The sequence below is a fragment of the Trachypithecus francoisi genome, unplaced genomic scaffold (assembly GCF_009764315.1).
Source record: "Trachypithecus francoisi isolate TF-2019V2 unplaced genomic scaffold, Tfra_2.0 Contig01461, whole genome shotgun sequence".
Classification (NCBI taxonomy): Eukaryota; Metazoa; Chordata; class Mammalia; order Primates; family Cercopithecidae; genus Trachypithecus; species Trachypithecus francoisi.
Window position 1 is genome coordinate 13,462,247 of NW_022681433.1, and position 144,179 is coordinate 13,606,425.

At 39.2% G+C, this 144,179-nt stretch overlaps 1 protein-coding gene and 1 long non-coding RNA gene across 4 annotated transcripts; both read left to right on the forward strand.

Annotated features, from left to right (window-relative positions):
• The first annotated feature begins 43,591 nt into the window (after window positions 1-43,591).
• On the forward strand, window positions 43,592-121,407 carry UBL3 (ubiquitin like 3). Of its 3 annotated transcripts, none has more exons than XM_033236297.1 (5): window positions 43,592-44,720; window positions 108,541-108,649; window positions 113,610-113,696; window positions 118,128-118,205; window positions 118,516-121,407. In XM_033236297.1, the coding sequence occupies exons 1-5, from the start codon at window positions 44,694-44,696 to the stop codon at window positions 118,566-118,568; spliced, it is 354 nt and encodes a 117-aa protein (XP_033092188.1). In that variant the 5' UTR covers window positions 43,592-44,693; the 3' UTR covers window positions 118,569-121,407. The 3 variants fall into 3 exon arrangements, 1 of the variants encoding a protein (XP_033092188.1); XR_004443083.1 differs by lacking the exon at window positions 43,592-44,720 and adding an exon at window positions 44,889-45,093; XR_004443087.1 differs by lacking the exon at window positions 43,592-44,720 and adding an exon at window positions 45,100-45,199.
• LOC117097872 lies at window positions 63,481-67,128 on the forward strand. The gene is made up of 2 exons (XR_004443088.1): window positions 63,481-64,083; window positions 67,079-67,128. It is a non-coding gene; the product is annotated as an uncharacterized LOC117097872 (long non-coding RNA).
• Window positions 121,408-144,179: the final 22,772 nt, after the last annotated feature.

The following is a 144,179-nucleotide window of genomic DNA, read 5'->3' on the forward strand; positions in this document are numbered from 1 at the left end:
AATACATTATATCTGTTTTATATATAATATATAATGTGTATATTCTATATGGTTTTTATATATTATAGATATAATTTTTTATATTTATGTTTTTATATCTATGTTATATAATGTCACATACAATATATAGTGTCATATATAATATGTTTTACATAATATATAATGTCTTAGATATATAACATATATGTAATGTCTTTTATATATATATACACACACACACATGTTATATATGATATATATAAAATGCCAGCCCCTTAATGTGCACAGTGCGTTATCATGGGAATTTCCAATAAGTTTGTGAAGACAGAAACAGTGGTCTATATATGGTAATGACAGTTAATCTATGCAGAATAAAGAAAATATAAATTAACTTGAAATAAATTAAAAACAGCTTTGTCTTTTCTTTGTAGAATTCAATCAATAAAGACTTAACATAGAAAATATTGGCAGTAGATTCTGTGGCATTTGCCACCTGTATAACAATTCTGATATGGCTAAAATCTTTTTAAAAATGTAATCCAAAAAAGCCATCACCTGATAGGGTAAAAATTATTGGTGTTCATCATTGGCACACTTAGGTTTTCAATTGTGTTGTTGATGCTGCCAGTTCAGAGTGATATTTGTGGCAGACCTGGGGAGTGAGAATGGGTGAAGAAGACAGATAATGAGTTTAAATGAATTTGGCATTAATGATAAGTGCAGACCTTAGGAAAGTGTTTTCTTTGCCAAGAGAAAGGAAGCTTTTAAACTGTGAATAGAGCTCATATAGAGTGTTGAAAATCAACACGGAGTGGGGCAGTACTGCTACAATCACCTGGGAAACCATGGCAGTTGCTAGGGCCTCCCGTTGCTGCTAATGAGAACAGTGTGGTTCAGAGTCAGTGTGAGCAGCGTGCCATCAGCCAGACCGAGGCCACGATCACAGGCAGCGTTCGCCTCTTTAGGCAGACAATGCACAATTGTGCCTATCTAGGCCTTGCATAAGCCACATTCAACAGAGGGTCAGCATTGATTTTGAGCAATTACTTCCATACTCCTGGGGCTTAGTAAAACCAGGAGCATCCTGTTCTGATCTAAACTCCATTTTCTTCTTCTGAATGAAGGGAAATCTCTGCCTTATGATTTCCAATATTAATAAAGTGTTGCTGGGAAGGGGCAAGCTTTCAGTTAATATTGCATCCCTTTCCATTGGTGTTCTGAAAGGTTCCGTGAAGCCTTTGTCTTTCAAGGATGGAAAATGAGTTTCTCAAAAATTAAAGATTTTAAAAAATTCATATGAAGGGGAAGGATGAACTGATACAAGGAAGTTCTTATTATCTTGGCAAATGACACAGACTATGCCTATACTGGTCCAACCATATGAGAGAAAAGAAGAAACTGTTTTCCAGATGTTTTATCTGCATAACATGAAAAACTTCTTTGATTGAATTTTTCACTTTTCATTCAGATGTTTGATGTTATAGACAAAGTCACGGATATAAGAATATGAGAAGAAAATGAAAGGTGTGCAAAAATACATCATCAAAAATGCTTTTTGATGATAATAAAGTTCCCCTTTAATATTTTAGAGTTTTCTCCCAAGCAAGATTTGATGGGTTTCATATTTATATAGGACATATATTAGCATGTTTTTGACCTTTAGAAGCTGCTGATCTCAATGTTTAAAAATCAAAGAGGAAAGAGCTGCAGACTGGAGTTTGCAATGTCCTCATCATGAAAAGCTTGTTCCTGGTGGTTGTTTTAGAAAATACGTTGTTAAACAAAAGTAGAAGCTAATGCAAAAAAACTAAGATCAAGGGGGAAAAATCATGAAGTTGGAGGAAAGGCATATATGTAAGAGGGCGCCAGTGGGAAATAGATGAACAAATGTGATAGGCTTGAAAGGCCTGTGGGTTTGAGACCTTCTTAGGGAGAAATTTAGGTACCAGGCTGGGGAACATGTATTTATTTCACTAGGCACTGAGGAGCCATTCGGTGTTTCTTTTTTAATTTTCTGTTTATTAGCTGCCAACAACAGAATCTACTCTGCCTAGTCCACGCTGAAAGAGAAGTTATCAAACAATATTGGGTAGCTTATGGAATCTTCAGGTGAATAAACAGTCAGGCTCTGAAGCAAGGTAAAAAGAGCTGCTGCAGTGAAAACACATCTCATGAACACTCCTGAGGCTCCAGAAACCTCCCACGCTGCAGTTGACAGAAGAATGGATCCCTATAAACAGTACCTCCTCATAGTACTCACTGTTGGTTCTACCTCTCTTGCAGGAGCCCAAGGTAACTGTGATTCATAGAACTGAAATGATATACCTGAGCCTTAGCTGCAAGGGAGTCTGGGAATACGAGCCTTATACTTTAGGCAGGCATGACCCAGAATATTGGAGGATGTTCAAAGATCTTCTGCAGATCTGCACAAATGACAAGTTTCCACTACAAGAATGATGCCACTGTAGCTATGTTTTAGGAAAAGTAATTTGCCATGATTTGTGTAGAAAAGATTGGGGTAGGCCAGGTACTGTGGTTTACGCCTGTAATCCTAGCACTTTGGAAGGCCAAAGCAGGAGGATCACTTGAGCCCCAGCATTCAAGACTGGCTTGGGCAACATGGCAAAATTCTGTCTCTGCAAGAAACACAAAAATTAACCTGGTGTGGTGGTGTGTGCCTGTAGTGCCAGCTACTCTGGAGGCCTAGGTGGGAGGATCAATTGAGCCTGGGGAAGTCAAGTCTGCAGTGAGCTGTGATCACACCACTGCACTCCAACCTAAGTGACAAAGTGAGACTCTGTCTCAATAAATAAATAAATAAATAAATAAATAAATAAAATAAAGTACTATAGTAGAAAAAGGTTGGATGTGAAAAGACAAGTTACAAGCCTATAGAAACTGTCAAGGGAAACAGTAATAAGGTCTCACCTTGTGTAGTAGAAACACAGGGAAAGAGAAGATTCTGGAATTACTAAAGAGACAAAACTGGAAACATTTAGCAATGATGCCATTAGCAGGAATAGGGAAGTCAGGAGGGAGGTGCCATTCTGAAGTGGAGGACTGAGTCCAGCCTGGGACATGATCGATTTGGGAAGCCGGATGCACAGCTGGACAAACCCAGCACACATTGGGATGGTAGAGCTGGAGCTTGGAGAGAAGCATCCAGAGACATAGGCATTGGAGTTGCCCACAAAGAAATGGAAGTTGAAAGGACAGGACTGGGAGGGTGTAGTTCAAAGTTTGTGTTTTCATTTCCCTTGAAAATTGTTTTTTTTGCATGTTGTCTGCTATCATGATTTAAGAATAGTTTAACCCAGAGCCTTCTTTCCCTGTACCCACAGCAAAAATAAACCAATGGAAATTTCATTCTTATCCCAGTAACACATTATTTGCTGTCTTAAGGAACCTATCACCTGTCTTCAAATGATTCCCTTATTCTGTTTGTTGTTGTTGTTGTTGTTTTTCTTTTTCGTTTTGTTTTGTTTTGAGACAGGATCTTACTCTGTCACCCAGGCTGGAGTGCAATGGCATAATCATAGCTCACTCCAGTCTCCATCTCCTAAGTTCAAGCAATCCTCTTGCCTCAGCCTCCCAAGTAGCTGGGACTACAGACATGTGCCACCATGGCCAGCTGTTTTTTATTTTTTTGTAGAGACGGGATTTCACTATGTTGCCCAGGCTGGTCTCAAACCCCTGGGCTCAAGTGATCCTCCCACCTCAGCCTCCCAAAGTGCTGAGATTGTAGGCATGAGCTACTGCACCTGACTTGATTCCCTATTCTTTATGTAACTCTCTCTTAGGGTTTTGAAGACTTAATTGTTCGTGTCTGGGAGCAGGGGAATATCATAAACAAGGAAAGCCAAGCTTTGTTTTTATTGCAGCCATTTTTCACCTGGTCTGAGAAAACACTAATGACACAGTCTACAGTCAAGAGTCTACATCACAAAAGAAAAAAAAGCTTTGGAGTCTCAAACCTGAGCAAGTCTCTACTGGGGGAGAGGGAGGGGCTTGTTTCCAACTATTCAAGTGCCATAAGCGCTTGCAGCGCGGGGCCTCATTGTCCCACATTGCCATTTTCTAGTCTTCTAACAATGAGGCCTTCTCTGAGGCCCCAGAGAAAGAGACCCTCTGGACAGTGAATGGGAGGCTTATTACCCACAAAGAGTGAACTAAGGAGTTGGGACCAGCATTTTCTTTTAAATCAAGGGACACTTTTGTTTTGAGGGATAAAACTGTCTCAGAGCAAGCAGCCTGAGATGCTCCACGGGGATGGAACCTGAGCCTCCCCTCCCCGCTGATCAGGATGGCAGCGCTGCTCACCGGACTGACCAGGGCCAGGGTCACCAGCAGCATGGGAAGGATTGCAAAGCTAACCCCACCCTGGCAAATGGGGGCCAGTCAGCTGCTCCAGGTCATCAACTTGGGCACAAAGTCATGAGGGCCCTCCTTCCTTCGGATAACTCGCCTCCTGACATGGAATCCCCTTAGAAGATGCTAGAGAAACCAACCTACACACACAGATGGATGGCCTGCTACAGAACCAGTTCTCCCAACACGCTGTGCCGTCCTTGCTTTCTGAAAAGGAAGAGGATCTGCAGCTGCCCAGCAGGGAGGAAGCTACTGGCACCTGGCCGTTGAAACCAGAAGGGTGCTACTTCTATACACTGAGCAATCTAGTCCTCTCCACATGAAGTAGTAAATAGTTGAGTCAGTTTCAGAACTCTGTCTTCCCAGAGAGCATCAGGGCATTATTACGTAATATCTTGGAGCACCACAAATGTGCATTATCCTGAACAGTAACTAATATTGTTCCTGAGGCAGAAAGAGTCCTTCACCCAGCTCGAAAAATAATAAGACAGCTCAGGCAGGGCAGGGCAGGGCAAGGGTTTAGGGTCTCCATCAGGAGACAGATGACTCTGACCAGGGATCAGGGTCAGGGCTGGCATTTCTGCTCTGGCTAAAATTCAAATTTTACATAGATCTCTATGAGGTGGGCATTTTGCTGTCAAAGGTTTTATGGATGGTTCTAGATGCGGCAACAAATTATTAAAGGGAAATGCAAAGCCTTGCTTGGCAGAACTTACACTTCTCAAGCGTTGACCTGAGTCTTAAATTTTGCAACTGTAAGTTTAGAGGATGCGGGACACACATCCTGTTTTGGAGGCTGTTTTGGAGGAGCAGGAAGACAAAAAAAGAGATGCTGTGGACTCAGTTCTCAACGGCAAGTGGTGGCAGAGCACCAGGAAAAAAATCAGTGAGCGGGGTGAGGATCTGCATGGATCACTTTCCTTCCAAAAGGAGGCATATTCTTAGGCAGATTTTTGAGGAGCCTCTCGGGGCCTCCAGTAGTGGCTGCATTCACATGTTGGCCCTGACAGGGCGCTTAGGGTTGAGACTCACAGTGCTTCTGTCCAGCAGAGCTGTGGTAGACAAAGAAGGTGATGTTCGCTGCAGAAACCTTCAAAGTCTCCCCAGCAGCAGCAGCAAATCTAGGGTCACTTTTTCTGCCCCTCAGGTACTAAACAAGCCACAGGAAGTGAGTGTCTCATAGTCCCGCAAATAATGAAATGTATCCCATATACACTTGGCAGCACCCTCAGAGGAAAGTCAAGACGACAAGGGACTGGATATGTCAGAAGAAGAGAGGAGTGAGGCAAAAAAGCAAGAGAAGTCTTGGGGGACTCTGAGGCAAGCTGCGGGGTAGAAAACTCGTGCTGCTTCTTGTTTCACACGGGCCAGAATCCTGTAAAGTTGTTTACCCAGCAGCCACTAAGCAAATGTCCCTTCTTGGGCGGTCTAGTCCAGTGCCTAGGTGGAAGTGGAGAGAATAAGACAAAGGACAGGGTGACACGAGCCCACTGACCTTTCACCTTGTCACGTATTTGCGGGTGGTCTGATTTTCACTGAGCTGCAGAAAAACCTCAGTGGCCCAAGCACAGGTCAGGGCTTCCTCCCACAGTTGGAAGTTTTGCCTTCTTGCCAGGACTGGCTGCACGAGTCACCTTCACACCTATCCTTCTTCCTCTGACAGGCTGCTGATAACAGCATCATCATCTCTGTAGAGGTTTACAGACCACACAGCACACACCTGTTAACCCTCCCCACAGGCCAGGGACTAGTTATCATTGTTCTTATGTTCTCACTGCAGAACCTGAGGTCCAGAGAGGTTGACAGTCTTGTCCAACATCATACCATCTAAAGAAAAAATCACTAGCATCTAGCATTTATTGAGTGCTCGCCACTTTCCAGATAAGTGCTTTATTTGGATTTATTATTCTCATAACAACCCAGTGTTGTAGGCGTATTGTTGTCTGCAGGATACAGATGAGGAAGCTGAGAGCGTGCCCACATCTTGACCGTAGGCTTGCATGTGTGGGACACCAGTAGTGTGTGAAGTGGGGAGCCTGACCTCACAACCTTCCCTCTTCTGTGTCTCTGCCACAGCTGGAAATTGGCAAAGGCAGAATTTGAATGGAGATCCTAGACCACCTTTCCCACCAGGCTGGTACTTCTCAAACTTGAATGTGCACATTGCTGTGAATCACCTGGGGATGTTGTTGAAATGTGGATTCCGACCCCACAGGTCTGAGACATGGCCCAGGGTTCTGCATTTTTTAATGAGCTCCCAGGTGACACTGAAACCATGGGACCGCAGACCCCGCTGTGAGTAATGATGTTCTATACTATTGTCACAGGGCAAACCCCCAAATTGGGACTCAGCCCAGGAGGCCACGCGGGTGTTTGGTTTCACATAGGAAAGAATTCAAGAGTGAGCCAATGGAGTAAAGTGAAATTGAGTTTTACTTAAAAAGTAAAGGAATAAAAAGGGTGGCTATGCGTTCGGCAGAGTCACACTGGGGGCTGCTTGACTGACTATACTTATGGTTACTTCTTGATTAGATGCTAAACAGGGGGTGGATTATTCATGTTTTCTGGGAAAGAGGTGGGGAGGTCCTGGAACTGAGGGTCCTTCCCCCTTTTGGATCATGTAGGGTAACTTCAGGAAGTTGCCATGGCATTTGTAAACTGCCCTGGTGCTGGTGGGAGGTTCCTTTAGTATGCTGATGTATTATAATTAGTGTATAATGAGCAGTGAGGATGACTAGAGGTTGCTTTCCTTGCCCTCTTGGTTTTGGTGGGTTTTTGCTGGCTTCTCTACTGCGTCCTGTTTTATCAGTGGGATCTTGTCACCTGTGTCAGGGAAATTAGTCGTACTGAATTCCTATCTCACTATAGCTACCTTCTTTTTTTCCTTTTCCTTTTTTTTGGGGGGGGGACAGAGTTTTGCTCTGTTGCCCAGCCTGGAGTGCAGTGGCACGATCACCACTGGGCTTCCCTGGCTGAAATGATTCTCCCACTTCAGCCTCTCAAGTTGCTGGGACTATAGGTGCTCACCACAGTACCCAGCTAATTTTTTTGTTTGTTTTGTTTTGTTTGAGATGGGAGTTTCAAAACGTTGCCCAGGCGGATCTTGAAATTTTGGCTTCAAGTGTTCTTCCCTCCCGGGCTTCCCAAAGTGTTGGGATTACAGGCACGAGCCACTGCTCCTGCGGCTACTCTTTATGATCTCTGACTGCCAAATCCCTTGCGCCTGACCCCTATGCACGCTGTTGTCCTACCTTCTCTTACACATGCTTTTGAAGGCCTATTTGAATAAACCTTCAAATCTGGCTGAGTCCATGGTTGCACCCAGGAAGGCAATGGCCCTTAACTGGAAATTAATATAATAATAATTTGAGGGACTCTTCCAATGCAAAAACAGCATTGCCTCAATCGCAGAGATTCTGATTTAACGTACAGTGTTGGGAGCGGGCCTGGGGATTAGCATAGAGTGAGTCTCTGCCCTTTACAGTACAAATCAATCCATCCTTTCTCATGTGCTTCCAATTCATCCATTACCCAAGTGATCTACATAGTAAGACCCAGAAAATGGGCTAGTAAAATCAGAGTTCTCCTCAGTGGTGAATACTTACCCTGAATGGTTTTTCTCCACCACAGCCAGATAGGCCGACTTGTCTGCCAATCACACTCTGCATGTACAGGATTGGCTCTCTTGCCTCCACCCCACCTCCAATGACATAATCCCTTATAATCAATCACAGGCTTTCCTCTCTTGCCACGTGTAGACGTGGGCAATATGCGTAAATATGAGCCTTTTGGGGAAGGATAAAAACCACTTCTGATCTGACAAGTATAAGGCTGAAGTAGCATTGATGTTTTTTCTCTTCCCCAAAGTCCTGATCCCCAGTAACGCAGCCGCTCTGAGTCTTGGCTGAGAAAAAAGAATTCTCATAGAGGACTCCTTTCACTTTAAGGATTTTCAAAGACCAGCTCCCTGTATGGTTACGTTTTCCCCGATTTATTTTTTTCTTTCTACAATTCTAAAGAAAGCCTCACATTGAGAAAAACTAGAAAGGCGTGATTCAGTGATGTCAAGTGCTCTCAGGATTCCTCCTTCCAAAGTCTTTGTTAATTGTACTCAGTATCTATAGTGATAAATTTAAAGACACAGGAAACAGCGGGATCCCAAAGACACTAGACTATTGTATTGTCCCATTAAGTTGAAACAATGGAGCAGAGTCTTGAGCCTGTCTCCAGGGCAACAGAAAATGCCAGTCACAGTCAGGTGGACTTTCTGATGAATTTTTTTTAAATAGAGTTGCACATACTTTGTTATTTTAAAGAAGAGAAAGTTAACTCATAAATATTTAGGTGCAATTACAAAATACTTTGAACCGAAAATGTCTTTGATTTAATTGCAAGCTTTCTTTTTTGGTGTTTTTTTTTTTTTTTTATTTCCATAGCCAAATAAAATTCTCACACCAGGGGAAAAAAGACCCTATGGAAAGACCAAAAAATGACGTATTAGCAAAAAACTGAATTTTATTTAAATATGTGTGTTGGTGTTTAAATATCAACAGATGAATTAGCATTGGGCATTCTGAAATGTGGTCTTATCTTCTCCTTCTATCACCAATCTAATTCGCTTTGTTTTGGACTTAGGGCCGGACCTTCTAAAAAGCCCAAGGCAATCAAATGTAAGTCAGGAGCTATGAAAAATCTATAGTGGTCCTGTGTGTCCCACTAGGGACTCTGCTCTCAGCTTCTGGGTTTGGCCTTGTCTCTCTCTGGCCCTAGCCTGCCCTCTGTACTCAGCAAATTCCTTGCCATCACCTCTCGTGCGTGACCACTTATTTTGGCAGCATTTTTCCTGGCTGACCTCAGCATTCTCCTTTGGATATGATTTTAAGCACTCGCTCTCCAGAAGTATTTATGATAGCTAAGAATAAAAAAATATAGAGCTGTGCTATCCAATATGGTACTTACTAGTCATATGCAGCTGCTTATATTATTTAAAATGAAATAGCCTGGGCGTGGTGGCTCATTCCTGTAATCCCAGCACTTTGGGAGGCTGAGGTGGGCAGATCACCTGAGGTCAGGAGTTCAAGAACAGCCTGGACAACACGGTGAAACCCTGTCCCTACTAAAAATATGAAAATTAGTCGGGTGTGGTCGTGGGTGCCTGTGATCCCAGCTACTTGAGAGGCTGAGGCAGGAGAATTGCTTGAGCCTGGGAGGCGGAGGTTGCAGTGAGTGGAGATCACACCATTGCACTCCTGCCTGGGGGACATGAGTCTGAGACTCTGTCTCAAAACAAATACATAAATAAAAATTAAATTAAATTAAATTAAATTAAATTAAAAATTTCAGTTCCTCAGTTGCACTAGCCACATTTCAAGTACTCAATAGCTATATGCAATGGACAGCACAGATATAGAACATTCCTTTCATTGCAGAAAGTACTATTGAACAGTACTGACTTAGAGACACTCTTAGTCTCATCCCAACCCCAATGGGCTGACCAATTTGACGTTAGTATCTTTCCGCAGTTCCCTCAATCCAAGTCGTGTGAAATGGAAATCCCTAAAGTCTGAAACAATCTTGTTAGCATTCTCTTGAGATAGTTCCAGGAGTGGTTCAGAGTTCCTTCAGATGACTCCTGAATGCCTATTAGCCCCATTCTGGCTATCTAGAGCTCCAAAGACACCAGGTAGTTGGATCATCAGTGAAGAAGATTTAGGTTCACAGCAGTGTAGAAAAGACATTCAAGGAACAGCAGAGTACCACCTTTATTACTACCCATTTAGGCAGAGCCAGACTAGTTTGCTGCTTATGTGCACTTTATTAATCAACATGCCTAACATTCCACCATTGGAGATTTATTCCTTTGGGCCTTACAGATACCTTCTTTATTCTCCATACTGGGAGAGAGTATACGGACTAAACCGGTTAGGGCAGATTGAGAGAGAGAGATACATAAAGTATGGAGACACACATTGTTGACGTCGTTGCTTGGCTTACTCCTCACATACTCACAACACAGCCCCTTGGGTGTGAGAACAGAAGTAAGGCTCTGCAGTCCCTTGCCACATGTCAGATATCATAAAGGAGAAACTACTTTTAAACATTCCCCACTATGTACCCAATATGGTGCTGGGCCCATAAGTGCTCACTACCATGTCTGATGGGTTAAATTATAGATCATTTTAAGAATATTTTAATACATTAGAATTAGAATCTAACATATTTGAATCACCCTGAAGTATGTTCATCCATCATGAATTTAAAATTAATTTTTAAGTGCCCAAAGTGAGTTTTTTCGTGTATTTTTGGTTTAACGAGCAAAAATCATTTCATCCACATCTGCCACCTCAAACAAAACTTCTTCATTTTGTTTACTCCTTTGCTTATTTATTCATTCAACAGCAACTTTTGTGTACCTACTCAAGATTGTCCAGTCTCAACAAAGTTGAATAATACCCCTTGGTCTAGAAGCTTGGCAGATAACCATTGTTGAAGGAAAAACTTTAGACAAATTAAATTTAGCACAGTTTAATTGAGGAAGGGACAACTCAAGAATCAGGCAACTCTTACAACCAGGAGAGTTTAATGAGACTCTAGAACTGCCAAGTGGCTGGATAACATTTATAGACAGGAAAAAGGAAATGATGTACAGAAAATAGAAATGAGGTACAGAGAGAGCTGGACTGGTTTCAGCTTGGCATTTGCCTTATTGGAACCCAGTTTGAACATTTGACTACAAGGAATTGACTGAAGCTTGGCTTCTGTGATTGGCTGAGACTTTTAGCTCTTTGTTACCAGAATATACTCCTAAGTTAGGTTTTCAGTTTGTGTATGGACTAAGCTAGGTTGCAGTTCTTTACGTAGGACTCCCACAGAGGCCTCTAAAGCCCAAATTTAGTTTGATTTAACACTATGTAATTCCCACGTGAACCTGCACCTTCCAGAATAGAAGATGTCTGGCTCCTTGCTACCTCTGATGTGCATCCTCCATTCCAAGTTCCTGAATCCCAGTCTATCAGTTAGAATTCATCCTGGGTGCCTAACTGTGGGAAGCCTAAATAATAGTAGCCTACACAAGACAGACAATTTCTCTCTCAGCTGAAAAGCCAGAGTTAACCTTCAGGACTAATACAGACACCTCCCGGTCTTCTAGAATCCAAGCTGCTTCCACTTTGCTATTTCACCAAAACCTTAGTGCCTTACTTCCTGACCAAAAATCTGCCTTCCAAGTGACAGGAAGAAAGAAAAGGAAAGAAGAGCATTCCCTCACTCATTTCGGAGGCTTCCTCTTAATCTCACTGGGCAGGATTTAGTCCTTGGCTGCACCTGGCTACAACAGAGGCTGGGAAATGTCATCCTTTCCCCATCAGGCTTCTGATTCAAAAGTAAGAGTCTAGAATGGACAGTGGGGTGACCCCTAGCAATCTCTGTAGCCTACCACATGCTGTGCCCAAGGCACTGTCCTACTAGAAATATACTACCTACAGCTGCAAAAGTAATAATCCGTGTCCTCTGATAATGGAAACAAAAGCCATTAAGTGCAAATAATATTATTCACATCACTAACATTCTTTCAGTCATGTATATTGTAAAGTGCTAATCTCATCTTTTGAATGCTTGTTAGTGTAAAACACGAGTAAAATTGATGTTCGTAGACATGACTATTACAAACTCTCATATATATTAAGACAAAACCCTTGCAAAGGAAATAACAAAGCTATAAAGAACTAAAAGCTATAGAATTAGGACATCTACATTTTTACATATTAAAAAATCCATTAAATTGGTCCTATTGACCATGGTATTTTAAATTTCCAATTATCCTGCTAATTGCAAAATCTGAGAATAGGACATAGAAAATAGGGAAATAAATTATTGTTACCATGAGAACGCTAATTTTTCAGATCATAACTTTGAAATAACTTCGTCTTTAGTTTTTATGCATAAAAGGAAGAAAGACAGTGGGGTGGAAAAGCCAGCGTGTGGAACACAGTAACAAAGTCCAAGGAGGCTTTGATGTTAACACCTGGCAGAGTTAAAAGAGCAGCAGTTCAAACCTCACCTACTGCTAATATTCGATTGGGCATAATTAAACCACCATCAGGTTTCCCAAGCAGAGAACAGATACATTTTCTCATGAGATGGAAAGTTCTTCTCTACGTCCTGCCCAAGTAATACCCAAACACATGCAAAGAACTGCTCTTTAAATTGAGACTTGTTGAAGTTAACTGTTGGAGCCCGTGTTTCACTTGCTTTCTTCACCCTAATGTCTGAGGTAGATCCTGATCAGCGGCAAAGTCCCCTTCCCTGTCCCGAGTTTCTGGGTTCCCAGGGTATCCCCGCCTAGTTAAACTCCAGGAGGTTGCCGCAGTCTTGCTTGTTTCCTCAGTCTTCCAGGGATCCTGACCCTCTCTCCACTACTGACTGCCACCTCTCTGTGTGTCCTGGCTCCCCTTGGCAACCTGCCGCCTCTGCTAGTCACTCATAGGCTCCCTAGTCTTGCTCCTCAATGACACAAATCATAGACTTTTGGCCAGCACTGGCTAAAATCAGTAGAGATGATGAAGCACGGTGATCCCCAACCGTGGGACCAGCTTAGATGGGGGCTGTAATCCCACGGTAGAGACTCATGTCTCCCGGTAGCCTTTCTCCCCCTTTCCATAGTAATGGACTCATAATTTCAGCTTTGCACATGGCCACCCAAAATAAAGACTACATTTTCCAATTTCTCCTGCAGCTAAAAAAATTTTTTTTTGTGATGGAGTCTTGCTCTGTCACCCAGGCTGGAGTGCAGTGGCACGATTTCGGCTCACTGAAACCTCCATCCCGGGTTCAAGCGATTCTCCCGCCCCAGCCTCCTGAGTAGCTGGGACTATAGGCGTGTGCCACCATGCTCTGCTGCTAATTTTTGTATTTTTAGCAGAGACAGGGTTTCACCATGTTGGTCAGGCTGGTCTCGAACTCCTGGCCTTGTGATCCGCCCGCCTTGGCCTCCCAAAATGCTGGGATTACAGGTGTGAGCCACTGTGCTTGGCCTCCTGCGGCTAAATTTAAGAGTCCATGTCTAAGTTCTGGCCAGTAAGAACATAAGTGGAAATGAAAGAGATAAATTGTGTCCTTTGCTTCTGCTTCTTCTCTTCTGTTGGTGAGAATGTAAAGGCAGTGACCAGAGCTCCGGCAGCTATTCGGAGCCATGAAATGGCCTAGAGAGTGAAAATTATGCATGAGATGAAAAATAAAGTTGACAAAGTTTGGGTTCTCCAGACAGTCTGGAGTACCATCTAGCTCATAACCATACTAACTGCCTCTGAACTTCCAGAATATAAGAGAGAAATAACGTTCTTTCCTGCTTAAGCAAGGACTGTTACATGTTAGCTTAAGCTAAATTTAATCCTTACTATATACTAAAAACATACAACTGGCCATAGTCAAAATAGTGACTGTATAAATTGGGTTTTCATCTTCTGGGGCCTCTCTTTTGATCCTTCTCCCAAGCCCCCAGACCCTTGGATGCCCTCTGTCCCCTCTACACTGATACTCTCCCTTGCAGCTCACTGCTTTGCAATTTTCTAATCACTTGTCTTCTATCCAGACTTACACATCCTATATCTCATTCCTTCAGGATCTGGCAGTGACTGGCTAGGTAATGTGATAATAAAATGTATACTAATTTATTAACGGGAAATAATGGGTGTTCTTCTTCCAACATAGCATCCTAACAGGGTCTTGAGTGACTAGACCCAAGGAATGACTAACATGGACACTCTGGCAGGTAATTATGGAGAGATTTTTAAATAAGCAGTCTTATTGACATTTGATATAAGAAATACAGTTCTGCAGACTGTCAAGCAGCTCCAGGTTTACACACATAGCATGTCAGATTCAATTAGGATTTCCAGATACTTAGCTTTCCCCTTATATTGCTTGCTAGTGCAAAACCATACCAATGATGTTCAAAATAAGAGGAGGAAGTATGGAAATTGACAGTTTGAAAACTTTCCATTTTTTCAGAAATGATGTATTTTTTAATTTCGCTTTCTCTAGAAAGTATTACTTTTGCATCAACCTATAGAAATGGTGTTTTAAAAAGACCCCCATATCTAACATAACAATGTGTGTTAAAAATCTTAGGTTCCTCCTGTAATCTGTATCAGCTAGCCCTCAACAACTCCAAATAAGTATCCAATCTAAGTAAAAACAATGTGCTTCATATGAAAACACCACCTGTGGATATCCCCTGACTCCTGATCCTTCCAAGAAAACTGTGACCCTCCACCCCCCAATGCCCTTCTATATGGAAATTATGGGGCTCCCGTTGACTGACACGATATCATGTTTCTTACTTATTCATCATCGAATCTAAATCTACTAATAATTGGTGAAAAGGTAATGGTTTGTTGTTATTTCCATAGCATATTCTAGTGGACTTTTCTTTAACATCTTATAACTTATAGCCAGCTAACAGGCAGGGAAATATATAATAAAGAAGTTCAGGAGACTGCCTGGCTCATCGGAGACTGCCTAGCTCATCAAATACTGCCTGAATAAATGTGCACTTTTGCTTAGCTTCCATTGGTCTCACTTCCAGTAGAAATACAGTAATTTGAGCCTATGTCCTGGACCTCAAAGCAACAGTTTACAAAAGATGTGTAATTGTAAACCAACTTCCTTAAAGATAGCAATGCCTTGAAATGCAGGACTGGCCTTGGAAATTAGGGAAGCAAGTAACCTCATGGTAAACCCTTTATCTTTCCTTTCAGTGCCCCTTATCTTATCATCCTCTTCCTTCTCCCTCTCTCTTTTATGCCACTGCTATTTACAACACTAGACTCCTGGCAGGAAATGTGTTACAAAAATTAAAATAAGTTACCCACAATAAAAAACATATATATATTTCTTAAGCTACTTTCCTCTCTTCTTATTTTCACTTTATGAAGTGTCCCTTACTATGTAATTATGGTTGTTGTTCTAAGCCCTTACCTAGTAAGCTCACCAAATCAGAATGAACCTTGAGCTCAGAGTCCCTGGACACACACACAGTTGAGAACTGGAAGAACACTGGTTAGCTGTCAGCACCCTCCTAGGCGTTGTCGGGGAGGACAAGACGTCTCGTGCCGTGACTGCCGCAATTAACTGGTAGTCTTGTGGGAGGCAAGGCAGAATGGATGAAACAATCCAAGAACAATGCCAACGGAAGGTAATTAACCATGATGTCACGCTATAAATCAGTCCTTGAAATAATGACCTATATGTCTAAAAATAGAGCTCAGGTGAGTAAGAAATTAGGTGGGTAGAGAGGTATAAGAACAGAGCAGGTTCAGTGGGGGATGTGTGAGCCATGCCAACTTCAGAGAGAGTATGCAGAACTGCTAAAGGCAGTTATTTAGGTCAGAACTTAATCCTGTTGCAGGTCTTTTGTGAATTCTCAGTTTTGAGGCATTCAGCACTGGTTAAAAGGAAAAGGACTGATGTGTGCCCTTTATTACTTCCCTACAAGTGGGAAAGCCACTCAGGTGACAGCATAGGGGTAACCTGCAAATGTCTTCTTCTCCAACCAAATCCAGGATGCAAGGACGGGGAGGAAAGATAGCTACTTCCACTAAAAAGCTATTAGAGGGAAATAAGCGAACATGAAATGAGGTTTTAATCTTACTTTCAAGCCATATTATGCATATATAATGTCTAATTCTAATCTTTTTGTAAAATGAGCATTAATTTAGATGCACTAAAGTCAATATTTAATTACACATGAGTTCAAAACAATTTGTCCCTTTGCAAATGTATAATTTTTGCCAGTAGGAAGAAAAATCCGGTCCAAAAGAAGTATGATTTTACTTCTAATTCTATATTTAAATAAAATTTACCTTTAAAACTTGGTTTAAATTGTGCAGATCCATTAATTTATAACTTGCATTCAATAAAATAGGGAGGAAATCTCGGCTCAAGATTTTGGTATGATCTCAGCTCACCACAACCTCCACCTCCCAGATTCAAGAAATTTTCTTGCGTCAGTCTCCTGAGTAGCTGGGATTACAGGCATGGGCCACCACATCCGGCTAATTTTTTGTATTTTTAGTAGAGATGGGGTTTCTCCATGTTGGTCAGGCTGGTCTCAAACTCCCAATCTCAGGTGATCCACCCGCCTCAGCCTCCCGAAGTGCTGGAATTACAGGCGTGAGCCACCGTGCCTGGCTGATTTACTATTTTTAACAAAACTGTGTAATAAAGTTGTAATCTGCAGTGATACAGGTTTACTGAACATCCCCAGTTTTTCATTAACTCACTCATCCTGTTTTTTCCCATTTAAATGAGTTTAAATGCACATTGGGAACTATTTGAAAACATTCCATTTTTAAATTCTACTGGACCCTCCCTATAACTGTTACCTATCTCAAGATTCTGCATTAGAATAAATTCTCCTTTATGTACTTTAGTAACTATATTATTTCAGCCAAAATCTCGGGTTTGCAATTTATAATTACCTTTCCACATCAAACAGGTCTTCATTGACTGATAAACCATTCTGTCTCTCCAAAGTTGAGGTGTTTTAGTGCATATGTAGTGGACGTCTGCTTTTCAGTCATTCTTTTTTTTTTTTTTTTTTTTTTTTGAGACGGAGTCTCACTCTGTCACCCAGGCTGGAGTGCAGTGGCCGGATCTCAGCTCACTGCAAGCTCCGCCTCCCGGGTTCACGCCATTCTCCTGCCTCAGCCTCCCGAGTAGCTGGGACTACAGGCGCCGCCACCTCGCCCGGCTAGTTTTTTTGTATTTTTAGTAGAGACGGGGTTTCACCGTGTTAGCCAGGATGGTCTCGATCTCCTGACCTTGTGATCCGCCCGTCTCGGCCTCCCAAAGTGCTGGGATTACAGGCTTGAGCCACCGCGCCCGGCTCAGTCATTCTTAAAGAAGTTGCTGTGGAACCAGTTGATCTCTGTAAAAGTTCCAATAACTTGTATCTTTCAGACTTTCTTTAGTAAGTGGTTAGAATCTTTGGTCATTTGCATGGTATTGCCGGCTTTACCAGTAGAAGGGCTCTTGGTATAAATTAAATGTGGGTAAGCCAAATTATTTTAAATGCAATAGAGCTTTCAAATAAATCCTTTAGTTGCTCCTTTGCAAAGTGAAGGATTCTCTTACAAAGCCAATAATTACTTCCTAATGCATGGTTTTGCAGATCTGGAATTTAATCCATCAGGTTTGCTTAAAGCAGGTAGATCTTTATTTGCTCATCTGAGGGTTGGTCTTTTGGCTTAGTGTTAATTTAAAGAATAAAACAATCAAGAAAGAATGCTCTAATTGGACTCTTATTTTGGCAGCATTGCTGATTAATGTGTAAAGAGTAATTTGGTGTCAGTGGAAGGGAACGTAAGGTATGGAGGTGGGCTGAGCAGACTGTGCCTCAAAGCAACATGGCCAAGATTGGAGCACAGCCACAGTTTGCATACTTTGATTTTCTCTTTAAAGTTACCAGGATGTTTGGGAGATTACACCCTAAGAAAACAAACAAACAAAAATCCAACATTCCACATCGCTGAAACAAGAACAAACGTGCCACTGCTTCTGTTTATAGAGTGGTAACAACAAGGGTAGATGAATCTAGCACGAAGAGATACAGAGGCAGAGCAAGCAAGTATCCAAGTGGATGTTGTAAATCAAAACCACTTGGATGGAAAAGGACAAAATCAGCAGGAGAAGCATGTTTTGCTAACCTGGAGAATATAAAACTAAAAATAAGACCTCCTTCCTCTTGAGAAAGGCTAAACTGTGTCCTTTAAATTTATCCTTTGTGCCCCTCACTCACATGCTTCTATCTTGTATTGCTGCCATTTGATCCTCCAGGGAGGAAAAGAATCCTGCTTTCTCCCTGCCAGACCTTCAAAGCAAATGCAGCCCTTTGTTTGAGAGCTCTTTCTCCTTCACAAAATGCTGATACAGTTTCCACAAATCGAGGAAATCTGATGGTGGGAGTGGGGGCAGGTTTTGCAGAAAAAGAATTTTCCTTCCTGAAACCAAGACAGGATAAATTTAAAGTCAACTCCCCAGGGATAGAAACTGTGCTACTTTGGTGGCCTAGACCCTACGTGCTTTAAGAATTCCTTTCTGGGACTCTATGCCAAGCCGTGTAAAAATTAGGGGGGAAAATCTATCCCACCTAAATGCTCTGGCCCTCCGGCTATCTAAATTTTTTTCAAGATTTTTAGCTGAATGTTCTTCAAGGTGATGCATTTTCAAAAGGAAACCTCCAATTCTAACTGCTCAGCTCAGTCAACCTCTTTGAACTTTCCTTTGGGTTCTCTATATCCTCAGTGTGCTTTACTGCTTGAAATTGAGCGAGAGGGCATTTCGGGGGATCAATCAAAAATAATAGGAGGGTTCTGAGTTTTTATAGTTTAAAAGAATGCTGTTTTCAAAAATCATGAACAACAGCACTATTATGAACGTTTAATTATTTCTATGACTATATTACAAACTCCTCCATCACTAGAATGTAATAACTAAAAACTGCTTTATAATGACATTTAAATGGATTTCATTCCATGAAAATGAGATTTGCAAATCAGACAGGCAAACAATGACATTTTCCCCCTATTGGTTACTCAAAACTGTTGTTCCATCAAAACAGAAGAGGAATGTTGTCCCTGACATGTAAGACATAATATAAACATCACTTTCATGATAGTTTCAGGACCCTAGTTTGTAATATTCCAGGGTGCCTCCAGCTACTTCAAAAATATTGTGAAATTCCTTTAACAGACAACCCTAAATAAAGTTTAATACACTTCACTTGAAAAAATATGATACATGGCATGAAGGATTTTTAGAGGTAGAAGCATAAATCACCAATTATATAAATGTATTTGTACTATTGTATATATATTCAAAATACACATTTGTATCAATTACCAAGAGCCCAAAGTCCTGCCATCTAAATGATATTAGATTGAGCTGGAATTCTCAGAAAGTAAATGAACATTTAAAATACATTCAGCTGTATTTAAGAAATATTTATGCAAGTTATGGGCTTTTTCTTTATTTTATTTTATTTTATTTTTTTGGACACAGAGTCTTGCTCTGTTGCCCAGGCTGGAGTGCAGTGGCAAGATCTCGGCTAATTGCAACCTCTACCTCCCGGGTTCAAGCAATTCTCCTGCTTCAGCCTCCCAAGTAGCTGGGACTACAGGCACACGCCGCCACGCCCGGCTAATTTTTTTTTGTATTTTTAGTGGAGACGGTATTTCACCGTGTTGCCCAGGCTGGTTTTGAACTCCTGAACTCAGGCCAACCCACCCACCTTGGCCTCCCAAAGTGCTAGGATTACAGGCGTGAGCCACCGCACCCGGCTGATTTTCTCTTTTTCTTCCTGAATATACCTAGACTTTGGGCAATTGCTTTTTATGAGTTTCCCAAGAAGTTGAGTTTAGTAAGACAGGTGATTTGAAGGCCATATTCAAGTACCTATTCCAACTGGTATAAAATTGTTAAATGGGGAGAGTTTTTTTTTTTTTTTTTCAAAAAAACCTACGTGTTGTGACATAGCCTTATAATGGAAAAATGCAGCCATTCACTATGATATTTACAAAGAATTATGATGCTGGTAAAGTGTTTATGCTAGTGAAAAAAGGTCAAGATTTCAAATTTTATATATAGTGTGAGTTCTAACATCTAAAAGAAATGTAGAAAACAATACTAACGGGGTGGGGATTGGTGGTAAGGGTTAGGAAGGTTAGGGGTGGGATATGTTTTTCTGGCTTTATGTCTTTTCACATTTTTCTAATGAGGATGCATTATTTTTGTATTTGTGATTTTTCACCAAGTTTTTTTAAAAAATTCATTTCTATGCCTTCTCTAGCCCAGTAATTTTTAAACCTTTTGTTATTTTTGCAAAGGTTCGAGTTAAAGAAGCCTTCTAGGTGTTGTCATAATAAATAGAGATTCCCAAGAACTGCTGTGGTCACAACCCAGTTGCACAGAAAATGTGGATCAAATGGCTTACTTAGGCTGGTTTTCATCTAAACACAGCGCATGGTACATTGTGTATGTCTGTTAAATGACTGTCACTGATTATTAAACGTTACATTTTAATGAGTAAACAAAAGATACTCTTTGTATTCCTCCAGAAAAAACCAGATGGCTTAGAGTCTAGTGAAAGGGCAATGCAGGCAGAAAACAGAGGATAGTTCCAAAAGGGAGACTTAATTTTTATTTCCATGAAAGCTAAGCATCAGAAGAGACCTATTTTTTGGGTCAGAGACGTTTAACTGGGGGCTCTGCCAGACCTGGGACTAGGACCGAGAGCCCAGCAGAAACACTGCTCTGGTATTCAGGAAGAATAGCTTGGCTTTGAATGGGAAGAAGAGTGGGACTCAAGAACACAGACTTTGCAGGAGTCCAGTAGAAATCAGTCAGTAAAAACAGACCTGACTCGCGAGGCTGGACAGAGTCCTCCACGCCTTGGGATCTGAGTCACTGGAACCAAACTAGACTCTGTTTTACTTCCTATAACCACCTGCCTGGACAGATTGCACCCTTGTCAGTTACCATGGCGGGAGAGTTGTTTTCCTCACCATGGTCACAAAGACTGGCCTTCATGTGTGTGCCATCACGGTGATGACTTCCCAGGGAGGAAAGTAGAGGGAGTATGAGAGACTTTTTAGCCAACGGGAGCAGGAAGAACTTCAAGCTCTCCAGGAGATAAAAGCAAAGTCACAGGGCTCTGTGCTGCTGCAGCACACTTCTGGATACACCTGCCACAAGCAGCAACACTAATTAAATTGGCATGCCTTATCACCACTGCAGTAGCTTCTCAGGAACATTTATATTTTGACATATAACTCTGTCTCTATAATATCATTGCTGTGTTTTCTGTAATCCTTTCTCTTATGTGACCACCTGCAGTGGCTGCTGCAGTGGGGCAATTTGGCTGGTCCTGCCGACTCCATCTTACATGAACCCAGTATCCAACCTCTTGTCCTCCTCTGCTCCCTGCCACCCACATAGTCCAAGTCATCATCATTTCTTTTTATTAAAAAAAGTATTAAATTGGTGCAAAAGTAATTGTGGTTTCAGACTGTGAATTTAAAATCATTATAACTAGGGTCAAACATGTATTTATTAATCAAAATAGGAACCATTACAATCAACACATTTTTGCCAACGAGAAATAAGTTCGTTTATGCCTATAGCATAAAAATCTGTCCTTTGGGATTTGACAAACTCTTGGAAACATTTTTTACATCTTGCTGATTGTGGAAACGTTTTCCCTGCAAAAAGTTGTTGAGATGCTTGAAGAAGTGGTAGTCGGTTGGCGAGAGGTCAGGTGAATATGGCAGATGAGGCAAATCTTTGTAGGCCAATTTGTTCAACTTTTGAAGTGCTGGTTGTGCAACATATGGTCAGGTGTTGCCATGGAGAATAACTGGGCACTTTCTGTTGACCAATGCTGCTGCAGGTGTTGCAATTTTCAGAGCATCTCATCGATTTGCTGAGCATATTTCTCAGATGTAATAGTTCCACCAGGATTCAGAAAGCTGTAGTGGATCAGACCAGCAACAGACCATCAAACAGCAACCATGACCTTTTGTCGGTGCAAGTTTAGCTTGAAAAGCTTTAGGGCTCCTACTTGGTCCAGCCACCGAGCTGGTCACCACCAGTTGTCGTATAAAATCCACATTTCGCCGCATGTCACAATCCAATGAAGAAATTGTTTGTTGTTGTGTAGAATAAGAGAAGATGACATTTCAAAACGATGATTCTTTTTTATTTTCACTTAGCTCATGAGGCACCCTTGTTCGCCTTTCCAATTTGCTTCAAATGCTGACCCTAGCATGGTCGACGTTGAGTTCTTCGCAACTTCTCGTGTAGTTGTAAGAGAATCAGCTTCGATGATTGCTCTCAGTTGGTCATTGTCAACTTCCAATGGCTGGGCACTGCACTCCTGATCTTCAAGGCTCTCATCTCCTTTGCAAAACTTCTGCATGGTAAGTTCATGAGCAGTTCCTTGGCCAAATGTGTTGTCAATGTTGAGAGTTGTCTCTGCTGCTTTAAGACCCATTTTGAACTCAAATAAGAAAATCACTCGAATTTGCATTTTCTCTAACATCATTTTCATAGTCTAAAATAAACAGCAAGTAATAAGCCATTAGCAAAAAAAAGCAAGAAATGCACATTAAAATGATGTATAACATAACCACATTTATTTAAGAATGTATTTCAGTATCAAATGGCAAATTTCAACAATGCAAAAACTGCAATTATGTTTGCACCAACCTCATACAAATAAAGATCAAATATATTTAATGTATACAATATGATTTGATATGCATTTTCATTGTGTAATGATGACCATAATAGAATGAATAAACACATCCATGACTGCCCACGCTGTACCTTAAATCTTCAGAACTTGTTCATCTTATAACTGAAAGTTTGTACCCTTTAACCAACACCTCCAGCTCCCCCAGCCTTTGGCAAGCATTGTTCTGCTCTCTGCTTTTGTAAGCTCAAAAGTCATCACCATTTCTTACCTAAATGATTATAAAATTCTCCAGATGATCTCCCTGCCTCTCCTCACATCCTTCTATAATCCATTCTTCATATAGCAGCCAGAGTGATTGATATAAAATGTAAATCAGATGTTGATACTGCCCTGCTTCAACCCCGCACATTTTCCCCATGCATTGCAGCAACACAGACTCTTTGCCAGATCTCCAGGGACCTGCAAGAACTGCTTAACTTTGACCTCTCTAATGTCATACCATGCCATTTTCTCCCACACATAGCAAGCTCAAACTACACCAGACTTCTCCTGTTTCTTGAACTTACCTTGAGGGTCCCTTTGCTGGAGAAATTCTCTGTGGTTTTAGTTTGATTTTTGTCACAGTTTTTTTTTTTTTTTCTTTTTTTTAAACTCTAGGTTTTCAAATACAATTACCATATATCATTACTTTGGAAAATCATAACAGTTTGCTAAGCAGAGTGACCACGATGTTTTGCAGCCACATTGAGATCTAAAAACTTGCATAGAGAGGTGGGGGCAGGGGTCTTGCCTGGGGAGGAACACAGCTGACTGGCTCCCCAGCAGGCCTCTGGGGTGACATCTCCTAGGAAACCTTAGCAAAATCCAGTTTCTGGACCTCAGTTTTCCTCCTACTCCTATGTGACTTTTCTTCTTCCCTTAAGGACTCAGCACAAGTATTTTTCCTCAGAGAAACCTTTCTAATCACCCAATCTAAGTTAACCTGTCCCTTCACTCTGTCTTCCTGGGTCATTTTATTCATACCACTTAGCACAATCTCAGGTGGCCATATCAATTTCAGTTATTTATTTGCTTGTTTGCTTCCCTGTTTTTTTTTTTTTGTCTTTCCATATCAGAATGCCAGCTTCACAAGAGCAGGGGATTTGTGTCTTCTATTTCTTGCTGTGGCCCGGATGTCCAACACTGTGGCTTTCCAAAGACAGTGCTAAGGGTTTGTACTAAAGAAATTAACAGGAAATTTTTATTACCTTTCTGCAATGTACCCAATTTTCCAAAAGACTTCTATTTCCTGAACTGTATTTATTCAGTTTTTACTAACAGATTTTCCCATGAGATAATCAATGCCATCATATTCCAGCCCAGATCTAAAATATCTGATACTTGAGTCTCCTGGGCAGCCTTATCAGTCATAAATAAACAATTTCTTCTACCTTTTTAAAAGTGTTGGATTCCCCCTACTCCCTTTTCTTTCCTGTTTTGTTTTGTTTGTTTGTTCATTTGTTTGAGTCAGGGTTTTGCTCTGTTGCTCAAGCTGGAGTGGGGTGTCATGGTCACAGCTCACTACAGCCTTGACCTCCCAGGCTCAAGCAATCCTGCTGCCGCCTCAGCCTCCTGAGTAGCTGGGACTACAGGCATGCTCCACAACACCCAGCTAATTTTTAAATTTTTGGTGGAGCTGGGGTCTCACTATGTTGCCCAGACTGGCCTACTCTCTTTCCCATCACCATCTCTTCAGATCCCTGGCATCAAGAAACCCAAGCTGGAAACTGAGTGGGTTGACTTTCAAGTGCTTTGCCACTCTACGATCCAGTGATTCTATGGGCCACTAGAATATGTCAGCTAATCAAAAACTAAAAATGTCACCCTACATCCAGGAACATGCTTTCCCTCAGTTGTCTATGCTGGTAAAGCGAATTCAAGATCCACAGCTAGTCAGGTTAGCTGAGCTGAAAACAAAGGCTAAAACCAACCAATAAACAAATTTTTAAAAAACTAAAAAAAAAGAGCTAAAAACAAAGGAGTCCATCCGCTTTAACTAAAGAGTCCATGGTGAATCGTTCCATAGAAGACAATCTGTTCCAAAAATCACAGGTCTCTGTCCTTGATATGAAAGCTTTGTCATATCTTGCAGTCAGCAAAAAAAGTTTTTATAAGAATGAAAATAAACATGCCCATGGTGCTATAAATAAAAGGTGAATAGGGAACAAGCTCAAAGGCATGCCAACGCTACTGAAGCACAGAGGATCATTACACAGCTGTTCAGAGAATCCCAGAACGCCTCTGACGATGGAGGTGCCGATGATTTGTAATTAAGATTTTTAATTTCATCCTTGACCTCATAAGAATCATCACTAATATGATTTGTTTGTAAACTTGAACCTTCACACATTCTACTACCACAAGATCTGGAACAAACTAGCATGTGCCTATGTGAAGAGCGTCCACATACTCAAATATAATTGGAGTTTAAATTTGTGAAAAGATGACCACCACCAACAATAACAACAAAGCGCTCCCCAGAGTATCTTCATGACCATTATTTGGCATATTCCTAAGGAATAAACTGATTTAGAGTAAACTATGTTAATTTAATTACCATAAGTCCAGAAGAATCACCAGGTGGAGGGTGAAATCAACGCAGGCTTCCAACAAAATCAGCTCTCATTTTCCTCAGTAGGCAGCCTGAAAGAAAATTTGAATTTAAAATCTGATCAGCACATCTTTAATCTCTAGAATACTGTTTTCATCGTCGTTGTTTTTGAGACAGGGTCTTACTCTACCACTCAGGCTGGAATGCAGTGGTGCAATCTTGGCTAACTGCAACCTCTGCCCCCTGGGCTTAAGTGATCCTCTTGCCTCAGCCTCCCAAGTCGCTGGGCCTGCAGGTGCACGCCACCACGCCCGGCTAATGTTTGTGTTTTTTGTAGAGACAGGGTTTCGCCATGTATCCCAGGCTAGTCTTGGACTCTTGGACTCAAGCCATCTGTCTGCCTCAGCCTCCCAAAGTGCTGGAATTACAGACATGAGCCACTGTGCCTGGCCCTAAACACTTTTAAAAACAAAAAGAGCTTTGGGCCACTTGCTTGCATCCAAACAGGACAGAGCTGGCAAGAAAAAAAAGTCAGTAGATCTGTCTAGGCTTCCAAGCATTTTATGGTGTCGGGAGGTATGTTTAAGCTTGCCATTGTTATATACTAATAAATGTTAGTGGTGTGGTTAGTTTTTAAATAAATGGTAAAATTTGATTTCACATTTTTTTTGCTACTTTCCAATACAGAGTTGCCTATAATCACATTTGTGCAGAAGGTAGGAATGCCCTTCCAGGAATAAGACAAACCGAGAGTGGATTTGATGGACAAATTGTGTCTTTAAAAGAAAGTAAACCCAAAAGCCAGCATTTTATTAAACGAATAATTTACTTCTGGGTCCCTGGAGCTGATTACCTTTTTTTTTTCTTTTTCTGTTTGTGGAAGAAAAGTGAATATGCATGAGCTAAGGAGAGTGAAGCTACTGTTCTTCTAATGTCTTAACTCTGTATTAGTGAGTTAGTGCGAATTGCCACATGGTACCTTTTCTAGTCATCCCCTCCCCTTCTCTTTAATCCTGAAACAGGCATGAGTATGAAACCCAGTGACCACAAGAAAGTTATTTAGCTTCTGAGTCTCTTTTATTCACCTGTAAAAATGGGCATTTCAATGGGTTGTTGCAGTGATTAGGTGAACTGAAGTATTTATAGTTTATAAATACTTTATAAAGTATTTTTACTTTAATAAATAAATCTGGTGCTTCACAAGTTCATTTTACTTGTGCCTGACACATGGAGGTCACCTGGGGACCGTCAGTGCCATCCAATTTTCCTTCTGCTTCTGCTCCTTTTTCTTTCTGTTCTCCTCTTGAGTTTTTTTTTTTTTTTTTTTGACGGAGTCTCGCTCTGTCGCCCAGGCTGGAGTGCAGTGGCGCGATCTTGGCTCACTGCAAGCTCCGCCCCCTGGGTTCACGCCATTCTCCTGCCTCAGCCTCCCGAGTAGCTGGGACTACAGGCGCCTGCCACCACGCTGGGCTAATTTTTTGTATTTTTAGTAGAAACGGGGTTTCACTGTGTTAGCCAGGATGGTCTCAATCTCCTGACTTCGTGATCCGCCCGCCTCGGCCTCCCAAAGTGCTGGGATTACAGGCGTGAGCCACCGCGCCCGGCTCTCCTCTTGTTTTTGCTTTTATTCGTTTTTGGCTCGTCCTTACCTTCTACATCCTCCACACAGCAGATGTGTGGTAGAGCCCAGGAAGGTTTGTGGGGACTATTCCATGTTCTTTCCCCTTCTGCTGCCTGATGAAAACCCCATGCAGTATGAAAAATTGCAAGGAAAAGAGCTCCACCAATCCATTCATTTCCATGCCCTTATGACTGGTTCAGTTCCCCTTGGACAAGGCAACTCCCCAGCTCAGGCGTAATAAACAAATGCAAAAGTTGAGAGCTATGAGGGTGGGAAAGTTCAACAACACTTGCCCTGGGCTCGCCTGAAGAGAAGCAGAACAGGCAGAGCGTATGGACACCCTCTCCTGCCTCTTGCTCGGGCCATGACCTCTGTGCTTGTTGCTGCTGCTTTTCAGTTAGCTCACCCTTCTGCAAACTTCCTCTATGACTATACTGCTTCTCTCTCTCTCCCACTTCCCTTCTGTAAACGTTTGACTTGTATTCTACGTAGCACCCAGACATTTTTGGATTCAAGTGCCCTGAGCTCCCTAGGATTCAGGGAAACGACAACTTGGATTATCAATAATAGAGATTCCAATTGATCGTGGAAATTGCTGGAGTGAACAACTCAAATCTTCAGACTAGCATTGTGCAACACATGAGCAGCACCCACTACATCTTTGTTCAAATTGCCGCAATGTCTTGAAGTAGTTACAAAAGAAAGTATTTTAGGGAAATCTCTCGTATTGGATTTTCTATGAGTAGAAAATAACTTTTTTCTCAACTGAAGCTGGTTTAGGACCAACGCATGTTTTAATTTTCAGACTAAATCAGGGGGTTTATTATTTCAATCGTTTAAATATGTCAGGACACACATTCAATGAAATAAAATTGTGAAATGTGTTCCTGGGGCTTTAAGAAAAACGAGAGGTCCTGGGCCACACGTGGACAATGACAGAGCTGGGCGAGGTGGTTGAAGCAGGGTTGCAGCACCAGTGTGTTGCTTCCTGGAGCTATTCTGGGATGGATGTGTGGAGAAGCCAGGGAAATGCCTAGATCCTCACACTGAAAATTGCCTCTCTAGCTCTGCGGACCGCTTCATTGACACCACTCTTACCGTCCCAGTCGGCTTGCCCAGATTGTACAGAAAGGAGGGCAGTAGGCCATCCCCTGGGAGGATACAAAGCAGCAAAGGACTTGTGATTAAGCAGACTGAAGAGCCAGTGGGGGAAGGTTGTCAACCCATGGTCAGGTCAGCAGCTGGCTGCTATGAAGTTTGCTGGTGCTAAAAAGTAACAGAACAAATGTTTAAAAAGTGAAATGTATTTATTTGGAATTCAGAAATTCCATGTTGTAGCACATCAGTCATTCAATAAATGTGAATTCTCAAAAAAAAATTAACAGAACTGCTACATCACTGTCTTTTCCATGAAATCCTGGTCTCGCTGAAGTACTTCTAGTCCCGCTGTAAGGTCATGTAAGGTCAGTAGGGTATAAGATCGGGGATGGAATTGTAACAATAGAGAAAATAACAGCAGGAGATATACAGAGGAACATTTCATGAAAAACCTACCCGCAAAGACAAGATGAGCAGTTCCTCTCCAAATCTCCAGATAACTTTGAAAATGTCAGAACTGGGCATACCCAGGGCCCAGAGGCAGGCTGTGCTTGTAATTCAGAACATAGCAATTCCTGCCTGACTCTATATTCTTTGCTTACCGGAGACAATTCAACAAATCTTGTAAAGTAGTGATATCTCCCCAACAGGGGGATGTTAGGCGATTCCTAAGAGATAAAAAGCACAGCACCAGAGCCTTCCTAGTTTCTTCAGCTAAACAATCCAATTCATAGCATTAATTGAGCAACTACTCTGAGCTGAACCCTGATGATGTGCCACGTAAGGTTAGAATCTTACATGTTTATGCATGACACTTCCTTTAAGTGAAGAATACCTGGAAACTTCTGCCCCTAGCGCGTCACTTGGCTAGCTGCTTCTTTTCATTCGGGTCTCTGCTAAGTGCCATCTTTTCCAAGGCCTTCTCTGACCATCCGCCCTTGAGTTGACCACCCTCCTTGTCACTCTTCATTTTACTACCCAATTTTACTTTATTTGTAGATCTATGACTACCTAAAATTATCTTGCATATTCATGTGTTTAGTTGTTGGGTTTATCAGCTGTCTCCTTAACAAAAACAGAGGCTGCATGAGAGCGGGGCCTCACCTGTCCTGCTCCGTGCTCTCGCCTGGTGCCTGACACAGGTATGTGAATGGATGCCAAAGCAGGACACGCTTGCCAAAGGGCTGTCAGTCAAGGGCTGCCACAGGCCACACCGGACTCCAATGTCTTCCCCTTGGTCCTTCAGAGGCTGAAACTGAGATTGGTTGAGGGGTGGGGAGGGTTGTGGACTCCTTCCTGGAGGGCACTGAGTTTCAGAGAATGAGCAGGAGTTAGCCAGGTAATGGAGCAGGGGAAAGATATGCCAGGCAGAGGAAACAGCTCGTGCCCGGGGCGCAGTGGCGCGTGCCTGTAGTGCAGCTACTAGGGAGGCTGAGGCCAGAGGATCGCTTGTGCCCAGGAATTCTGGGCTGTAGTGGCTGTGCCAACTGGGTGTCCGCACTAAGTTTGGCATCAAGATGGTGACCTCAGCCAGGCGCGGTGGCTCACGCCTATAATCCCAGCACTTTGAGATGCCGAGGTGGGCGGATCACTTGAGGTCAGGAGCTCCAGACCAGCCTGGCCAACATGGTGAAAACCCATCTCTACTGAAAATAGAGAAGTTAACTGGGCATGGTGGCACATGCCTGTAGTCCCAACTAGAATCGCTTGAACCGGAGAGGTGGAGGTTGCAGTGAACCAAGATCGTGCCACTGCATTACAGCCTGGATGACAGAGCGAGACCCTGTCTCAAAAAAAAAAAAAAAAAAAAGAGAAAAAGAAAAGAAAAAAAAAAGATGGTGAGCTTCCGGGAGCAGGGAAACACCAGGTTGCCAAAGAAGGGGTGAAGGGGCCCAGGTAGGTAATGGAAACAGCTCATACAAAGGCATGGTTCCCTTGAAAGAAGGTATCACACTCTTAGATTTGTAAAAGGTTTAGTGTAACTGAAGCAGGCATTAAAGGGTGAAGAGAGGTAAAAAATTAAGTGGAGGGAAAGAAAAAGAGGGAGATAGGTTGAAAGAGAGAGAGAGACAGAGAAAGAGAGAGAGAGAGACAGAGCAAATACTGAGGGAGATAAACTAAGGTATTTGGAATGTGATTAAAAGATTTTTAAGTAAAGAGTCAAAAAAAACAGCGGTAAAGACCAATCAGGGCTTTTGAGTCACTCAAACCTGAATCCAAGTCCCAGTTCTACTAATTAGAAGGCATGTGCTCTACTGTCTAAACCTCAGTTTCTTCATCTGTAAAATGGGGATAATGATAAAACCCCACCTCACACATTTGTTGTGAAGAGTAATGTATATAAAGTTATTTGGCCCTGTGATAGGCACGTAAAAATGTGCAAGTACTTTTAGTTTGGAAGGTTATTATTGGGGATATCATGAAAAGTTTATATTTTAGAAAACACCTTCTGACATAGGTACACAGCAGGCATTGACAGGTGTACAGATTTCATGATGGGAAATCTTTTTTAAAACTTTATTGATTATAGTTGATGCATAATCAGTTTTCTTTTTTTTTTTTTTTTTTTTTTTTGAGACAGAGTCTTGCTCTGTCACCCAGGCTGGAGTGCAGTGGTGCAATCTCAGCTCACTACAGACTTGACCTCCTGGGCTCAAGCAATCCTCCTGCTTAAGCCTCCCCAGTGGCTAGAACTACAGGTGTGCACCACCATACCCAGATATTTTTTTTTTTTTTAAGATGAGATCTCCCTATGTTGCCCAGGCTGGTCTTGAATTCCTGGGTGCAAGTGGTCCTCCTGCCTTGGCCTCCCAAAGTGTTGGGATTACTGGTGTGAGCCGCTGTGCCCAGCCACACTGTACATTTTTAGTATACTATGTGTAAAACATTTATAAAAACATTAGTGACTAATACAGGAAAGCCAACTTAAAATAGATGTGTAATAAAAATGACCTGTTATCACCATTTCAGAATAAATGATTTTACCACCAGTAGGCAGGAAGAACATTCTCTCCAAACAAAGGGTGAATGTTTCTTTACATTGAAAAAAGGAAATTACTTTTTGAAAAACTCACTGCATTCTTCAACATTTTCCCCCAGAGTAACAAAAATTTGATCCTGGATTGGTGTTTGGGAGGCTCTGATATTCAGGCTTTATTAGAGGGAGTGACCCTGGATGTAGGGAGGCACCATGGGTGGCAATTGGTCCCAGAAAGAACTTGTGAACGAATGAACTAAGTAAGATTGTCCAAATGGGTATGGAAATGTGGGTGATCGACTCAAGAAATATTAAGAAGGTAGAATGAGTATGACTTGGATGTTGGGGATGTGTGATGGGAAAAACTCCAGGATGGACGACGGGAAGAAGCTTCCTACCACACAGGAAGGGAAGAAGCTTAGTAAGCAGCCATGTGGTGCTTTCTTTGTAATGTGCTGACTTGGGAGCTCCAGCAGGGCATCCTAGTGGAGTGGTCCCACGGGATGGTGGGATTTATGAGTCTGGAGCAGGTGATGCCTGAGATGCAAAATTGGATACCATTAGCTTCAGTGAGGCAGTGGAAGCCACTGCTGTGGAGGCTGCTCAGAGTGAGAAGAGGGAAGGGAAGGAGGGAGATAGAGGGAAGGGGAGGGAAGAGGGGAGGGGAAAGAGACCGAAACGAACACTCTAGGGAACATCAACATTTGAGGGTCTGATGTAGTACAGAAATTAGTGAAGGAGCTGGAAAGATAGCAAAGAGAGACTCACAAAGCCTGGAAAGGGTGTTATTGTGGAAAACTATGTGCCAGTTTTGAAAAGATATTGACAGTGAGCTTTTCCAGAATGCCTTCTATCTATCAGGGACTGTGCTAAGAGCTTTACAAACTATTTCCTCTGGCTCTCCTAACAACCCTATGAAGTAGCTACCATTCCTAACCATTTCTACAGCTGAGTTGCTCACATTTTACCTAAATGAAGGCAGCAATGCCCACAAGGCTAGTGAGTGGTAGAGCTGGAATCCTGTCCCATGTGGTTTGAGTCCAGAGCTCATCCAAGGACAAGGGAGTGGCCTCTCCTGTCAAGGAATCAGCGCGTTGGTCAACAATGACAAAGCCTGAAATGTATCTGTGGTATTTGGCTATTAGAAATCTTAGCTTAGCTTAAGGGTCTGAGTGAGGTGTGAGGGAAGGCGAGAAAGAGGAATGCCACATGTTAGTGGATAGAACCACCATATGTGGTCTTGATATATGTGCACTGTATAACTCCAGGTGGTGCCATTGACATTGATCACAGTATGAGCAACTCCTGGAGTTACGTTGTGCACAGTCTGCATAGCCCTTTGCAGCAGCCCTGCCTGAGCCTGAGGGTTACGTGGAGTACAGAGGAGGCACTCCCACATACTTTGAAGAAGTGTGGTGTTAAGGGAAATAACAAGAGAGGGTAGGAGTTAGAGCAAGATCACTGAGAAATGAGAAGTCCTTGTTTTTCAAGATGGGAGAGGCTTGAGCCTGTTTCCATTCTAAAAAGAAGAAGATTGGTTTGCGTGGGGTAGCCCCAACTTACCTGTTGCTGCTAGGAATGATTAATAGTGCCCTTTTCCCTGGAATATTTCCTGATTTGTACAATACATTATGTGGCCCCCATAGGTAGGAGAACCCTGGGAGCAGGAGACAGAAGATGTAAGAGATGGAAGGACTGTTTGTCAGAATAAGATTCTGGAGACAGAGGGAGTGGCTATGGGGCAGGTAGAGGGTTTTAGAAGAGAGGGAGATAGGGCTTCCCTGAAGCAGGAAGGTGATGAGGTCAGAGTAAGTGTGGACAGCAACGGGTAAGGGAATGGATACAAATGTGTGAATTTTTTTACTTGATCCACTTTCTTTGTGAAGTAAGTGGCCCTAAGGTTACAGTTTGGGTTTCAAATTCCCAGGCCCAATTTGCTTTACTCTGTTAGTCATGAGGCCAACCTTTTCATAAATATGGCTCCGTTGGTCTCTATATGAAAAGGTGGACAATGTAGATAGATCTGTGCTGAGCATCAACAAATAACTGAAAACACAGGCTCTAAGAGAAGTGAGATTAGCAGACTTTCCATCACATTTGAAGAGCAGTATCCCATTTCATTATGATAATTCTAATAATAGCACACGATGTGCTAGAAAGTGTTCTAAGTTTTGAATTTATGTGTTTTGATGTAAGATTCTAAATATATCCACTCTTCTACTTTTAATTTTATTATTCCTTTTAAAAACTTTATTTGTTTATTTTAAAACATTTTTTAGAATCAGGGTCTTGCCCAGGCTGGAGTTCAGTGGCACAATCGCAGCTCACTACAACCTCAAACTCCTGAGCTCAAGCGATCCTCCCACCTCAGCCTCCCAAGTAGCTGGGACTACAGGTGTGCACCACGTCCAGCTAATTTTAAAAATTTTTGTAGAGACAGACTTTCACTATGTTACCCAGTTTGATCTCAAGCTCTTAGGCTCAAGAGAACTTCCTACCTCAGCCTCCCAATATATAATGTTGGGATTACAGGCGTGAGCCACTGCAGCCACTGCACCCAGGCCCCCGTTTTCTTTGAATAGATGAGAAACTTACTCAAGCTTCCATATCTAGTAAATGGTAGAGCAAGGATGTGAATCCAGGGCCCACACTCAACCAATATGTCATTTCTCTCTCTCTTTCTAATCTACTTAAGTTCCTTTTAGGTCTTCTCTTTTATCTGTGGCATTAAGTCAAAGGTTGTGATTGTGTTCAATTAATCATGTCTGAATCTTCTAAAAAAGATGACCCAGTAATCTGATATGAAGGCTCCTGGCATGCTGGACCAGATGCCAAGCAGAACAGGGTCATCAGTTCTTAATGTTGTTGCTACCCCTGTAAGAGAGTTAGGTCCCTGGCTCTGCCCTGAAGTCTCTCGGGAGCATGCTGGAGGAGGTGCACGCTAACTAGATTGTTCAGTTTAGGAAATACAGTCATGAAACTCAACCACGTTGCCCAATAAGGCCTGACTCAGGAACTTAATGAGCAATGATGTAGGCCACTCTCTGGCTGCAGCCAGTCTCCAACTGTGGTGACCCCTCTGTTCATGTGCAAGCCTTCAAGAGCAAATGCGAGGCTTGCAAGAAACCTCTCCTTGATTCTTTATTTTGCCCTATCAAATATTAATATAATGTATAATGCACTGGCTGATAAGCCATGCCACTATCTCCCTTGGTGAATATAAGACAGCACAATTAGAATGTGTGGAATAAGCCATCGATCAAGTAATCAGTAAAAACTAGTGTCAAAACTTTATGGCACGACTATGCTAGAGGTTACTGGGGTACAAGACAAATAGTGTTTACAGTTCATGACACAAGATTGATGTTAACAGTACACTTGCCTACACTGAGGAAAATATAATTCTTATATAGGATATTTTTTTAAAATCAGGGATCGGGTATGGTGGACTGGCTCAAAAGATTCTGGAGGCTGAGGGTAGGAGGATCACTTGTGTCCAGGAGGTAGAGTTCAGCCTGAGCAAAATGGTGAGGCCCTCAACTTTAAAAAGAAGACAACATTTGATAGAGTTTTACTACTTTTGGCACGAACAATTTTTTAGTTGGCTGGGCGCGGTGGCTCACCCCTGTAATTCTAACACTTTGGGAGGCCGAGACAGGTGGATCACTTGAGGTCAGGAGTTCGAGACCAGCCTGGTCAACATGGTGAGACCCCCGTCTCTACTGAAAACACAAAAATTAGCCGAGCGTGGTGGTGCATGCCTGTAACCCCAGCTACTCGGGAGGCTGAATCAGGAGAATCGCTTGAACCTGGGAGGCGGAGGTTGCAGTGAGCTGAGATCGCGCCATTGCACTCCAGCCTTGGCGACAGAGCAAGACTCTGTCTCAAAAAAAAAAAAAAAAAGTTGCTGTTGTCGAATAGCCCTATGATAATGGGTTGATCTCTGTGATAATGAAAACCAGTAATAATGATTATGTCTTACGATATCAATTTGATGATAAATTCTATATTAATTTGACATGATTTAACATAAAATTATATAATAATTCAACATTACATAATGTTACTAGAATTTGTTTTGTCTTTCTATTTCTTGGAACAACTTAAAGGAAACGCATTCTCATGTGCATTTGAAAATTACAAAGAAATTGTGGCTGCTTCTCAAGAAGTTTCTATTTTCTCATTTGTGGGAAGAAAAAATAAGGTGATGATATCATCATGAAGCATCCTTCCAGCTCCAACACTGGATGATTCAATGACCCCATAGTGTCCGCAAAGTGAGGTCAGGTCAGGAAGAAAGGCATTGAGGGGCATCAGCAAGACACAAAATTCGAGGATTCTTTTTCTGGTAGCCTATGAATTCTTAGACTCACCCACTCACATTGTTGTTGGCAAAATAGCAAAAAACACGTTACCATTAAAAAATGTAATTCGTTTTTTCAAAAGTGAAATTCTCCAACCTTAACATGAAAATCGTTCCTCTTGCCATTGGCATATTCTTTTAGTCATGGGAGAGCCATTGAGTTAAGCCTTAGATATCATTTCTGTGGAAACCAGACGCAGCTCTAGGTCTGAAGATAACATTAAGAAGGTAATCCTTGACTTTACAAAATCACAGAACTGGGAAGGGATTTTAAGACATCACATGTTCATCTCTGTAATGCACTTAGAAGATTTTTTTGAGTGCTATTCGCTAGGTTAAGCCCTGGGGATACAAAGATGACTAAAACCCAGCTCCAGCCCTTAAGGAGTATACACATAGTTGGAGACACCAGGCACAAACTGACAGAAAGATGAATGATGGTGAAAGAGACGAATATCATTCTATTGCTGGTATAACTAGCAATTTAAAAAGAGAGACAGAGAGAGACAAATGTCAAAGCTGCCAAAAGGTAGCAAAACTGGCTGTTGCCTCTTTCTACATTCATGATGGACGGCCCAGGAGTGGTATTACCGAAATTGTCTATGAATAAGAATATCATTTCTAAAGTTTAACAGATTGGTATTTGTACTCAAGTGATTCTAAAACCAAGGTTTTATGTTGCACACAAGTCCCAAACCTAACTAACTGTGCCTGCTGCCCTGTTTCTGCTTGCTCAGCATCCACCCTTCAAAAATGTTTGTTTGCTATGCATAGAAAAAGGCCTGTAATCCCAGCACTTTGGGAGGCCAAGGTGGGGGCAGATCACTTGAGGTCGGGAGTTCAAGACCACCCTGACCAACATGGAGAAACCCTGTCTCTACTAAAAATACAAAATTAGGCCGGGCTCGGTGGCTCAAGCCTGTAATCCCAGCACTTTGGGAGGCCGAGACGGGCGGATCACGAGGTCGGGAGATCGAGACCATCCTGGCTAACACTGTGAACCCCTGTCTCTACTAAAAAATACAAAAAACTAGCCGGGCGAGGTGGCGGGCGCCTGTAGTCCCAGCTACTGGGGAGGCTGAGGCAGGAGAATGGCGTGAACCCGGGAGGCGGAGCTTGCAGTGAGCTGAGATCCGGCCACTGCACTCCAGCCCCGGCGACAGAGTGAGACTCCGTCTCAAAAAAAATAAAATAAAATAAATAAAAAATAAAAAATAAAATAGAAATACAAAATTAGCTGGGCGTGGTGGCACATGCCTATAATCCCAGCTACTCAGGAGGCTGAGGCAGGAGAATCGCTTGAACCCGAGAGGCAGAGGTTGCAGTGAGCCGAGATGGCACCATTGCACTCCAACCTGGGCAACAAGAGTGAAACTCTGTCTCAAAAAATAAATAAATAAACAAACAAACAAATAAATAAATAAATAAAAGGCTGAATCTGATAAAAATCATCAAAATATAAAACGAACAATCACAAAGTACATTTTTTTAATCTAATAAATCAGCATGCATAGGCAGAAATGATTCCAACTTTTATAATTATTTGGGGTTTCCTATCTGGTTGGAATGTGTGTTTGCGTGTGGATGTGGGAGGGTGTGAGGTGGGGACTGTGAGGGTGTTGCTGAGGCTGTGTTTGTATAGCAAACACTCATTTCTACTTGGATTGTATCTTTACCTGGAGTATAGTAGAGTTAGTTGACTTTAGAAAATACCAGTGTCAGGCCCAGCCCTGGAGAGTCAATGATATTGAGAGGCTAAGACCTCCCTGCAGTCACCACTGTGCACTGCCACTGCGTCAAGGTTATGCGTGTATATTATGTACACGCTGATACAGCTGTAGACACGTATAAGGGCTGGAGGTGGTAGTGGGAAAGCTGGATTCTCATGCACAGGTAGCATTCTTAGCAGGTAAAACCCTTTTGGAAAGTAATTTTGCTATGCAATTCAAGCACTAATTGAATGCTCAGAGACTTTGTGGCCAGCAATAGCAGTTTCTGAACTCTCACCTAAACAGGTAATTCAAAATGCAGATTTATAAGCATAAATAGTGAACAATTGCAAACAATCTTATGCCTGCCAAATAGAAAATGGTTACATATATACCAATCAATATGCAATGTAAGAGTGTGTAGCTCTTAAAAATGAAAACGAGCAATTGAAAGATGACATGGTCATTTGTAAAAAATGCACATTTTTATTTAAAAGAAAAAACTTTGCTTTTAATATTTAAGAGAAAAACTTATGTATATTATAAATGTGTGATATCATGTACACACACCCACACCCACACACACACACACAAAATCCTGGAAGGAAATATACCAAAACCCAAAAATAGTTCCTCTAATTTCCAGAATTGCTATGATATACTGATGTTACTCTTTATTTTAAAAACAGAAGGGGAAATACATTTTTACTGGGTTAAATACATATTGTGTAGTAGAATGACTAAAAGTCCTCCTTGTTTTTATAGAATTTTGTTGGCAGGAGGTGGGTAGCGAAAAAAGCATTGCACTAGGAGTCAACCCTGGTAGCCCTTGACACTGGTAGGTTTCCTGATCTGCAAAATGAGGAGATGGTATTTGATGATCTCTGAGACCCCTTAAGAGTTTTAAAATTATGTCAGTCCAAGAGGTCATACAACATGACAACTGAGCCAAAACATACAGACAAAAAGTACTGTAGGAGTTCATAGACCTTTTCTTTTTATCCTATTGTATCAACAGATCTTATCATGACACTCTCCAGCTTAAAACCTTTTAATGGCTTCCTTTTGCTATGAGGGTAAATCCAAACTGCTCAGCCTAAGTTACAAAGCCTTTGGTGATTTACCTCTAGTTTCTCCCTCCTGCCCTTCTCTGACCCCAGTCCTGCCTTGATTCCCAGAAGTAGCCATCTGAGTTTTAGCCACCTCCCTTCTCTGCCTCACTCTGGGCCATGTATTTTCTTCCTGATTACCTTGCCTGTTCACCTGGCCTTCACCTGGTTAAACTCCACACGCCTCAAGGCTGAGTTAGTTTGCTTTATTTCCTCTGTGTTTTCAAAGTGCCTAGTGCATGTTCCTGTGGTAGCATTTAACAACTCATCACATGGCATTTTAATTTTCACCTTACTTGTCTGTGTTTCTTACTGGACTCTGAGCAAAGAGGGAAGCATCTTGAGACAGAGACTAGGGCTGCATCAGGGAAAGGTCAATCTCTTAGTTATTAGGTTGGTGCATGAATACAGTGGCGTGGGGAGTGGGAGGAGAGAGCAGTGTGCTATGATTGTTCCTCAGACCACTCAAGACTGTGGCCATGGGTCACCTTTATAAATCACAGTACCTTCAGGTAAGCACTCTCATAAGAGAAACTAACTGGGAAAAGAAGGGGAGCTGGGCAGAAGGAATCTGGCATATGCAGTGTTTCTCCCCTGCACATTAGAATTACTTTAGAGATTTGGAAAATACCAGTGTCAGGCCCTGCCCTGGACAGTCTGATTTGGTTGGTCTGGAGGAGGGCTCAGGTATTTGCCTTTTTAAATGACTCTCAGCGATTCTTTTTTATTTTAATATTTTAATTTGACAAATCATGATGTACACTTTCATGGGATACACACTGTGATGCTTTGATATGTCTATACAACCTGGAAGGATTACATCAAGCTGGTTAGCGTAACCATCACTTCCTTTACATAACCTTCCTCATCGTTTTTTGTGGTGAGACATGTGAAACTTAATGATTTTGAGACATACCCTATGTTATTGTTGACTATAGTCCTCCTGCTGTGCAACAGTTCTCAAAACTTCTTCCTCCTGTCTAACTGGAACTTTGTACACTTTGATTGACAACTCGCCATTCCTCCCCACTCCCACTCCCTCAACTCCTGGTAACCATCATCCTTAGGACATGGAATCAGCCTAAGTGTCTATGAACAGATGAAGGGGTAAAGAAAATATGGTATATAAACACAATGGCATACTATTCAACTTAAAAAAGGAAGAAATCTTGTCATTCGCAACAGTATGGATGAAACTGGAGGCCATTATGTTAAGTGAAATAAGCCAGGCACCGAAAGATAAATACTGCATGATTTCACTTATATGTGAAATTCCAGTGATTCTTATGGGAAGCAAGTTGAGAATCTCTCGTTGGGAAAGTGTGAGGTTAGCAAGCTGGAAGTATCTGCCATATGTGTATGGGAGTACAAAGAGGCCACCCAGACTGTCCCATCTATTCCTTTGCTTTACACAATTTAATTTTGTTCTTTATATTGCAAACTCCTTCAGAGGACAATTTTCAAATCTAAACACACATTCATTCTGCTCCAGCAAGAGTAAAGACTAAGGGAGGAAAATCCATTACAAAATCATTCAGTAAATTATGTCTAGTTTCAGAGGAAAGCCCTTGGCCACTTACGGTAGGGAATCAACATTTCTTTTTTTCTTTCTTTCTTTCTTTTTTTTTTTTTGGAGACGGAGTTTTGCTCTTGTTGCCCAGGCTGGAGTCCAGTGGCATGATCTTAGCTTACTGCAGCCTCTGCCTCCCAGGCTCAAGTGATTCTCCTGCCTCAGCCTCCCGAGTAGCTGGATTACAGGCATCTGCCACCACTCCCGGATAATTTTTTTTTTGTATTTTTAATAGAGACAGGGTTTCACTACATTGGACAGGCTGGTCTCAAACTCCTGACTTCAAGTGATCCACCCGCCTTGGCCTCCCAAAGGACTGGGATTACAGACATGAGCCACTGCACATGGCAGATCAACGTTTCTTGAGACCTCGTCTATATTAGTGGGTTTCACGTAGTTTTCTCATGGGAAGTTTAGAATAATTTTACTAAGCCTTTGAAGTGACTCTTACATTGGCTAGAATCAAATAAAAGACTGAAAGAAGAACCTTAGGCAGGGTTAGAGTTGTGATTGCCCTCGCACTGGGCCCCTACCCCTGGGCCATGACCAGGACACATAGGGTTCCAGCTGCCCTTCGATGGGAAACTCCAGACTGTGTCTGGGGTCCTGGGTACCTGCAGATCAGGCCAGCCTTCAGCAAAACTGAATGGCGATGGCAAAGGCTATCTCTGCTTCTTATGGCATTTTCCTACTCTCTGATCCTTTGTAAATGTCAGTGCATGGCATCATGAGATAATCAACTAAAGAACCACATGATAAAAGCTTACTGGTCTCACAGAAAGCAATCCTTCCATTTAGTTACTTTAACTTCACGAGGTTCCTTGAGAAGATCCTTTGGGAATGATCTTAAGATGGGAGCCATTTTAGACCCCTCACATGGTAGATGGGGGAGATATATTTGTTAACAAATGTATGAGATTTAATTTACATAATAAAAAATCCACTCATTTCTCAATAACTCAATGGTAGAAACAATTCACGTGTCTATCCATGGATAAATGAACACACAAAATGTGGTTTATACATACAATGGAATATTATTCTGCCATAAAAGGGAAGGAAATCCTGACATGTTATAACATGGATGAATCTTGAAGACAGTTCGCTAAGTGAAATAAGCTAGTCACAAAAAGATAAATGCCATATGATCCTATTCATATGAAGTATTCAGAGTAGTAAGAAAAACATAGAAACAGAAAGTAGAAAGGTGGTTGGGAGAAAAAGGAGAGTTAGTGCTTAATGGGTTCAGGGAGCAAAATGAAAAGAGTTCTGTGAATGGATGGTGGTGGTGGTTGCATAGTGTGAATGTACTTAATGCCACCGAACTGAAAATATAAAAAAGACTAATAACTTAAATTTAATGTTATGTGTATTTTGCTACAATTTAAAAAATAAAGATTTATCCATTTAAAGTGTACAATCCAGTGGTTTCTAGTATATTTACAGAGTTCTACAACCATCGCCAAAATCTAATTTTAGGTTGTCATCACTCCACCTTCCCTGTCCCCCACAAATCCCTCCTACCCATAAGTAGTCACTTAGGGAAGATATTTTTAACAGGCCATGAGTGTCATGCCCTATTTTTCCAGGACTTGACACTCATAGACTCTTAGAAGGGACCTTAGAGATTTAGTTCAAGCTTCTCAGATGAAGAAATTGAAACTCATAGAGGCAAAAGGTCACATAACTAATCCATGGCAAAGCCAGGTCTTTTGAGTTCCTGTGAAGTTGTTTTTCCCATTACAAAAATGCTGTGTCGTTCACTTTCTTCCAACTGATGCTGACAATAGATTCACAGGGTCAGGAAGATGCTACCTTTTCCTGCTAGGGACAGCAGAACTCCTTTCTACAGTCTCCCATCTCACCCGTCTGAGCTGGGAAGCAGAGAGAAAAGAAAGAGTGGAAAAATCTGCAACTGTGTCCAATAATGTTACCTCATGCCTTAACAATGTTAGGGATGAGTTATAATGAGTTTTATTGAGAAGAATGTCTCAGCCTCTCTTAGAAGAGTAACTGGAAACACAGGGACTTTTGAAAGACATGGCCTTTTGTAGAGGTGGCAGTGGTAACCTGTAGCAGACAGCAACTCTTGCCTTTCTACTTATAGTAGCACTTAGGCCTGGCAGTGCCATGGCCAGGGAGGTCATTGGATAAAAGTTGGAGTCAAGGGTGTGGTGGAGGGACTAACTCTGTGAGTTAGAGCTTTCAAACTGTGCTCCAATATTCCTTCTGAGCTCATTGGTCAGTTGAAGCATTTTCACCTGCCGTTATTTCCTGGAGGGCTGGTAGAGGGGTAGGGGGACTCTGTGGTTGCTAAATATGGCAAATGAGCTACCAAATAACAAAGGCCATGGAAAATCATGTAACTATGGACTTGGAAATATCTAGACAAAGTCTGAACACTAATCACAGTGAGATTTGGGCCTGTCTTCTCTTCTGGCCTTTGGCTTTTTGGAGAATTTGATCTATCCTCCTCAGAGTGATATAGTCCCTTAGGAGTGTTTGGAATTTCTCCACCCAGGCTACTCAAGAGGCAGGTACTCTAAATGTCCCGTGGGTTTCCATCTGATGAGAAACCCAACTGGAGAGATTGCTGTGGGGAATCACGTAGGCTTCTAGACAATGAGCTCCCTGAGGACAGTGACTGGATTCTGCCCCTTTCCAACAGCCCTATAGACAAGGATGTAATAACCCCCATTGCCAACCCAAGACCTTGGCATTTCTGCCACATGATGCTACTGTTTGCTACAGTGACTCATTTTTAATCTCCTAGTGCCTAGCAGAGTGCCTGGCACATTTGTTTGCTGAATGAGAGAATGAGTAGTGACATTTCGTATTAAATGATGCATTATTATTTACAAAGTGACTTATTTCCCATGCATGAACTCATCCTCATAACTACCCCTACTTTACCCCTGGAAGGTAGGCAAGACCATTTTACCGATGAGGTCACATAGCTGTAGGTTGGAGCGGTGACTTTCAGACTCTAAATTCATTGGCATTTATATGTAGGTGTCATATTGAGACTGCCCTTTCTAAAGTACTCTGTCAAAGGACTAAGAAAGATATGAATAGAGATTCAGATGTTGACCTCAGATTTAGGAACAAAATGCAGAAATCACAAATGTCCATCTGATTGGTCTCTCAACGATGGCATTATTTTCTCCTATTTGCTAATCACTGCAAGGCATATAGGTTTTTAATTACATTATGAGTTATATAGAGTGGAATTTAGGGTCCCGATGGGTAAACTGGTGAATCCCCATGTAGTTTGTAGTAGCTATTTCCTGATACAGATCTGAAAAATAACATTGTTGCATGTAATACAGTTTTGGTAATTTCAGTTAAGTTGATTGTAGCTTTATGGCCCTGGGTCTTCAAGGAAACACATGTTCAAGCATTCTCACTGTTTAATGAGATCCTTGTTCCTGTTGAACTTCTGTGACCTTATTGGAAATCAATGATTGCTTTTGTTCTTCAAAATGTAGTGTTGAGGAGACCTAGATGAAATCACTCTACAAAATGCATTGAGATTGCAGGATGTGGAGAGTGTGCTGTAATTAAAATGAATTATTCTGCTTGGAGGTACAGCATATTTTAGCTCTGTGTGCATATTGTGCATAAGGGAATTTCTCTGTGCAGAATTATTTTCTCCCAACAATTCTCATGATCACAGCACTCCTGGTAGCAGGTATCACTTAACTCCTGGGCAGCAGCTTGTCCAAAGCAAGGGAAGGGAGCTTTCCTTTCCTCGCAACTGTTGCTATGGGGGGCGTGGCTTCGGAGCCGGGCGAGGACGCATTCGGCGGCTCCCTGCCCCCATCCTCGTAGACTACACTTCCCGTGATGCTCGAGGGTGGTCTCCGTGGTGACGCACTTAGTGCCGGCGGAGGGAGGACGAGGACGGGGGCGGTGGCTGCGAAGGGGGGCCCGTGCTCTCCCCGTTTCCCCTACTCTCGCTCAGGCAGCCGCCGCCGGTGCCGCCGCCGCCACTGCCGCCATGTTGGTTTGAGAGGCGATGACAGGAGGCGGCTGCGGCGTGTGGGACTGAAAAGTGGAGGAGGAGAAACAAAGCTCTGCGAGGAAACCATTCCCGGGCTGAGGAGAGGGAGGACCCGGCCTCTTCCGGGGACCAGCCGAAGTCGGCGTCGCCCGGAGCTCGCGAGGCCGAGGAGGGGAGGGGAAGGCGGAGACCGCGGAGGCGGCGGCGGGGGAGGCGGAGGCAGAAGAGGAGCCCCGAGGCGCCGGAGACGATGCGCCCCGACCCGCGCTGCTGCCCGGAGGTGCCCGCGGCCTGAGCCCAGAGGGGCTGTGGAGTGTCCCGGCCGGCCCCGAGCACCCCGCGCTGTCGGTCCCCCGTCCGGGTCTTACGCTTTGGCCCCCAACTAGTTAAATGCCCTTGAGCGCGGGTTTCCGCGGCCCGGCTCTTCGTCCCGGCGGCGCGAGTTGAGCCGTTCACCCGCGCCGTCCGCGCGGGCGCCCCGAGAGCGGCTCGGCAAGTCCGCGGCCAGGGTCCGGCCACCGCTCGGCCGCCACTCAAGGCTCACGCGTCGATGTGTAGCTACATAGTTATCTGTGTACATCCACGCTGGGGCATTTTTCTCCTGCTTAATGAGGACTTGACTCGGGAGCGAGTGTGAATCATTGCCGGGGCTGGGAAAGGAGGAAGGCGGATTTAACCCCCTCCCACCCCTCTACATGTCCGTGTGTCACTCGGCTCGGTCCACCTGGCGCGGCCGGTCCTGGGGCTGCTGCTGCTGCTGCTGCTGCTGACGACGACGACGACGACAGGGGCTGCCTCTGCTGTCCCGGGAGTTTCTTCCTGCTCCGGCGACACAGCTCCTGGGGATTGTTCCTCTTCGCACCAGAACCTCGGCCTGACCGGCACTTTGGCTCCGAAATAACTTATTTTTGGGGGAGAAAGCACATCACGAACCAGTCAAAATCGTGAAGGCTTATTTCTGTAGCTTGAAGACTTCTGCTGTTTTTTCTTTGTTTTTTTGTTTTGTTTTGTTTTGTTTTTCCGTAAACATCTGAGTATATATCAAACGGCAAGATGTCCAGTAATGTCCCGGCGGATATGGTAAGTGACGATAAGTTATGACACTCTGATTTAACTGTGGTTTCCAATCTTATTTAATCGGAAAGACGGCAGGCGTGGGGCGAAGATTTGCTGGGGACTGTCGCAAAGCCACCGTGTTGAGCAATTTGGAGAAGTTGGAGCTTCTGGTTTCCCCCTTTTAGAAAGTACTGCTTTTAATATAGGTTCTCTCATTTGGTCGTGTTTTCTAAATCATTGAAGACAGTGGAGAAGTAGGGAGATGTATCATGGTAGCTTGAGGGGACAAAACATCTCCCTCTTTGCTAGAAGCCTCCGAACACTAGTATTTTAACGTTTCTGAAAACGTCAGTGACAGTGGGCAGAGCTGAGGACGGGTGTCCCTACCAGAGAATAGGTAAGGAAACGGGCATCTTGCTTTATGACACAGACAAGATCATCAGTGCAGTAGGGACGAACTTGATATTTTTCAAGAACAGGGATACACATCTCTTCAGGAAAAAGTATGTTAGAATTTGCAGTGAGCTTTCTGAAATGTCAGAATATGGATGGCAACAGAAATATTAAGATATTTTGGGATTTTCACAAACGTAGGCTGACCCTGTATTGGTACTTACTGGGACTATTCCAGGACTTTTTAATGGCAAATATTTATTAGTAGTAAATTCCATATTAGACATAAAGCTAAGGAAACGTAGTATTGAGCCTCGATTACGATCACTGAGTGTTGAGAGCTTGAAACAAAAAGTACTGTTGTGTATTGACGCCTTTCTTTTTGTTTTGTTTACAAAGGCTAAGGTTGTGAGTCTGTTGACTGGCAGTAACCTTGTAACCTTACAGTGCTGAGGGCTTGGTTTGTGTGAGTGTGAAGTTACACTTTGCCGTCCTAAGGACAAACATAATGCAGTTAATTAACAGGAAGAGGAATAATCCTGTTTATGAAAGAGTTGAAGTTAATGTAGTCGTGCTCACATATGTTAACATTTGAGTGTTTGTGTATTCAGTGGAAACAAATTGAACATTGCTGATGATTAAATTTTATTTTTTAATTTTAATTTTATTTTTATTTTTTGAGATGGAGTTTTGCTCTTGTTGCCCAGGCTGGAGTGCAATGGCGCGATGTTGGCTCACTGCAACTTCTGCCTCCGGGGTTCAAGCGATTCTCCTGCCTCAGCCTCCCAAGTAGCTGGGATTACAGGCGCCCACCACCACGCCCGGGCGCCCGGCTAATTTTTTTTTTTTTTTTTTTTTGGTGGAGACAAGGTTTCACCATGTTGGCCAGGCTGGCCTCAAACTCCTGACCTCAGATGATCCACCCATCTTGGCCTCTCAAAGTGCTGGGATTACAGGCGTGAGCCACTGCACCCGGCCTGCTGATTAAATTTTAAAACGCCAGATGTTTCTATAGGAGCAAACCTCATAAACAGATTTTATAATAAAAATTAAATGATTCTAAATGGCTTATTTTGACCTTGGTTTAAAGGCATTTTGCTCTTGTTTAATTTCCCATTTAATGCAAAGGAAACACAGTGTTCTGTCTCTTGGGTGGCCACATAACAGCTTTACACTCTCCTTCCTGAGTCCTAAAACTCGTGCGTTGTCCTTTTAGTTTTCGCTTCTCTTCTGGTGTGCACACATGAAATAGCCTCCTGCCTGGTTAAGGACGATTGGACAAGGTTTCCTCTATACCGCTCTTGAAGCTGCCGGGAGCGGTCTCTAGACAGAGCTGGGAAATGCTATTTCCCTTGTTTGATGAGTGATCTGTGGGTTCATCGCCTCGAGCAAAGATTTGCTCTCTCGAAAGCCTCCATTTTATATCATCAAGCACAGTGCAAGATAGGTTAGCCTTAAGTACCATCTATTCTCTCACGGAAGTTGGAATGAAATAGATGTGTGTTATTAAAACAGTGCCACTACTTCCTTTAGGTCCAGTGAAGAAAAGCTGTAATGTGCGTAGCATCAGTCACAGATTGAGATGATTTGGGAAATACTGTTACCAAGTCAGAGAGAGGTTTGGAGGCTGATGTTAGGATCAGAGGACTGGGAAGTAGGAGCAGGGTTTTATTAATATCTGCAATTATAAAATATAACAGTTTATCTGTTTCAGACTGTATGTTAAGGCCTTGATGATTCTGTGGTGCTTTGAGATCCTTTGATTAAAGGTGATATGCAAGGGCAAAGCAGTATTATGTAATAAACATATAATGCCCTGATGATGCTATTTCAGAGTGGGTACTAAGGTACAGCACAGTTTGATTGTTCTGAGTATTTTTTTTATGTCTTGTTTTCTGTTCAACTGGTTAGAGGTTAAGATTTTTTTCTTTGTGAAAGTCTTTTAAACGTTCATTTATTAGTTTACTTTGCATTTTTGCTTAAGAAGTCTATCATTTGCTATATGCCTAGAATTCTTAACTTTTTGAAATATAACATGACAAATATTGGTTAGAAGTTGTCGATTAAATGCTTCATAATTATTAAACTCTTCATACCATTAATTGACAATTGATTTTCGTTTACATTCATGACAGAACAATTTACCGCTCCAAACCTTGAGGAGCCCCTCTCACCACTCCCAGGGCAAAGCTAATGACATATATCCCTTGTAGCATAACTCTAAATTGATCAGGATGTGTACTGTTACAATCCGCTAAACTTGCATTTATGAATAAACACATTTTTGCTAGATGCAGTAAAATGTTAATTAAGCTTTCTCCTAGTTGACAGTATGTGCTATTTAGAAACAAATGTTACACTTTTACTTTTTGGTGGTGGTGTCATTTCTATTGAAGTCAATCTTTTATATGTTAATGGTGCTTGTCAGTTGTATAGGAAAATCCTGTTGGGGAGATGGGATGGGGTGGTGAAGTTACAACCTCTGTCATGTTTCCAATAGAGATAATTTATTCTCGAGCTACAATAATTGCTAAATCAATTGATGTTTTTGGTAAAGTCTTTATGGCCATGATTATGACTCACTTTAAAATAGATTTTTTAGCTTTGGTTTTTGTTTTGTACATAGAACTCACATTTAAAATTTATTTTTAAACATTCAATAATTTTTTGTGTTTAGCATAAGGACTCTCATTTTTAATAATCCAAATGTCAATTTTTTGGATGAGGGAGTGGCACCCCTAGTGAATGGATTTGCTGTACCCTTTAAAACATAATTTGTATTTGGTACTTTTACTACATTCTGTAATATATATGTCCTATAAATATAAATGTATTTACTTGAAATGTTGGTTTTTCTTTGCTAAGAGTGATTGAGTTTGAGCTAGATTTAATACCATCTTAGTGTAGTAACTTATTTTTGAAGAAATCTGAAAATACGTGAACAGAGTGTCATTATAATATATTGTATTTAAATGATGTATTTATTTATTTATTTTTCAGCCAAGATCATAGTTCATGATGCGGCAATATTCATTGTTTATAGTTGCAGTGTGACTTATGTTAACCACTGTAGGATTTTTGCAAGAAAATGTTCACTGCCTGTGTTAGTAATAAGACCTAAGACTGGGCAGCAGTGGTAATTTTGTTTTCTGGATTGGTAAAGTTATCAAGAAATACATTCTTGTTTTCATAAGAGTATTGTATACGACATTTAGGCTACTATTTAGAGCTTTGGACTAAAATTATACTTTATAATATCTATTATATTGAAAACTTTAAGAGAGAAATTGACAGTGTGAGAATAATGGCAGAGCAATTTTGTGATTCAGAACATTTTAGTTGATAAAACAAAGAAAAGCCCCGTATCTTTAACAACTGTTAATGTAAAAATGGTAGCAGATAACAACAATTTGTAATAGGAGTTGAATGAGATAATGACAATTCAAATTTTTTCCAGTATATTTTATGTGCTTAATGAATATTTTTGTTATAATTTTTGTTGTATCACTTCCATTCATGTAAGAATTATTGGAGCCCTCTTGTGGACAGGAAATTACTAAAATATATTTCCTTTCAAAGTGAACTTTTATCACTTTTCCAAGTTAAAGTAAAATGACATATGTTGAATATACCAGGAGAAAATGCCATGAAAGAAAAAGGTCCAGAAAATAGAAAGTTTTTAGCTTTGAGAAAAGCGTACTGAGATTTAATGCCCAAGGACTTTTTCCTCTTGACTTACAGCTCCTTTTTATTTTTCTTTCTCTTCCTGATGATTCTCATTTCAGGTTTAAGTTGAAGGGTTTTATAAAGCCAAAGGGTAGATAAGTACTGTTTCCATATATGTGTTACTTGAATAGCTTAATAAATAATATATTAAGAATTGAATGTTTCTCTAAATTTTTACTTGAATGTGTCTCATGTTTGGTATTTTGAATTAGACATTTTTATTAAGAAAACGGATGACATTGTTTCCCTCAGTTTTGAATTACTTCTTTCTACCTACCCCAGCTTGTGTCTGAAATGGTCTTTAGTTCATTTTAGGCCACAGTGATCTTTCCTTCCTATAAACCATTTTCCTTTAGTGCTTTTGACATTCCTATTACACAGGTATCAAATGTCTGTGGATATAGTATAACTTTTATTTTACCTCTGATAGTTTTTAGACATTCAGAAATTGTTGAGTGACTTCCTTGACTCACAAAGTATTACTGTCTTTGTTACTTATGGAAAAAGTAAATACTGTTCTGTAGTAATAGTGGTGTTAAATATGAAGTCTATAATGTCTGCTTTTGCTATCACTTGAAATATGAAAACTATATTTGTAGTATTAAAGCTTGAATTTATTTTAAATTAGTGGATAAAATACTGATGGTGCTATTAGTTTTCATAATATAAAACAGTAAATGTGTTTTAGGAGACTGAAGCATATACTTAGTAAATGTGCTCTTTAATTTTCTAAGTCATCTTATTCTGGGAGGGAAAAATGAAGAGTGACTGTAGAATTCATGGTAACCTGGAAACCTTGGGTAATAAGTCATTCTGAACCAGTAAATTTTCTGAATACTTGGAGGTTGAGTGTTAAAATAGCGCAATCTAACAATATTGGATTACCATTGTATTTGCTTAAATGAAATATACTGTGCATAAGTTAACTGATTTTTGGCGACTTAGAGCTATGATTTGAATAATATTGCTTGCATTTAATCAGTGTTTATTGGGTACCTGTCTGTGTAATATAGTAGTAGTATTAATAGGTATAAGCTATAACTATAATACCCTCAGCACCTAATATAGATTTGGAAGCTTTATGTGCCTTCACTAGATCAGTAATTTACAAAGTGAGGTGAAGCAAGTCGATTTTGAGAAGTAAATATGAGAACGTCTATTTGTTTATTTTATGCCCCAAAAGGGAAAAGGATTGAGCTTTTCTATTCGTACTATATGAATTGGCTGTGAGGTTTTCCTAGGTCCACCTGCATTCAGGTGGTCGCTGAGAGTGTGGTTTACTGAGGGAAGATGTGTGAATTCTGTAATGTAGATGCCAGCAACAGCATCATGAGTTTCGCAGAGTTTTTCCAGTTTTCTGTTATATAGTCCCTTTTAAAATACTTTTTAAAAGAAGAATCTATGATACTTTGTATTGAGATGGGGAACAGAGGTTTGCTGTCAAAGCATTTAAAAGAATTGTAGAACTCAAAGATTAATCACACATTTTTATTACAGAAGATGAGTATTCTATATACTGTTCTTACCCATGATGACAAGAGGCTACCACAAATAAAAATTTAGCAGATATTTTTAGGAAAACAATCCCTAAGTTGTCACGTCAAGGCAAAATCGACATTTTAAATAGTAAGTGAGAAAGTACCTGCTTTTCGAAAGAAACAAATGTTATGGAGAACATTTTGGAAGCGTGTTGAGGTATTGCCTATCTGTTGAAAATCTTCCTTACAATGAATTTTAATTGACTTTGGACCATTTATTGGAAAGCTGAACATTTTGATTTGTAAAAATATCTTATTGCAGTTAAGAAAAAGAAAATTTTAGGCCGGGCGCGGTGGCTCAAGCCTGTAATCCCAGCACTTTGGGAGGCCGAGACGGGCGGATCACGAGGTCAGGAGATCGAGACCATCCTGGCTAACACCGTGAAACCCCGTCTCTACTAAAAAGAAAATACAAAAAATTAGCCGGGCGAGATGGCGGGCGCCTGTAGTCCCAGCTACTCGGGAGGCTGAGGTGAGAGAATGGCGTAAACCCAGGAGGCGGAGCTTGCGGTGAGCTGAGATGCGGCCACTGCACTCCAGCCTGGGCGACAGAGCGAGACTCCGTCTCAACAAAAAAAAAAAAAAAAAAAAAAAAAAAAAAAAAAAAAAGAAAATTTTAATAACATTGACATCAGGTAGCTGACTTTGAATAAAAATGTTTGCGTATTTGGTGATAGAATGGAGAAGTAATATGATTTAGGAAATTAGTAAGTAACATGTTCTTCTATATAGATCTCATCTTTGTAAGATAAGTTTTTCAGCTATGACTTATGACAACTCTTAAAACCAAATGTCAAAATACATTGAACTTCACAAATGAAGAAACTAAGATTTTAAAAAATAGAGATATATTTAATAATAATGCTCACAATATGCTAATAATAGCATTTTTAGTGATTGAAAGATTAAAATGAATTAATATTTAAAATAGTTGATAGTTAAAATAGTAAAGTAAAAAGTAAAACAAAATTTTGATCTTTTAACTTCTGTTTTTAGTATGTGTTTTATACTCTATGTATGTTTATAAATGAAAACACATATACTGTGGATATGTGCCTCAAGTGTTTTATGTTTGGGATTTTCAATCAAAAAAATATAGAAGCCACTGCGTTAGATGACAAAAGATTTCTGAACATTTTAACTTCTTATGTTTGATAGTTACAAGTTTTCTGTCTCCTGCCTCGTTGAGCAGCTGTTTTTTTTTTGTGATCAGTGTGCCTACTTATTCCTAACCATTTGCAGTTGCTGGTTTTAATTTGCTATGGGTGTGGAAACCATATTTCCAAAGTTTATTAAAAATAATATGTGTTTAAAATGAACAAATGGTGTCTAAGTAGGATTTTAGGGGTTACCTCACAGTAAAGTGTATGATCTTTTATTTCATGGACTTGATCATATCTGTTTTGGTTGCTTATAATTCTCTTTTTTGGGGGGCTCATTTTCTGGCTGTTAGCTGTGTTTTGCAGATATGCAGTGTCTTGATAGTAAAGAACTGGTTCCGTGATAAAAAATAAAGTTACACTTACAACTTTACTTTGAGCTCATAGGGGAGAGAGAACTAATATTTGTTGTGTACTTGCTAATACCAGGCAGATGCTTGGCGTTTTACATTATAGCATTTAATTTAATCCTTACAGTCACCCTGGATAAATATAGTTGGTATATAAAGAAACTCTTAATACCCACCAGGTGAAGACCACCAGGAATGCATCTGTGGTGAAACAAGTTAGGTTGACTGTTTTGCAGCTAGGAAGAGCATATGCCAGATACCGCCGAGTGTCAGTAAAAGAGAACGGGAGGGCTGGGCACGGTGGCCCACGCCTGTAATCCCAGCATTTTGGGAAGCCGAGGTGGGCGGATCACTTGAGGTCAGGAGTTCGAGATCACCCAGACCAACATGATGAAACCCCCATCTGTACTAAAAATACAAAAATTAGCTGAGCATGGTGGCAGGAGCCTGTAATCACAGCTACTCCGGAGGCTGAGGCAGGAGAATCACTTGAACCCAGGAAGTGGAGGTTGCAGTGAGCAGAGGTTGCAGTGAGCTGAGATTGCGCCACTGCACTCCAGCCTGGGTGACAGAGTGAGATTCTGTCTCCAAAAAATAAAAAAGAAAAGAAAGAATGGGAGGAGTTTTCAGTAGGGTTTGGGCTGTGCTGGAAGCAGGGACTCCTGGATTGAAGGCTATTTATACATCAAGTGGAGGTGGGTTAGTAATTGGGTCTTTCAGCAGTCTTTGTTTAGGAGACAGGGTAAATGAGGGGGACTTGGAAAGTCATTGGTGAGAAAACATAATCTCTTACAGAATGGGAGTTTGTTGGTCATTTTGGAGCTGCAGTGTGACCATAGGAAAAACTTTCTACCTGTTGATCTTCTCTGTATCTTTCGGATATCACAGTCTGATTATCAACCGAGCTCATTTTTACTTTCTCACGGCCTAGGTTCAGAGAGGGTAAGGAATTCGTTTGTGATCACATAGCAAGGAAGAAGTTGAACTAAAATAGGAATTTGGGTCTGGTGGCAATAGTGATAAACGTCCCCCCCCCCCCCCCCCCCGCCCACAACCATAACCGAGCAAACATTGCTGAATCCCTCAGGCACATTATCCTAAGAATGCCTTAGGTTCCTTCCCAATACCTTGTTCCAGGGAGTCCTTGCTGATTGGTCTGAGCTAGCATGGTAGAAATGAAACCTATTTTATGAAACCTATTTTATGTATCTTTGTCATATACTATGTAACCTCTGGATTGGAATGATTTTAATTAAGGTTGCTTGTCTTACTAATTGGTGAAATTAAAGGGAGTTTCCTTTAAACTTGTTGGAACTTTGAGTCTTCTTGTGTATATATTTGTTACACAGTGGATTTTTCTTAAAAAGTACCACTTTTAGGCCGGGCGCGGTGGCTCAAGCCTGTAATCCCAGCACTTTGGGAGGCCGAGACGGGCGGATCACGAGGTCAGGAGATTGAGAACATCCTGGCTAACACGGTGAAACCCCGTCTCTACTAAAGAATACAAAAAGCTAGCCGGGCGAGGTGGCAGGCGCCTGTAGTCCCAGCTACTCGGGAGGCTGAGGCAGGAGAATGGTGTAAACCCAGGAGGCGGAGCTTGCAGTGAGCTGAGATCCGGCCATTGCACTCCAGCCTGGGCGACAGAGCGAGACTCCGTCTCAAAAAAAAAAAAAAAAAGTACCACTTTGAATGCTTTATATGTGTAACAAATAGATTGACTTGTAAAGGATTTGGTGCTTTCAGGACATTTTGTTTTTGTCTTCATACTTTTAACTGCATATATATATATATATATATATATAGAAAGAGAGAGAGATTATCTGTTGGTTGGTCAAATCAAGTAGCATTTTTGGTCTAAGTAAATATATATTTGGGCAATTTTCTGACTAGATTTTGAGAAGAAAATGTTCTTTCTGCTGAAGAAAATTGTTGAAGTTTGACATTAACATTTTTTGTTTATGTACTTAAGATGGCAATTTATTGTGTCTAGACAAAATGTTCTTATGATATGTTTTTCTTTACTTTCGTATAAAATTAGTGTTTTTCTTTGCCTTAGAAATAGTCTTGCTTTTGTATCCTGCTCTTTTCATTTAGTCATGTTAAATCAAGTTTAGCCTAAAACTACCTCCTTATATATTTTAAGCTCAGCCTATATTGAACATGTATCTATGCAAGTAAGTATAGAATTATATTATAATTTTGAACTGATTATGATAGATGTATATAAATTACTTAGCTAATTCCATATTCATGAGCATTTAGAAGTTATTACAAACAATGACATAGTGGATATTCTGAAGCATTTCTCTGTGCCTTGTCTGATTATTACCTTAGGACAAAACTCTTAGTAATGTAGTTGCTCTGTCAAAAGATATGTGTTAGTTTTGGGACGGGTGGGAAAGAGAAGGATATATATTTCCTAATTTTAAAGCATCCTGGAATTTCTGGATAAACCTAGCTTTTAATTATACATTAGTCAAATGGTATATGCTAGATAATACTTCATTTATAATTTTTTTTTGTTCACGAAAAACATTGGCTAGCAATTTAAATTTCTTGTAAAGTATTTGACAGATTTAGGTATCAAGGTTATGCTGACGTCATAAAATGAGTTGGGAAATGCTTTTTAATTCTCTGGAAGAATTTGTGAGGATTGATTTTATTTCATCCACAAGTGTTTGAAATAATTCACTGGTGAAGCCATCTGGAATTTTCTTGTGAAGATTATTGATTCTATTTCTTCAGTACATAAAAAGCTATTCCTATTTTCTGTTTCTTTGTCAGTTTTGACAAGTTTTGCTTTTCAAGGGATTTGTCCATTTTGTCTGGATTTTCCAGTTCAGCTTAAGGTTTTTGTGTGTGTGTGTGCATATTCTTTTATAATTGTTTTGATATTTGTAGTATCTATGATCTCTCCTTTTCAAAATCTGCTTATTGGCAGTTTGGGTCTCTTTGTACTCAGTCTTTTCAGGGTCCATTTTCAAATTGAATGTTGTTTTTAAGTTTTTACTGATTTCTGCCTTTACTTTTATTTCTTCTGCTTAAAAATGTTAATTTTCTGTACTTTTAAAAGGTTTTTGAGATGGGTACCGCAGTCATTAATTTTCAGCTTATTTATTTATTTTTTAAAATCTTTTTTTTTTTTTTGTGACAGAGTCTTGCTGTGTCGCCCAGGCTGGAGTGCAGTGGCGCGATCTCCGCTCACTGCAAGCTCCGCCCTCTGGGTTAACGCTGTTCTCCTGCCTCAGCCTCCCGAGTAGGTGGGACTACAGGTGCCCACCACCACGCCTGGCTAATTTTTTGCATTTTTAATAGAGACGGGGTTTCACCGTATTAGCCAGGATGGTCTCTATCTTCTGTCCCCGTGGTCCGCCCACCTCGGCCTCCCAAAGTGCTGGGATTATAGGCGTGAACCACTGTGCCCAGCCTATTTTTAAAAATCTTTTTAAGAGATGGGGGTCTCACTGTGTTGCCCAAGCTGGTTTCTGAACTCCTGCATTCAGCTAACTGCTCCTTCCTCCTCAGCCTCCCAAGTAGCTGGGAATGCAGATGTGCAGACCACTGTGCCTGGCTCCTTTGTGGGTTTTCTTGGAATACTTTTCGAATTTAAAAAATGTATATGAAATTCCCTCTAAATGCAACTTAGATGGATCTTACTAGTTTGATGTATATTTTTTTATTATCATTCAATAAAGCATATTTTAAATTTTCCCTTGTGCTCTCAGCATTTGGGGATTTTCTAGCTATATTTTTGTTATTGATACCTAGTTTGGTATCTGTTGTGGTCTGGAATCATTCTGTGATTTCACTTGTGGGTGATTTGTTGACACTTGCTTTATGGTCAGTTTTAGAAAATTGAGGCCAGTGCGCCATAGACAGCCATTAAGTTTATTAATCATGTTCAATCTGTTGTATCACTACTGAATTTTTTTTTGTCTTTTTTAAATCACTCAATTGAGAAACTTGTGTTAAAATTGCCACATATGTAAGGATTTGTCTGTATGTTTTTAGTTCTCTCAAATTGTGCCTCGTATAACATTCTTTTTTTTTCTGTCCATTTCCTTTAAGTCTTTCTTTGTCTTTGTACATAAGATGAATCTCTTTAAGCATCATATATAGTTGAGTTTTTGCTTTTTTACTAAGTTTGATAATCTCTGTTTTACCTTTAATGTAATTACTGTAGCACATTATTTGGGTTTAAATTTACAATTTTGCAATTTGTATTTTGCTTCCATCATCAGTCCTTTAGAACTTCCCCTTCCATTTCTTATTTTCTTTTGGATTAATCAAATAGTTTCCCATATGCCTTTCTCTTAGCTTCTCTGTTATAGATTCTTTTACTATCTTTACTGGTTAGTCTAGAGATTACAATGTACATCTTTAACTTTTTTGTCTATCATAAATTTTTGCCTTTGCCAGTTCAGGGTAATGGAATGGCCTTTTAATTTAATTCCATTTGCCCCTCTTCCAGTCTTTGCTTTGTTTTCAACCCCAAAGATGTCATTATTATTATTGTTGAAATAATAACAACAGTGGTAATAAAATGTCGTTGTTAAAATAATCATTATTCATTTCACTTTGTCCTCAAATTTACCGTTCTGAAAGTCTTCATTTCTTTTTTTTGGATTGTATGTGCATCTGGGTAATTATCCTTTTCAAGGAAATTTTAGTGCACGTCTTCTGGTAATGAATTCTGTTTTTGTTTGCCTGAAAATGTGTTCATTTTACCTCACTTTTAAAGGGTCCCTACTTCATGCACCTTCAAGATGTTCTTTTATCATCACCTGGCTGCCACTGTTTATGTCAACTCAGGCTTTTAATTGTATTGTTATTCCTTTGAAGTTAATGTGTTTTCCTTTGGCTGTTTTAAAGATTATATCTTGTCTTTGGTTTTCACCAATTTTACTATTGATGTTCTCTTTTGTAGCTTTTTTTTTTTTTTTTTTTTTTTTGGTAGTCTACATAAAGCTTGTAGAGTATCTTGAGGTCCTGAGTCAATCTTTGGCTTACTATATTTTGTCGTTTGGGAATTAGCTAAATTTATTTATTTATTTTTTTGAGACAGAGTCTTACTGGTGTGCAGTGGCATGATTTCAGCTCCCTGCAACCTCCGCCTCCTGGGTTCAAGTGATTCTAGTTCCTCAGTCTCCCTAGAAGCTGGGATTATAGGCGCATATCACCACGCCTGGCCAATTTTTGTATTTTTCGTAGAGATGGGGTTTTGCCATGTTGGACAGGCTGGTCTCAAACTCCTGGCCTCAAGTGATCTACCCACCTCAGCCTCCCAAAGTGTTGGGATTACAGGCATGATTACAAAGTGTTGGGATTACAGTCACCTGGCCCAGGAATTAGCTAATATTCTTTAAGTATTATTTCTATTCTATTGTCTTCTTTCCTTATGGGACTACAGTTACATGTATGTTAGGTCATGTCACAGTTTCCATTCTTTTTTCCCCCTTCTCGTAAGCCTAGAGATTTTCTAGCCACCTATTTTCATGTTCACTTATATTTTCACTGTCCAATATCCAGTTATTTCCAATTACTGAGTTTTTAATTTTAGTTTTTGTATTTTTTATCCTAAAATTTACATAGATTCAAATCTTATGTTTTCATCTGTTTTCTTGAGTATATTAACTATTGTTGCAAAATTCCTGTCTGATGACTGTCATATCTAGATTGCCTGTGAGCCTGTTTCTGTTGTTTTGTTTTTGATCATTCAATCCTTTTTCCTTGGGTGCCTGGCAATGTTTTATTAACATAGTGATGAAAAATTATAGAGAATCTGAATTATGGTTATCTTTCTGCATATAGGATTTAATATCCTCTGGTGAGTAGTTAGAAAAACATTGATTACTTTGATTCATAAGTGACTGATATGACACGAGCCTGAATTCAGGACAGTCAGGAAATTCTGATAGCCTCATTGTTGGTGCACTACTGGTATATAGCCCTTAGCTAAAGTCTCGGTTGAAGGTTTGGCATATTTGCCAAGATACCTCTTCCTTGGCAAGTCCCGAATTTCAAGTATCATGAGGCTGATGAAAGCTTTTTTTAAAAACCTCTTTTCAACATCTTTTTGTTGGGATTTCCTGAATTTCAGTCCATGCTGTTTATCATTCAGCACATTCCTGGAGAGGAAAAGTTGAACAGAATATTGGGCTCCTTTCTTTGAGGTTCCTTTTTATTTTCCTGAGATCCTGAATTCCTGGCTCCTTGGTGGTGCAACATCCACTTTTTGTGTCTTCCCAGCCCAGTGAGACTCATACAAGTTCTGGGATGCTGCTTTCTGCTTGGCCTTTTGCTCTGTGCTGGTAATTGGCAAATACCTGAAGGGGGAATTGAAGTGAGATCTTCAAAGTGTTTCCCTTGTCTAAGGAATCTTGGCTTCTCAAGTCCTGACTGTTGGTTGTTCTCCGGAAACCTTCACATAGCTGGGGATTTAGGGGCATTTTATATAACCTTTACAGTTGTTTTCCATGGGAAATTTGGTCTGATATTGCTGTTCTCTCATAGATAACCTAATTGCCTTTTCTTTTCGTACCCTGGTTTTATTTTTTTATTTATTTTATTTATTTTTTATTTATTTACTTATTTTTGCTGTTTTGTGCTGTAGAATCAGCAGTCCTCTATCTCTTCTATTCTTCTAGTTGCTAAGAACAGCTAAAACTAATTACTGTGTTACTTACCATGGCACCATCAGCCAAGCAGTTGCTTAAGTCAGACATCTCTTGGAGCCATCCTTGATTTGTCTCTTTTCCTCATTCTTTATGTTCAGTCACTTTCAAAGTATATCTAGAATCCATTTACTTTTCTTCATCTCCATGCTACCAACATAGTTCAAGCACCCTCTCTCTCCTGGGCTATTGAATTAATCTTGGAACTAATCCTTCTACTTTCATTCACATTCCCTGTAGTACCTTTTCCAAAAATACCTTGAGTGTTTTCCATTGAAGAATAAATTTCCATAGAATAAAATTACAAATCCTTACCTTGGGCCTTCAGGGTCCTGCATGATCTAGCTCCTGCCTAACATGATTATCTCATCTCATTTGATTTACTATGCTTTAATTATATTGGCTCCCTTTCAGTTCCTCAAACATGCCTACAAGCCCTGTCCCACAGCAGGGCTGTCTTTTCCTAGGATATTCATCAATAAGACCACATCTAACTCTGCCGCCAGGCTGGAGTGCAGTAGCGCGATCTCGACTCACTGCATCCTCTGCCTCCCAGGTGCAAGTGATTCTCCTGCCTCAGCCTCCTGAGTAGCTGGGACTACAGGCGTGCACCACCATGCCCAGCTAATTTTTGTATTTTTTAGTAGAGATGGGGTTTCACCATGTTGGCCAGGATGGTCTTGATTTCTTGACCTCATGATCCACCTGCCTGGGCCTCCCAAAGTGATGGGATTAGAGGTGTGAGCCACTGCACCCGGCCTGGATATTCATCGGTATACTTCTGTACCCACTCTGCATCACTGAGTCTTTGCTTAGCATACTCATCAGTATACTTCTCTACCCTCTCTGCATCTGCATGGGTAGTTTTTCTTTCTTCAGAGAAACTTTTCCTGACATCTAAAGTTTGAGAGCCCTTACTCTCTTGGTTTCTGTTGCAAGACCATATTGATTTCTTCTGGAGCACGTATCACACTTTGTAATTCAGTTATTTGTCCTCACCAGTAGGCCATAGATTCCAGGAGGGTGGATGTATATATATTTTATTTGCTGCCATAACCAGTACTTAGTATAGGGCCTTTTGTATAGTAGATTTTTCATAAATGTTTGTGGATTAAAGGAGTAAAATGATTGCTTACAGACACTGTGCCAAGCTTATTACTTGGAACAAATTTAATCCGTCAGAAAACTCTCAAAACAATCCTATCAGGTAGGTAGGTGCTACTGTTAACTTCATTTCATTGATAGAGAAAGTGAAGCTTTAGTAATGTTTGATTATTTTCCTGAAGCCAGCTAGCTAGGTAGCCTTTTTTGTGTTCTTGGATTTTTAAATTTTGTAACTTTTTGACCATTCTTCACTTTGTCATATCCTCTTTACTGTGTATATATATATATATATTTTTTTTTTTTTTTTTTTTTTTTTGAGACGGAGTCTCGCTCTGTCGCCCAGGCTGGAGTGCAGTGGCGCGATCTCGGCTCACTGCAAGCTCCGCCTCCTGGGTTCATGCCATTCTCCTGCCTCAGCCTCCTGAGTAGCTGGGACTACAGGCACCCGCTACTGCGCCCGGCTAATTTTTTGTATTTTTAGTAGAGACGGGGTTTCACCGTGGTCTCGATCTCCTGACCTTGTGATCTGCCCGCCTCAGCCTCCCAAAGTACTGGGATTACAGGCGTGAGCCACCACGCCTGGCCCTCTTTACTATATTTTAAAGCCAATGGTTATGGTTATACTAATACTCTGATACTTTAACCTCAGCTTCTTGCCTTTGCTTAACATTTAATTTTTAACATTTTAAATCAGCATGTAATTTAATAATTTAAATGTGAATTTTAACATTTATTTATCATTAAGCCAAAATGTCAGAAAATAAATTTGAAAGTTGAATGGAAGTTTTGAGAAAGCATTAACTGAAGTTTAGTGTCTTTAATAGGACTTAAGTACTTTAAGTGGTGGATTTGCTATGTGGCTATCAAGTATTGTGATTTTTCGAGCTATAAAATCTTTCTCATTACTTTGTGACTGTAAAGAGAAAGACTGTATTATAATTATATATATTTGAATATATTATGTCATACATGAAGAAAACATTTTTGAGCCTTTTATATTTAAAGAACTATTTAATTATCCATATTTTTTCATTTAACATCCAAAAAGATCAACAGAATTTTCATGGTAGGTATCATTTTTATGCTTACTTACTAGTCTACATGTAATCATTCTGTTCTTTTTATTTCTTTTTTTTTTTTTCTCGAGATGGAGTCTTGCTCTGTCACCCAGTCTGGAGTGCAGTGTGGCGTGATCTCAACTCACTGCAACCTCTCGGGTTCTCCTGCCTCAGCCTCCCAAGTAGCTGGGATTACGGACACATGCCACCCATGCCCGGCTAATTTTTGTATTCTTAGTAGAGATGGGGTTTCACCATGTTGGCCAGGCTGGTCTCGAACTCTTGACATCGTGATCTGCCCGCCTCGGCCTCCCAAAGTGCTGAGATTACAGGTGTGAGCCACTGCGTTATTTATTCAGACAGTCAATAAGTATTTGTTGAGTACTTCCTATGTGTCAGACGCTCTTTTAGGTGCTGGTGTATAGTGGTGAATGAAGCAAACAAATCCTTCTCCTGATAGAGCTTACATTTAAATGGTAAAGATACAGACATTGAACAAAATAAGTGAAGTATATTGTATATTAGATGGTGGTAAGTATTAACAAAAAGCAGTAAAGGGGTTGGGAGTGCTAAGAGTATGTCTGTATTCAGTTTTAAATAGTGGGATCAGGGAAGGGCTCACAGAGATGTTGACATTTATGCAAGAGTCTAAAGGAGGTGGGGAACAAGCCATGCATCTCTCTTGGGGAATTGTATTCTAGGCAGAGGGAATATTCCTCGTTGGAGTCTTTGTTCTTTTTAAATTTCTCAGTGTGTCTTCTGCCATTTCCTCACATTTTTATGTTTCTTGTGGTATTTGTTTCCTGTCCTGTGTGATCTAAGTGATCTCATTATTTTCCTCACTAATTTGGGCAGCAAACATTTTTGGGTGCCAGTGTCCTAGATAGATCCTGTCAATAGAGCCAATCATTTTTCTCTAATGTGTTTTAAATCAATTTTCTCTTTTATCTCCACTACTTTGTAACCCGATCTCCATCCAGACATCTTTTTACTTTAGTTATCCACTACTGTCCACCTTCCACTGTTTTCCCAGATTTGTCTATGGAAAATACAGATCTCAGTGTCTGACTGACTATACTACCTACTAATGGCTGGCTATCACTCACATGCTAATCCAGGCCAACCTTCTTACCATGACAGCATTAAGTTTCTTCTCTTGGCAGTTGGGCCGCAGTCCAGCCTCATCTCCTGTTGGCCCCTTGTATGTACCCTGTGTTGGAGTTGTATGAACCCCTGCTTGTTCATAATCTTTCGTTTAACTCCTGTGCTGTTCTCTCATCCTTGCAGAGCCTTCCCTTTCTGCTTAAAGTGGACCTTGACTTCTCTTTATCTTGCTCCATTTGCACCTGAGACTTTTCCTCAACTGCAGTGCTGATTCCTTGGTAATATTTTATAACTTTGTCAGGCAGCTAGACACTGTAAGTATAGAACATGCTGGGACCTCCAAATTAAAAATGACGGTTGGTACAAAGCTGACTTCTAGGAGGGACCAAGGGAAAGTAGCCAGAGTGGCAGGATAGCTTCTTCCTTCAGGGATTGCCCGCAATGTAAAGCGTAGACTCCAAAGGAACAGTGCTAGCTTAAATCCTATGCAGGCATCAGTATTTCTGGTTCTCATGGCCCGGGGATTTCTAGGTAGTAGTGAGTCTCAGCATTATTTGTCGTAAAGTCATACTACTAGATGAACAAGGCTAAGTCTACAGAGAAGGTAAATTATAGAAGTTAGGTAAAAGGATTGGAATCCTAGCTAATTGGTCTGAAATTCAGAGCTAGGCCACAGAATTAGTTGCTCTTTCATAATTTTCATTACCTATACTCTAATAACTGTAAGTATTTTTGTGTGTTTCTCCCACTAAACAGGCTACGTACTCTTTGAGGGCGGAAAGAGGCCTTACCTTTCTAAACCCCTGTAACTAGCACAGTACCTACTAAATAAGGAAAACTCAATGAATGTTGAATTAGCACTGCAGGTGTCTGATAGAACTTTGCACAATCATGGAAATGTTCTTTATTGTGTTATCTAATAAGGTAGCCACTTGCTGGCCTACATGTGTCTATTGAGCACTTTCATCATGGCTAGTGTTTACGGAGTGAATTTTTACTTATGTTTAATTTTAATGAAAATATCTATGTGTGTCTAGTGGCTACTGTTATTGGAGTGCATGTGTATGGTTTATATGATTAATTCTTTCAGTGGACTAAAAAGATCTTTGACTGTTTTTGGTTTGTTTGTTTGTTTGTTTGTTTTTGGCTTGTATGCCAAGTGGTCCCAGATTGCTAAGCTTTTCGTTTGACTTTTTGTGATTTTTCAGTTTTCTTCTTCTCAATGTCAGCGTTTTTTTTTTTCTATCATTAAATAAGCTGTCATCAGCCTTTCTTTCAACTTTTCTGATTTTAGTCAATTCTCATATAGAAAGACATATAATCAAGCTAGTAGAATTGTCTTTCTTTTTTTTTTTTTTTTGAGACGGAGTTTCGCTCTTGTTGCCCAGGCTGGAGTGCAATGGCGCAATCCCAGCTCACCACAACCTCTGTCTCCTGGGTTCAAGCAATTCTCCTGTCTCAGCCTCCTGAGTAGCTGGGATTACAGGCATGTGCCACCACCCTGGCTAATTTTGTATTTTTAGTAGAGATGGGGTTTCTCCATGTTGGTCAGGGTGGTCTTGAACTCCCAACTTTAGGTGATCCACCTGCCTCAGCCTCCCAAAGTGCTGGGATTACAGGTGTGAGCCACCGCACCCGGCAGGAATTATCTTTTTTAAAACTTATATAACTTATAATTACCTGAAAAGCACACCAAAAATATCACAGGTGCAAAAGGGAGGTTTTCCAGAATAGGCACATCAGATTATGACAAAGATAGGAACAGTGGTCTAGCCACTCACTCTGTTTGAAAACATAGTATATATGTGGTCACATATTAGATGATTCATTTAAGCTAGAAGAGTAACTTTCCCAAATTGACCATTCTTGTCTTAACATTTTAAGAACATATTTTAATTAAAAATAATAGGAGTAATTTCTTATAAATTTATAATTGATGTGACTTTTAATAACATAAAAACAATATTTTTAAAAAATTAACTTTTCAGAAGGAAAGCTAATTATCATTATGGAGCGTCAACTAGGTTAATGTGGTTGCCGCTCAGTTATCCTCCATAGTAAAGTAATGACATGTATTCCTTCTGTGATTTCTCAGTGTACTTGACCAGTGGTTCCTAAAGAGAAGCATTTATGTGGCTTGTCCCATTTTGTCCTTTCTTGGCCATACTCTATTTATTTTTATCTGTCTGCACTTAAAAAATCTACATTTGTGGCCAGGTGCTGTGGCTCACACCCGTAATCCCAGCCCTGTGGGAGGCCGAGGTGGGCAGATCACCTGAGGTCAGGAGTTCGAGACCAGCCTGACAAACGTGGAGAAACCCATCTCTTCTAAAAATACAAAATTAGCCAGGCGTGGTGGCGCATGCCTGTAACCCCAGCTACTTGGGAGGCTGAGGCAGGAGAATCGCTTGAACCCGGGAGGCGGAGGTTGCAGTGAGCCGAGATCACGCCATTGCACTCCAGCCTGGGCAACAAGAGTGAAACTCCGTCTCAAAAAAAAAAAAAAAACCTGAATTTACTGTTTTGTTTATTTTTTCTTCCATTCTAATTTTGTAACTAATTAGAAAAGCAATAAGATTATTGTAAAACTTGTAAAATAGAAAACATTTTAAGGAAAATAGTGCCATTTATAAAATTCTTCTTCTTACATATAAATACTATTAATGTTTTTTCTCTCTGCATTCCAGATTTTTTTATGTGTGTGCGTGTTTGTGTGTGTGTGTGTGTGTATACAGTTGATAATTCATTTTAAAATGTTCTAATTTGGGGAGGTCTTAAAGATCCAGTTTAATTAAGTGTCCTTTTATGTGCCCTTTTGTGTAGGCAATTTACACTCACTCGAAAGAAAACCTTTAGTTCTTTGAGTTTTTCCGTAGGATAAAACAGGCTTCTTTTTAACAAATCGTAGCTGTACCGTATTTCCTTTTTAAAATGCAATCTTTGGCCAGGTGTGGTGGTTCGTGCCTGTAATCCCACCTACTGGTGAGTCTGAGATGGGATGATCACTTGAGCCCAGTAGTTTGAGACTGCAGTGAGCTGTGATTGCGCTACTGCACTCCACCTCAGGTGATTCTATAGAGTAATATGGTTGTACCAGTGACTAGAAACACTTTTCTAATTTTAATCCTATAATTTCACTAAGATCAAAGCAAATTAAAACCCACCTAAACCAGACTATTTCAGTAGAATCAAAAGGAGCAAAGGTTTGAGTTTATATTTGAGATTTGTGGAATGCTTATTTTAAAGTCTTTGAGATCTCACAAAAGGACTGTTTTGTTTTTAACTGTTCCCTCCTTCAGTCAGTACTTTATCCTATTGCTAGATTTGTAAATACATATATGGTATCTATATACATCTCTATAGTACACAAGACCTTTAAAAAGACTCTTTAGATTTTAATTATGTTTTATTTACTCCCCCTTTCACCAGCTAAAAGTAAATGAAGTAAAATCAAATATCTAAATGTGTGATTTACAAAATTTACATACATTTATCTTTTCAGAAATCACGTTTGCATAAAGTTCATTAACTGAGTTCAATGTCTGCTAATTTATAAGATACTTTCCCTGCCTTAAATAGTCAACCAAGGCAGCATATTCCAGTGGTGGTATTGTTAATTATATCAGAATTAAGAACATCAACACTTTCTCAAAAGTACTGAATGAGAGCAAGTTTCTAGATCTTCGAATTCAAGTAATTTAATTTAACAAAGAGCTTTAGGACTAGTTGCAGTCACCTAGCAGTTACTCATAAAATTGTTTTTAATTTCATCTGAGTTCCTTGAGAGCCACTGTGTTGAAGATTCTGTTTGGGGGATTTATGTGCAGTCAGATAATTCATATTTTGTATTTCTGTACAAAATCAATAGAACAAGACAAAAGCAAACTTATAGAAAATTAGTAAAAAAAATTTTGTATGGTCTCGTACTAGAGAATATAAAGCAAATGAAAGGTTTTTATTGGCTAAAAACTAAACTTTGCTACCTGTGGTATATGTTTGTAATGAACAAATGATACACGTACAAAGTGTTAGAAAGCTCAGCCAAAGAAGTTAGTATGTTCTTTTGGAAATGAGAATGTCTTCATGTTCCAGTGACATTTAGTATCTGGAATGCAGTAGCACCCTGATCTTACTTTAGAGATTTTAAAGTTAGATCTACCAATAAATGGCTGCAAAAGGTATTACATCTGGCTTCCTGAGCACTTTGATTAGTTACCCAAGAGTTGTGATTACTATGACATGACATAGTACAGCTATAAAAAATAAAGACAATTTTAAGTTTTGTCCTGGTGTGTATACCTAGCTTTCGTATGTTACAAGAAAGGTATTTTCTTTGTGATGAGTTTAGTGTAATAAATCAAACACATATATAACCTATAAGTAATAGGTTTACAAAGTATAAATATATTGAAACACTGCTCAGATTTCATAGTCTTTTTTTAAACAAAGTTCTTTTGGTACTTAAGTCAGTAAGCCTTCTTCTTCTTTGCATTATTTTTTAATAGTGAAATACCAGTTGCTGGCGTGTATCGAGTGCCCAGGTGGGCACTATTCTATGCTTCACACATGTTAACTCAGTAAAATTTCCCTACAATGGTGTTAGGTAGGTATTATTATTATCACCATTTTACAGATAAGGAAGCTGAAACATGAAGATTTTAAAGCAGTTTTTTGGTAACTGGTGGAGCCCTGGCATTCAAATCCTGGCATTCTGTTTCCAGAGCCTATTGTGTGACCGCCTATTATTCCCAGAATTCTGGGAAGGCATACATTGCTATTAAATACTATATACATTAGAAATAAGGCAGTTCATTTTATATATGCATGTGGTAAGATTATAGAACAAAAAGACAACAGTCGTTTAACAAATAATTGCTAAACAGTCATTTAGCAGATAAGCTGAAGGGTTGACTTCAGTAACTTTAGTATGTAGTTATGTTTACTGTTTTTCTCATGGTTGGAACCTAATATGTTGATTTAAGCAATGTCTGTAGTTAATTCATTAGAATGAAAGGACAGAAATATAGTGGATGATGACTCAAGGGAGAAAAAAGCTTGATATAACAGTTTTTAAATGTTTAATAGTATTTCAAATATAGGAACCATGAGTGAAAAATAAACTCTAGGATCGCAAGGAATCTGGGGAGTATCCTAAACTTAGAGTTCATTCTGTGTTACTGTAAAAAGTCTGAGGACCTCAGGCTGGGTGTGGGCCTGAGGGCTCACGCCTGTAATCTCAGCACTTTGGGAGGCTGAGGCAGACTGATCACCGGAGGTCAGGAGTTCAAGACCAGACTGGCCAACATGGTGAAACCCCATCTCTACAAAAATGCAAAAAGTAGCCAGGCATGATGGCACATGCCTGTTGTCCCAGATACTCGGGAGGCTGAGGCAGGAGAATCACTTGAACCTGGAAGGCAGAGGTTGCAATGAGCCGAGATCAAGCCACCGAACTCCAGCTTGGGTGACAGAGTGAGACTGTCTCAAAACAAATGTCTGAGGACCTCTTAGTGGGATTTTCATTTCTGATACATCTCTCTTTTCAAGATCACTCGCATCCTAGTATTACTAAGGACTTAATTAGAGAAGCTTCTTTCCAGAAAAGAAAGGAAAAACCATGTGTTGGAATAAGTTAAGAGACATTGTTAGGCTTATTCGAACACCATAAATCATCCTATATGGTTTATTTGTAGAACCTTTTACGTTTTTGAAATGGTTGACATTTTATCCTTGCAGTTGTCTATAGAAAAGTTTGGGGGGTAGGGAGGGGGGAAAAAGGATTATTGTTCTTGAATTATCTCCTGTGATAGAGGTCTCAGGTCTTGAAATCAGCCCTTTGACATTAATGAATCTTGCTCATGAATTCTTGGGAGTGGGGGCAGTGGTGTGGTCCTTGGGTTCTTTCTAAATTGTTTTTCTCCAACTTGGAAATAAGGTTCTCTTCTGACTTTTCCCTTTTTTTAAAAAAGTGATGTCTTTTCTAGTAGAAGAAATTTTACTTTTGAAAAATGCTCATAAAAAGAAATCTACATAATTTGCGGTATCCTAGTATTTTAATTCATTATTATAAGTAAGCAGTAATTATATAGGTTCGATTACAGAAAGCGTAACTGCTTTATTATATTAAATCTTCCAGTCCTGTGATTGGTAGGTTAATTTTTTTCCAGGTTTATAGAAGTACCATTGTAACAACCTCCTGAGTTTATGAACTTGGCCAAATGTTATATTCACAGGTAACTGTTTCTTTTGAACTCTGAGCATCTTTCTTTATCCCAGCATTTCTGATATGGATAGCCTTGATGCGGTTAAGGGTAAATGCAACAAAATCACCTTACTTGGCTCTTTCCCTTTCTTTTTACACTTCATAGTTCTCCTTTTCTGTCCCAAAGCTAAACATGGGGTTTAATTCTCTCAGACTATAAAGCATTTAGAGAGTCACTTAGGTGGGATTTTCTAAGCACTTTTATTTTAACTTTCATGAAAAATTTCAAACATACAGAAGTAGAGAGAATATTATAATAAAACTTCCATGTATCCATATTTCACCTTCAACAGCTGTCACCTCATAGACAGTAGTGTTTTATCTGTATTTATATTTGCCCTACTTGCTCCTTCTCAATTATTTTGAATCAAATTCCACGTCATTCGTAAGTATTCCCAGATATATAATATAGATAGTGATTATTTTTAAAACAACCATAATACTCTTATCACGCCTTAAAAATTAGCAGCAATTACCTAATATTATCAAACCACACAGATATAAAGTATGTAAAGATGCTATCTTTTAGCAATTGAAGGCATTGAAAAATTAACATTTCAGAATGTGATTCGTGTTAAAGTGGTTTTTGTCTTGTGAATGTTGAGAAGGGGAGAACATGTGGGAAAGGTCTTTAAATTCTGAGACAGTATTCTTAGAGTACTGGGTTTTTCAGTCTTAAACTAAAATGAACTAAGTCTCAATTTGCTATCAAAATATACAAGCTATTATACATTGGCCACTAAGGTGAAGTGCAAGCACACTTGTCATATGCATATTATGTGAAGTCAGAACTTTAAAAATAAGGAAACAAACACTTTTTTGAAAGGCTGGAAAAACTGCCTTAACATTTAAAAATAGTTCTTAGAGAAAAATTTGTCAGGTGATTGGCCTTAATTTGAGAAATTATTAGTTTTCATCTTCTTTTTTATTGGAAGGAAAAGGAAGAAAATAGTTATTTGTGTATTTCTGATCAAGTGACCTAAACAGTTTTCTTTTTCCTTTGCTCTATAAAAGATTAGTAGTTTAAATAATTGATGTTAAGTGTCTCTGAATTCCTGTGGTTTGAAGGCTTTGCACATATTAACTTTCTCTTCCTGACTGAAAAGGATGTGTGTGATAGTATCTTTTTTCCTTAATTAGTCTAAATTTAGATTTCTTGATCATGAATTAGAAAGCCTGTGAGTGTATGTGAACATTAGGGTATGACTGTTTTCTTATTTTTAGCTACTTTTGCTGCTGAACTTCCTTTTTTCACTGCTTGATGCAGTTAAGGGTAAATGCAGAGCTGATACTGCTGTAATGCAGCTTCTAGGCCAGAACATTTGCATATAATATGTTCTATACCAGGAACTTGAAATGGGGACTAAATGTAATTTGTGAATGAAGCACATTAATTTGCTAAACTAGCAGCTATGTCAGATTTTAAAAATAACTTTTTGCTGTCAGTTCAGGCTAGCACAAGTTATTTTCTGTAACTCAAATGAATAAAAAGCAAAAGTTTAAAACATTCTCTGGATCAAATGTAATTTTGAATTCCTGGCTTACAGAGAAAGCACTTGTTTATGTCTGGTTGCCGTTTACTCAGCTCCCTGCTCTCCCATCTGTCAGAATGCTGACCCAGTTTGGAATTAGAGTAGGGATTTACCACACGCACAAGTTTATACATGCGTGCACACATGTACATGTGAATTTGTACCTAAGAATTTCACTTAACAAATTGGATTTCAGCATTGATCTTCTGCTGAATGGAATTTTAAAAAAATTATCTATGATTATTTTCTGCTTTTAGAGTTGGATTACAGATTACATTGAAAAAAACAGAAAACTTCCAGAAACCCTCTCCTTTCTAATACATTTCAGCTATTTTGCTTATGGTCTCTTTCCTGTTCCTCCCCTGACCCATTCTTATTTCCATCACCTCAGCCAGCTTTATCATCATAACCCTGTACCCCTCCCCTATCAAGTAGAGCGGGGACTAAGCAGTGATTAAAACATTGGAGCAAACCTGAGTGGCTTAATTCATTTTAAAAATTAGAAGGTTCTCCTGCCCATTTATCCATCAGATAAGAGGCAAAATAAACAGAAAAGCTTAGCTTTAGTTATTACAGTTTATGTTTTCATCTTAAAAGTGTAGCATACCAAGCTGTGGTAACTGTAGACTTCCCCAAATGGCATTCAGATTCTAAACTAGAAAATGCTCTTATTTATTTACTCCAGAATAAATAAAATGTCACAGACAAGAAGTTAATGTATTTACCTCCTAAAATGACTTTAAAGATTGAGGTGGTTTAGTATTTAGTACTGAAACTTGGAATCAAACAGTTCTCGGTACAAAATGTCCAGGAGTAATGAGGAAACAGCATGGCAGCACTGCCATGGTTTTTGTCTTTGGGGGATTGTTGTATGCAGGCAGGATAACTTTTACGTCTCACATCTTGAATCAAGAGGTAACCCTAATTTACCTAGCAGTTAGGTATAACAGCAGTCTGCTCCCTAGTGTTTATCCAAGGAAAATGAAATAGCAAATGTCTCCAAGCAATAAAAATATTACACAGATTCTTATAACCAAATTTATAAACTTTACTCCTAGAAGATTTTCAGAGTTCAACATTGTTCCTTTTTTTTTTTTTTTTTTTTTTTGAGACAGGGTCTTGCTCTGTCACCCAGCCTGGAGTGCAGTGGCACAAACACAGCTTACTGCAGCCATGGACTCGGGCTCAAGCAATCCTCCTACCTCAGTAGTTGGGGCCACAGGCATGTGCTACCATGCCCAACACTTTATTTATTTATTTATTTGTTTGTTTATTTATTTATTTGGTAGATACAAAATCTCACCATGTTGCCCAGACTGGTCTCATACTCTTGGGCTTATTCGATCCTCCTACCTCATCCTCCCAAAGTGCTGGGATTACAGGCATGAACCAGTGTGCCCAGCTCATTTACTTTTATTTTAGACACGTGTGGTATTATTTTAGGTAAACACTTTAAAACTGATTATTTCAGCACATAGCAAGAGGTTTGCTTTAGATAGTGAAAACAGTCAGCTTCTATGGTAAAAATTCCTTATTGTTATTTAGTTCTCAAAGTAGACTCCCTAAACTCTGTGGTTACATTCCATAATTTAGTCAGTTTCTTCAATACCATATTGCTTTAATTGAGAAGGGAGTCTACACAAAGTAAAGTAATAATACTAATTATTCAATAATAAAATTATAATATGTTTACAGAGTGCTTTTTGCTTTTCAGTTAAAATACTTTCATTCATATTGTCTTATTAAAAAATAGATTATTTCTTCTTAGTCAGATCCAGGTGACGGTGGGGTAAAAAAAATCCTTCAAAGCTGACAGAATTCCTAGCATAGCATTCTGAAGTTTAGTGGAAAATAGCCCTGAGCACCTACCTAATATGTCCTAAAAGCATCGTTGTGTGATAAATGATATTTATGATGACTCCATGCAGAGACTGGTTATTTGATAGATACTGAAAGGTGCTAAACTTACCTACATCAGAAATGTATAGATTATTCAGCTGTTCACAAAGAGAGCTCCCAAAGATAGAGCTAACATAGACTTGTATGAGTTCAGTTCCTTCATAGCAGTAGTTATCTAGACATCTTTCATTGAGTGCTTTTCTTTTTGAATTGGCATCTGTTTAATCACTTTGTGAATGACATAGGTATAGAAACCCACTTGTCTGGTAACTTTTAGGTAGATTTTTAGGCAATTCAGAAAGCACACTGAGAATTTCCATAAAATGAAGCACACTGAGAATTTCCATAAAATGACAGTAACATCGCCTGAAGTTTTATTTTATGGTTCTGGGTTGGAAAGATAGTACATATTTGGGAACAAAGTGGCATTCAGAAGAGCAACAATAAAATGGGGTTTTGTTTGTTTAGTTTAGCTGTGGGTTGTACATATTCCTTGGCTTCTAGATCTCACAAATTGATTTGTTCAGGAAGTTAACACATTTCTAACTTGGATAAAATAATTTTAATGTTAATATCTTTGATCTATGGTAGGTGGGTAATTCATGGTCATTTCCCAAAGTATGCATTTATCATTTTTTGGTATCCAGACTAGAGGATCTCAGAAGTTTGAAGCTCATTTATTATAAGAGATATTTCCCCCCATACACACCCATTTCCCACTCATCTAACTCGTTCTATTTGAAATCTCAGCTGAGTCTTTTTCTCTGGGATGCTGTTTCAGACCCTTGTAAATCTGTATTGGTGCTCACTCTTTGTGCCCCAGTGACACAGGATTTCTGTTATAGTACACACTGGATTGACATTTCAGTTGCTACCATGTTTTGCCCAGAGTTAGGACAATTCACAGGGGTTGGGAACTAATAGTTGTGAACTAACACAGTAATAATAATCTTTAAATATTTGCCCAACATATATTTAATGGAAGAGGAATAAACGGATTTTCTTTTTATAACATTTCTATATGGAAACGAATACCTACTAATTCATTTTCTACTGGATAATGCAGGGTCAGTTTTCTAAAAATAATTAGACAAAACATTTCTGAAAGTTTGATAGTTTTAATCCCTTAGTTTTTATTGCATGATTTTTCTGAATCAGACAGCTTCTAAAAGGCTTTTAAAATTACATAGTAAAATTTAATTAATTCTGGTAAAAATATATTGTTCAGTTTTGGAACTTCAGCTGACTGCAACCACACATGGCCATCTTATTCCAGTGGTGTATTTCTGGACAGCAGCCCGCCTCTGTCATTCTTTAATAAAACTCTGGTCTGTCTCACTAGCTCATGTGCTGGGAGGGCATGGCACATGGGCATCTTATTCAGCTTTATAATAGGCCCTTATATTATTTTGTATTATATAGTTGTTATAGATCTCTATATATTAAATGATTATTTGTGATAACAGTAGAAGCTCTTAGTGGGTTTTCATGTTGTTGCCATTAATTTGTTGTAGATTTTCTGTTTGGTAGAATATAAATTTGTTTTCCTTGAGAACATCTGTAAGCTAGCAGGCAGGCTCAGTTTTAGTTAAGGACTAATGAGTAAAATTTGTAACTGCGGAAAGACCTTGTATGATTTTTGATATTTGAAGTAAATGAAACAACCTGTATTTATTCATATTGGCTGTGCAATATAACTTCACAAAATCTACAGCAAAATGACATTAGATACTCTTTTAGAAAAAGAAAGATTCTAAATTGAACCTAAAACTACTGTTTCTTCTTGGATTAGACCTAATAACTCAGAATAGAAATGAACCCTCTTGAATAAGTTGAAGAAGCATGATTTGCATTCCTTCTTTTGTAACTCTGAACATTATTTCATTAGATAACTAGAAGAGTATCACTAATACTCATTAATTACATCTTTTTCTTCTGAGGATTTTCATTTTATTTCAAAAGTGGCTCTGGCTGTTCTTCCCCAAAGCATATGAGAATATTGTGGTGGTGTTTAAAGGTTGTTTTATTTCTTGAAAATAATGATGCAAAGTGAATTTAAAAAGTAGCAGTTTGAGGAATTGAATACAGTCGTCTCTCAGTATGAGAGAAGGATTTGTTCGGGACCCTACCATCACCCAGTACCAAAATCCACAGATGCTTCAAGTCCGTGATATAAAATGGTGCAGTATTTGCATATAACCTATGCACATCCTTTCCTATATGTTAAATTATCTCTAGATTACTTACAACGAATACAATTTAATGTCATTATATGTAGTGTTTTTTATTTGCATTATTTTTAATTGTTGTATTATTTTCAATTTTTTCCAAATATTTTCAACCTGCGGTTGGTTGAACCTGCGAATGCAGAGTCTCGAGGATACAGCTAACTTTACAACTGTTCATATTTTACTTAAATAAATTTGCCTTTGCCTTAAGTTGTTTTGGTGTTTCCCAGACTTTGGTTCTTATTGAAGATAATTTCTTTTCTCGTTACAACGAAAAAAGATTTATGACTTTCAAGAAGAAAAATAATTTCTGAGCAAAGAGAAAATGAAGAAGAATACTATGGCTAGCCAGCCAGAGAAGTGTTTCCTGAAGTTCTATGCAATTACTGAAGTTTGGCTGTAATTTGGCTCTCAGCAAGGCAAAGAGAGATATCTGATTGATAATAAGATTCATAATATTCATAAATTAAAACTATACCAATTGCTTAGGAAAAGGAATTTTTTTTCTGGCACTGAAGTCTGAGAGAAATGTCTTACATAGGCCCTTATAAAGGAGACATTGACTAGCTCTTTCCAAGTAAATGTAATAGGTATTTTAATGACATAACTCTTAGTCACAATTGGGTAAAAATGACTCTTTAGAAAATAGCACTGTCCAATAGAAATAGAACACAACATATGTAATTTTAAATTTTCTGGTAGCCACATTAAAGTTAGAAGACACAGGTAAAATCAATTTTAATAACATGTCACCTGATATATCCAAAATATTATAATTTCAACTTCTGATTGCTACAAAATTATTGATGGTGTTTTACCTTTTTTCATACTAAGTCTTCAGACTGTAAGGTGCGTTATACTTAGAGCACATCTGAATTCAGATGTCAGATTTTCATTAGAAATAGTCTATATTTCATAAAATTTACAGTTGAAAAAATAAATTCATATACCCAAGTTCCAAACATGCATAAGGTTTTCTGGTAACTGAATCTCACGTATCAATTTTTAAATATAAATTAATTTCAAGTGCTCAATAGCTGTATATGGCCAGTAGCTACTGTAGGGAACAGTGCAACTCTAGAGTATCTAGAGTTAGAAAAATCTTACCCAGGAGTACACATCGGAATCACCTGATACCTTCAACATATATGACCTTGGAAATGATTCAGTATGTCTGGGGTGGTGCCTTGGAATATGCATTTTGGAAAGTTCCACAAATATATTCTGATTTATACCCTTGGCTAAGAATGTATTAATCCCGAAGAGAAAATGAGCTGCATATACTTAAAGTGATATAACCAGGAGTGGTGGTTCTTGCAGGTAGGCTTTGTACAAGAGTTCAGCAATAAGAGCCCAAAGTGCAGATATTCAACATTCCCAGCTTGAAAACTCTTAGAATTGAATTTTGAATTGGCTAAACCCTATGCTGATTTGAAAGGGAAGGTTTACATGGGGAATAAATAATGGCGAGACTGTCAATACATTCAGAGAATTGTGGACTTCAAGATGTAAACCCTGTGGCCCCTTTGGAGAGGCTTCTTGAAGGATACAGGTATTAAGCTAGGCCTTTTACAAATTCATAAGATTTAGATGGGGGAGCATTCCAAGTGTAGGAACATTAGTACAAGTACAGCCTATATTGGCGAAGAAGTTTTGAAGTGAGATGGAAAGCCAGAGTAAGGGAGAAAATTTCTAATTTTGTTTATTTAAAGGGCAGCATGAAGATACTTGGATATTTGAGAGAAAATAGGGAGTGTATCAGTTAGGAATGCTTTTAGCTGCAAAAACAAGCAACCAAAAAACCACAAAAACCCCAAACAACCCCAACTAATAGTGACTTTATCACTAAAGATATTTAATTATCTGACATAACGAGAAATTGGGGAAAAGGCATTCTGGCTAGTCTAGCAACTCAGTGATGTTATCAAGCAGCCAGGTATTTTTCATTATTGGAGGTAGGCTTTTTATCCTTGTGCTTGTTGCTCAGTAGTTTCAAGATAGCTGTGTAGCTGTAGGTATCACAACCAATTGAAAGACAAGAGCAAGGGGTGCGGAATGGCATGGAGGGCATGGCAGGGACAGCATAATCTACCAGTTTCCTTCCGCAGCTCTCTCTCTTCTTGTCAGCATAGGATTACATTTCCTAGAAGCCCCCATCAGTCTTCCATACATCTCTTTGTCCAGAGCTAGGTCACATGGCTAGTACTAGTTGCAATGGAGTTTACTGTAGCTCTAATGTCCTCTTCACTGTGTTAAACATTGCTTCATTTTAAAATACTCTTACTTAGGAAGGAATGAAACGAACATGGCATTTATCAATTAATATTGAGTTTAGCAATTAGTAACTTCTAAATCATACTTAGTAGATTAAAATAAGTAAAGAGTTTATATTATTCTGCAACAAGAAATTTGGAAGGTGGCATTCCAGGTCTAGTACAGTGGCCTGAGAAGTGCCCTCAAGGAACCAGTATCCTCCTGTCTACTTGCTGTGCTTTCCTTAGTTTATGGATTTCCTCTCCATGGTCCAAAGATTATCGTATAATAATTTCAAAGATCACATTGTGTTCTGGGTGGTGAATAAGTGGATGGGCAAAAGGCTTTTCCCAAGCAGTGCTTTGAGAAATGACCCTTCCTCTCCAGGTGCTTTAACCTATACCACCATTGACTCGAACTATGTCAAGGGTCTATGCATAGCTAGTAAAAGTTGAGTACGTTTTCCAGGTGTTTATTGTAAAGGCCTAAAATTCATAATTGTTAACAGTGAGCAAAAGAACACATTTCCACATTGTAGCCAGCCTTTCAAACTAAATCATTTTGTGTCCTTCTGTTGTGTGTGCAGCTACTTCTTCCTAAGCAGAGTGCTGGTTTCCAATCATAGCTTGCATTATAAACAACATTGGTTCAAATAAGGCAAATCATTTTCCTTAATTTAAAATAACTAATTCACATGTAGAAAACTCACTGTTACACTAAAAATACCTGTATTTTCACTTAGTAGAATATTAACTAGTTGTTAAATATTTACAAAGGCTATGCACAAAATGTACTATACACCACTGGTCTTCAGTTTACAAATCCAAAAGATGCCTTGTCTTCATCTTACTTGGCCTCTCAGCAGTACTTAAAACAGTACTGCATCTGGCCTTTTAAACACTTTCTTCTTTTGGTTTCTGTGACCTTATATACATGATTTTCTTGCTATCTCATTAGCTATTCCCTCTCAGTTTCTTTTGCCAACTCTCTATTTGCTTTTTAAATCTTAGCCTTCTTCAGAGCTCAGTCTGTGCTCTCTTCTATCTCTCTCTTTTCTAGAATTGGATCAGTTCCCAGGCTAAATACCACTTAAATGCCAATGACCCCCAAATGTGTATTTCTAGCCCAGACGATCTCCTCTGAGTTCCTTAATTAATCACACGGCCAGTTATTTTTTAACATCTCCACTTTTTAAAAAAAACAGACATGTCAAATTTAGGATTGATCCTATTGATACCCTCATCATTCTCCCAGTTGCTCAATCTGGTTTGTGGAATAACCTTAATTCCTCAGTTTCTCCATTATTCACATCACAGACCTCAGCAAGTTGTATGTTTTACCCCTAAAATATACAGTTGGCCTTTGATATTCGTAGGTTCTGTGTCTGTGGATTAACCAACTGTGAATTGAAAATACCCAGGAAAAAAAATTTCACAAAGTTTCAAAAAGCAAAACTTGAATTTTCTGCAGTCTGAGTACTATGTTGGATCCACACGAATGAAGTAATATATAGTCATTTGTATTAGGTATTAAAAGTAATTTAGAGGTGATTTAAAGTATATACGAGGATGTGCTAGGTTTAATGGAAATACTGTGCTGTTTTCTATCAGGAACCAGAGCATCCCTGGTTTTTGTTATCTGCGGGGTAGGGGTCAGAGGGCAGGGTCCGGAAACATAGCCCCGACTAATGCCTAGAGATGACTCTGTATTTAATGGAAACATATCTTCTTCACTGCCTCTGGACAGTGAAGAAAACTCTGGTTTTGTCCTGGACAGGACAAAACCCCTGTCCAGGCTTTTGTCATCTCAACTGGACTCTTGCAAAGTCTTCTAACTGGTCTGTCAGCTTCTTTTCCTAAAGAAAGAATGCTTTATCCGTACAACCACCATGATGACCTTCAATGTAAGTTGGACTGTGCTCCACTGCTGAAAACTTTTTAATGGTTTCACAGTCCACTTTAATATTTAAAGTCCTTCCCAGGCTGTGTGAAATCTGACTCTTGCTTGCTCTTCAACCTCATTGGTGGCTGTCTTCCTCAGTCACCATTCTGTCCTGATTTATTTATTTTTTCCTCAGATATGCTAAGGCTTTTTCTTTTCTGCTTTGGAGATTTTATGCTTGAAGTTCCCACTGCCTAAACTGTTCTACCACCTACTCTTTGCTTTCCTACTCCTTCTTCAGGTTTCAGAGCAAGTATCACTTTCTGAAGCTCCCTCTCCCCAGGTTCCCTATTCTAGGACCCTGTTGACCCTGTTACTTCTTTATAGCACTTTCCCACAAGTTGTCTTTTGTTTGTTTGCTTGTTTACCTGTCTTCATCACTGTACTGTTGGCTCCATGTTTTCAGACATCCATCTGTGTTTTACATCATGTGTACCCAGTAGGTGTCTAGGGTAGGTGCTCAAAATTTTTGAATGCATAATTAATAGTCATGCATCTTGGAGCGATGTTTATATTATTTTGAGGAAAAGAAAGATTTATAATTCTATTGAGCATGATCATACTGTGTTAAAAATATTAATAGTCTTTAGTTAATCCAATTTTTTTTTCAATTAAAACTTAAAAACTCTTCTAACTTGCAGTTTTATACCTGAGCAGAATGGGAGATCATTGAATGCAACTACTACTTCCCTAAGAGGGGAACATAGAAAATAATATGCTACTTTATTATATTTTTACAAAAAGTTTTAGAGCTTACAAAATACATTCGTATCGTCTCATTTGAGCTTCACAATAGTCTTCTGAGTAGTTGGGGTATTTAACTTTATGTAAGCACTGGTCTTACTACAAGGCATGTGACTTTGGGAGGTAAGTCATTTGCAAAATGAGACTATGAGGGTGGTGTGGGTATCCATAGAATTAATATATATGACCATATTTTGTAAACTACACAAAACAAAACAGATGTTGGTGATAATGATATTACAACTAAGAAACTTAGCTTCCAGGACAGTTAAGTGGCATGTCTAGGATGTCACAGGTGTTAAGTGGTATGGTTGATAACCAAACCCAGGCTGTATAGTGAAATAAAAAAAAATCAAAAGGTTGAGTGGTAACATACTAGAATGTCTCCATAAATCTATGTGTGAGGTGGGGGGAGTGGGAGCTTGGGTTTTGAAATTTTGTAATTAATTTAAAATAGTGATGTCATGCTTTATTAAATGGTCATATATGCACTGTATGCATTGAGTATACACTGAGCAAATAAGAATACTGTGACACCTTTTTATGCATTTGATACAAAATTAACTTGCTAGCTATACATTAAATATTTAACTAATTTTTTTCCATCTTAAGAGTTGGAAGGAAAATGGAAGGTGATTTTTAATGGTCTAGAATAGATTGTAATGAAAGCTGCTTAAGCAGCTTCTTTTTGTTCATTTTTCCCTTTAGCAAACAGAGGCTTTGAGAATTTCCTCATATATACCTGATTTCTCTTGGAAGTGCTATAAAAGCTGTTTTAATTCATGTTTGTTAATCATTGTGGTTTTTACCCACTACAAAGAATTTATAAAATAGACTATTATAGTACGTTTAACCATTAAGTAGCAATAGACAATTCTTCTAAAATTTGAAAAATGTAGGAAATATTTAAAAGTAGCAAAAAGCCATCCATATTGTTACCTCCCAAAGATAGCCTTTGTAAATATTTTGGTTTCTGTCTTGACAATCTTGCAGTTAACTGTTAGAGGTAAGTCTTGAATCAACTTTTGCCTTCTCTTTTTCAGAATTCCTTTTTTTTTTTTTTTTTTTCCCCAGAACAGCAATCATCATAGCTGATTGCTTCCTTGAGGGCTATATTTGATCTGAACAGTGATGCTATTAAGACTACACTAGATACTATACTTACAGTTATTAATTAAGTCATACTTCATTGAACAGCAATGTAAACAGTTATTTGTATAATAATAACTACTGAATAAAAAGGAGCCTTAAAAATTCATAGAATTAACAGGAAAAACTGCATGTAGAATTGTGGTTGAAGTCAATAGTTTGGTGGAGAGCAGAAAAGAAAGGGATAAAAGGCAATGAGAATTGAAGTCTGAGGTACTTGAAGCACAGAACTCAGGAGCAGTAAGGCAGCTGAACTGGCAGGGTAGATTCTTATGCAGCTCCCCAGTTTACGGACTAGGGAATTGAGCCTTCAGCAGTGAAGTGACTTACCCAAGATTATATAGTCAGCTAGTGTGCAAACCAGGACTAGGAGAGTTCAAGGTTCCTGACTTACAGTTTAACCTTTGTTTCCCATACAAGAAGTAGCAAGAACTGAGCTTGACATTATAGAAAATGAATTCTACAAATACTAACTTTGTATGAAGTTTGTGGCACATAGGTTCTCTTTAACAATAGCTGGGTCTCTGTGGAAAAGGAAAGAAAATATGGTAAACTTTCAGATTCAAATGCCCAAATTCATATTCTGACCAATTCCTTTTTGGTATCATTACCCTTTCTTTGTGATTTCATTGTTCTGAAGTATACTACATACTAGAATAACTGATAATTGTAATTGAAATGATAAAATATGGTATATATTAAATATTAGTTTGGAAATATAATCTCATGGTGGGAAAGAACAAAATAGAAGATATTATTATAAAACTTAAAAATTGCACCATAGACACAAAAGCTGCTGAAGAAAGTATCACAGATCACAAAAGGCAATAAAGTGAATTATGAGTTTGCATGTGTATTGCTGGGTCAGAAGAGATGGCAGAGCCATGGCCAATATACCCCTTCAGGCATTGAACACATGTGAAGCCAGTTTTGGAGTGAGAAAAATGCTTTTTAATATTTCTGAAGTTAAGCCAAAGAACGCCTCAGTATTTATAATGAAGCAAAGATCTTGGTCCAGTTTAAGAAGGTGTTAGACTGGGGTCAGTAAATATATGGCACCCTTGCACGTCAGCACTGCATCCACCATACTCCCTGCCCCCCCAGCGCTACCCTTTACTTATGACAGACGTGGATGATTAATAGCAACTCGTTTTCCACTGAACCTAGAGGTGGTTTAAGATCCTTCTTAATGGAGCATATTTTCAGCAGCTCCTCTGAATTAATAATTGGCAAGAGTGATAAACTTTGTTTTCCAGGCTGGCATTAGATATTTTCTGGATATTTTTCTTGCTAAAGTAGGCTAATGTAAAAGTAAATCAATCAGTAACCATACAAGAAGAGCTAACTACTCACTTGCTGAGTAATAAAGGTTTTTTCTCTATAGCACAGTTTTATCTAATTGGATGCTAGTATGTAATTTTACTAACATAGAAATACAAGATACTACTTTGTGGGGTTTTTTGGTTTTGATTTTTTGGTTTTGAGACAGCGTCCTGCTCTGTCGCCCAGGCTGGAGTGCAGTGGCACAATCTCGGCTCGCTGCAACCTCCGCCTCCTGGGCTCAAGCTATTCTCCTGCCTCAGCCTCCCAAGTAGCTGGGACTACAGGCACACACCACTATGCCCAGCTAATTTTTTGTATTTTTATTAGAGACAGAGTTTTACTGTGTTGGCCAGGCTGGTCTCAAACTACTGACTTCAGGTGATCTGCCCGCCTTGGCCTCCAAAGTGCTGGGATTACAGGCATGAGCCACCATGTCCAGCCACAAGGTACTACTTTGGATGCATACCACTTTATTCTAGAATGGCATTTGTAATGCCATAGTTTTCTGGAAATCCTTAGTAGTTTTAGAAAATGGTAGAATTGTTAAGAATTTATTTTTAAATCTATGCTGTATATAATTTAATGTTGGATAATTGCATGGAAATTGTATATAATGAATATGTGAAATCATGTTCTATCAACTTCTTGAATGTTGTGATGTTTCAACCATTCATTCAATAAAAAATATGGGAGGACAGGTTAAAATTAAGCCAAACAGTTGTACTAGGGAGTGATTCTCACCCCCCCAAGTTAAAGGAGACTATTTTTTATTAAAAAGATATATAGCATATGCAGTCATGTTTCTCAAAGAGAAGGCAGTATTGGGGATGTAAGAGCCTTTTTCTAAGTGGAGATGCCCATGCTTTCATCCCAGAGGGCAGACATATCAGACTCTTGGAAGGGCGGGCCCAGGCCAGGAAATATAATTTGAAAAAACTCCCTAGATGATTTTGAATCTACCTTGCCCTCAAGGACTGCTGAAATCTGGGAACTTTAAGAATTTAGAATCTAAAATTGGGTTTGTTTTCCAGACAGAATTCCCAAGAGAGAATTGCTGTGGAAAGCTGCTATAGACCATTTATTGTGATCATCCATTGTGATAAAATGGCAGACATTCTTAGTTTTGTATAGGTGTATTATATGTTTTACATAAATCTTAGTATTTCTGATGTTTTAAATACCTTTTAATTATTGAGTAGTCTCTTTAGAGAGTTGTTTTTTATTTAAATCATTGGCTTAGCTTAATTAAATGGTCCCATATTTCTGAATCAGAGGGCTATTTTGACATTTAATAATCCTGGCTCTTTCAAGTTAGTACTGTTACCTGAGATACAGAATTATACGTAACCAAGTTGTATATATATGTGCATGTGTATTTCAGGCCACATGCACATGTGTTGTGTATGTTCAGATCATTAGAAAGTAGGAATGATCGAATGCATTATAAGCTGTTTCTGTAATCTGTGTTGTTGATAGCTATAAATCATGTTCATTGTGGAAATTTGGAAAAATGTGAAAAGGGTAAAGTAGAAATCTGAACTCACTCATAATGCTGTCCCCCAGAAATAACATCTGTTGCATTATTCAGTTTCTTCCTGGTTCGATCTTTGGAGGTGCTGTTTCTAGAAGTTTATCCATTTCTTCTAGGTTTTTTTAGACTGTGTGTATGGAAGTATTCATAGTAGTCTCCCAGGGTTTTTTGTATTACTGTGGGGTTGGTGGTGATGCTCCCTTTGACATTTCTCATTGTGTTTATTTGGATCTTCTCCTGTTTTTCTAGCTAGTGGTCTATCTTATTTAATCTTCAAATAACCAACTCCTGGATTTGTTGATCTTTTGTATGGTTTTTCACATCCCAGTGTCCTTCAGTTCAGCTGTAATTTTGGTTATTTCTTGTCTTCTGCTAGCTTTGGGGTTAATTTCCTCTTATTTCTCTAATTCTTCTAGGTGTAATGTTAGGTTGTTAATTTGAGATCTTTCAGACTTTTGATATGGTTATTCAGTGGTACAAACTTCCCTCTTTATAAACTTCCGTCTTTAGCTGTGTCCCAGAGATTTTGGTATGTTGTATCTTTGTTATCACTAGTTTCAAAGCATTTCTTGATGTCTGCCTTAATTTTATTGTTTACCCAAAGGTCATTCAAGAGTAGGTTGTTCAATTTACCAGTAATTGTATGGTGTTGAGTGATTTTCTTAGTATTGAGTTCTATTTTTATTGAGCTATGGTCCAAGAGTATGGCAGCATAATTTCAGGTTTTTTGATTTAGTTGAGGATTGTTTTATGGCCGATTGTGTGTTCTGTTTTAAAGTATGTGCCATGTGCAGATGAGAAGAATATATTCTGTTGTTTTTTAGTGGAGAGTTCTGTAGATGTCTGTTAGGTCTTTTTGGTCAAGTATCAAGTTCAGGTCTCGAAAATCTTTGCTAATTTTCTACCTTGGTTATCCGCCTAATATTGTCAGTGGGATGTTAAAGCCTCACACTATTATTGTGTGGCAATCTAAGTCTCTTTATAGGTCTTTAAGAACTTGTTCTATCAGTCTGAGTGCTCCTGTGTTGGGTGCATATGTGTTTAGGACAATTAGATCTTGTTGAATTGATCCCTTTACTGTTATGTAATGTCCATCTTTGTCTTTTTTTGATCTTTGTGGTTTTACAGTCTGTTTTGTCTGAAATTAGGATTGAAACCCCTTCTCCCTTCATTTGCTTGGTAGATTTTTCTCCATCCCTTACTTTGAGCCTCTGGGTGTCATTGCATGTGAGATGGGTCTCTTAAAGACAGCGTACCAATGGGTCTTGCTTCTTTATCCAGCCTGCCACTCTATGCCTTTTAATTGGGATTAAATTTCAGCCTGGTTGGAGGACCCCTGCTGGGAACTAGCATGGTCAGTTGGAAGAAAGAAGACAGGCTGGCATTTTGGGTTGCCAAAGTTCGTGCACTGGTTCTTTCTTATCTGTGTGGGCTGATGTTCTTTAACTGTGGTGTAATTCGAGTACAGTCAGTTAACTTCTTTTCTGGATGTTTTCAGAAGGCCAAGGCTTTGTGCCTTGGCCTTTTATTTGTGCAGGGTCTTTATTTGTCACTGAGTTCTTTACTGGGTTTCACAGCAGGGTGTGTTAGCAAAGTATTTTTGGTGTTGAAGTTTAAGCTGTGATCCGGTAGATGGTGCTTAAGCGTAATGGCTAGTAGGTCGGCTCTTGCTCCACGGCGTGGCCCTTCTGTATTTCGTCACCATTGCAGCTGTGCTTCCTCTCCGTGCTCTGAAAGTGTGGCCTCCTGTCCCACTTAAGTGCTGGCTGCAGATCTGGCCTTTGTACTCCCAGGCTGCACACTGCTGCCCTTGGATGAGCTCAGGCTTCATGTTCCCTTCCCAGCTTGGAGGCAGCAGGGGAAGGGACCTTGGCAGTAGCTGTGGCAGAGGGCCTTTCACTTGCCTCTTGGGACTCCACCCCAGAGAAATGCAGACCCTCTACTAATCAGTGTGATTGGCCTGGGGTAGTGTGGCTGCATAGTGGGCTCAAGCCAGGGAACCCTGCCTGGTGACGAGCAATGGGGAAAGAGGACTTTGAGGGGAGACAGTCTGGCCTGTTCTCCTTAGGGCGGCTATGGCTTGCTAAAGGTATAGTTAAAGCACTCAGGGTCTTCGCTCCTTCCCCAGTCCGAGGGCAGCAAGGGCAGTACAACTGAAGTGGCAGAGGGGCTTTCAGTTGTCTCTGGGAGCGAAATCAGAGAAATGCAGAGCCATTGCTACTGTTCAGCCAAGGATTGGGAAGGCTGCACTGCTGGCGCAAGCTTGGGGCTCTGCTTGCTGAAAAATGCGGGGATTGAGGGCTCATAGTGAGAAGAAGCTGAGCTCCTCTGTACAATGACTGCCGTGCTTTAAGTGTGAATAAAGCTCTCAGGCTCTTTGTTTATTCTCCAGTCCAAGAGCAGCCGGTGCTATTGGTTGCCTCTGGGAGCCCCTCCCCAGGGAAACAGAGTCACTAGCAGTGGGAATGCTCAGCTTGGGGTAGCTAAGCTGAGCTGAATGGCTATACAGTGGTTCCGAGAGCAGGCGTACCTGGTGGAGTGGGGAGTGGGGTCTCACAGAGAAAAGAGACTGGGCTTCTCTCCATAGCGTGGTTGTGGTATGCCAGAGTTGCCATCAGGCCCTCTGTTCCTTTCTCAGCTTGAGGGTAGCAAGGGCGGTACCACTGCATCTGCAGTGGTAGAGGGGCTGTGGGTTGTCTCTGGGATTTTCTCCTTAGAGAAATGCAGAGCTGCCACCCACTGAAGTGTTCGGGTAGGGGCAGGGCAGATGTGCTGGGGGTCCAGGTTGAGAGGCACCCTGCCCCTACCTGGAGGTGAAAACCCATCTGGCCCTTTTTCCATAAGGCTGCTGCACTGTGCCGGGGTCCCTGTCAGTCCCCAGTCACTAAGCTGCCTTCTAAGCCTCAAGGCAACAGAAAAGAGGTCTGGTGAGCAGCAAAAATGGCAGCCTGTTTGCTCCCTCTGGGAGATCCATCCTGGGGAGGTGCAGAGCTGCTACCAGCCTGAGTGTTTGTTCCTTAGGGCAATGTTGCGCCAACGATTTAACAGACTGGCAGGTAACTACCATGTCAAAAGGTTGGCTTGACTTATTCCATTCATATTTTATAAATTTTTATGGCTGCATAATATTCTTTCAAGTTAGTCTGCCATATTTTTTCTTTTATCTTCTGTTTTTTTAGTTGTATTAAAACATTCACACTTTATCATCGTTAGGATTTTAGAAGACGTTTTTATATGTCATAGCTTTTTTTCTTCTGCCTTTTTTGAATTATTTACATTGAATCAATCTCTAGGAATGGAATCTCAGTTAAAAAGAGGGAATATTTTTTACAGCTTTTGATATTAATTGCCAAATGACTTTTCAGACAGGCTTACACTGTTTGAGTGCTCTTCTGTCTCCTCAAATCTGCCTACTCACTGGCCGTCAGAACTTATTAACTCATTCAGTCGGGTTAGGAGGAGAAATAAGAGGCTGAAATTTAAATCCATCAGTCTTGTTACTTTGTTGGTGTCTCTTGTCATATTTTCAGCAGAGCAAGTGTCAACACTAGCATTTCAAAAGATATTTTAAAAATTAAATGTGAAATTCAGTGATTTATTGATTTGAATTGACTGCAGGGTGTTTGTGGAAGTAAGACTTAAATAATCATGAATATAAGCTTGAAAAGGAATTACTGTTCAGCAATTGGCTTTTAAAATAAACGTTTGAAACCTTTGGATGTTAGTATAGTCATCCCCCTACTCCCTACCCTAGTCATCCTAGGAAATTTTGTTCTCAGTCCGTTGGTTCTGCCATTGCATAAAATACTTTGACTTTTTTGGCTTTTTTTTTTTTTTTTCCAGTACCCACAATGTGACAAATTTTGTCCTTTGATATTTGGACTCATTTTGAAAATAGCAATAATAATTCAAAACAAAGTCTAAAATAAAATGGTGATAAACTGCATAATATTATCCTGGCTTAAAAGAAAAAGCCAAATGTGATTTGTAAAATAATAAGGCAAGGTTTGTAAATAAATGCCATGTAGAAGTGAGGTGATGGAGAACAACAGAGAGACATATTCCTGAACTAGGTTTCAAAATACTTCCAAAATACAGGATTTGACTCTTCTTTTCCCTTCAGTGGCAGCAATTGTGCACATCCTGTCCAAAGGGATCGCTTTGAAGAACCACTCATATGCACGGAAAAACTTCTATTTTTGTTACAGACTCTTAATTTTATAGTCTTAGTATATGGGAACAAAGAAAATAATGTGTGATCATGTAATTTATTGCATTTAGGTACCTTTTAGACATTTTTGCTTAACCATGTAACATCTTCAGTTAGTCTTATTTTCAAATGATTTTAAATATCCTATTTGCTGAGTAGTTTAAAATGTGTGAAATTATTGTATTGCTCTAGATTTCTCCAAGAATGTGCTCTTGATGGTTCATCATGGTAAAGGTATGAATTAAGTAATACTTTACTTAGCAATGATTCTCAACCGAGGCAATTTTGCCCCCTAGGAGACATTTGACAATGTCTGCATACATTTTTTTATTGCCACAACTTTGCCGGGGGCTGGGGGAAAGGGGGGCAGCAAGGGTGGAATGCCACTGATACCTAGTGGATAGAAGCAAGGGATGATATTATACCTCCTACAGTGCACAAACCCCCGCCCCCACCACCCAAATGAAGAATTATCTGGTCTAAAATATCAGTTGTGCTGAGGTTGAGAAACCCTATCTTAGCCTAAGATCTGTTCAGAAACAGAGCTGTATTCAGTTTCCCACTTACCTTTGGGAAGAAAACCTCATTCATGCCTCAGTTCCCTTATCTGGAAAATAGAGTAATATTTACCTTATATAATTATAGTTAGCACAATTTCCAAGACCGTGGTAAGCAGGCAGCACATACTGTTCTCATTGTTGTCACCACCAATAATACCAAGCATGTCAAAAATTACTAAAATTATAAAGTTTGATGACTACTTAAATGCATCTACAGTTTTTGGATTTCTCTGTTAATTTTGCTCATTTAAGAAGAATTCACATATCCTTTGTGAAATAGCTGTGCTGTTGCAAGTATGACTACTTAGAAGTTTTTGTTTTCCATGTGTTTTCTAATTACACTTAATTCAGACTACTCTATTCATACATGTATTATCAAAATAATAATGGCTTAAATGCTGTGAAAAATTGTAGAATGATTGCACATATTTAGTGGACTCTGAATCTTTAGAATAAAGACTCTTAGTAAGCTTATGGACCGTGGCCTCTTCTTTTTTAGGGCTACATCTACAGTAGTAGCTGTGGCTTATTAGACATCTTGTCTGTAATCATGGTAATTATGGTATTTTTCTCTTTCTTTCTAATGGCCCCCTGATGATTTTATTGATGTATTTTAGGGAGGACGATCAGCTGATTTAGTAATTGTACCATGCCTTCATTAAAGATGTTTAGGGCCAGGCGCAGTGGCTCATGCCTGTAATCCCAACACTTTGGGAGGCCGAGGTGATCGGATCACCTGAGGTCAGGAGTTTGAGACCAGCCTGACCAACATGGTGAAACCCTGTCTCTACTAAAAATACGAAAAATTAGCTGAGCACGGTGATGGGTGCCTGTAATCCCAGCTACTCCGGAGGCTGAGGCAGGAGAATTGCTTGAACTCAGGAGGCAGAGGTTGCAGCAAGCCAAGATCGTGTCACTGCACTCCAGCCTGGGCGCAACAGAGCGACACTCAGTCTCAAAAAAAAAAAAAAGTGTTTAATATGCCATCAAAAAAAAAAAAAACACACACACGCACACAAAACTACATTGGTCATATTTATTTTATTTGATCTTTGCAGTAGTCCTAAAAGGTGAATGAACAGTTATGTAATGTGCCTCCCAAATGCATGTAGGTAATGTATGTAATGTCAGATTATAGATTTGAAGATGTATTGGTAAAAATGTAATGGTAAAAAAAAAGTATTGGGGAATGTCAGTGTAGAATTTGAAGGGTTCTTTCTCCAACGCTATCTTGGCCAGTGTAAATAAATGTATTTCAAGACCTTAAAGAGGATTAGGGGGATTCACCAGAGAACCACATCTTGGTGAAAATATTCTATAGAGACATTAAATTCCTGTAATTTTAAGATTCTGTCTGTATCCTTCAAATCACATTTTACTCGCTAACTAAGCCTGCTTCTTTGACCATGAACATCATATCTCTTTCACAAGGAAGCAAAGTACCTAGCATGTAATTTTCTTTCTCTTTTTCCTTTTCTGACCTGAAGAAACGTACAGTTTCAATGGGGAGACAAAGACCAACCAGCCAACAGAAAACTGATACTAAAATATGAAGAATGAGAAAAATACATTAAGAATTTTTTTCTTTAGAGCCTGTTTGATAATGTTTTCAATAAATAATTTCTACTAATTAATTTGGAAATAATTAATTTCTAAGTACGTTAACTGCTTATTCCATGGCAGTGTAATTGAAATGTCAGTGGTTAAAGAGACATTTAGACTATGTTCTCTTTATATGACCCGTGCTTCCTGCCCTTAAATTTTTTCCTAAAATCTTCCTGTTACTTTTCTAAATCTAGAATACAAAGCCCTTGAGGAATAGCAGCTGAGTTTAAACAGTATCTAGTGAAAGCCTGAAAGAATCCTCAAATCTTTTAGAAGAATGACTTGAACTGTTGTGATCAGAATTCAGACCAAGTCATGGGAGAGATCCAAGATGAAATCATTTTATCACCTAAAAGATTGTCAGCGTTTTTGATTACAGCCTTCTTGGTGGGTTGGAGATGGCATTTCACTGTAGTTTTGATTTTGATTTTCCTGATGACTAAATGATGCTGAGCATCTTTTCAGGTGCTTACTGGGCAGTGTCACTTCCAATTTAAAACATGTACTTGAGTAGTGATTTTGCTTGTGATTTTTAGGAGAAAGGCTTAGAAGTTTATTTATAGGACCATAACATTTATGAGAATTTCAGGTTGACCATGTTTATAAGTTTAGTTTATTAGATTTATAAGAATTATAGGTAATTGGGAAGATTCACCAGCAGTTAGTGGAAATATCTAAAGAAGAAACTGAATCTGTTCAATTAATAATTGCAGTTTAAAATCTAAATGATTGAAAGTCAGTGGTAAGTGATACATTTTGACAGATTTGGAAGTTAAGTAAAAACTTAAAGCTAACTTTAAAAGCTGGGACTAAGTTTTTGAATTTGTTTGTAATTTTCATAAATCAAATATTAATTAAAAATAAAATTAAACTTCTAGATTTTATTTTCTTTGCACAAAAACTACTCCTGGCACAAAAACCACTTCCAAGGGCTCCAAAAGCAGCTCACATCTTCAGCCTTTTAGCACATGGCTTAATTTTAATCATCTAATTATTTATATTAGGCCAGCTCTAACATGCGTCTTCCTTTACAGTAGATCTTTCAAGTTTTCTCTTCTGTTCTCTTTTCAGGTTTTCTAATTATAAGAACCAAACAATAGAACTAAGTATTTAAAAATATCGTTAAAAAGAAAAACTTAAAATTCTTCTCCTTATTTAAAAAAAAAAAAAGGGAGAGCCAAGTTTTCCTCTGCTACCCAGGCTGTAGTGCAGTGACACAGTCATAGCTCATTGTAGCCTCAAACTTCTGGGCTGCAGTGATCCTCTTTCCTCAGCCTTCCGAGTAATTGGGACTGAAGCTGCATGCCACCGCACGTGGCTGTCTCTTTTTTTTTTTTTTTTTTGAGATGGGGCCTTGCTGTGTTGCCCAGGCTGATCTTGAACTCCTGGCCTCAAGTGATCTCCTGCCTCAGCCTCCCTAGTAGCTGGGATTACAGGTACAAGCTACGTGTCTCCTTAGAGTTGCGGTGAGAATTAAATAAGTCAATATATAAACACCTAAAAGAGGATCTGGCAAGAGGTATATGGATTAGCAATTACTAATAGTGTTATTACTTATTAATAATGTTACTAACATTATTAATACTAACACAATGTTACTAATTGTTACTAATTAATAATAATATAACTAATGTTAGTAACTGTTACTGATATTATTAATAATGTTACTAGATCCTGACTAGAGGATCTAGTAAGAGTTATATGTATTAGTAGTTATTAATGTTACTACTATGTACCGCATATTAAGTATATATTTTTTATATTATTAGATTATATTCTTAGGAGTTCGCTAGGATACTTGCTGCCATATGTAACTCATTTTTTCCCCTTTGGAAAATGTAATCCAGGTTACAAACAATGGAGTTACAAGTTAAGCCCTTAGGACATAAAAGTTTATAAATCAGCGTTGGTCAGGCTCCAGATTATTTAGTATTTGCTAGATTAAAGCCACTGGTAGTAGAGTTATTCCTTGAAGACATTAGGTCTTACGCACATCAAAATTTATGTATGAATATATATGATCAAAATCACTAACTCTGTTCATGAGTGAATAGCCTGAGTACTTGAATTTGAAATGAATGTTTGCTGTCTTATTTGAGAGTGTCAAGATAAGAATGTTTTGGCTATAATTCGCAATAATTGTCTCTTTGAGTAGAATTCTGCCTTTGTTATTTTGTAGTCTTGATGCATGCATTTAATTCTTACCTGCTGCAAGAAAAATGTAGTCAAATGCATAGCCAATTTCATAATCTCAGAAGCACATATTGAAGTGTACCTGCTAATTTCTGTTGCTTTTGCAGGTCTTGAATATTTAAGCATTGATATGATAAGTGCCTGATAAATACATTTTGCATGGACAAATTAATACACAGGATTAACTAGAGCAAGATATATTGGAGAAAGGGCACCCGGTGCCTGGGAAGACCCATTCGTAGATTACTTACCTAGTGATAAGAGTCTAAACTAGGATGCTGACAGGTGAATGGAGAAAAAATAAAAGATAAACACTGCAGAAGAAAAATTAATAAAACCTGGTGACTGTGTAGCTCTATAAAAATAGTTGTGATTAAAATACGATTTAAAATCATATCTGCTACCAACCATGTTCTTTATATCTTCTTCTAACTTCTAGGATCATTATTATTCTCTAAATTCAATTAACCTATACCTGGGTACTTAGTTTTCACCTAACTAACATAACTAAAGTAGATTAGAAAAGGTCAACCTGCACATAGGTAGGGGTGTGTGTGTGTGTGTGTGTGTGTGTGTAGTGTTAGTAAGATTCTCTCTTATTAATGTTGAATTGCTATTGAAGAAAACAGAAAAAAATAATTTCCTAAGAAAGCAGCTTTTATGGCATAGTCATACTTAAACTTTTAAGATAAAGTAAGATAATACCTTCAGTATTGGTAAGTGTTCAAACATTAACATCTTGACTATTATGAAAATAAGAGAATATCTAATAGGCCAGGTGCAGTGGCTCACACTTGTAGCCCCAGCACTTCAGGAGGATGAGGCAGGTGGATCTCTTGAGGCTAGGAGTTTAAAACCAGCCTGGCCAACATGGCGAAACCTTATCTCTGTTAAAAACCTAAAAAATTAACTGGGCATGGTGTCACATACCTGTAATCCCAGCTACTTGGGAGGCTGGGGCAGGAAAATCTCTTGAACCTGGCGGGTGGAGGTTGCAGTGAGCCAAGGTTGTGCCACTGCACTCTAGCCTGGGCGACAAAGCAAGATTCTGTCTCAAAAAAAAAAAAAAAAAAAGGTTGAGGGGGGGAATCTAATAGAAGAAATGAAAGTGGTAGTAACACTTAGTAACACATGTTAGTTCTTGTATGAGAGGTCTAGAGACTAATTTAAATCTTCTCCAGACTTGTTAGTTACTCTGACTTATCATTGATATATGGTAGCAACTTCTGGCATCCCTCAAATATTCTTAAGGATTGTAGATGTAGATAATTGTAGATAATAGATGTGAGTATAGGCTATATCATTGATTAAAAATAGAACATTTGAGTAATTTATGAACAAAAGAGGAAGAAATTTAGAATATTAAAGTAATAAAAAAGAAGAAAACTAACATAAATAAATAGAACATTGCTAAGCAGATAGTTCATGTCAGGGGGTTGCCATACCTATACCAATTTATTTGGAATTCTGTCTTGTCTTTTATAACCTTAGATAATTCTCTACAAACTCTGAGCCTCTTTCTAAATTTGCAAAAAATATGTGATATTTTCTAGCTCAGTGCCAGGGATCCATTAGTTCTTGAATTGTGTCTCTAACAATGAAGCATTCTGCTCTTTTCATGTCCATGGCTTTGGGTAATTGTCTAATCTGCATATACCAATCTTTCCTATTCATGAATATTATTTCTGCTGTCTGTTAGTCGTTGACTTTTCCCCAGGAGTTTATCTGTTCTTTTCCTTAGCTGTTTCTTTTTAATTTTTTTCCTTTCAATTTTAATTTGAACTTTACTGTTCTGTAGTTCTCTTCTTTATTTCCCGGGACTCTTTGAAGCCATCTGCTGCCATTTGTTTTGCTCTCTGTATTGTAATACGAAGTGTTTTGATGCTGCTAGATTTATATTCTCTAACAAAGAGCTTATGAGCATTCTGTTTTTTAAAAAAACGTAAATAGTGTGATGCCTTTACCTCTAATAAATAGCACTTAATGATTATGTTAATGAGCATTCTTAGTTTAGAAAGTATGCATAGATGCAGAATTTTGTGCTGTATTTTATATTATGTAGGGACAGGGATGCATTTGTCACTTTTGCTTGTCGTTTTCACTGCTTGTTATGCAAAGCTGTCCTGAATAATTTGTCATACCAATTCTAAGTAAATTGATAAATTATGTATTAGGATTTTAAAATTTAATTAATAACTATTAATAAAACACCATTGTATTCAAGTAAGAATTCGTGAGTATTCCAGAGACATCTATTTATAAATAAGAACTTCAATATTAAGAGCACGTGAGATCATGGCTCTCTGGGGCACCACTGAGTGACAGTATCACTAGTCACAGGTTGATGCAAATTGTCTGTGCGAACTGAATAGGACTGCAAAACAGAGGCAGTGTGAAACAATCGTTTTCTTCATATACAGACAGACTGTATTCTTTTTAAACAGGAGAGCTTGCTATCACTTTTGAATAATGAGTTAACTGACAACATATTGTAAAGAATAGGATGATTATTTATTTATTTTTATTTTTTCCCTCTTTAGAGCAATTGGTTTTTATTATCACTGTGATCTGTTTCAGAGCTTGTATTCCAAAATGGTTGTGGGAAATAGTGTGTTATCACTTAACTGTGTATAACAGTAAAAAATATTGGAAAACATTTTTTCTTGGTAATTATTGGTAGATCCACTTGCTGATTATACATGAAGTGTCCAGTTGCATGTATATCTTTGAAATATTTTAGTAATGTTGGCTATAGTTTGGCATACATAATCTAGTACACTATTCATTCATCCTTTCAAAGTATTAAATACCTACTGTTTTCAAGCACTGTGACTGAGGTTAACTATATGAATTAACTTAAAATGAATTATTTTTCCTTTTTTGATTTAAAAGCAGGATTTAATTGAGAAACAAAACACAACCAATGGAACCTCATCTCCACAATTGTTCTGTAGCCACATACACATAATAAATGTGCCTGGTGTAAGAGAAATAAGACCAGTTTAAGTTTTAAGATTGATTTTCTACCTTCAAGGACCATGATTTAATTGGGGGAGTTGGTAGGATATGGACATAAATGGTTTCTTGCTACAATAACAGATGTGATATATGTAGGATGACCTTATAATTTATTGTGTAAATTGAGGTACTTTTGAGAATGAAAGGGGGCATAGTAATAGTGAGACAACAAACACGAATCAGAATTGTCCTAGGCAAGCATGGACCCTATAGTGACAGTGATTGGATGGAAACTCTAAGGAAGGAATGAGTAGTGTAGGTTTGAGTGGTCACTTAGGCTTCAAAGGTGACCTCAGAACCAAACAAGAACAATCAGAAAGTCATTCTGGTGATTCTTGCCAGGATAGGATTTATAATAAATATATTGCTTTGGCTGAAATAGAAATTTGGATAGGGAATTGGCAGTAGTTGGACTGAAGAGTTTGGATTATAAATATTTGATCTTAAGAGTTACTTAACCTCAGTGTCCCAGTTTACCATCTGTAAAACAAAGATAACAGTGCCTGTCTTACAGGGTCCTGTGATGTTTTAACTGTGTACATCATAGAAAGTACTGTGCAGCACTTGTAAGTGATTAGTAAATGTTAGCTGTCTAGAACACCCTGACAGAATTTTAAACTTTTAAGAATGTATTTGAGAGTACATGATGGATTGGGCTGAGAAACTGGCAGAGAGTTTGAAAGAATTAGTAATTGGGTAAGGGCAAGTGAGAACAAAGGGCAGGAGTAAATGATGACTGAGCTTTCAAGCCTAAAGGACTAGGAGATGAGGAGAATTCAGCAGAAATAAATAAGGCAGGAAAGAGATCTGTTGTTAAGAAATAAGTTCAGTTTTAAATATACCAATTTTGAGGAGGCAGTAAGCTATCTACCCAATCAGAAATGGGCAGCTAGCAGTCGGATAAATGAAAATGGTGCTTCATGGATGATTAGTTTGGGAATATTCCAAATGAGTGGCAGTGGAAACCTTGGGAGTGAATGAGGTCTCTCAAGGATGGAGCAGGGGCTGGGAGAGAAACTGATGAGGGAACCTTGGAAAACCTCATATTTGGATTATAAAAGGAAGAGAAACCAACTGAAAGAGAGGATCAGAAGATTAAATAAGCAGGAATAGTCTTCCCAAGGGATGTTTTACCAAACACTAGTTCTGTGAGGTGGTAACAGGTAATATGGGAAAGAAAATTGGTTCTATAGTTAAATACTCATTCACTGCAAGAATTCCATGCCCTTTTACGGGAGGCTGAGGCAGGAGAATGGCATGAACCCGGGGGGCGGAGCTTGCGGTGAGCGGAGATTGTGCCACTGCACTCCAGCCTGGGTGACAGAGCGAGACTCCATCTCAAAAAGAAAAAAAGAATTCCATGCCCTTTTAATATGTTAACATACATGACACATCTCCAAGAAGGAAACATATAAAGTAGTGTTTTGTAGATGTATCTGACGTCAGAACCCGTTTCTCCCCAAAATACCTCTTGGGGGTTGGTGTTCTAGAAAACATACTTTGGGAATTACAGGAACCTAATGAGGAAAGACGTTTAAGAAGTAAGGGGTTAAATTGTGTGGAATGTTACAGAGAGACTAAGGAAGATGAGAAATGAGAAGAAAGTTTTTGATGTTTTCATTAGATGGTCATAAGCAACCTTTAAGAACCCAGTTCAGTAGCATGGCTTCAATAGACACAGGTTTAAAAGGAATGAAAGATAAAGAGTTAGTGATAAAGAAATTAGAGCATTGGATTTATGTAATTTTACCTCTATCCAAGTCTAAAGTGTGACTGATAGGAATGAATTGGTCATTATTGAATGTTTATGTGTCCTATGTATATTATTGTATTCCTAAATAACATTCTCTTTTTACTTAATAATTTTCATATATTAGTGAGGAACTTTAATAGTCATCTGGAGCAATACCTCTGAGAACCATTAGTTTCCTTTTTATAGGGTAAAGTCATACATTAAAATTATCTTATTTTCTAGCCATGGCATCAAGCATTAAACCATTTCCCCATGTTTTCTTAAAAGTATGGGGAAAGATGCACCTTTTAAAATTCTGTGTTTTTACAGTGTCCATCTTATGTGAATTTTATTCTAATAAATAGTAAAGACCATCTCTGGGTATATTCTGCTGTTTCATGCAACAGTGATACAAATATTTAATTCATAGTTATGCTATAAAAGGGGGAGTCATTTTTACATTCCCTAACAATAAGTAGATGATTTTAATTACAGTTATTTTAACATTTTTAAAGGTAGCAATGCTATGTCAGAGGACTTCTGGCTGACTTTCCATTACAAGTAAAATTTTGTTTCTACATCAATACATTATGCCCAACAAATTTGAAAATCAGCAGATAAACTTGAATTTCCGTGACCTGTTTGTGTTAGCCCCATTGCCTGCTGAGGTGGCTGAATGCCTTAGAGCAAACCCAAAGTACTGTGGAGCTAGCAACTGTGTTTGTTCATCTCTGTATTTTCTAGTGCATCTAGCCTAGTGCCTTTTTAACACACATTTGTGTGTTCAGTCTTTTGAAGAATCAGCTAAAAGTAGAACAATCTTGAACACACTAATAATACAGGTATAGCTCTCCTCCCTCTTAGAGATTTTGGCATATGAAAGATTCTGAATTTTGCAATGAAGAAGCTTACTTGAATTGAAATTTTCTTTTATGCTTTTAAATGGTGATAAAATACATATAACATAAAGAGTACCATCCTAACCATTTTAAAACATGCAGTTCAGTGGCATTGCACGTTTGTGACGTTTTGCTGCCGTCACCGCAGGCTGTCTCCAGAACTTTTTTCATCTTGCAGAACTGAGACTCTATGCCCATTAAATAATAATTCCCGCCGGGCGCGGTGGCTCACACCTGTAATCCCAGCACTTTGGGAGGCCGAGGCGGGTGGATCACCTGAGGTCAAAAGTTTGGAACTAGCCTGACTAACATGGTGAAATCCCATCTCTACTAAAAATACAAAATTAGCTGAGTGTGGTGGTGCACGCCTGTAATCCCAGCCACTTGAGAGGCTGAAGTAGGAGAATCTCTTGAACCCGGGAGGTGGAGGTTGCAGTGAGCTGACATCGTGCCGTTGCACTCCAGCCTGGGCAACAAGAGTAAAACTCCATCTCAAACACACACACACACACACACACACACTATTCCCCATTAAACACCACCTCCATTCCCTGGCAACTGCATTTTTTGAATTTTTAAACCCATTTCCAAACTTATTTCACAGTCATTAAGAATTCTTTTTATCTTAGCATCTATTTATATTCCCTACAAGTTCCATGGGTCAGAGAAATGCAGGATTCGTTTTCAGTTAGTATATAGCAGATTAATTAAGGAATATTTTGTCTCAAAAGTTGTGTAAATCCTAAGAGAAAACAAGCTTTTCTGGAGAGGCTATTTGAATAAGATAGAAATAAAATATTTAAAAAGAAATAGGAGGAGTCTTGAGCGGGTATTTTTGGGGTGGCATCGAAGTGTGCTGGAACAAGCCCTGACCTAGGAGGGAGAAAACCCAAGTTCTAGCCAGCCTCTCAGGGCCTCTCTGTCCTGGTCTTTTCCTTATCTATGAACTGGATGAATTCTGAGACTCCTGGTTTTAAAAATTGTTCTGTGTTGAATGATTGAGGAATATTGTGAAAGGCATAGAATTTAAAGTAGTACTGAGAATTTGATAATGGCATAGAATAAGTAGGAGAGAGGGAATCTGGAAACTGACACAACAAAGGAGCAGACAGCTCAAAGGGGATATTGTGGAAGGCTCAAATAATGGCAAAGCTAAGGCAAGTAAGTGTAGACATAAAAGATTTATCCTGTATCGTACCTGGATTTATTGCAATATCTAGATGGTTAGAGAGAAGAGAAAGTACTATATAGTAGGTACTGGAAATGTGCCTTGTGCTAGAACTATTCAAAAGAAAACTGGTGTCTAGTTGATCTTCAAAAAATACTGGTTAATTTCAGGCTGTCTTACCCAAAAAACTTCCACCATCATGCCCCCACTAATGGGAGGTGGACAGAGGAAATAGAATTGTCATCTTCCTGAAATATATGAAACTGTATCATGAATATAACTACTCTTCCCCTCCCTGCTGTCCTCTCTAGTGCTTTGCCTTTACCATTTCCCTTTTTCCTTTCTTTAATATCTTCAGCGTTTGGGTGACACAAACAATTGTACTGAACAGTTGTTCTTAATTTACTGAGCCATGTGACCTCAAGATACTCCCCAAAACAAAGATTTCTCTAGAAATCAATCCAGTGCCCTAGAGAAAGTACTTTTGAATTCATTGAAATTTGTTATTTAGTTAATAGTATGTATAGAAAACTAGAGGGCTACCATTGCCCATTGAAATCAGGTTAAAGCTGTTACCTTGTATCCTAGATGCAAGGGATATCCTACAGTCAGGTTTTAAAGTGATACAGACCATAATTTAATTCAGAATCAATATGCTCTGTAAGCTTACAGGATTTTGAACTTGCGAAAAAAGTAATTTTAAGAATAAGTTGCAGGAATTCTCAATAATATATACTGTCAGTCTTCTCATGGAATTTTAATTTTATCAAAGTTTCCCAAACTGAAGGTAAATGTACATTTTAAAGTACTAAAGGAAAGAGCATTATATAGTTAGCATTACGTTGTTTACTAAACTGATGATGGATATAATGGTGATAATAATTTGTGATAATATCTAACTATTAGGGACTTATGTGCTGGGCACTAAATGCTTTATGAATTGTGGGTTTTATACTTTGATTCTGAAATGTATTTATAAGAACCCAAAGTTTTCTTTGTTTCTTCACTGATGAAGGAAAAAAAAAAAACCAGTTTACATAGAAAGCAAGGAGGCTAATTAGCTATTACTATTCATTCCTCTCCATAACCCAACAGCTTTTCGTTTCATGTTCATGAGTCTTCTCCCGAAAATATTTTAGCTAATAAGTAGTTGAATGGTTTCTGTAATTCAAAAATTATTAAGTGTTGCTTTGGAATGTAGTTTTCCACCTACATTTTTAAATGAGTTAAAATGTTCTGGAAGTTCACATTCCAAGTAAATGAGATGTCGTAAAAATTTTATTTGGGAACTTAAGCTAGAGGACTCTCTGACCTCTCTTATCTACCTCATAGGGTAGGTAAATGTTTCTACAAGTAAAAGCAGGAATCTCACTGAGTGTTCTACCTATAAGGATTTAATATTAACATGTAGTAAATATTAGAATCTGCATCATACTAAATGGTAAACAGAGTATAGAAAAAGACCCCATAGCTTCTTCCATCCATTTAGCAAATCTAAATGTACCCTAGTTTACAACTTCATGCCTTAGTCTACTGAATACAAGTAAATTCATAGTTAGGAATTCAGATGTATTATGGGTTAAAATCTGTTTTCACAGATGGCTTAAATTATTTCTTCACAAATATGATTGCTGCCCCATTTCAGTGGGGAGAGAAATCCTTTCTTGACTTCTCCAGTTCTATTTTGACATTCTTTTTCTACTCTTTTTTCCAAAACATGGGTCATTATTTCATCCAGGATGATTAGATGCCGAAGGATGTATTAATGCCATTCCCTCTCAAACATCTAGAAGCTAGAATGTGTGAACTGGGGTAGAGGGTGAGGAGTGCAAAGCATTCTAGGCAGAAGGAAAAACCTGTGTAAAGGCCTTGGGGCAAGTAAGAAATTAGCAGTTTTGACTGAAAGACCCCTGTGGTTGGAGCCTAGTGAGGGGAAGAGTGGTGGAGATGACATTGGAGAATAAGCAGGCCCATATAGGGACCATGGTAAGGAGTTGCTGGTCTTTAGCAGAGTGATATGGCAGCTAAGTGCTGTGGGCTCAGATGCACCTGGGCTCAAATCTCAGCTTATCTGCTTACTAGTCTCTAAACTCTGTCCCATAACTCTAGAATGTGAGAGTAATACCTTTTTCAGAGATGGGCTAGGTAGAATAACCAAGTGCAGTACCTGAAATATACTGCACCACTCGGTAAATGGCAAGCTATTATTTTTACTTTTTATAACTCGCTGTTCCATACCCTACTCAGGAATCTCAGACCCACAGCTGCTTCCTTTTTATTATTTTAAAAATTCATCCAGCAAATATTTATCAAGCACTTACAATTAACATATCCTGACTACCCCTCCCTCCCATAGTTATCTGTTTGTATGTCTCTCATAGCTTCAAGGTTATGAGATCATCAAGGAATTTCATATTAACCTTTTGCAATCCAGGTACCAAGCAGTGTCTGTTTTAGAAAATGTTTGAATAAGTGAATAAAAGGAAGTTTATGAAATATGTAATTACCATATTTTAGCACTGCAATTGTTTGAATAATTTTTATTTTAAATCAGTCTTACATAGGAAAATGAATGTATCACTTCCTCATTCTTTATTTCTTTTACAGTACAGTTAACAAAAATTCAAAATATGCCCTTTATAAATTTATAACTCTAGAAAATGTTTATTTTAAAATTTATATATTAAAATAAGTCACTGATAGGTTTTTTTTTTTGTAGATCAAGTAGCTGTTTTAATATGATATTATTTTTAAAAAACCATTCATTTTCAAATGCAAATAAGAAAAATAACCAGAGACTGACATACACAACAAATTATCAGAAAGTTGAGCACTTAATAAAAAGTCTTTTTGTTTTGAGACAATTACAGATTAACCATGCAGTTTTCAGAAATAATACAGAGAAATCCCAAACACTGTTCACCCAGTTTTCCCTAATGGTAACATCTTACATAATCACAGTGCATATCACAACAAGAAATTGATAATGATAGGCCGGGCATGGAGGCTCACACCTGTAATCCCAGCACTTTGGGAGGCTGAGGCAGGTGGATCACCTGAGGTCAGGAATTCGAGACCAGCCTGGTCAATATGGTGAAACCCTGTCTCTACTAAAAATACAAAAATTAGCCGGATGTGGTGGCGTGCACCTATAGTCCCAGCTACTTGGGAGGCTGAGGCAGAAGAATTGCCTGAACCCAGGAGCCGGAGGTTGCGGTGAGCCGAGATCCCGCCACTGCACTCCAGCCTGGGTGACAGAGTGAGACTCTGTCTCAAAAAAAAAAAAAAAAGAAAGAAATTGGTGATGATTCACAGACTTTATATTTGTCCAGTTTTGTGTGCATTTATGTGTGTGTGTTTGTGTGTTTGTGTGTATGTATTTAGTTCTATGCAGTTTTATCACAGATAGATTCCTGTACCAACTACCACAGCCAAGATACAGGACAGACAGTTCCATCACAAGAATTCTTTGTGCTACCTTTTATAGGCAAAGTAACCCTTCCTGTCTCCTCCCTTCCAGCCTGGCCATTCTCCATCTCTATAATTTTGTCATTTGAAGAATATTGTATAAGTGGAATCATATAGTATGTTACCTTTTGCAATTGGCTTTCTTCACTAAGCATAATTCCCTTGATATAAGTTGGGAGTTTGTTTTTTTTTAAGATTTGCAAAAAGGATCTAATACCTTTCCCACTGGCTACCTGCTTGTTGTTGCCATTTAGCAAAGAAGGCAGGAATGAGCAGTAGAAAGGCAAAGGGTGCTTCTGTTGATGGTTTTCTCTAAGGAAGACTGGCATGTGAAGTAGAGTATCCCAATACTCATTTTATTCTTAAGAGATTCTCAGAGGAGAAGTGGGAATTCCTTTTCGGATCAACGTATTTGTCCTTCAGCAGAAAATAGTCTTTTTAAAGGGCATGGTCCATCTCCATAATTATATTTTATACCCAAAGACCATTCTAGTCAGTTCCATCTTCCATCCTCCCTCTTCCTTTCCCCTCATTTTTTTCATCCTGACTGATTAAAAACATATTATTTTATAAACTAAGTTCTATATGAAATTTCCCCAAATTGATACTGTCTAACAAATAGAAATGGCAGTTTGACTAAAAATGATTCTAACTTGAAATTACATATGTTGAAGAGTTCTTGTTGTATCCATTGGCCTTACAGGAAATCATCATGGTAATTCTGCCTCACTAATAGTCTTGTTTGATTTGTTTTGCCTCAAAAGTAAATATAAAAAATATATAGTTCATTTGAGTGATCTAAATGCCATCTCTTAGGAACTTTACTACATATTAGTTCTCATACCAAATCAGAGTCCTTATTACCAGTTTTCTTTTAGACAGGTAGTGTACACAAAGTCTATTACATTTTAAGCTATAAATAAGTCTTATTTTTAACCCATTGTTGCTGTGTCAAGGATCCTACAAGCAGAGGTTTTAAATGTATTTTATACTTAGGCTTAGCTTGGCTTCAAAGATGTAAAAAGGTCTTTCATTAATAAATATTTAAATAATAAGTACTTAATATTTTAAAGGAAACTAGCTCACATTTATAGAAATTGTCATACATTTACTGAGAGGAACTATAGTTAACATTATTTATCTGAATAAGCCCTGGAAGATTCTTACTATAGCATAGGAGCAATTAACTAATAACCAGCCCGGGTATCCAGTTATTTATCTGCGTGATTTCTTTCAGGACTTCTTCTAAAGGAAATTATGGGAATCCAGTGTTTTTCTCCATCTTTCTTACAGTCCTAAGGTACACTTGACAAGCATACTGAGGCAGATTCATGGCTCTAGTCTAGTAGCAAGCTTGTCTCATAGATATAAGCATAGGCCCAAGTTAAGACCAATCTGTTAATTGTCTATATCTATTAACCTAGTCCATTTGAAAAGTAGGCCCAAACATATATGTTAATATGGTAACTTAGAATTAATTTTACTTTTCAAAGTACCTTACTAAATGATAGCATTTATGTTAACTGGGGCATGTTGCTGACAGTAAAGATCCAGAGCCCAAATCAAAGATTGAGGTGTTTACGCATTAGAACTATCTGCATGACTATAGCACTACCAAGAAACAATTATTATCCATTCCTGTTCTACCTACTATGCCACCCCTTCAATACAATGCCAGAATGCTGAAGCCCAGGTTTGAATCAGCTCTGACCTTTCTAGTCTGTACTTTCACTGGCATCTTGAAACTGAAAAAACTGAAATATTAGGCCACAGTTACTGACTACCTACTATGCGCCAAACACTGATATAGGCACTGGATGTTTCAGGCAAGAGCTACTTTAGTCAGCAGTGCAGTGTTGTGGGTTTGTTGCTGCTCTTTTCAATTTTGGACATAAGCTTCTTTCCTGAAGCAGTTTTACTATAAGACTTGATAAATTTTTAGACTTAAGTATTTACACAGTTACTGTTGGCAGTTGTCATTTTCTCCCCCTTCCCCACCCAGAAGGGTGATTACATTTCCTCTGAGTAGAAGAATTTAAAATCTTACCCTGCTTTTTGTTCTCATTTTATACTTCCAAACCACTTTCAGACTCTACTGTGAGTTAACAAACTCAAACGTTTTCTGGAACTAGGCAGTTTCCTGAGTGTTTGAAGCAGGCCAGGGGGAGTAAGGAGGGTCTCTGTCAAACCGAAGATGCATAACCACCTATAAACATTAAAATGATATTTTTTAAACTTGGTTCAAACTTACTTAGAGGCTGTGAGTTTCCAGCGTTCTGAACATCTAGATAAATATGAGCTCTTTAGACCACTGATTTTTGAAATATGAAAGTATAGTATCAGTTTATTGGCAACTGTGATGTGTGTTAGTTTTAAAATAGGAAATGCTGAGAATTTTGTGGCACGAACCCAGACAGTTAAATTTATGGAGTGCGGTATGTGTGTCTTGTTTTGTCTTGTTTTGTTTTGGTTTGGTTTTCCTCTCACAAGCTTAAAAGCTTGTGAGAGGAAAAAAAGAGGAAAAAAAGAAATTGGGAATGTTCAAAGATAATTTCTTCAGCCGGACATCTAGAACAGAAGGTCTTAGGTTCAATGAATAGCCTTCAAAGGATCCATGAATATCTTATAACTTCATTTTTAAATGTTATATTTCTATATTTCTGTGCTTAGTGTTTTTTTAATAAAAAGTAGACTTTGTTGATTTATTTTTATTTTATCTTTTTTTAGGGATGGGGTCTCATTCTGTCACCCAGGCTGGAGTGCAATGGCATGATCATTGCACTGTATCCCCACAGCCTCAAACTCTGGGTGCAAGCAATCCTCCTGCCTCGGCCTCCAGAGTAGCTAGTACTATAGGCATATGCCGCCACACCTGGCATTTTTTTTTCTAAAATTTTTATAGAGTCAGGATCTCACTTTGTTGATCAGGCTAGTCTCGAACTCCTGGCCTCAAGCTGTTCTCCTGCCTCAGTCTCCCAAAGTGCTGGGATTACAGCCATGAGCCACTGCACCTGGCCAACTTTATTTTTTAGAGCGGTTCTAGGTTCACAGCAAAATTGAGAAGGTGGCAGATATTTCCCATTTACATTTTTCCCCCATGCATACATGGCCTTCCCTGTTATCAGCATTCCCCCACCAGAGCGGTATATTTATTACAATTGATACGCTTATTTGTCTACTTAAGAAAATCATTTCAAATCATTGAAAGCCCATGCTGATACAGTACTTGATAGCTTTAAATTTTTTTAATATTAATAGTTTATTAGGAATATCCTGAAATGATTGAGTACTCTTTGAGTTAAATGTTACTCTATTTTAAAAGTAATACAGACTTACTGTAAAAATTAGAAAATGCAGGAATACACAAAGAAGAAACTAAAGATGAAATAAGTACCGTTATATTTGGTACATACCTTTCAAGACTTTAGTTTGTACATATATATGTGTGAGATATACACACCCATACTGTTGAAATATAAACAGAGTTCTGCTTTGTATTTTAGGTTTTTAAGCTGTCAGAAGCACTATTTATTTATTTATTTTGAGGTGGGGTTTTGCTCTTGTTGCCCAGGCTGGAGTGCAATGGTGCAATCTCGGCTCACTGCAACCTCCGCCTCTAGGGTAATTCTCCTGCCTCAGCCTCCCAGATAGCTGGGATTACAAGCACGCACCACCATGCTCGGCTAATATTTTGTATTTTTATTAGAGACAGGGTTTCACTAGGTTGGTCAGTCTGGTCTCAAACTCATGTCTTCAGGTGATCCACCCGCCTTGGCCTCGCGAAGTGCTGGGATTACAGGCGTGAGCCACATCGCGCCTGGCTAGCACTTTTATTCAATTCAAAGTTATAAACTTATAAACTGCTGTACCAGACAGACAAGAAACCAAGTTGCTGTAATAAAACATTTTGGCAACAAGAGAGTCCTGATCTCTTTATATGGAATGACAGGAAAACAAAGTAGAAAAATTTTGTCATTGAAGATAGAAAATATAGGATAGTTAAATGTAGTCTTAGTTACACCTTTTCTCAACCTGGTTAGTAAACAGGTTACTTGTTCAGCAACCCATGAATATTCTATATTTTCTAGCCTCTTAAAAGGAATTTATAACACAAAAGTTGAATAAACAAGATGTTTTTGGATCCAAGTAATTTAGTTTTTAGTTTTTGTTGATTTTTTTTGTCAACCTTCTCACCATAGTTTCTATGAAAAGCTGCTTCCCTTTTTAAAGGGAGCCTCACATTTCTTATTTTATATTTTTCTTTGTGTGTATTATTCAACTTAGCCTGCCACAGCAAAATACAGTAGACAGGCAAAATACCATTGCCTTCTTGTTGTCCCCACCTGGAGGGCAGGAAGAGAGAGGGAGAGAGCACAGGAGCCGAGCTCTTTCTCTTCTTATGAGGCTGCTGTTGGACAGACGAGGTCCTCACCCTTATGATCTCCCTTTAACCTTAATTGCCCTATCCTCCAGACACAGTCACTTTGGGAGTTAAGTCTTCAATACAGAGATTTTGGGGAGACGTGAGTCAGTACATAGCAAATAGGCATGTGTTCTTTTGTTCCCACAATACTGTTTTATACCTGGCTGCTTTCTCTCACTTAATATGTTGTGGCTGTCTTTTCATGTCAGATCATACAGGTCTTTATCTCATGTCGTTTAACGCTGCATGGAATTCCATTGTAAGGATATACTATCATTTGTTTTCTCATTTCCATATTGATAGACATCAGGGAAAATCAAAAGTAGGCTTTGGTATCACCTTTACAGATCCTAAAGACTATTTCCTTTCATCATTTTTAAATATAATTTGAGTAAAAACCCAATGGAAATTAATTTTACGCTTAAAAAATTTTAAGAAGTAGTAAGTTCACATAATTTGTATTACTCTTAATTAGGAAGCTTGAATTTAAGTATATTTTTTCTAGTTAAATACAAGTGGCTGAACTATTAGGGGCAGAATTTCTTGGACATTAATGACTGAAGAACCTTAAATATTCCATGTAAGTTCATAGGGTAATATGTATTTGTTATTCATACATTAAGAGAAAGCCGTGAGTAGTAATGTATCTATGACGACTAAAATTCACATTGTGTTGCATAGATGTTAGGTTCCTTGCTTGAAGCATTGCTCATTACCGATTTGCTACAGGAAATAAATAAGGTGTTACTTTCGTAGAGCGTAATCATTCTTGCGGACTACTACTTGAACTCATTCAAGTGGAACTCAAGAGTTTTTGGATCACTTCTTTACAGCAACATGTTTTTATCAGATCTCTTCCTGTATTCAGCTATTTGGTATAACTTCATTCTAATTAGAAAAAGCAGCAAGAAATTCTTATTGGGCATATTGAAAGGGCTTTTCACCTGGAACATAGATTATTTTATCTTTTAAAAAACTTTGAAATATGTAGATAGAATATGAAATCTACTTCCACTCCATCTAATATGAAATTCATTTGCGTTACATTGAATCTAGAATTGTGTATATGCATTTTTATAGGGGAGATATTTTATAACTTTCAACAAAATTTTCAAATAATTTTCAAATTGGTGAGGTGCTGGAAGTGACACTAGCCATGGTGGTAAGTGAATATAGTAAATCAGTGACTGCTGTAATAGGCACCAATTTATTTATTATTGTAGACTCTGACATCTTAAAGATTTTCTGGTATTTTTAATAAGAAAAAAATTTGTAACTAAAAAGGAGAGCTTGGGTAACCTGGGACCTGGCACAGTTCAGACTGGTACAATGAGATTCCCTGGTCTTTACATATAAAGAAACTAGGCTAGATTGCCTTATCCCAGGGCACAGCTCTGGACTGGACCCAACTTTTAGTAAGATCTTACTTACTCTTTTAACAAAGGCCAGGAGTAATAGAAACAACACTTGTATTTCTGTGACTTACAGGGGAATACATAGATAAGGTGTTTTTAAAAAAAAAAAACATTAAATTAATTACAACAGATAAAAATTAAACATTTGTGAAATATATTAACAATGGTATAAGCAAATATATATTGACTTGGAAATGTGAAGCCAGTAGATCTCAAACACTTTAATTCTCTTAGGGTTATCACTGAAGGTGAATTTATATCCTTTGTCCCATGTGTCCTAACTTACTACACCTAAAAAATATATGGTCATGCAGTTGGGACTAAAAGAGCTACTATTATTGATTCCTTCTACAACCATGATAAAGTTTTTTAAAATTAAAGTTTCTTGGCCAGGCACGATGACTCACACCTGTAATCCCAGTACTTTGAGAGGCTAAAGTGGGCAAATCACTTGAGGTCAGGAGTTCAAGACCAGCCTGGCCAACATGGTGAAACTTCATCTCTACTAACACAAAAATTAGCCAGGCGTGGTGGTGGGCATCTGTAATCCCAGCTATTTGGGAGGCTGAGGCAGGAGAATTGATTGAGCTCGGGAGGCAGAGGTTGCAGTGAGCCAAGATTGTGCCACTACACTCTAGCCTGGGTGACAGAGCGGAGACTCTCTCAAAAAAATATATATAGTTTCTTGTTAATTTGTCTAGGTTTTAATAATTTTCATAGGATAAAAACTTGTATATAGTTTTTCTTTTAATTATATTTCTTAAGAAGTAGAGTATCAACTAATTTTTTTTTTCTGTTTAGTGATGAGATCTTCAGTGCCAACATTTTAATTAATTTTTGGGTAAAAATGTATATAATAATAGTGATAACTTGCAAAAGTTCAATTCTGAACATTGTTGGAGTAATTAAATTTAAAAGCATAATGAATTTTTTTTCCTGCATTCATTTATTTTGGCAAATATATCTGACACACACACACACACACACACCCCTTAAATAATAGGCAGTAAAATCAAATATCAAATTCCCATTCTTTTTAAAAAAGTTTTATAGAATTTAAATAAAAACCATAATATGGCATTGGTAATAATTTAGGATGTGATTGAAATGAAAAGCCTTTGAGTCTTCTTTTTTACTTAAAAGATTTTTAGGTTTATGTTAAAAGAATCATTGTCTTCTTACAGATAAATTTACGCCTCATTTTGGTAAGCGGAAAAACAAAAGAGTTCCTGTTTTTTCCTAATGATTCTGCTTCTGACATTGCAAAGCATGTATATGACAATTGGCCAATGGGTAAGTGCTATTTTTTCCTTGAGTATGAATAATGTTGATTCTTTATGCCGTACCTTGTCTCACAAACATTTTGAAACTGTTATAAACATATAACATTTAAAAGAACAACCAAAAATTGGGAGTGTAAGTCTCAGATGTAGAAGATCATTGTATCCTTCCTTATCTTGCTCTTCAGCAGTCTCATTCCCAGATGGTAAAGGAGCCCAGGATGCAATGGCTCCTTTTGCCTTAGAACTGTTTTAATGTAAGTGAAAAAAAAAATTTTTTTTTTTTTTGAGATGGAGTCTCGCTCTTTCGCCAGGCTGGAGTGCAGTGGCGCGATCTCAGCTCACTGCAACCTCTGCCTCCCGGACTCAAGTGATTCCCCTACCTCAGCCTCCTGAGTAGCAGGGACTACAGGTACGTGCCACCACACCCATCTAATTTTTGTATTTTTCATAGAAACGGGGTTTCACCGTGTTGGTCAGGATGGTCTCGATATCTTGACCTTGTGATCTGCCCACCTCGGCCTCCCAACGTGCTGGGATTACAGACGGGAGCCACCGTGCCTGGCCAAAAAATATTTTTAATAAAGAAAAATGCAGCCAGGAATGGTGGTTTTTACCTGTAATCCCAGCACTTTTGGAGGCCAAGGCAGGAGGATTGCTTGAAGCTAGGAGTTTGAGACCGACCAGCCTGTGTAACATAGCAAGATGTCATCCCTACTAAAAATTTAAAAATTAGCCAGGCATGGTGGCACATGCCTGTAGTCCCAGCTACTTGGGAGGCTGAGGCAGGAGGATCACTTGTGGCCAGGAGTTTGAGGATGCCATGAGCAGTTATCACACCACTACATTCCTGCCTGAACGACAGAGCAAGACCTTGTCTCAAAAAAAAAAAAAAAAAAAGAGAGAAAGAAAAGAAAAAAAAAAAAAACCACACACAAAATACTGAATATACACACACCTTCATATAAGTAAACCTATTTTTACCAAAACACAAAGTAAGAGGAAAGAGCAACATTTTTAACAGATAATACATTCTCTATGGTCTTCTCTAGATAGCCTATTTAAAATTAAGTTTGAAACAAAATTAACTTCTAATTCATGTCAGTTCTTGTGTTCTCTGAACTACTATAAGGTCAAGATGATTAATATCTGTCTGTGCTTTCCATTTTCAAGCCAGTAACCATAACAATCTTGGAAAATGTGTTTGGTATTTCTTCCTTTCTCTGATTTTTTTTTTTTTTAAATATAATAAGACTGTGGGCTGGGTGTGGTGGCTCAGGTCTATAATCCCAGCACTTTGGGAGGCTGAGGCAGGCAGATCACTTGAGGTCAGGGAGTTCAAGACCAGCCTGGCCAACATGGTGAAACCCAGTCTCTACTAAAATTACAAAATTTAGCTGGGCGTGGTGGTACACCCCTGTAATCCAAGCTACTCGGGAGGCTGAGGCAGAAGAATCTCTTGAACCTGAGAGACAGAGCTTCCAGTGAGCTGAGATTATGCATCTGCACTCCCGCCTGGGTGACAGAGCGAGACTCCGTCTCAAAAAAAAAAAAAAGAAAAAAATTACCTCCCTCAAGGGAATTGTTGGTTCATTTTCTTCCTTTGAACTTCCCCAGTGTCATCTTGATCCTTATGTCATGTAGCATAGTGATACTAATTGTTTTCGGCTGATTTCGCTTAATTTTTTTAGCAGAAGCAATTTGAACTTTTAAAGGACAAGACTTGTTTTGACAAAGAACATAGTATATGTACAAAATGAGTCAATTAGATCAGTGTTTCTCAGCCTTAAATAATATATGGAACTTTTCTAGAGAAAGATAATTCTTGTAGATCTCTAGTTGCTGACTTAAATTATTTTTATTATAATGAGTATTTTAAAATATAGAAACATAAACCCAGTTAAAACTCTTTATTCTTGTTAACTCATATGTATAATCATAAAACTAAAAAAGGTTGATTCAGAAAATGCAAATATAACTCTCAAACCAATAATGTTCAAATTAACAACATTAATGTGCTAGATGATGTATTTTTGCCAAAGCCAACTCACTGCTTACCCCATGAATACTGTTTAATTTGCCATGCCTATGTTCCTACATAGTGTTTGATGATCAAGTTATCTGTAGAGTCACCATAAAACCTTTACTGATACAGTATAACAAATTGTTACTCAGTTTTCTCTTAGATAGAATGCATCATTTACCTGTTAAGTGAACCTCTGTTCTTATCTCATTAGCCTCTTTGGCACCAGTACAATCATAAATTTAATGCACACGTGAGTACTGAAAACCCCAGGCTGCACTTGGTTATAAAATGACTATTTAAATCATCTAGACGGTCTCCTCCAGATTTTATTAAAATGAAAATACAGATTTTCCAGATTTTCATTAAAATGAAAATACATTTTAAAACTTCTTGAAGAGGACTTTTAGACCCTAAGGACATGTCTTTGTGGATTCATAGGCCTAAATTTAAGAAATACTGATTTAGACAAATACTTTCAACTGCTGGATCTTTCTTCGCATTAGTAACCAAGCGGCTGATTTCTAAATCAGGGAGATACTGAAGCTATAAAGGTCATAGCTAAGAAGGCATTTCGGAAAAGCTAAAGAAGACTAAATTTGGGCTCTAAGAATATTGGCTATTCTTTATAGCCAGGCGGAAAGAGATGACTATCAGTATGAAAAGCATTTTTAAATACCCAACAATGATGTTATTCTAAGTGTGATACAAAAAGATTACCCTTATGAGATTTTTTTTGGGGGGGGGTCATAGTAATAGCTCTTGATATATGGATATTATAGATGAGATAACACAAGGCAGAAGAAGGGTAGTCACTCTGAAATTTATTTGGGCAGTATCATAACTTAAGGTAAAAGAAACACTTTTACTTTCATAATTACTTACTTAGATATTAAAATTAGTTTAAATTCAAGTATAGGTCTTTGCCATAAATAGTATCCCAAATGAACAAACCATCTACCAGTACTGAAAATTGATTGTATCAGTGGATGTTCCTTTATTTTCAAAAAAATGATTTTGATTCCCAGTATTTCCTCAAGTTGCCAAATCTACTCAGCAGTTTTAGACACTGCAAAGAATAGAGAAGTACTTTAATTTTTATTTTACATAAAATATTTAAATTAAAATTGTAAGTCTGTATTGTATCATATAATGTACTAAAAATCAGCAAATTACTTATTGATGCTAATAACAAATGTGTGGCAAATATTAAATCAATAGAAGAAAATACTTAATGCACTGTACTTGTTGAAGGAATTAGTTTTCCTTAGCATACCCTTATGCTATTTAGTGGAAATATTACTAACAGGTGGAATAGTCAGACACATAGCTGTTATTGGGTCAAAGGTTCAAAAAAATCTATTAAACTTAGGATATGTTAATAACACCTGAAATTCTTCATTTAAGCTATATTCTAAGGTTTCTCTAAATTTTAGATCCTTTGAGAGGGGAAGGGAGATAGCATATTACACCGGTGAAGTACGTGGAAATCATGACACTCTGTATAAGATAATGAAACATGGGACTTCAGGTTTCTGCACCTCAAAAAAAAAAATTTCAAGTATTTTTAGAATATTAGTGTTTGTTTCCTGTGAATTAAACAATTACTGTAATTTACCTTTGTGTCTATGGAGCACTTCCATCTTGACCAGTAGTATTCTATTAAACAATAATTTTGGAAGTGATGAATTCAAAACAATTTGTACTATAGTGTTAGAGACTTATTTGATCTTACTTCTGGAATAGGAGAGACCTGGGAGTAACGGGATCAGAAGGCAACAAAACCTTGCAGGAGGGAGAAGAGGGAAGAGACTAAAGGCATGGGTCGGGGGCAGGAAATGACTGGGATTTCTTTCTCCTCTGCTCCTTTCAGCTGTGCCTAAGTCACTTATAGGCAGTGGTTTTATCAAATTCATATTCATCATTTTGAATAGTCCTAAAAAGGGCAAAAGAAAAATCTGTAATTACTTCCTTTCTCTTCTGTCACTCTTTCAGAATACTTTAAACTATTTTTTTTGTGTGTTGCCCATTATCTCTTTCTATAGGAAACAAACACTTGAGAATTGTTGACAAAAAAGACAAAGGAATTCTCAGATCATTAATAAACTCAAGGCTTAAATTGTTACATCTACAAGCTCATGAAAATTTACTAACTCTTTACCCTATCATAACACTCGTGTCCTTAAACCTTTATTTTAATGGAGTAGCTTCCATCTTTTACTATTATATAAATTATAGGCTGAAGTTAAATAATCTTTTACCCATTCTACCTACCAGTTTGTCTTTTGATTTTCTTTGTGTGTACACTTTTCTAAGCTTTCATGTGTGTACAGTACCTCCTAATATATATTAGTTTTTCAGTTTCTTCCAAGTCTTCCTTTTGGGTGAGGTGAACTAAAGTTGTATCTTCTCTAATGTTTACTAACTGACTTCAGATAGAAAATAAGATAATAAATCAACATTATCCAAAAGTAAACACAGTTTTTTTGTTATTCTTAATATCAATATATTAACTGTTTTTTAGATATTTGTTAAACCTGCTGTTTTCTAGCCTTAAATGTACATTATAACAGATACAAATATTGGAACATTATAATACTATCTGTTAATTACTGGTAGTTGAAATTAATTTTAAAATGGTATTTGTTTTTACTCGGTAGGTCTTTCCCAACTCATTTGTATTAACTTTAAACTTGGGGACTACGATTTGGTACATTTTAGTATTCTTTAAGAAGCAAAATGAGTCTTTTTGCAGCTCTTGCTACTTAAGAAGAATAAGCAAGAACCAGGGTTGCGGTGAATATATGAATAGTGCCTGTTTCTAATAGTAGGAAGCTCCAAGGGCTTTCTTTGTACTCTAACTGATTTGAATCTGAATTTTTAAAACAATATAGTAGTACGTTAATTACGTGTTAGAATATACCTAACCAGTTCACTGGATTCTTTTCAGACTGGGAAGAAGAGCAGGTCAGCAGTCCAAATATTCTACGACTTATTTATCAAGGACGATTTCTACATGGAAATGTCACATTAGGAGGTAACAGCCACCTTTGTAATGGGATTTCATGTCTGTCTCATGGTAGCATGATTTGTTTGTTTTAAATGCTAATGTCTTTGAATTTTCTAAAAAAAAAGAAATTCAAACTATGAATTCTGCCTACTTCTGGTATGCATACTCCTTCACATTGTGTATTCTGTTAAATTTAATTTTAGGACTGTAATAAGTATCTACTACCTTGTGAAATAAACTCTATCCCAGTATAGATAGAATTCTATACCTACTATTTTTTACATGTAATGTTATTATATTTCCAAATACTGTAATTAAGATATAGTATTTTAAACTTAAGACTGGACACACAAACTAGGAAAAATTTATGATAGTTTTTAAATATATGAAGGGATGTTTTCAGGTGTTCCTACCTGATATAGTTGCTAATCATGTGAGAATAAAGTAAGTGACTGACATTAGAGCAGCATTTTAGCGTAATAGTTGAAAGAAAAGATTTTGAAACTAGACTAAGTTGTATTAGCTGCACTACTTACTGGCTGTGTAAACCTTGGGCAAGTGACTTAACCAACCTGTGTTCCAGTTTCCTCATCAGTAAAATGGAATTACAATAGTGCCCACCTCAGAGGTTAAAAAGGGTAAATTACTTTATATATTCAAAGTGCTTACATGCATGGCACATAGTAAACACCTTAATTGTTAGCTATTATTATTCTTTATATATGATTGGAGAAATGTAGCTCAATAGTGCCCCCTTATGGGGTACATTTTCTACCATCAACAGGATTTGTTTAGTTTTGAAAATAGATATTTCAAATATATTCAGATAATTGGAAATGTATAGGCAAATTAAACGATCTAAATATATATTTCATTAAATATAGTCTGACTTTTTCCTCTAAACCTAATATTTAATCTGTTTTTCCTTAAAGGTAGAATGTTTGCATTCATTCATTTAGCATGTATTTATTAAATTCTTATGTGCCAGCACTGTGCTGAGCACTTGGGAATACAGGATTGAATAAGACAGAAGCTCTCCCTTCAGGTTGCTCTAGTATTACATGAGCAACTGGTAAAAATCCTGGGCAATAAGGGCTAAAGTAGATGAATGCAAATGATTTTATGACAATGTCAAATGAGTAAAATATTTCAGGCTATAATCTCACACTGAGTTTCACTAGTAGTTTTATAACTGGTCTAAAAAATGCTTCTATCTACTAAGATATCTGGCACTTTAAAATGGAGCTTTTTTGATTTGTAGCTTTTTTTATAGCTTTTGTATAAATAGGTGGACCAACTCTTAATGCTCTTTCTGTAAGAATTGACTATTAGCTCCCGGGCTATGTTGTACATTCATTAAGGATGGGACCATGTTCTGGTCTTTTTAAAATTATGGCTCATACAAGATCTTACGTGAATTAAAAATTGGTAAATGATGGTTGAATTTAATCTGTTGATTATATGAGTGAACCTTGAAATACTCCATTTCCCTTTTGAGTATTGATCTATGTGAGCAATTTCCCACCAACTCCATTCCTTAATTATCTTTTCTGTTGTTAACTCAGAGTTTGAACTTCATATTAAAGCTCATAGAATTTCTGTTAAAAATCAAAATTATTGATTCATTCCCACTAAAGTATAATTTTTTACCAGTATTTTTTTGAAATTGTTTTAGAATAATTAACAGATTGACTTATATAATTATTATTGTCATTCTGTATTGCTGTCCTTCTTTTCAAAAACAATAAACTATCTCCAGCGTAGAAGCATGACCTGGACCTCCGCATTAATAATTATAACTGGATGTTTGAGCAAGTTTGGATAACGATAATCAACTGTTTGTCTTTTGGGTCTCAGTTTTTATTTTTAGCATCCCTGTGTTCTTCAATGTGAATAATAAAGAAGATAGTGCACAGGGAAATGCAACCATCTTTAAATATTTGAGTGGCCTGTGTGGAAGAAAGCTTTGTGTGGCCCTAGAACTTGCTCTGTGTAGCCCTGTATGAATTAGACTTAGAATCAATAACTGGAAATAAAAGACAGTTTTCTATTCAATATAGGAAAGAATATGTGAACACATTGAACTACCTAAAGAAAGACTAGACTGCCAGGGAAAGTTAGTGAGATCTTTGTTATAGGTGGTGGTCAAGCAGTGGATGACCACGAAGTAGTGGGTATACAGCCATGGGTGGAATTCAGCCATTATGTGGACAGTGAAAGTAGGAACCCAGGGCGTTCTCTGCCATTCTTGAAATTTTCTGGTTCAGTTAAGTTTCAGGTTGAAATATTCAGTTATCAAATGTCTTAAAACATAGCCCTGAATCCCCCTTTTTGAACTAGAACCTTTATATAGTCATACAGAGTTTAATTTCATTAAAGGAAAAGTGTGACAGCAGCCTTGTTAATCAGAGGGTGAAGAAGATGATCAGCTAAAGCTTTGGCATTCAGTATGGCCCAGATTAGCATTTCCCAAAATGTGGTTCTGAAATAATGAGCATGAGGCTCATCTAGGATACCTATTTTAAAATACAGATTTCTGCATGCCCTCTCTCCCCAACCTGCGTCTCCTGATTTTACTACAGAATTGAATTCCTGGGTGATTTTTATGTACTCTAAAGGTTGCAAACCTCTATTCTGGATATTGTACTGTGTCATAGGAGAAAGCAGAAGCGTCCACAGTGAAAGGAAGAGAACGCATTTTAGATTCTGGCATTCCTCTTCTTTCACATTTTTAAATGTTATTAACATCAATACCTACTATTTCTAGTTAAAATTCAGATGAAGAAGAAAAAATAATAGCTCCCACACATTACATTTGTAACTTCAAATGGTAAGCCTCTCGGGAACTTTCCAGGCCTGTCTGACGTTTTTTCACATTTATATCTCAGTTCACCTACCTTTTTTCTCAGATTCATTTTCCTTGCTATCTCAAAATGGTGATGGTAGTATATACTGAATGCTTTCTTTGTGCCAAGCTCTGGGCAAAGCACTTTGCTTGGATTGTTTGATTTAATGGACACAGCTACAAAGGGCATGTAATGGAATTAGTATCTCCGGTTTAGTTGAGGAAACAGAAGCTTAGAGGGTAAGTAACTTCCTGAGAGTTACACAGTTGGAAGCAGCAGAGATGAAAATTTTTAATCCAGGTCTGTCTTACTAGAGCCCGGAAGACGGGTGTGAGAGTGATACACAGCCTGGGAGGTGCACATTTTAAGTTCAGTTCAAGGTTTGAAGGTATGAGAATGATATACAGCCTGGTATGTGTGCATTTTAAGTTCAGTTCAAGGTTTGAAGTGTTGATCAGGCTTTCCCAAAGATTTAGTGAAATTTTTCATAACATAAAGTCGTATTTACATTTTAATTTAAGTCAGGCCTAGGAAGTTATTCTAAAAGCCTCCTTTTTTTCGTTATGTATTTATGGGCCATCGTGCTTCATTTGAACATCAGAGGTTGAAAGTGTAGACCAAATAATGGCTGGCCAACTTTAAATAAGATGGGAACTCACCTTAAACATATGAAATAGTACCAGTGTTGAAGATAATTAGGATTCTTTTTAAAATCTGCATGGTAACCATCATCCTATAGAGCAAGTTTTAAAACGGAGCTGGAGGGTCATTATTGCTAAGTAATGATCTTTGGCCTTACTTCAGTTTGTAGTTTTTGAAGACAGGGTAATTTGAGGTGTCAGAACTAAAACATGACAACTATAGAAACAGTTCTAGAAGCTAAATATACCAGCTGCTTCTAATTTTATACCCAGAGTAACAAAGGGATTTACCATGAAACTCAGTGTTTGTATTTGCCTTAGTGGACATGGGTGTGTATTCTATGCCTGAAATATTTCATGATAAAATTTATTAAATTTATGAGTGAAAACATGTTATAAAGACTTGATTAGGAAACAGTGATTATTGATAACGCCAAGACAGTGATTATTTTAACCTAATCTTTTTAAGAAAATTCTTTTCTAATGGACGAATACAGGGATGAGAATAAATGTTTAAAATCAAGTTTGTTTCTTGCATTTCTTCATCATAGTAGCCTGTTCAGTGCAGTAATTTTATTAGACAATTGACAGGTAATTAGATTTAGAAATGAGTATCTCTTAATCTAAACTTTAACCTAATATAGAAAGTATTTTTTTAAAAAAATTTAATCCTTTCTCCTCTAAAGGTAGCCTCTGATATTAGCCAATTACATATTTTTTCTTTTATCATTTCTTAAATAATATGGATAAATGTGTCAAGCAAATGGCTATATAACTGCAAAAAATTTTTTAATTTTAAATGTTATTTCTGATAATATTAATCTAATTTTGTGAAGGTACTCTGAGTTAAGAAGTTCAATCTGTTAAAGAAGTCAAAAAAAGTAATCAATTTTTAAAATGGTTTTAAATCTGGATAGTGATTTTAATAGGTCGATATATGTGTGACTAATCGTCTTTTGCTTTTCACGTAGCATTAAAACTTCCTTTTGGCAAAACAACAGTGATGCATTTGGTGGCCAGAGAGACATTGCCAGAGCCAAACTCTCAAGGTAAGCCATGCGCTGGAAAAGTGTCTCAGTTGAGGCACAAAGACAGGCATTCAGAAATGCTGGGTTTTTCTTGGAAATTCTGAGGGAGAGGAAGTTTGCATAGTTTATGAATAGAGATTGTCAAACAAATAACCAGACATTTTTGAAACATGCTAAAATTAAAAGAACATTTATTCCGGCTTCTTAATTTTGAAAAATGCAAACATATTTAAAAACCCAAAACTACTTCTTCCTAGACTTGATTGCCTAGCCCCTTTTCCCCTCCAGTTCTAGAATTTTTATCAACGAGGCCCTTCTTCATTTTCCCTAGGTCAGAGGAATCGTGAGAAGACTGGAGAGAGTAATTGTTGTGTAATCCTGTAAACGCTGTCTGCCTAGTGTGATGTGATATAGTCTTTGTCTTTCATGCTGCTGGGGCAGAAAAGACCCGACATTGCTTCAGAAACCGTTCAGAACAGTCTGCCTGTAAACCCATGGAACTGAATTACCACATGAACACTGTCATCTTTTCTCATGAAAGTAAAAAGAACCAAGAACATTTTTCACTCTGATTTTTTATTTCTCGTATTTTTATGTTGAGCCGTTTTAAAACATAATGGTTTTTGAATGTCAATCTCCAGGGGAAAAGTTAAGAAGTTATCTTTCGTAGCAGAAACCATTTTGCTGCCACAAAATTTTCATCATCAGAACTAATAAATCAAGTGTTCCAAATACAATTTGCACTAAAAGGATTGGCATTATTTTCCTCATCAGCAGAATTTATAACAGTTTATGGTACCTAGAAATACTTATATATACAATTCCACACTGGAAGACACTCAGCAATTAATGAAGTTAATTACTGGGCCAACTTGAGAGGAAAAAATGGAAAAGAAACAAAAATGTTGGGTGAATTCTACCAAAGTCAGCCGTGGTGGCTGCACTGGCACAGAATACTAAACTGAGTGTGACTATTTTCACTGCAACAAATGAAAAAACAAAATGTGCCTGTTTAAAGCACTCAGTAGAGGGCTGATGAAACTGATTTTTTTTCCTTTAAGACATGCACTCTTGAGTCCTACAGTAACTGAGTGCTTGTTTAGACAGCACAAGAAGGGGTGAGAGTGCGTCTCCTAGCCTTAATGTGGGAGGGTCATTCCAGTACTCATCGGCTTTCATTATTGTGCAGAAATATTAGAAAACCTCATTGATCAATTTTATGTATCTGAATATCAGTGAATTGAAATTTTCCATAATTATCATTAATTTGTACTACATCCAGTGTCATTCTTACTCCTTAGAGAGTTCAGATGAATTCTTAAAATTTAAAAAAAAACCTCCATAGTACTAATTTTGTTTCTTTATATAGTTTGCATTTGATATTAGTGCTTGCAATTGTATTAAAGTCAAAAGCTGGTTTTTATGGCATACACAATTAAGAATGCCACTTTTTCTTTTATTTCATACCAATAATTTAAAGATTGATATGCTAAAAACAATTTGCACAGCACTAAAGCATGAGCTAGTTTCATCTAAACCTGTAAAAATATGAAAGATTTTATATTTTTTCACTGGGAAGAAATTCTTCCTGGGTGAAATTACAAATATGTGTAGAATATATTTAATAAAAGACTTATAAAATACCTAACTATAGGACTTAAAATATAGATTGGCTTGTAGTATATAGAACAATATTCCATATAAATAAGTTTAGCCTTTATAAAAATGAAATTGCAGGCTGACATTACATTCTGTACTTACTAAGTGTCAACAGCCCCTAAAAACATTAAATGTAAATGGTTTCAAATGGTCAGCGTTGTTTAAATGTAATCAGGTTATTTTATTCATTGTTAATGCTTTGATGAAAAGGCTTTATATGCAGTAGATCTACGAGAATACTGTTCATACTGATCAGAATTAAATTTGTATAGAGCAGAGTTTTAAAACGAATGTAAATAGCACTAAACATTTTCTTTCTGCAACCTGTACTTACAGATTCTTCCTGTAAACTAAATAAAAAAAAAATCAGTGCATTTTGGTGGTAATTTTAAAGGTCTTGATTAGGTCAATAATTGTTTAAGCACTGTCTCATTCATGTTTTCTACTTTTATTTCTTAAGCTTTTAAAATTCATTTAATTAATATTCTGTTGTTGGTTTGGGGAGTATTCCCAATGTATCTTTGATATTTAACCTGGTTAATTTGTATACAGTCACAACAACAGATAGAATTATGTAGTCTCTGTTATCACTAAAATGTTATATTCAAGAGATGTTAAATATATGCTTTGTTGACTAGCTGAAATGTGAATTCTGTTAGTGTTGACTAAAGAATCTGGTAGTTGCTTAATTGGGCAATTAAAACAATTTATGGCTCTATTCTTTTGTAAAACAAACTACTGGTAATTATTTTTAATACCTATTTTCATTCTAATTACTCTTTTTTTAAGTTAAAGACTATCAGTTAATTAAGATTGAGTTTTTATGATGGTTAAAAATCTCTATTGGTTTTTCAGTATATTTTTCTGTGTGTTCTTAGATTATATATTTCAATCAATTTAGAGTTTGCTAAGTGAGATAAACTGGTTCACTAGTAGAGAAAGAATGATGTCGCTTAATACCTAATATCATAGTTGTACAACATGAAAAATAATAAAAAGTAGCAGTAAAAGTATATACTGAAAACACCAAAAATTTAGATGCCTTAATAGTATATACGTGAAAATACTCAGCTGCCCCTTTAAAAATAATTCCTTGGACTGCCTGGTGGTTAAAATACGATTCCTCATATCCAAGGCTACTTTTGAAGATCCCTCTGCCAAAAATACAGCTTGCTTATCTAAAGGTGAGAGCTGCATAGATCCAGTAATGTACATAAAGCCTGAATGATGAGCCTATGTCCCTGCCTAACGCTGGTGTCTCACTCATCTCTTTTATCTAAATTGTCCTGAACTTTGTTAAGTGTTCGGACAAGGCCAAGCTTTTCTTTATTAAAACCTTAGCATGTCTCCCTGATCTGAACTATTTGCTTTCTCTTCCAGATAAGTTGTATTTTGCCATGAAAAAATACAGTATCTAATACTACCATTCACATTAAATGAAGTTTCCTCATAACATCTATCTTTAGTTTTATGAAGTCATCGTGACCAATGTTACAGTAATTTGTTAGCTGATTGTGGTAAACAATGTTTAATGTGAAAAGAAATTAAAACTTCATCTATTGTAGAATAATTCTCTAAAATGCCTTCCATTCATAGTTCTGGTATATTTGCCTATTCTTTATTTCACTACTGTTTTTGTCTTTTTTTCTTTCTTCAGTTTATGATACTCTTCAGTAAAATTCAACATTGGGCCAGCCTTTACTCTGCTGTGGTTTAGCAAAATCAAAGAGAAGTATCAGCCAAAATTTAATATGCCTTCATATCGTTTTTATTTGTAACTTTTGCGAGCATTCCGCTTTTTTTTCCATTTGTGTGTTGTAATATGGTCACTTGTTAGCCAAATGGAGTGATTGGGGTGGGGCACATGAGCCATAATTACAAACACAGCTGTAATTGAAACACAGCTGCAGGCTGTGCTGGAGTCTAGGCACAGTTTTTGTGGCCAGGGTAGGGTGGGGTTCCTGGGCGTGAGCAGTTGGTGGTTGGGTGTGACTCCTGGTTTACCCTGACCCCCGCCAGTTGGTGTGCTTTCTTCACAAGGCAGCGGCTTCTATGAGCCTTTTTACACAGGAGACAGTTGACTTCTGAAAGAGATCATGGATAAAACTAAGTGAGAAACACCTAATTCTTAAATATCAAGAGTTTAAGCCAGTACTAAAATGTGAAAACCAATTTCACTTACTACATTATTTGTAGTTTTCGACAGTGATGTCAGATGTTTGTCTTTTAATATTTTTCATATTCCTCTTTTTCAAAATGACAGCTTTCAAGAAATAGGGAGTAGGCATAGTAAATTCCCATTTGGGGAAAGGAAATGCCCATCTCTTTCATGTGAGTCAACCAATAAAAAAGGAGTTGGGTAAACAAATTTTCTAACTTGGCTCTGGAATTGGTTTGTTGTTAGAAGTCTTAGGCCAAGAGTCTGGCTGGTTTTAGAATGTGGTAATTATACATTCAAACATTATTTGATACCTTTTATTTTCTACACATGTTCTTGAAGCTTATTGGATGTAAGGGAAGTCTTACAGTGAAGTGGGAGAAACTTGGCTGTAGTTAAATAATAAAAGGAGGCAGCAGAACCTAGAGGGGAACTGGGACAAGCCGTAGCAGAGCGAGACCCTCAAAATTCTTGTTGGAACATACAGGAAGTTGGCCAATGCTCAGTTGTCTGCCAGATAAGATAGTTTTTCTTTTTCCCTGCATGCTGGAGCGTGGTTCCCCGTACGTCCTTCTTCCTTATCACATGGTTTTCCCTGGGCATCACTCACATGGGTTCCATTAGTTAGGGTGCCACTCTCCCCCAGTGTTTCTCAGTAACATTTTTTTTAAGTCTGATAATTTTAACACATCTACATTTTGATTGATACTGTTCTTCAGTCCTCAGAGTTCAGAAAACCACAAGAACAGCTGGACTTTGGAGTCAAGCCTGGCTTTGTTCGGGGTGACTTTGAACAAGTTACTTAATATCTGAGCTTCAGTTTTTTCATATATAAAAATTAACACGTAGTTTAGAGGGTTGTTGTAAGGATTATTTTAAAATAAATATTTAGAGCACTGCTTTGTCCAAGAACTCCTGCAAGCTAGCAAACCTGTCAGAAGGCCTTATTGTTGGAAATAAAGTGCTGGGCATCAACATATACTCTAAACTTTATGAAAGTAGCTTATGAAGAGGCCAGAGAAAATGTGGATGATGCTGTGTTCGTTTAAAAGGAAGATGAGGGGGGAGATCTGAAAAATAAGCTCTGGAATAGAAGGAAAGTAGGGGACCCAGTAATGACACAGCTTCAGATGTGTATATGCGAGGTACCAGGTCATACATAGCGCTTAGACATGTTAACATGTTTGACATGTTAGCCCAGAAACATGAGTGTCAAAATCTGAGATGCTACTTGTTGCTAGGGTACAAAAATTACACTGTTCAAAAGAAACGGGTCTAATAAAGGTGGGAAACTACTATACATCAAGAATACACAAAAGGAACTTAGACCTGAGAGGGAAAGTAAATGAGGAGTATGTGAATACTGATGAAAAAAGACAAAAATATGATGGTTGGGTTATATTGTACTTTTCTTCATCAGATTAAGACTATGGATTTCTGTTCTGAATCTGCAACAGGAAAACACAGAGACAAGACACGGTAGGGATGCAGTAGTTGGGCTGTAAAAGACCTTCCTGAGTATCTTATTTGCTAAGAGTCCGATTAACTCTTGACTTGCTGATAATGCCATCCCATTAGGTTACCAGACGTAACAAAACTGCTGCTCTGGGATTCCTTTTGACCCAGTGGGAAAGAATTATTCCAGGGGAAATGTTAGGAGCCTGTAGTGAACATAGGTGTGCACTCAAATGCTAGTAATGATGAAACTAAGACAGACACTGGTGATTGCTTCTCCAGCATCCCTCCTTCTTCCTGGCTGGGATATTGAGGAGTCGCTTTGCTTTCGCCCTCCTCGTGGCTTAGGGAAGTAGGACGTTATCCCAGCTCTGTTACCTCGGGTGTAATTGCTTTAGAAGTGGCCGTGGGACTCCATCCTGGCAAAGGAGGCGTGAGGGAACTCTGCTGAGGGTGTTTCTGGGGAAAGTTCCTTCACTCCCAAGGAGACCTTGCCGGAGACTTTTTGCCTGTGGACATTATTTTGCCTGAATGTGATGATTGAAACTGCTGTAGCCACATTGGGACCCAGAAGGGAGCCAGCCTGAGGGCAAAGCCAGCACATTGAAGCTGTAGAGGAGAAAGGAAAACACCTGCCCTTGCAGAACTGCTGATTCTTTTTTAGCTTTTAAGTTTAGGCGTACATGTGCAGGTTTGTTATACAGGTAAACTCGTGTCACAGGGGTTTGTTATACAGATAATTTCGTCACCCAGGTATTAAGTCTAGTACCCATTAGTTATTTTTCCTGATCCTCTCCCTCCCACCTTCTACCCTCTGGTAGGCCCCAGTGTCTGTGGTTCCCCTCAATGTGTCCGTGTGTTCTTATCTTTTAGCTCCTGCTTATAAGTACGAACATGCAGTCTTTATTTTTCTATTCCTGCATTAGGTTCCTAAGGATAATTACCTCCAGCTTCATTCCTGTCCCTGCAAAAGACATGATCTCATTCTTTTTTCATGGCTGCATAGTATCCCATGGTGCCTATGTACATTTTCTTTATCCAGTCTACCACTGATGGGCATTTAGGTTGATTCCATGTCTTTTCTGCTGGGAAGAGCCCTGCGGTGAACGCATGCATGCGTGTATCTTTAGGATAGAACGATTTATATTCCTTTGGGTATATACCCAGTAATGGGATTGCTAGGTCGAATAGTATTTCTGTTTTTAGGTGTTTGAGGAAACGCCACACTGTTTTCCACAATGGTTCAACTAATTTACACTCCCACCAACAGTGTATAAGTGTCCCCTTCTACACAACCTCTCCAGAATGTGTTATTTTTTGACTTTTATTTAGTTACCTTTTATTATTTTTGAGACAGGGTCTCACTCTGGCCCAGGCTGGAGGGCAGTGGTGTGAGCTCGGCTCACTGCAACCTCTGCCTCCTGGGCTCAAGCGATCCTCCCACCTTAGCCTCGTGAGTAGCTGGGGCTACAGGCTTGTGTCTGGCTGATTTTTTATATTTGTAGGGATGAGGTTTCTCCACGTTGCCCAGGCTGGTACCAAACTCTCGTGCTCAAGCAATCCACCAGCCTCAGCCCTCCAAGGTGCTGGGATTACAGGCAAGAGCCACCGCACCCAGCCAATTTTTGACTTTTAATAGTAGCCATTCTGACTGTTGTGAAATGGTATCTCATTGTGGTTTTGATTTGCGTTTCTCTAATGATGAGTGATGAGCTTTTTTTATACGCTTCTTGGCCACGTGTACTCTTGTGAAAAGTGTTATGTTTTTTGCCCATTTTTTAATGGGGTTGTTTATTTTATACTTGCAAATTTGTTTAAGTTCCTGATACATACTAGATATGAGACCTTTGTCAGATGCATAGTTTACAAAATTTTTGTCCCATTCTGTAGGTCGTCTGTCACTCTGTTGATAGTTTCTTTTGCCTGCAGAGGCTCTTAAGTTTGATTAAATCCCATTTGTCAATTTTTGCTTTTGTTGTGATTGATTTTGGTGTCTTCCTTATGAAATCTTTGCCTATTCCTATGTCCAGGATGGCATTGCCAAGGTTGTCTTCCAGGATTTTTATAGTTTGGGGTTTTATATTTAAGTCTTTATTCCATCTTGAGTTGATTTTTTGTGGTGTAAGGAAGGGGTCCAGCTTCAGTTTTCTGCATATGGCTAGCCAGTTATCCCAGCACCATTTATTGAGTAGGGAGTCCTTTCCCCATGCTTGTTTTTGCCAGGTTTGTTGGAGATCAGATGGCCATAGAGTGCAGCTTCATTTCTGGGCTCTCTATTCTGTTCCATCAGTCTGTGTGCCTTTTTTTGTGCCAGTACCATGCTGTTTGGGTTACTGTTGCCTTGTAGTATAGTTCAAAGTCAGGTGGCGTGAGGCCTCTGATGTCTCCAGCATTGTTCTTTTTGCTTAGGATTGCCTTAGCTATTGGGGCTCTTTTTTTTGGTTCCATATGGGTTTTAAAATAGTTTTTTTTCTGGTTCTGTGAAGAATGTCATTGGTAGTTTGATAGGAATACCACTGAATCTATACATTAGAAGAGCTGCTGACTTTGCTCGGTGTGGAGCCCGATGCTCTGGGCTTCTTGAGAAGTAATCTGTTGGAGCTTTTTCCTTCTTCCAGTTCAAAGCATCATATACATAGAAAACGGTGTTAGGCATCAACATCTACTCCAAACCTTATGAAATTAGCTTACAAAAAGATGAGAGAAAATACGAAGATGCTTCTGTGTATGCAGATCTCTGAAAAATAAGTATATGCTGTGTAGTCACAGATTATTCTGATGAAGGGAAAAGAGGCATCTGAAGAGACCATTGTGGCTACAAGTCAGCTCTCCAATCTCATAATTTTAAAAAACCTGAACAGAAAGTGGGAGTTTGGATATATCAATCAAGGATGAATATAATAAGTGCCAAACACTTCTGTGAATAATGTTGGAAAGGCCTGGGATGAGCTAGAGTTGACAGAAAAATAATAAAAGCTACATGTTTGTTATGGTCACACAAAAACCAGCAGGGATACACCCCGTGGTTCTCAAGTGTGGCTGCACATTAGAATCACTCAGGGAGTTATCATTTTTTTTACTTTTTAATATCGATGCCTGAGCCTCATACCAACCGCATTAACTCTGAACACCTATGGCTTGGAGAAGATCCCTGGAAGGGAACACACGCTAAAGCTGGGAATGAGGACAGTTAATGTGGCACTGGAAACCAACCGAGGTGACGAAGACAGGAAGCAGGTGCCCCGCTACCTTGGTTCAAGTCACCAGACCCAGATAAAGTTATATTTCAGTTATATTTCCGAGTTCTGAAAGAACTTGTGCACTCTGAGTAACCTGTTCCTCTCTCAGTTTCATTGTCAGAAATGGAAGGCAAGCCCTAGGCACCCTCACAAATTCGCCATCATCATCTGCTCTGAGGCCAGAAGGAACTGCAGACAGCCACGTCCCCTCTCAGTGTCCTCACTGGAGTCTCTGTGGACCCAGGACATCCCCTTTTCTATTCCCACTTTCTGTCACACACCCTCCCCCATTCCAGAAACCCTTTACTGGCCTCTGGAGGTCAGGCTCCACTGGAAACTTGCCATATGCCTTCGACCTCTCTGAAAGTTCCCTTCACTTTCTGGCTCTGACCCCTGACTCACCTGAGGGCACTGCCTCGTTTGCAGTCCTGGGAGTGTTCTGTATTTTAAGGCTGTCATTTATTGACTGTTTACTTAGTGATAAGCACTGTTCTGTGGTCATAACATAGGCCCATTTTACAGATGATAAAACAGGCCCAGAGAAGTCCCATTTATTCTTTGAACATTGAAGGTTCATTTTCTCAGGCAAAGACTATTCTTAAAAATATGCCTTATAATTTTTTTCTGTTTTTAAAATAGATATTTTTCCATGTTAGGACTGTAATCCCATGATTACAGAAAAGTATGAGGGGAAAAAAATGAATCCCACTATCCAAAATCAGCTCTTAATATCTTGGCAAATTTCCACTAGTCCTCTTTATGAATATGTATACATTAAAATAAAAGAGTACAGTATACAGAGTTTGTATGTGATTTTCATCTTTACGTATCACAAGCATATTCCCAGAATATAAAATCTTTGAAAACGCGTTTGCTTATAGCTCTACAATACTCCATTTTATAGGCATACCATTTTCATCCAAGTGTCAAACTGATTGACATACAATTGTTAATAATCTTTACTTTTTATACTTTAAATGCCATAGCATCTGTAACAATATCATCTTTTTTCATTCCCGATACAGGTAATTTTTGTCTTTTTCTTTCTTTTTATTTCAGTGTAGCTAGTGGCTTATATATTTTATTGCTCTCAAAGAAACAGCATTTTATTTTCACTGTTTTTTGTTTTGGATTACTTACCCATTTTATATTTCATTGATCTCCACTGTTACTTTATTTTCTGTTTCTATTGTTAATGTGCTCTCACTTTTCCTAGCTTCTTGAGGTGGAAAGCTTAGATTAATTTTTTTCCTTCTGAGTGCTGCTTAGGCTGCATCCCACAAACTTTGCTATATTGTATTCTCATTTTCAATCAGTTAAAAAAAATTCTAATTTCCCTTGTGATTTCTATTCATTGCTTATTTATCAATATGTTTTTCTTTCCAAGTAGGAATTTTGTTTTGTTTTTCTTTTTCTTTTTTTTTTTTTTTTTTTGAGACGGAGTCTCACTCTGTTGCCCAGGCTGGAGGGCAGTGGTGTGATCTCGGCTCACTGCAAGCTCCGCCTCCCAGGTTCGTGCCATTCTCCTGCCTCAGCATCCCAAGTAGCTGGGACTACAGGTGCCCGCACCACGCCAGGCTAATTTTTTTTTTTTTTTTTTTTTGTATTTTTAGTACAGATGGAGTTTCACCACATTAGCCAGGATGGTCTCGATTTCCTGACCTCATGATCCACCCGCCTCGGGCTCCCAAAGTGCTGGGATTACAAGCGTGAGCCACCGTGCCTGGCCCCAAGTAGGAATTTTAAAGATATCTTTTAATTATCAATTTTCAAATTAATTCCACTACAGACTGAAAACATTCTCTGTATAATTTTAATTAAGTGTATTGAAATTTGCTTCATGGCCCAGCACAGGGTCTATTCCAGTAAAAATTCTATGTGCCCTATAATAGGATATATATTCGGGATAAAAGTGAATTCTGCTATTATTGAATGTTGTTTTCTATATATCTCAATTAGGTCAAACTTGTTGATAGTGTTGTTCAGATCTTACTGATTTTCTGTCTGCTTTTTCTATCTATTACTGAGAGAACTGTTGAAATTTCCAACTCTAAATCTGGATTTGTCTAACTCTCTATTTTGTCAGCTTTTGCATCATGCATTTGAAGCTGTGTAATTAGGCGCATACATAATTAGGATTGCAGTATCTCTTTGTTCCCTTTTTTTTTTTTTTTTGAGACGGAGTTTCACTCTTGTTGCCCAAGCTGGAATGCAGTGGCGCGATCTCGGCTCACTGAAACCTCCACCTCCCGGGTTCAGGCGATTCTTCTGCCTCAGCCTCCCAAGTAGCTGGGGTTACAGGCATGCGCCACCACGCCTGGCTAAGTTTGTATTTTTAGAAGAGACAGGTTTCTCCACGTTTGTCAGGCTGGTCTCAAACTCCCGACCTCAGGTGACCTACCTGCCTCAGCCTCCCAAAGTGCTGGGATTACAGGCGTGAGCCACTACGCCCAGCCTCTTTGTTCCTTTTATCATTACATTTATCTTCATTTCTGATGATGATGCAGGGCAGGCGAGCCCCAAAACTGAGGCTTAGTCAGGGAGAGTTTTTGGCTTTGTCCAGGAAAAAACTGAATGGTGAGCTGGTGGTATCAGACAGCAACTTTTATTGAAGCGGCAGTGCATGGTAGCAGCAAAGGGGCTGCTCCTTGCAGAGCAGGACAGGGAGGCAGGGAGGGGTGCCCCATAGTCACTGTGTCCAGGGTAGCAGTTTAGAGGTAGTTTTGTAGTCATATTTATGTTTATTTTTAATTATATGCAAATGATGGGGCGGATTATGCAGACATGTTTAATAAAAGGGCCGTAACTTTCTGCTCGCTGAGTCATTGTCATGGAAAGGGGTGGTAAGTTCTGGGTGTTGCCATGGCAATGGTAAACTGACAGGCACACTGGTAGGCCTGATGGAAAGGTGCTTCTGCCCTGTCCCTGTTTTAGCTAGTCCTCAATTTGGTCCAGTGTCTGAGCCCCGTCTCTTATTTCAATATTACTTTTCCTAAATTCCATTTTTTTCTGATACTAACATTGAAACTGCCTTTGCAAAATTATAACTAAGGAAATTATGACAGTGAAAGATATCAGACCTAACCAACTCCATCTTGCTTCTAACCTCTAAAGTGTCCTTGCCCATTCCTGGGTATAGGCCGAACGAGCCTTGGGAAGGAACTTAGTTTAGGGTTTAGATAATAGCCTTTGCCAAAAGTGAAACTGTTCTTGCAAAACAAATAAAAGGTCACCAGCCACAAAGTTAAGGATGAGAGGGGCTGGAATTCTCGATATTGCCAGCCATTATTCCAGAGGTCATAAGATTGCAACTTCCCTGGTTACTCTTGAAGGTAACATCACCATTGTGAACCTAAGATTGGTCTGTTGAGATGTCTTTTCAGGTTTTTGCATTTCTGACAACTGGGTGTCCCCAGCCTGGAGGTGCCCACCAGTCCTGTGGCCCCCATCCAGGAACTGACTCAGTGCAAGAGGATAGCTTGGACTCCCTATGATTTCATCCCCAAACCAAACAATCCGCACTCCCAACCCACTGACCCTACCCACCGAATTATCCTTAAAAACTCTGATCCCTGAGTTTTCAGGGAGACTGATTTGAATAATATAAAACTCTAGTCTCCCCTACAGCCTACTCTGCATAAATTACGCTTTCTCTACTGCAATTCCTTGTCTTGATAAATCGGCTGTGTAGGCAGCGGGCAACGTGAGCCCACTGGGCGGTTACAACATCCCCACTTCAGTTTCCTCATGACTAGAGCTTACATAGTGTATCCTTTTTCGTTCTTTATTTTTAACCTATTTATGTATTTAAAATGTATTTCTTATATACTGTGAATAGTAGATTATTACTTTTTTTTACAAAAACTATTCAATCTCTACCCTTTAATTGGAGTGCTTTTACCATTTCTTTCTTCCTTTTTTTTTTTTTTTTGAGAGAGTCTTGCTCTGTCAAGCTGGAGCGCAGGGGTGCAATCTCGACTCGCTGCAACCTCCGCCTCCCAGGTTGAAGCGGTTCTCCTGCCTCAGCCTCCCGAGTAGCTGAGACTACAGACATGCACCAACACACCCAGCTAATTTTTGTATTTTTAGTAGAGATGGGTTTCACCAGGTTGTCCAGGCTGGTCTCAAACTCTTGGCCTCAAGCAATCCACCTGCCTCAGCCTCCCAAAGTTCTGGGATTCCAGGCGTGAGCCACTGCACCAGCCTTTCTACTATTTACATTTGATGTAATTATGGACGTATCAGTTTAATGTCTTGGCATTGGGAAAACCAGTTATGCCACACTAAAGATTGTCTCATCTGTTCTTTTTCTAGATCAAGTATTTTTCTTTTTTACATTTATAAATGGGAAGCTTATATCAAGGTATTTTTAATTCTAACTCTACGATTGGCTTAAGAGCTATACCATTTCCTTTCTTTTAGTGGCTGTTCTAGGGCTTACAATATATATTTGAAGTTTTCGCAGTCTACCTTCAATAACATTACACTACTTCACATGTAATTCAAGACCTGAAAGAGATTACTTCCACTTCTCCACTCTGTCTTTTGTGCTCTCATGCTGTACATTTTGCCTTTATATGTTACAAATCTCGGAACATATAATCATTGTTTTAAACAGCCAGTTATCTTTTAAAGAAATAAAAAGATGACTTTTGAAAATGCTTTTATATTTGCCCACATATTTACCAGTTTCTAAACTCTGCATTAGATACGACTTTCCATTGGATATCATTTTCTTTCAATCTTTTGCCTTTTTAAAATATCCTTAGAACCTTTTTTTTTTTTAAATATAATGCTATGTTGTTCTCAACATTTTTAAATGTTGAAATAAAATCCAAAGAATCAGAGAGCTCCTGGAATCTATGATGTGATCAGAAGATGGAGCAGTAATTTAAAACTGATTTTAGCCTCCGTGTGACCCAACGTTGTTGAAGGGCGCCAAAAAGTAAGTTCTATCCCAGACTTTATTAACAGGATAGTAAGTCTCAGGATATAAACAATAATGTTGTGCTCCAATTTCATTGATGACGTGGAATGTTGTGTTCAGTTCTAGGTTCCACATTTCAAAGTTATTGACACATCTGAAGTATGTTCACAAATGACCAAGCAGGATCATGTAGGATCTAGAAATGGTGTCAAGGTGGGGCTGTCAGAGGAAGTGGAGATGTTTAACCCCCAGCCAGAGAGAAGAAACTTAAGTTACTTGAAAGGCCGCTGTGTCAAAAGGCATCATACCTATTGAGAGTTGCTGCAGTGGTCAGAACAGAGCTAATGGGCAGAATTTGCAAGTAGACAAAATTTGATTCAGTTTGGCTCAGCACTGTGCAAAAAGGAAAGGAGTTATTTCTGATAGTGAGCTTCCATCGTAGGAGGTGTTCAAGCAGACGCTGTCAGAAAGCAAAAAGGCCCTGCCTAGTAGGTAGGAGAGATAAGAGTCGTGTATTGGACATAAGGATGAATTAGTTTACATCCAAGCATGTTTCCAAATCTGATCATCCCTCCTTAATTTCTCTGCTGGTTCCTGCCTTTCTTCCCTTTGTCAGTGTTATTTTTCTGCCTATACACATTCCTATTTTCATCTCTAGGCAGCCCGTCCCTTCCCTGCCATCTCCTTTCTAGTATGTTTTTCCTTGACAAGTCAGGATGGTCTTGGGATTTGTACTTAATTATAAAGACCTCCTTACAGCATCAGTTTCTCCAAAGAATCACTTTCCTGTTGTAACTAAAATGTGACCATCCCATAGTGTATTGTCTAAGCCAAGATTCCCTGCCGGATAGAGGCTTGGACAAAGCTTACATGCCAAGACTAGGGAAATACTGTGGGAAGAAAATGTATATAAACCAGGCTTCATACAGTAGGCTGGGTTTCTTGTATTCCATGGCCTTACTTTATTCTCATTTTTCTCCAGTTTTGCTTACTCAACTTTAGAATATAGTTTTCTCAAAGTAAGATTTCAAGGCAGTAATCATGGCTTGGGGCACTTTGTTTCCTATTTTTATTTATTTTCTTTTTCTTTTTTTTTTTTTTTTTTGAGATGAAGTCTTGCTCTGTCACCCAGGCTGGAGTGCAGTGGTGCAATCTCAGCTCACTGCAACCTCCACCTCCCGGGCTCAAGCCATTCTCCTGCCTCAGCCTCCCGAGTAGCTGGGACTACAGGCACCCGCCACCACACCTGGCTAATTTTTGTATTTTTAGTAGAGACGGGGTTTCAGCATGTTGTCCAGGCTAGTCTCAAACTCCTGACCTCAGATGATCCGCCCACCTCAGCCTCCCAAAGTGTTGAGATTACAGGCGTGAGCCACCGCACCTGGCCAGTTTCCTACTTTACATGTGTTTCCTAGTCAGCTGTGCTCGTTCATCCTCAGCCCCTAAGTCTACTGGTGGCCTGTGCCCACAGCAATGAGTGTAGACTCACTGGACCCATGCTTTCAAAAGCAGCTCCCTCCACCTCCTGGGACATAGGCTAGTTTCCCTTGTGAAAGGAAGATATCTTGGGGTCCCTAAACCACTGAGCTAAAGGGAAGAGTCAAGCTGGAAACTGCTTAGGGCAAATTTGTTTCCCATTCTATTCAAAGTCACCCTCTGCTCACTGAGATAAACACATATCTAATTGCCTTTTTTGGCGTGGCTAATCAGAAACTAAAAGAATGCATCCATTTGTCTCTTATCTGCCTATGACCCGGCAGATAAGAGACAAACAGGCAGATAAGAGACAAATGGATGCCCTTTTCCTACTCGAGTTGTCCCGCCCTTCCAGACGGAACCAATGTTCATCTTACATATGCTGATTGATGTCTCATGTCTCCCTAAAATGTAGAAAACCAAACTGAGCTCTGACCACCTTGGGCGCACATCATCAGGACCTCCTGAGACTGTGTCACGGGCGTGCGGCCTCAACCTTGGCAAAATAAACTGTCTAAATTGACTGAGACCTGTCTCAGCTTTTCGGGGTTCACACTCTCTTAATGTGACTTTCTGCTTTATCCTCATGTTGGATCAGAAGAAGGCATGTGCGTGACTTGAGAAACTATATGTGATGGTCAATTTTATGTTTGACTTGACTAGGCCACAGGGTGCCCAGATGTTTGGCCAAACCTGTGGGTGTTTCTGTGAGGGTGTCATGGATGCAGTTAGTGTTGAAATCAGCGGACTGAGTAAAACTGATTGTCCCTTCCATGCGGGTGGGCCTCGTCCCATCAGTGGAAGGCTAGACTAGAACAAAAGGACTGATTCTCCACAGTTTAAGAGAGGATTCTTCCTGCCTGACATTGCCTTTTTCCTGCCTTTGGACTTGAACTCAAATGCTAGTCTGGGTCTCAAGCCTGCCAGCATTTGGAACTGCACTGCTGCCTCTCCCGGGGCTCCAGCTGGCCAATTCCCCCTGCAGAGCTTAGTGCTTGCCAGCCTCCGTAATTGTGGGAGCCAGTGCTTTGTAATAAATTCCTGTTTCTCTATGTATACATCCTGTTGGTTTTGCTTCTCCAGAGAACCTGACTAACACACTGTGCAACTGAGAACTCTCATGAAAGGTAAAACATTCAGCAATGTGGGTGGGGGCTCGTGCCATAACAGCTCCCAAGAATAGGACATCTTTGGAGCCCTTGCCTCGCTCTTCCTGTTTATTTGGTTTTCTGGCTTTGTCTGAGGTATTCTTATTTTTCTTTTGAGGCAGGATCTTGCTCTGTCACCCAGGCTGCAGTGCAGTGATGCAATCATGGCTCACTGCAGTCTCAATCTCCCAGGCTCCAACAATCCTCCCACCTCCGCCTCCCGAGTAGCTGGGATCACAGGCGTGCTCCACCACATCTGGCTAATTTTTTAAAAAAATTTTTGTACAGACCGAGTGTCTATGTTTCCCAGGCTGGTCTTGAACTCTGCCTTAACCTCCCAAAGTGCTGGGATTACAGGTGTGAGCCACCATACCTGTCCTGTGGGATTCTTATCCTCTAACATCAGAGGTCCGGCTGTATTACTAGAATGTGTTGCAAACCTGGACAGTGAAACCCTTTCTGCTATAGTATTGACTGTCGCCTGTGTTCTAAGCATTAGGTGAGCTAGTAAGGATTCCGAGTCAAATGAAGTGATCTCTACTCTCAAGAAGCCCATAGTCTAGTGGGGAAGATGGCAAGCAGAACTTACAAACCAGCAATTGCACAATAACCTAACAAATAAGATGGTGTATACATAAGACATCACAAGAACACAATGGGTAGGTACCCAACCCCAAATAAGGAAACCAAATGGCTTTCAGAAGATGATATTCAACAGGAATCCTTACAGATGAGTAGGACTTGTGCGTTAGTGATTATAGCAGCATTGTTTACAACAACCAAAGGGTGGAAATGACCCAGATGTTCATCAAAGGACGTACAAAATGCAGCATACACAAGATGCAAATGGATATACAAAATGTAGCATTATATACAAAATGCAAATGGATATTTAAAATGTAGCATGTACAATGGAATATTAGTCAGCCTTAACAAGGAAGGACATTCTGACACGTGCTGTAAAATGCGTGAACATAGAAAACACTATGCTAAATAAAATAAGCCAGTCATAGAGGGACAAATACTGCGTGATCCTGCTCATGTGCAGTCCCAAGAACAGGTACATTCATAGAGACAGAAAGTAGAATGGTGGCTGCTTGGGGCTAAGAATGGGGTGGTGGTGTTTGTTGAGTATAGAGTTTCAGTTTGGAATGGTGAGAAGGTTCTGGAAATTGAAAGTGGTGATGGATGCATAACGTTGTGAATGTGCTTAACACTTTTGAATTACACACTTAAAACTGGTTAAAATGGGGCTGGGTGAGGTGGCTCATGCCTATAATTCCAGCACTTTGGGAGGCCAAGGCAGGAGGATTGTTTGAGCCCAGCAGTTTGGGACCCGCCTGGGCAGCATAGAGAGATCCCATCTCTACAAAGGAATTGAGAAAGGGGAGGCTGGAAAAGTAAGCAAAGAATGTGACTGAGGAACCGTGGAAGCCCTGCCAATGACTTCGAGGTTTGGGCTTTTTTCAAAGACAGTTGCACAGGTATCATCCACATCCACATCACGTGGAATGAACTCTGGTTGTCACCTTGGCATATTTCCCTTCAGTCTTTATATTGCAAGAAATGATAAATGTTTGTTTAAAAAATGCTTACTATAAGGAATGTAAACATCCTAAACATGAAGAGATGAAAATGTTTCACATTACCCCAAGCCCATCACTCTTTTTTTTTTTTTTTTAGGAGACAAGGTCTCCCTATGTTGCCCAGGTTGGTCTCCAACTTCTGGCCTCAAGTAAGCCTCCCACCTCGGCCTCCCATAGTGCTGGGATTACAGGCGTGAGCCACTGCACTCAGCACATCACTCTTAAGTAAGACTATTAACTGAATATTTTTCTTACAGATAGTTGAAATGGTTAATAAACAAAATCACATTTAAAAACTTGGGATCATGTAATTGCAGCCATTTACAATTTTTAGGTATTTAATTTTAGTTAAATTTAACATAAGAAACTGAATTGAAACCAAAGGACTCACTGACACATAAAAATATCTTCACCACTAGAGGATGATTTCTTAAAGATCTGTCTAGGATTAAGAAAAGAGTAATTACGAGGGACACGGAAGAGAAGACACTGGCGTTATTGTTTGTATTACACATTACATATCAATTTCAGAAAATACTGATTCCCTGCTATGAAAGACAAAAATGTTAATACTCCTTCCACCTAACCCCTCCATATTTTGTAGGTTACATGATTATCTCAGAATGTTCCATGCCAGGTGCAGTGGCTCACACCTGTAATCTCAGCACTTTGGGAGGCCGAGGCAGGTGAATCACCTGAGGTCAGGAGTTGGAGACCAGCCTGGCCAACATGGTGAAACCTCATCTCTACTAAAAATACAAAAACTAGCCAGGCGTGGTGGTGGACGCCTGTAATCCCAGCTACTGGGGAGGCTGAGGCAGGAGACTCTCTTGAGCTCAGGAGGTGAAGGTTGCAGTGAGCCGAGATCGCGCTACAGTACTCCAGCCTGGGTGACAAGAGTGAAACTCCATCTCAAAAAAAAAAAAAAAAAAAAGTTCCAGGTTTCCATCACTTGCACTGTGCCCTTTAATTAATGTTCTCCTAATTGTTCAATTTTAATTCAATATTTAAATAAGTTCCACTTACTTGTCAGTCTTTTATCAGGGCTTCCCTACTCCTTGTCATTTTTGTTTTTAAATCATGAGTCACGTAAAGTTGGTAACTTTTTTTTTGCTTTTTTTTTGTTTGTTTGTTTTGTTTTTGAGACAGAGTCTCGCTCTGTCACCCAGGCTGGAGGACAGCGACATAATCTTGGTTCCTGCAACCTCCACCTCCTGGGTTCAAACAATTCTCATGTCTCAGCCTCCCGAGTAGCTGGAATTACAGGTCCGTGCCACCACACCCAGCTAATTTTTGTATTTTTAGTAGAGACGGGGTTCTGCCATGTTGGCCAGGCTGGTCTCGAACTCCCAACGTTTTATGGCAATGTTTTTTCGAGAAGATTCGTGACGTTGTGTGGAGATGTCTGCCTGTTCCCTTTCCATTTGAAGGGCACCGTGACGGGTTAGATAGTCTCAGGTCACACTTCCTTCAGAACTTTGTTGACGTTACTCCATTGTCTTGTGGCTTTGATTGCTGTGAAGAATTCTCAGGCTGGTCTAATTTGTTTCTGTTGTGGTTGATTTCTGTTGCAGTTGACTTGTGTTTTTCTGGATGCCTGGAGATTTTTTGGCACAGAACCTCCTGGAGTATCAAAATCTCCAAGAACATGGAGTGTGGTTTGAATCTGCAGAGTCAGTCCTGCCTGGGAGAGCCCATGTAAATATCTTTGAGTAAACCTTCTCCACCCCTTTTCAATCCTCTGCTTCAGGAACACACGATTGTTCTTATGTTGGTTTCTCTTCTTTTCGGTACCATATGCATTCTCCTCTCTGTTTTAACATCTCTGTTGTCTTTGTTTGCATACACTGAGATTACTGGAAACCTTTCTTCTGTGCCAGTGTGCTTGAATTTTCAGCTATGTCTAGTCCTTTGATTCTTTAAAAATCTACACGTTAGTTGTCTAATTACCATGTTCTGGAGTTTGAGGAAATGGAGTGGGGGAATAGAAGGAAAAGGCAGAAAGCTTGACTGTGGCCATGTGCAGCCTGTTGGAGAAGCTGCATCCCGCTCTCTGCTGCTGTGTTGCTGTGTGGAACCTGGGATCACTCTGCCTGGCTGCAGGGGTGGTGTGGGAACGGCAGGTGTCAACATTCCCGCATGGGGCTTCAGATGGTTCTTCCGATTTGGGCGCAGTCCTGGAACCCCCCTTTCTGCGGGGGAGTCAGCTCTATGCTTCACTTTTCCCATTTCTCCCATTCCTCTGCCCCTCAATATCCCCAGTCTCCCCCTTGACTCTCTGACTCTTTGTAAAGTGCTCTATTTACTTCTCAGGCCGGTGGTCAAGAGGGGAAAATAGCAAAGTTTCCTCAAGAGGGGAAAATAGCAAAGTCTATTGACTCTCCGTGTTTTAAATAGTTATTTTAAAACGTTCCTTTCGGCGATCACTCGCCATCTTTGACTTTTCCCTTTCATTCATTTGCTAGTCATTCACTGGGCACGTATCACATGCCACGCACTGGGAGAGATACTTGCAGTTTAAGGACAAAGTGGCATAGTCTCTGCTCATGGAGTTTATGGTTCATTTTATTTCTCATTTCATTAATCACCAAATCTTCCCAATTTGCTATTAGTTATTATCCTCTTCCTCTCTACTCTTGTCAGCCTGTTCCAAGCCTTCATTATCTCTTACGCATGTGATGCAATCACCTCCTATACATTCCTCCTTATCCGAGAATTCCTGTTGACAAGTCAAGCCTGCATAATATTTTTAGAGAAATCATTTCAAAATCACAAACTTCATGACTCTCTTCTAACCAAGAAATTATCAGCAACTCCTTACTTGTGACGACGCAAGCCCAGGCTCCCGATCACAGGTCCCTGTCCTGTGGCTCCAAGCTCTCCACGGGCAGTGAATACTGTGGAGTGCCTTGTTCAGCATCCATCCCAAACCCTTCCAGCATTCCTTTCATAAGCCGCCCAAATTGAGAGCTAAAAATTACATTTTTCTGACTCTACCACAGTTAGAATCCCAGCTGTGAGGAGATTCTGACTGTCAGATGCACTTGGTGAGCTCTGATTCAAAGCTGAGGTATGTGGAAGAGAACTGGGGATGAAGCATCCATTTTGCCAGCGTGGGTTGCAATAAGGGCAGGGGAATCTGGTTTGGAGGCAGTGGCTTCTTGGTCTGGAGGCAGCTTCTTAATGTGGCAGCTGCCAGGTCATGGCAGAACCCTCCGCTGTCTTGGTGACCACTTCTACAGTGTGGTTAAGAGTCATTCTTGGCTGGCCAGGTGCAGTGGCTCACACCTGTAATCCCAGCACTTAGGGAGGCCAAGGCTGGCAGATCGCCTGAGGTCAAGAATTGGAGACCAGACTGGCCAACGTGGTGAAACCCTGTCTCTACTAAAAATGCAAAAAGTTAGCTGGACTGGTGGCACATGCCTGTCATCCTAGCTCCTTGGGAGACTGAGACAAGAGAATCACTTGAACCCGGGAGTCAGAAGTTGCAGTGAGCTGAGACCGCCCCATTGCACTCCAGCCTGGACAATAAGAGCGAAACTCCATCAAGAAAGAAAGAAAGAGAGGGAGGGAGGGAGGGAAGGAAGGAAGGAAGGGAGGGAGGGAGGGAGGGAGGGAGGGAAAGAAAGAAAGGAAAAAACGGTCATTCTTGGAAGCTTAACCTAGAGACTAGAGACTTTGTTTCCTCTTTGCATTGTCCAAGTAACATATACTGCTAAGTCCTTTCCGCTTTAACTGTCTAGCCTGCACCTGGTTCCTGGGATTATTGCCTCTGACTAATCAATGTATTCTGCTATCCAACTTTAATCCTCACTTTCCTCCAAAACTTATCAGGCTAGTCTCCTCTCTGGTTCCAGGAATATATCCTGTTCACTCCTGCCCCTGGGCCTTCGTTCTCATTCTCATTTGTCCCCTGCCCTGTAGTGATCTCCACTGGGCCCTCTAATTCCAGATCTACAGCCAGATCTGTCTCCTGGAGCCTTCTTTGAGGCTATTGTCCCTACTGATCATCTCCAAAAGACAGGAAGGCACAGCCCTGAGAGTCGGTTCCACAGCCCAATTGCAGTACTGGAAAAACCAGCCCTCAGTTTCCTTCCCCGTCAAACGTGGAGGCTGGACCACATGGACACTCCATTCCCTTCCCGTCCTACAGTCGTTAAGACTCTTACAGCTCCAGGAAAAGCCACTTTCCAATTCAAGAGAGCCAGGCTGCTCTGAAACACATTTTATTTCAAATTCTGTGACATCTTTATTTCCTGACACCTTTTTCCTGCAAGGTTGACTGTGCACATGTGGCATTGTTTATTTTAATTGCTGGAAAGTCCCTGCAGCTGGCAGAGCCAGGCATTGAGTGATGAGGAACAGAATATTTTTTTTAACAAGGCAATTTCTCCTCCGAGTGTGGTCACTGCTTTATGGACAAAATAAACAACTTGCATATGTTCAATTACCCGGCTTGTCTACTGAGACCCCCTGGCCATAGCGAAGGCCTGATTGGTGAGGATCCAAAACAAGCTCTCAGTCCACATTCCAAGAAAGGCAGACGAGGAGGCCCAGAGGACACGACGCTGGGCCATGCTGGGCCTCATTAGAGGCCCCACGAAAGTCAGCACTGAGGAGCAAATGCTTTGGAGCCTCGGGGGTGATTGACTTGGCAGAACAATGAGATCTTGGGGTGAGACCATTCCCAGCCTTTTCCTTCAGAGTGAGAAAGAGAATGTGCTGATTTCCACACCACTGCAGAGGCTGTCACGGTCAGCTGGTGGACGGAGTGGGAGGAAGGAGCACACTAGAAGCCTCTCGAGGCAGGTCTGCCGCTTCCCAGGCGTGGGAGACGCTCATCTAGTGTGTATGCCCATTTGTCCCAACGATTCTTAGTCTACTCTTTATCCAAGAGCTACATCCCTACATCACATTACTTCAATCATACCATGGCAGGCCTTCATAGAACTTGATGGCAGTGTTATCTTTATTTGTTTGTTTATTTTTTGGAGACAGAGTTTCGCTCTCATTGCCCAGGCTGGAGTGCAGGGGCGCAATCTCGGCTCACTGTGAACTCCGCCTCCAGGGCTCAAGTGATTCTCCTGCCTCAGACTCCCAAGTAGTTGGGATTACAGGCACCTGCCACCATGCCCAGCTAATTTTTTTGTATTTTTAGTAGAGACAGGGTTTCACCATGTTGGCCAGGCTGGTCTCAAACTCCTGACCTCAGGTGATCCGCCAGCCTCAGCCTCCCAAAGTGCTGGGATTACAGACGTGAGGCACTGCATCTGGCCAATGTTATCCTTATTTTTAAAATTTTTATTATTATTATTTTTAAGACGGAATCTCCCTTGGTCGCCCAAGCTGGAGTGCAGTGGCGTGATCTCAGCTCACTGCAAGCTCCGTCTCCTGGGTTCACGCCACTCTTCTGCCTCAGCCTCCCGAGTAGCTGGGACCACAGGCACCTACCACCACGCCTGGCTAATTTTTTTGTATTTTTAGTAGAGACAGGGTTTCACCGTGTTAGCCAGGATGGTCTCGATCTCCTGACCTCGTGATCCTCCCACCTCGGCCTCCCAAAGTGCTGGGATTACCGTCGTGAGCCATCATGCCCAGCCTATCCTTATTTCTAAAGTATTATTTTTGTTTTTCAGAAATAGGGTCTCTGTTACCCAGGCTGGAGTAGAGTGGTCCAATCGTCGCTCATTGCAGCCTCAAACTCCTGGGGTCAAGCGATTCTCCCACCTCAGCTTCCTGAGTAGCTGGGACTAAAGGCGTGTGCCACAACGCCCAGCTAATTTGTTTATTTTCAGTACAGATGGAGTCTCACTATGTAGCCCAGGCTGGTCTCAAACTCCTAGACTCAAGTGATCCTCCCGTCCCTGCCTCCCAAAGTGCTAGAATTGCCTTTGATCAAGCGATGATGTAAAAAATAACCAGCTGGAAAATGCCTCTCGTTTCTTCATGCGTCTTACATATGCATCTCGGAAGCCATGGATGCTACTTTAACAAACAAACACAGCACTTAAGTGGCCTAATTTGGGGTCAGGAATAACTCCAGACTTTTATCCTATTTCTATCTGCTATGTTCTCTTCAGTGCATTGGTGCCTTCTCTTACACACACACACACACACACACACAACCTTGGCCCAGATTCACATGTCTGGGAGGCCTGGCCCTGCTGCTAGATTCTGACCCTGGCCTGGGACTGCCTTGGGTTTTTTTTTTTCTAGTAATTGCAACTCACCCCACATATTGCCCCTACTCCTGGACACCTACCTCCTACAACCTGAACCCACATCATCTTGACCCCACTTCCCAAGGGATGGAGATTAAACAGTTCCTGAGTGGTAGAAAACATCAGACATAATTATACCGATCCCATAATTGCAAAAGATTTTCAGAGCAAATTTCTCAGAAAGTTTATCTTCATAATTGCTTTGACCTATGACCCACCGTAGCTATTTTTGGCTTATGTGTTCATGAGTGCATTGCAGAGACAGATAGGGTATCCACACCAAACAGGAAAATAAACATTAAAATTGGGGCTTTGTGTTGTCTGACCCACAGCTGCAAGAATGCCCGGATTTTAAGCAACGGAACGGGTAGAACTTAGCCTTGCCAGACGGGGTAGGTGCATGAGCCACAAATGCAAATTTGGTCCCTGGTCTCAGTTCTCCAGAACTGCTATGGGGATCCCCAAGACGAGCTCCCAAGTAAAAAGTAAGAACTGTAGCTGTAAATATTTGAGAATTGTCTCCAAGATCATAGACAAGAGTGAAAGCCAGAAACGAACGTTATTGCGCAGCTTGTGCTTGACTCGAGAACAAATGCTGAGCCAGTTCGAACCATGCACCCACCTACAGATAGGCTTGTGCTGGTAAGCTTGAGTGCGTCGATGCAAAGCTCGCTGCTTCTGATCTGAACTCTTCTCACTATTCCTCATTACTTTAAGCAAATGACGATGTGAGCAGCACTCAAGAAAACATTTGATTCATTGGAGGTAGAATGCGACATTCTGCAGTGCAAGAAATAGACCTTATTCCTGTCACCCAAGGTCCTACACATTCTTATCAGGAGGAGAGACAGCAAAAAAGGACCAGAAACTAAAGAGAATCAAATTCAGCAATGATTTATAGGAAGGGGAGCCGTATGTCCCAGTGATGCCTATGGCCTGAGTGTAGCTGTTAACGGTGCCTCTTTTCACTCTTTGATTGACTGATTGATTGATTAATTAAGGCAGAGTCTTGCTCTGTTGCCCAGGTTGGAGTGCAGTGGTGTGATCTCGGCTCACTGCAACCTCTGCTTTCTGGGTTCAAGCAGTTCTTCTGTCCCAGCCTCCTCAGCAGCTGGGATCACAGGCGCCGGCCACCACACTTGGCTAACCTCTTTATTTTTAGTAGAGATGGGGTTTTACCATGTTGGGCAGGCTGGTCTCAAACCCTTGACCTTAAATGATCCACCCGCCTTGGCCTCCCAGAGTACTGGGATTACAGGCTTGAGCCACCGCACCCGTCCTCACTCTTTATTGATACTTACTGTATTTGTTTGCTAGGACTGTCGTAACAAAGTACCTCCAACTGGGTGGCTGAAACACAGACATTTACTGTCTCCCAATACTGGAGGCGAGAAGACTGAGCCCCAGGTGTCTGTAGGACTGGTTTCTCTGAGGGCCGAGAGGGACTCCAGGCCTCTCTCCAGTGCCTGGTGGCTGGCTGGCCATCTTGGCTTTCCTCGGCTTGCAGACACATCACCCCAGTCTCCGATTTCGTGTTCACGTGGCATTCTCCCTGTGTGTGTCTGAGTCCAGATTGCCTCTTTTTCACAAGGACATCAGTCATCTTGGATTAAGGCCCATCCTATTCCAGCATCACCCCGTTTTAACCAACTACGTCAGCAACAACCCTATTTCCAAATAAGGTCACATTTTGAGGTCCTTCATAGGATTTCTTCAACGTATGACTTTTGATAGGACATAATTCAACCCGTAATAACTACTATGTGGCAAACCCATGTGGATGTTGAGAGACAGAGGAGACACCCAGGACACGGCTGAGGCAGGGCAATGGAACTATGAATGAAGCTCCATGCGAGCGGGAAGGAGAGGCTTACAGAAGCGGCCTTTGAGTACTAGCTTGAGAGGCACCAACTTCACATTGTATCCTAGTGAAGCTGCGGGGGATTTTTGTATCTAAGACTTAGTTTCTGAGAATACATTTTCAAAGTCACGTGCCCACCTAGAGTGCAAAACTGCGCAGTTGTTGTTAAAACCAAAACACTGCGGAGCACAGACAGGTTAGAGCTGGAAACAGAAACACTGTGTTAGGGGCCGAATTGTGCTCCTGAGATTCCTATGCTGAAGTC

Bases quoted from the DNA above. Each gene is read 5' to 3' on its own strand.
- UBL3 (XM_033236297.1), top strand. From the start codon at position 44,694: ATGTCCAGTAATGTCCCGGCGGATATG. The intron at 108,650-113,609 runs GTAAGTGCTATT...GATTCTTTTCAG, and splicing joins ATATGACAATTGGCCAATGG to ACTGGGAAGAAGAGCAGGTC. The intron at 113,697-118,127 runs GTAACAGCCACC...CTTTTCACGTAG, and splicing joins TGGAAATGTCACATTAGGAG to CATTAAAACTTCCTTTTGGC.